This window comes from Haemorhous mexicanus, chromosome 2, assembly GCF_027477595.1.
Source record: "Haemorhous mexicanus isolate bHaeMex1 chromosome 2, bHaeMex1.pri, whole genome shotgun sequence".
Classification (NCBI taxonomy): domain Eukaryota; kingdom Metazoa; phylum Chordata; class Aves; order Passeriformes; family Fringillidae; genus Haemorhous; species Haemorhous mexicanus.
The window spans coordinates 25,937,203-26,064,635 of record NC_082342.1 but is presented as its reverse complement, the minus strand read 5'-3'; the positions used below and the strand labels follow the sequence as shown (position 1 = coordinate 26,064,635).

Genomic DNA, 127,433 nt, shown 5'->3' with positions numbered 1-127,433 from the left:
GGGGGTGACAATACAGGAAAGCAGGTGTAGGGTTCCTAGCAGGAGGACCTTTCTGCTTACATGGACCTAATTGTAAAATTGAGGCCTTAAAGGAGAAATGCTGTAAGCTCCCCATCCTGGCACACCTTGCCTTGGAAGACTCTCCTGTGCTGTGTTTCTAGGCGACGTGGCTTGTACCTCACAGTGCAGGCTGGGCTGGAGGGCGCAGTGGTTTGTGTGGGTAGTAGCCCAACAAGCCCTGTGTACAACACCAAAAACAAAAGAAAAGGGGTGTTCTGGGGAGAAGAGGGGGAGGGGAGGCTTTCTTACATATGCTTCCTTCAGAGCTTTATTGCTGAAGAATAGGACTGTTGGCATGTCAGGTCTGTTCTGAATTTCATTCATCTGCCTTCCCTGAGTGAATACAGGAGTCAGCTGTGAGGGGATGAGTTTCTTCACAGAGTCAGGGATTAAAATATCTGCTTGCATATGTCAAGAATATAAGTAGTAGGTCATACAGGTATAGCATTATGCTTAATGTGGGTTTAAGTGTTTCTCATCTGGTGCTGGTGAAAGGCTGTTCTCTCCTGCAAGTGAAGTAAGTCCACGTGAACTGTGGCAATCCTTGCTCCTCCCATTGCATCCTGCCACATCGTGGACAGCTGAGAGAGCTGAAAGGGGCACACAACTGCTGTGAAGGAGCAGAATTTCTACGCTGGGGATAGAGCGTGCAGTTTGGCAGAGATGAGATAAACACTACATGCGGCTGTCTGCCTGGGATGCTGGAGCTGTTTCTTTGTTCCAGTTGATGCTGGAGGCTGCTGGAGGTGAGTGTTTCAACTGAATCTCTGTCCTGCACTGGGCTTCCTGTGATGCCGGTAGGATGAGGTATAGTTCCTGGGATAACTGCTACAGTGAGGGACTGAGTGCTGGGCTTGTTCTGTCTAAAAAGCAAGGAATAATAAGAGCTGCCAGTGTCTGCTGTTTCAGGATCAGCACCCACTGCTGTCCCCCTGGGCTAGCAGTGGCTGTGAGAGCCTGCCAGGGCAAGGCAGGGTTGCACTCAACACCTGATGTGGCTGTGTGCACGTGTGACACAATCTGCTGCTCTGGTAGTGCTCTCAGGGAAAGGGAAGGGATCTGTGTGGAAGCAGTTGTGTTTTCTTCTCTATAGGTGCGATCGTAGCCAAGTACTGGGAAGGAAAGAGGGACTTTGGCTATGGAAGGGGCAGGAGACTGGATGCTCTGAACGCAGTTCCCAGTGGCTTGAACTGACGGTGTGAACTGTTTCCTACGCTACATAAAAAAGGTATTAAAGTGCTTGCTTAACGTTGCTCTGGAGGTGTTACACAGCTTTTCTCTGTGAAACGCACACACTGTCCATGAATCTGTTGCGTGAACATAGTGTCTGATGCATTAATGACAAGGAAAACAGCAGCCAATATGCCGCGGTCTGTCCTTGGAGCCCTGCACTGCTTTACTGGTGTTTTCATTGCATTTCTCATAATCATGCTCTGCAGCTTCCTCACACATGGGAACATCTGAAAACCAACATTTAATGACATGTGGGTTAATGACTGCATAGATCAATTTTGATTGACCTTAAATCATTATTATTATTAAACTTCACAGCTTGACATCCCAACAATAGGGTCTAATCCTTGTCTTAATCATGCTGATTTGTAATTAGTCACATAAAGCATCTGTTGTGAATTAAAAGGATAGCACTGGCTTTTAAGATGAAGGATAAGTCTTACAATAAAAGCAGAGCAGAAAGCCTTACTATTGTACCCAGTTCTCTGTATTTTAGACTGCTATGAACTTGTCAAAATGAAATGTGGAAAGTCAGAAATTCGGCATATTGCCTTCAAGGGTGGGATAACTGCATGCCCTGGGTGAAGTCACTGGTTGAAGTTTCACCAGGTACAGCAGGAACCGTTCCCAAGCAGCTACCTGAGCATTATCTCTGGTAAGGGAGCCCTTCCAGCTCACTAGAACCAGTGTCAAAACCTGGTTTTGTTTTTCACTGTATGGTGTAAAATGAGCAGAAACCCTGAGGTCATGGAGTCCTGCCTCCTCCTAAGACATGTGGCCTATGATGACAGGTGTCTTCAGAGAACTCGTGAACCCCACCTTTAAGGGGTTCAGCTTTTCTATCCTGTGTGAAAGGGTGACCCTTCTTGAGTTACTCAGAGTTATCAAAGCTCTGGCTTCGTGGCTGTTTTTCTGCCTGTATTTTCTTTCATTAGCATTAACCCTTTAGTACAGGGGAGGTGCTGCCCTCTGAGGTGTGTGGCCATGACAGTGTGATCGGCACGATGTCAGTGCTGCCAGTGAGGCGAGCTCTCTCCCTCTTTCCCCTCAGAGGGGTCTATGCTACTTCCTGGCTGGTAGGAAGGCTGAGGAGGGTCATTCCCCAAAATTCGGTGCTGGGAAGCATCTGGTGATACGGAATGAACTTTATCACCCTGAACAGCTGCTGACAGCTGCTTGCCCTTGCAGTGAGCTCTGTGTGTGCTCTGTGGGGAGTCTGGTGGCCACAAAGCTCTTTGGGGTCCTGCTGGCCTTGGGGACACAGCATCCACTACCTGTGGGTTGTTTGGTTCTCCCTAGAGGATACTGCAACCTGCCACCTCCCCACCTCCCTCCAGCTCCACTGAGGAGCCCTGAGGAGCCTGATCCTTCTTTCTCTGCCAGCCCCCGTGGCTCTGCAGGTAAATCAGGGTGGGGTTATTTGGCCTTTTTTTTTTTTTTTTTTTTTTCATTTCCAAGTTCAAGGATTGGTGTGTGGTTAATACAGAGGTGTGTCTCTGGAGATTCAGTGCTGTCTTCATTAGCGGTGATACGCTGGAACATGTTGTCCAGAGTTATGGAAGGTGTCCTTGTCCATGGCACTGGGATTGGAGCTTCAAGATTCCATTCCCAACCAATTCCAGCCCAAGCAATTCTATGATTCTGTGATTAACAAAAGCCCAAATCCTGACACTGCTGCCTCTTGGGCTGATCCGATTGCTCATTGCCAGCCGGAGCATGATGAATAATACAACAGGAAAAGTGAGGCTGCTCTCTGACGAATGCATAATTTAACAGCATCAAAGAAGGGCTTTCGGCTGGACAGGGCGAGCCGCCTGCCGCACTCCTCCCCCTCTCCTGGTGGGGTGTGTGTGCCCCCGCTCCCCTCAGCGCTGTGCTTCCTCACAATTTCCAGGCCTTAGGTGGAATTGTACCACACGGAAAAGGGGGCAGGGCGGGGGCCCGGCGCGGAGGCCCGTCTCCATGGCAACAGAGCGGTGCGGCCCGGCCTACTCGTGGGTGTCAGGGCCCTGCGGGAGGCGGCGTTTGTCCCTCGGGAGCCGCCGTGGCGCTGAGTGGTCCCGCCGCTGCCACGGCAACCGCAACGCCCGGCGGCGGCAGCTCCTCGTCCCCGGCCAGGAGCAGCGGCGCCGGTGTGTCCCAGGGGAGCAGGGAATGCTGGTGAGGACGTTCCCCACCGCCCCGCGTGGAGTTCGGGTTCGTGGGTCTGTATATGTATGTATGTTTTAGTGCAGAAGGACAAAGAGACAGAAATCCGTCGCTCTGTTCCGCTTTTTGTTATGACTGTGCCTGAGTGTAGCCGCGTAGAGATGTTACTAAGCCTGCAGAACAAATAGTCACAGCGCACACCCTCCACAGACACACCTCAAGTAGAACTGAAGCAGGTGTAAATGAAGATCTGAGATTTTTCTGAATACTTTCGGTCCCTCTTAATGCCGAGTCACTTTACTTCATAATATCCAGAATAGAATAGGAGCTGATTCAGGATTTTCTGGTGCCCCAAGGCACCAGAAGGACATGGAACTGTTGGAACAAGTCCAGAGGAGGCCACGAGGTTGGTAAGAGGACGGGAGCACCTCCGCTGTGGAGACAGGCTGGGAAGGTTGGGGCTGTTCAGCCCAGAGAAGATGAGGTTATAACCTCATTACAACCTTCCAGTACCTGAAGGGACCCATTGGAAAGCCAGAGAGGGACTCCTTGTCAGGAACTGCAGTGGCAGGACAGGGGAAAATAAGTGGAGACTGAAAGAGGGGAAGTTTAGGTTAGATAAAAGAAAGAAATTCTTTACTGTGAGGGTGTTGAGACACTGGAACAGATTGCCAGGGAGATGGTGGATGCCCCGTCACGGAAAGTGTTCAAGGCCAGGCTGAATGGGGCTTTGAGCAACCTGGTCTAGTGGGAGATGTTCCTGCCTATGGCAGGGGGAGATGGGACTAGATGATGTTAAGGTCCATTCCAACCCCTTAACATTCTATGATTCTATGAAACAAGTCATTGAATTGGAAATTCTCTCTTCAGCCATGGCTACTTTATCTTACAACAGGAGAATTTGATTTTTATGCTGCTTCACCTTAATGAATTAAACAGCATGTTCAATGTGTTTGTATTGAGTGCCACAGACTGATGTGAACATGTTTTTTAAAAGGCACAATTCATCTGGGCAGCTTTTGTATCTGCTTATCATAATAATGAAATCACGGAGAAATAGTTCTTTTGTGCTGAATATGCACTAGAGCAAAGTAATCTCCATTAAGATCCCAGGAATGTCATCACCCAAACCAAGGATATTTTTTAAGGAAGGGGCATTTCCCAGCAAAAATCATTACGTGTCATATGAGGTGGTGCACAAAAAGCATGATGGAAATAGATGTAGTTTGGAAAGCCAAGGCAACAGTTTGAACAAGCTCTTTAAATTCTGAGAAATCTAGTGTGAATGAGTGATTCCAGTGGCAAGTGGTAGCTAAAAAGAAGTAAAAAAACTGACAGATTTTCTTGAACAACATATGGATCAGAGAAAACAAAGAGCTTTTAAAAGTTTCCATACAAACAATTTTGCAGCAAAGAATGCCCAGCTTTATTACCACTCTAAACCAAATCTTGACTAAGCTTTGAGGCTTGAAAGAACATCACAAGCATGAAATACTGAGTTCTAAAGAGCAGAGGTATGTTCCTGAGAATAAATAACCGAGAACTCAGAGATGCTCATCAGAACTCAAAACAAAAGCTTGGAAGAATTTAAGCAACATCTTCTGGATGAAGGGGTTTTTACAAAATGCATAGATGGATTTGACAGTTCAGGTGAAACCCTTGTTGAGTCTCTGATTCTGTGATTCATGTCTGGAAGGGCAAGAAGGATGGTCACACAGCAAGAGCTGTCTTGGCGTTCTAGGGCAAACCAGAGTCAGAGCTCTCTCTTACACCCCATATTGTCTTGCCACATCATATCACAGAATGTTAAGGGGTTGAAATGGACCTCATCAAATTGTGACCTTCCTGCCATGGACAGGGACCCCTTTCACTAGACCAGGTTGCTCAAAGCACCATCCAACCTGGTCTTGAAGACTTTCAGGAATGGGGCAGCCACAGTCTCCCCGGGAAACCTGTTCCAGTGCCTTACCATCGAAACAGCAAAGAATTTCATCCTAATATCTAACCTAAAATTACCCTCTTTCAATTTGTACCCATTATTCCCTGTTCTGTTACAACAGTCATGATCTTTGGTATATTGAATATGACACAGATTAATCGTCCTAGAGATACATAGAAGTGCCACCTTCCAGCCTACAGCAGATGGTACAAAAAGAACAGGAATGTTGAATAATGGATGTTTTCTTCTTCCTTGCTGCTTTTGTAAAAGTAATGAATTATTGAAGGAATGATGAGGGGCTAAAGCTATAAACAGAGCAGAATCAGCTCTCTAGGCTTGTGAGTGTGTCTGCATCTTTAAACTTTTGCATCTTTCATGCCTTGTACTGAGAGAGCTGAGCTGAAGGGCAGCAGGCAGTCAGCCTGGAGCACCAAGCACTGGCATTTAAGCAGTCCTTCGGGAGCTGGTGGCGCCTGTGTCCTATGCAGTACAAAGATTTCTTTAAAAGATTCAGTCCTTATAGTGACTCATCTTCAATTTTGTCATAAGCATGATTATATCCAGCCTGGTTAACAGGTTAATGAGTGTTTAAAGTTATACTGCATTTAAACAAGTTGAGATATAAACAAGGTAAGAGACAGGCAAGAAGTTTGTGGCACTTCTGGCTAACATAAAATAGTGGTCTCTTTGTCCAAGCCCAAGGATAACTGTTAATAGATCATGAGTTCTAGTTTAAGCTCTGTCAGAGACATTAAATCCCCTTGAATTGATTTAACTCAAACCTTCTCCCAGTAGCCAGAGCTGGAAAGGCCAAAACCAGTCATGTTTATGAGCCATTGGTGATCCTTAGTCCTGAGGTGCTGTGGCACTGTCTAACATGCTTGTATTAATACCACTCATAAATTTGAAGTGGGTGTCACTAGAGTTTAAAAATGTATTATTCCCTCTCCTTTTTGTAGTATTACTCTAACACATCGTCAAAATGAGTGAAAAAGAAGCTCAAGGAGATGTGGGTGATTCAACAGAAAATGCAGAATATGAGGATGATTTTGAAAAAGACACAGAATGCCTAACTGATGAAGAAGAAAAACAAAACCTTGGTGAAAAAGAGGTATTTGTTACATTAAATGCTAGTTGTGTTATTTAGAAGACAAAATTTAGCAGTATTTGGAAACATAGGCACAAATTCAGTATTGCTTGAAATGTGTAGGTGCATTCACTGAATTTTGACAAGGAGAGTTATTTGGATTTATAGTGCAAAACATTTCAGGAAACTGGTTAGTTTGGTTCTAATATCTGTCAAGCAGAAAATTCAGTGTTCATTGAAAATGTTACTTTTTCTCAAAAGTACTTCTATGTTCCTTTAAGTTTTTGTATAACACTCATTGTGGTTTTATGCTGTCACTAATCACTTTACTGGTTAGTTAAACTTTGTGTGAATGTGAACATGAAGAAAAGAAAGAGACTTGTTAGTGTCAAAAAAGCTGTTAGTTATGACGTACACTATTTAACAACCTGGTTTAGAATGCAGATAGTTTGTACTGCTCTTCTCTCTCACTGTTTCTTTCCTCTTTGATAACTGTTCTTTTGTTGAGAGAAAAGACTAGTTTATTTTAATTTTTTTAGAATCCTGAAGAAAAGGAAGAGGATGCTGAAGCAAAAATTCTTAAAACATCAGACGACTTTCAGGAAGACAATGAAGAAATGAAAGAAAATCTAGATCAGCTTTCAGAGGCAGATGTAAATGTGAAAGTATTATACTCTAATGAAAAATATTTGCAATCCGAGGCAGATAGTGAACAGGACGACCATGAATCTGATGCTGAGAGAGAAAGCTCTATCCAGGAACCCAAGCTGGAAAATGAGCAGAACCTGGATGAGGGAGAGGATGAAGAAATAAAGCGTTATGTCTTGGAAAAGATTGAAGAAGCCAACAAAGAGCTGGAAAACCAGTCTCCTGTGGATGAAAACAGAGAACGGAAATTAAAATTTGTGGATGAGGTGGATCTTCGTCCAGAACATGCTGACCTTGCAAGAGGAGACCTTTCAGATGGGCTGTCTCAGCTGAATATTTCTGACAACAAGGGACAGAAAAGCACATCACTTTCAGAACGTGCTGGCACAGGTGAGGAGAAGACAAATGGTAAAGTTCTAGTCGAAAAAGATGGAAAGTTTGATGTAGCAGTGTGACATGATAGTTGACCCCTGTCAACTTTCCCAGGTGTCAGTCACCTTTTCCTCTCCCCACCCTGATGCATGCTGGGTGCTGTCTATCAACCTTGGCATTCCAGAGAGGCTTCAAGTGATTGCCAGAGTTCAAAAGATGCCCTGCATCCCTGGGGTCATTGGCCCACCCAGGTGTCCCTTGCACCTGAGACCTCCCCACCCTGCACCTGATTGGTGGGATCCCTACTCCTTCCCTCCCCCTCTCCTTGGGCTTAAAAGAGCCAGCAACCGTGTGGTTCGGTATTCTGTTAGAAGCTGTTATGAGATTCAGAAGCCCCCCATCTGAATAAACTCTGGATCAAAACTCTGGCAGAATCCACTCCTTCCTTCACCTCGCCTTAAAGCATCTGCAACAGAGGTAAAACCAGAGCTTTGCATGTCTGAACTTGTCTCTAGTGCCAGCTGCAGCTACCAGCCAGCCAGAGGTGTGTCTGAGGTGAAACCACCGCAGTGCCGCCTTTGGGTCAAGCAGCAGAGGCTAGACAAGACCGGACAAATCCCCATCTGGACATATATTGGGAATTATTCCTATAGTTTGAATTCTTAAGTTTATGTGATGTTGAAAGCCAGTGCATTTTGGCCCCAATAAATGCTTCTTTTACAGATACTGAAACTCAACAGACTTCAGAACACTCCAGTTCTTTGCCCACTGCCTCTCAAGCAAAAGAAATGCCTCCATCTGAATCTAAGCAGCAGCCAGATTCTGCTTTGAATGGTGCGAAAGATCTGGGAAAACAGAAGACTGAGTCTGCAAACATACCCGTGAAAAGCTCCATTTACAGTCTTACTCCCAGACAAAAAGAATTAAGGAGGCAGATAGAACTAAGGAAAGAAAGACTGAAGAGAGAGGTAAATATATAGAGAAAAGTAAATCACAGTGACCATCCTATTCCTCTGCTCCACAAAGACCACATGGTTCATGTATTTACACCATTCTTCCTTGATAAAAGAGGCAGCAATAATAGTTGTAGTAGTAATAACAACAACAACAATAGTAATTCTCTCAGGTTTGTGTAGAATCTTTCAAAGCTCCTTTCCCAGAGTGGCATAGGACCATGCCTTGCTCAGAGGAGAAATGAAGTATTTATTTAATATATCATTCATAAATGGGCCTTCTTCTGTTATATTTTTCTTACTGCTTTTGCTTCTTGGCTCTCTCTCTACCTAGGTTCTCTTACAGTCCCACAGTTTATGGAATGTAGCACACAATGTCATATCTGCACATATTATACTGCAGTGCAGGAATTTTACATTAACCACAGTAAGGCTGGGGCACATCTGGGTACTCAAGAAGTATGCATTGGGTAATTATCATATGGGAGAGTGTTCAGTCATAATATAACATTTATATAGCAGAGTGACTGTAAGAACCCTTTTAATTCTTTCTCAGCTCCTTACACAGAAAAAAAATATAATAGTCAGCCTCTGACAGCTGTAATGAGGACTTCAGAAATCTTTATCAGAGAATTAAAAAATGTTGATTTTTTTCTTCTTTTTGCATTATAATGATACAAAAAGGTAACTTGCTATGTATGTTACTCTATAAATGGAGCATGAAGCATCTGCCATTTTTGTCAGCCATGATGCACTAATTAAGCTGGCTAAGTAGCTTTCAAGGTTACTTTCTATCTGTGGAAAGAGCTCTAGTGTGCTTTATTTGAAAAGGTTGCTGAGGCTCAGCTTAGTAATGATGGGTATGAAATCTGATGAGCAATTGAAGTGTTTTCTTTGTGCATGCAAGACTAGATCTCTTGAAACCATGCTCTGTGTATTTAATGTAAAATGTAGGATAGTGAGGGGAAGGAAGGTTATTTTCCTAACAGCATGTGCTAAATTTCTCCCTTTGTTGGCTGACTTATGGAAAAGTAAGGATGTGTTATTTCTTCATTCTGGAATGGAATTCTTCCATTCTGTGATGGATTTCACAGGCATTAAACATTTCTTGACATTACTAGAATCTATCTACTTCATTTTGGTGGAGTTTCTTTCATTCCAGTAAATTAAAAGTGGTAAGTTTGGAGGATAAAAGGAAGTTGTGTGTAAGTGGGAGGAATATCATCTATTTGCAAGATTAGATTTCTCAAAGTATTGAAATGAGAAGGGATTATAGCTTTTGTGTCAAAGAGAGTAAATCCTGGTAAAAAGTGTCTTTATCAGCTTTCTGGAGCATTAATAGAAACTTTTTCTCTTCCTTGTAGATACTTATCCTTAGCTAAAATGTAATTAATCAGTAAAAGAAACTTTTCTCAATTTTGTAAATATCAGTTCATTTTGTACACTTGAAAAAAGCCTGAAGATATTAATACTCCTTATGTAAATACATTGCAACTTCATGTCCAAAAAAGGTCCTTATAAATAAGGTAGTGCCTACAATCCCTATGTTGTTAAATATCCTTTAGGGTTCAGTGGTCCATCAAACCAGAGAGCTGCATTTATTTTTAAGATATATGCATTTAAAGTGATTCTAAGCTAACTAGAGATATTGGGCAGACTTAATTTTAAGAGTTTTCGCCTGATGCTATTTGTCTGTGAGTCGAGAGGTGTCATGGAAATGGAGGTAATCACAAAAAGGACTAGACTGAAAGTGTCTGAATATATCACAAGCGGAAGTGCTCCAAGCAATTTCTTCCTAAGTGTTGTATCAGCTGTGATGCAGTCTTTGAGTATTCTTGTTTCATCTGTATTTTAGTGTGTCTCATGAAATTCAAATGGCTTATTTATTGCCTGCAACAGTCTTTACAGATTAAGATCATTCTCTTAAAAACTAAGTTTATTCAGTTTTTCCTTCCATTTAAGGAAGAAGAAAAGAACAGGGAACTAGAAGAAATGAGGAAAAGACAGAACGAAATAGTTTTTAAAGCTTGGTTACAAAAGAAGAAAGAACAGGTACAACAAGAAAAGCGAATTCGTCGTGCAAAGAAGCTGGAAGAGCTGAGCATCAAAGTAAGGTCTCCCTAATCTGGAACTGGGATCTGTAGTGCTCTTGTTAAAGAGGAAAGCCAAATTCTAAACCTGCCTTCTTAGCTAAGTGTATGAAAATTTACAGGAACAGGAAATGTTCTTGTTACATTGTTTTCAGTGAAGAGGTAGACTTGCAGGTCTGTGATTGATCTGCTTAGCAGAGTGGCTTGCAGTGTAGAAGCAGCACACATGAACTTAATGATAAAATCACAGGGGATACAGTGATGCTCCCATGTACCAGGAGAAAGCCTTGATTGAGCCCTGAGTGAGCAAGCAGCCAGAAAACTCCTTGGAGTGTGTTTCTTACCTCAGAACTTGTTAGTAAGCAGTTAATGCACATGACCTGATCAAAACCTTGAGATTCAGATGCTGTTTTAAAGTTCTTTTGCCTTAAAGTGATGGGCTTGAAAAGCTAAATTCAGTGGTTTTTAAACATGGTGCTTTGCATGCTTGCTCATGTATATATTCTATGCCAGATTAGCATATGCTCTAGTGTGTTTATAAAGTGTGTTTCATGGAGAGGAGATGACAGCAGAATACAAAAAAACCCTATTATAATGTGATTATTATAATGGTTATTTACTGATAACCCTTGTATATACATGTCTTTTTTATTAATTAGGAGGTGCACAGGGATCCAGAAGAAGCCTACAGGTTATGGCTTAAAAAAAAACACCAACAATATGTGAGAGAAAGACGGATAGAAGTCTTGAGACGCCAAACTGAGGAAGTGGCCTTTTTTTCAAGCCCAGACGATTGCGACAGAGCTTTTAGAGAGTGAGTAGGGTCATTCCTAAGAGACCACATTTGGAAATTTTGTCGTCTGTCATCTCAAACTGTAGTTATCTTATGGTACATCTTTGCTACTGAAGTCCTCATTGTTTTGGAGGGTTTTTTTTTCACATGAATATGCCCTTTTAAAACTTACACCCTAACAAAAATACATCAGTTCCTTGATGTTGGTTGTCGCTGCTGTGAAATTATTTGCCAGAACCTGAGCTGAAACAAGGGAATTACTTTTGCTAAAAAAGGAATCTTCTCCTCAAACCCTTATTGCCTGTTCTGGAGCAACCTTGGGTTGATTCAGTCCATGAAATGAGCATAAAGCTAATACAGTTTAACAAAATGTGGGAGGTAAAGGTGGGTTCAGAAGGAGGGGAATTGGGGTGGGAAAGTAGTGCTTCCTGTGTTTGAGTATGACAGGCTTTTAGACTGTCTCTGTCATGACACCCAACTTCACCCTACAAGACATGGTGGGCTACTGTTAAGTGGGGGACAGATTTCCTTTGAATGGATAATGTAAAACTTGAAATTACAACTGCCAGTACTTCTGGTCCTCTTTCTCTCTCCACAGCTGGCTGAGAAGGAAGAGAGAAGAGAAACAAGCAGCAGAACTAGCTGCTAAAGAGAGAGCCAGGCAGATTAGATTAGAAGCCAGAAGAGCAAGACAAATGCGGAACATCCACTATATTTAATTCAGAGCCCAAATCCTTTTGTTTCTCAGATCATTACAGCTGAAAATTTGATGTAGCCACAGAGTTCTTGGTGACAATCTTCTTAATTTTAATGGCTTGAGTTTTTGTCCTTTACAGCTACTGACTTTTTGTGGTGTTTTTAAAGTTTTCAAGCAAGTTTAACAATTACCTTTACTATTTGTCACTATAGTGACAATTATTTTACTATCTATTTATTTGTAATTCAGCTGAAAAGCTTGCTTTAATGCCTAACTCAGGGATCTTCTTGGTTTAACCAAATCAAAACGAGTGCAAGATGTATATATGAGGGTGGCAAATATACATTCCCTTCTTTAAAAGGTACTTTATACTCATCAGGGATTCCTGGATGCAGGCTGCTGTGTAAAATGTTGAATTTTTGGTGGATTAATATTGCTGTTTGATGCTGCTAGTGATTAAGACCGTGTAAGGTGTTATATTGTTGGAAAATGATGCTTCTTGTACCACTTCCTATTGATCTGTTGATCAGCTCTAGACCAGAGGACTGTGTTCTTTTAGATTTTTGGAAAGTGGTGATTGAAGACTAGTGTGTAGGTAACCATGCAACAGATTCTGAAACTTACTTCTCTGATTCATATTCAGTAGTTTTAGATTTCATGGAATTAAAAGCTTGTGGAAATTATGACCTTTTTCCAGTAGTAAGGAAGCTAGGTTCCTTATATAAATGTTGATGTTTATTATAATAAATCTACCAAACTACACCACCTTACCCAGCTAAATTGTGAACTCTTGATAGAGAACATGCCAAAGTCACTCAAGAAGAAAAGCCTTCTGTCCAGCTGTATGCCCCAACAGATTTCACGATCCTGGCGTTGCTTTTAAATTTTTCAACATTCACAGTGTTTTCTGGGAGTACTGCAGCAGACAGAAGTGCAGTAAATGCAAAGCTGATTTGCTGGTAGTATTTTTCTTGGTTATTTTTGGGGCTAGTTACAGGCATATTGAGCATTGGTGTTGGACTGGAGGCTGCTCTGTTGCAGTTTTTGCTGGCATAGAGAGCAAGCATGGACCCAAAATGAAAATTTCACACGCTAATGGGACACGTAATAGCTGCCTTCCTCTTCCCAGTACCTTTCCCTGGACACAAAAAGCACAAAGAGCTTCCTGTGTCTAGCAAGCAAATCTAGGAGGTATATTTGCAAAGGTTCACGCACACCATCTCCCTAATTGTAAAAAACTACAAAAGAGGTGCTTCTCTAAGTTCATTGCCTCACACCAGCAAAATGAAGGGTTTTACAGTTCAGTGTCATATAGTTCCGTTTATGCTACAGAGAAAACAGGGTCAGAAATGTGACTTAATTAAATCCAGAATTATAGCTTGAAAGCAAGCAAAGGAAGTTTATTGTCGCTTTCTTCATCTAAACCAAATCAGAAGCAGCAACAGCAAGAACGTACAGCTTACATATTCTGACCATGGGTATGAGATTCAAAGGAAAACTCAAAGGTAAAAGCAACCATTTCAGAAACCTTTTCCCTAAACTAGACAGCTTTATATGGTAAATTTGGGGATCAAACTAAGAAACTTAAATAGGCTTCTTTGGATTTTAGCAGATTGTCTCCTAAAAGTTCTCTTCAAACCTATGTCAAGAACTTCAAATCTACGTCAAGATTATAAAGTCATACAAGTAAAAAAATACTTTTTTTTAATAGTACCTATGCAAACTTAGTGCTTGTCTTCACCTTCCCATAATACTCAGGAAGACCTTGGGCAAGGACTGAGTCCTTATGCTAGGCCAGGATTCGATGCTGTGTACTAGAGGAAATACGTCAGTGTGCCTTTGCTTAGGATCAGCTATGCAGCAGCTTCACTCTAGAAGCTGAAACAATGAAAAAGGCATTATTTCACCTCTATGGCAACATAAGAAAAACCTCACCCCACAGAGTTTTCTAGAACGCACCTGAAAGCAGTTACTACTTATATATTATAGCTAGAGTTCATTCAAGCTTTATCTCCTTGACAGGAGGGCTGACATTGCATATACTCTTGCTTTCTGAACTTACAGTTATGAAGAATCACTGCACATACTCCGTTTTATAACTAAATTTAAAAGGCAGAACATAGACTTGAGGGCAGTTCATCACCTTGGCTAAAATGAAAAACCATTTACCATTACTTTATTTTTAAATTTACACATAACTGATCAGCACTTCATTTGCTTTGGTACGGTTACTTTTGTCTCCCTCTAAAGGGAAATTCATTAAGATTTGCTAATAAGACTATAAATGTTAAATAGTCAAGAGCATCTCTATGCTCTATAAACGGGACCAGCAAAATGTTTTTTGTCTTGCCTTTGTATAAGAAAATAAGTAGCTTTCCCCATTGAGAAGTGGTAGAAGTATCCCAGAGACTATGGAAATCCTGTCAATCCCTAACTTCAAGAGGTAGAGAAGAAGAAACTGTGTAATTTCCAATGCCAAACCCACCCATTATGGAAAAATGAGAAAGGGAAGCCTGCTGAACATCAACTAGTGTAATTCTTCAGAAAGAATGCACGTGCAGCTGCCTTGGCTGGGCTTTTAAAGGGCTATCAGCTCTCCTTGACAGTGATTGCAACAATTGAAGGTGACGTCTTCATATCTTGTATATGGGTGAAATCTTCCAACACTTTTCTTTGTGGAAAGGAAAGAAGATGGAGAAGTCTCAGAAAAAGAAACTTCTGTTGATGTTTCTGGATGTGCAGCTGGATCCAGCACATGTAGCATCTAAATGGAAAAATTGACACTGAAAATTCTTTTATACAATTTAATGTGCTTTTTCCTTCTCTAAGAGCTAGGAAGTATTTCTGTTCAAAAGCCATTTGTCATCTTTTTTCCAACTTGAAAATGAAACATCTGTTTACCCAGAACCTTAATACAAAGACTTGTAAAAAAGCCACAGGGGCTTGCTTCTTAGCCGGATAGGTGATTCCCCGTAGGGTCAGAGCGCCCCAGGCAAGCAGTATTAAGGCCGGATATCTCAGCCCTTCGGGGGCTGGGAGCCCGAGCCCGAACTGCCGCACAGCCGTAGCTAACCCTTAGCAAGCTTAGTGATTGTCAGCTCTTAGTGATTTTCAGCTCTTTTATAGTTTCAGCTCTTAGCTTGCCAAGGGGCTCTGGCTGATCATGGCTTTCAGAAGAGCAGACTGGAGAGAGATAAGAAGAGGCCTGGGCTGTTCCACGATGGTTTATTTGAGGGATTCACGAAGGGTCCGACGGCAGCTCTTTCTCACAGAATGGGCCAAAGCAGCCCCTTTTATAGGGTTAGGGGGGCTTGGGAACTGACCAACTGTAAGGGTTAGGGAAACTAGCCTATGGGGTCACAGAGAGATAAATAGGCCTGGAGGACCGGAGTGAAGACTTCTGGTTCAATTCCTATGACTTGGCATTTCCTTATCTCTAAACCTTTGTTCTCCATGGGGCTGTAGCTGGCCCCGTGTCTGCTACAAAGATTAACATGCATCAAGAATTCTTACCATTTCAGCCATTTTTTCAGCAGGGGTATTGCAGAACTCCACAGCTGTTGAAGTCTTTTTTGGACTGTTAGTGCCAACATTTCCTAGAAGATGTGAGCTTACAGCTTTGGCTAGCTTACAATTCACAGCTGCTAGCTCTGTTGTAGTGTAAGGCTGGGCACTGGGATAGTATGTCTGTTGTCTCCCCCACTGAAGAGAGACTATGAGCTCCTTCAGCAGCCTGTGCAGAAAGAAAAGAAGCACTGTTAGTGGGGTTTGTATTCTATATTGTATAATCAGCACCCAGCATACTTCAGACGAATCATCTCTTCCCAATGCTTACTGCACAAGCTAAATCTTAAACCAAAGAAATGGACTAAAAGAAGTGTTTAAGAACAAGGAGACAAATGGGCTATTCTCCAAGGCAAGGCCTCACCAACACAGGACTTTAATCCTGGGAACACTCTGACATCTGGCAGAACAAGTACTGTAAAGTCCATGTAGGTAGAAGAATCACTTATTTGATATTTTGCAAGGAAACAGAGAAGACTTGAAGTCAAGTCAGTAAGTAATTAAAGAAAGAAAGCCTGAGGATATGAGTGATGTCAGTTCCATAGTTTACTACCCTTAAGACCTCAGACCTCTAGGGAATGAAGCAAGTATTCTATTACATTTGCTCTTTCAGCTGTAAGACTGAAAAGTGACCATACTATACATCAGCATCATTGATTTTTGTTCAATATCACTGGAAGAGGGAAAAGTTATTTGATTTTCCTCTCGCCTAAAATAAACTGACAAAAATGAAGTTTGCACAGAGGCAGTCTGGATTAGAAAAATCATACTTGTGTGTATCAATCATCTCTTGACGGAACTGATCCCGTTCATTCAGCAAGTCCTGGATTGCACTTTGTGCATCCCTGGTTTGGCGCTGAAGAATTGCTCTGGTATTGGTCAGCTCATCAGCCATCACCCTGCAAAGGAAATCTCCAGTCAGAAGTGCAAGTGAACTGCTTGAAACACTTTTGAACACTTTTTTCTACTACAGACCATAATTTGTCTGCTCAAACTGTCTGCTGTTATCTGTCCCCTCCCCCATGCAGAGCCTATATCAACCTAATTAAGAATAATTTCTGTTCAACTACAGCCAACACCAGTGCAAGATTATATTTTGACGGAGTCTAAACAATCTTAGGTCACTTAATACAAATCTAACAACACACATTTCCAAACACCTTGGGAAAGTGCACATTGACAAGGATCCTTTGAAAGAAAAAGCTAAATACATTTTTCTTCTACTAACAATCCTCACAAGTATGTTGTAATCACGTCTGTTCACTCTTTAAAAATGGAAGCTATGGCTATGCACTGCATTCATTTACCTCTTTGCCTTACTCAGGGGCAATCACCAGATGCCAGATACGAGTGTTTAAGAGCTACAAATGAGACAGCTATTGTCACATTTTGCTACGCCATGAGGCTTGGCACTACCCCTCCAGCAGGCATTTCAAATGTCTGTGGCATTCCAAATGCAAAAACCAGAATGACATTTAAACAACCACCAGTTGGAAATTTGAGATAAAAATGAACCAGAATGTTACAATATTGAAGAGAGTTACTTTAACCATACTGCTGAGACTCACAACTCTGATCTCAGAGCGCCTCATAATGTTAAAAACCACTCAAGTTTGCCTAGTAACTCCTGTTAGGACTTACAAGTACCATTACACCCCAAATGTTACACAAGTTACCATTCACCCCATATGCTGAAACTTCTCCAGCAAATTTAAGGGAGGAGACTATATTCTATTGCCATTTCCTTCAAGCAGTAAGGTCTTTTATGATATGCATTAAGCATCATAATTCAGTCAGTAATATCAGAGTATAGTAGAAAATTAAAAATCCCAGAACACTATTTACAGATCTGGTAAGACAAATAAGCAAGTTTAAAGTCATTGTCAAATGAGATTTTGACTTTCAGACCTGCTTTTATGGTTAAAGAAGTAACAGTCAGGTCCTGAGCAGTAACAGAACCAGTGTTTAATAAAGAAGTCCCCCTACTCTTTCCTCTCTAGTAGATCCCTGACTCACTTTAAGCAGAGCTCCTAAACACACCACCTTCTTCTCAAATTGATGACTGTATCATACTGGGGGGGGTGGGGGTGAAAATCAGGTAACTACCTGTAAGAAAAGTCAGCTGCCTTAGAAGACACTTATACCCTAAACTGCATGCAGTTTTATCAAAATTAAGAGCTTCTCTTGCTTTCTTGACAAGAGTTGTAGTTGAGATTTTAGGGAGGGTTAGGACTCACTGTATTACCTCTGAAAAGCAGGACTATTCAGATTTACAAGTAGTTTACTTTCTTTATACCTTTCCTGTATTCTCAGATTTCACAGTAGGTATCACTATGGCTCTTGTGGCTGTTCTCTGCATATGAAAGCACACTGCAATGAGTGTATGTGATGAAAGACTGAAGGAGAATGCTGTTAGGACAGCTCCATGAGAGGGAATACCTGCTTGCTAGGAACTTGCTTCTCCACACATCACATTGTATAGACATGCGCTCCAACTGCTCAGACAACTGAGCCATATTCCGGCCCAGGACTTCGTTTTCTAGGATGAGCTGATTCTTCTCACGAGCCATCCGTTCAAAGTGATACTGCAGATCATCCCCAACAGAAGCAACAAGTAATTTCTTCAACTCCCGATTGACCTAGAATTAGACCAGACTCTTGTAACCATCAATAGAGAATAAACACTCTTAAGAATGCAGTGCAACTTATTGTAAATTGCTAATAGTAAATTGTCTTTCTCTTTCCAGAATGGGATGTATCCAGGCAAGCATAAACATTGAGTCTAATGTACGTCCAACACATTCTTGTTTAAATTCTAACAGTCAAAGAAGAAGTATGAAAGCCTACTGCAGGAAACGAAGTTTCAGAAGTATTCAACTCCTGAATCAGTAAGATAACAAAGGGTTAGACAAGACATCCACAGGTGTATGAAGTAAGAAATTATAGTCAACCCTTCTACAGTTGGCATAACATTTTTCACTTAGTGATTAAGGAGCAAAGTCTATCCTCATGAAAGATTAATTTCCCTGCAGCTACCTAGTGTGTTTCTCCTAGCTAAGTCTTTGATTCTTTCATCTGTTGTCAGAGAAGCAGCACTGGAATACTTCAATGTACTTCTACTCTATATCTTAGCTGGCAAGTTCAAAAGGGAACTTATTTGTTTCAAGGCTAGAGTGTCATAGCAGTTCTCTTTCCTCACATTCACAAACTGCTTCTACAAATCAAAACAGTTCAGCTGTGGGAGAGAAAACACCTTTAACTTCTTACCTCAGTCTGTATACGTAGCTGATTAGAGAGACCTTCTTTATCTTGTAACAACCGCTTTTCTGAATTCTTTAGCTTTTCAATTGCATTTTTCAGCTCTATCTGTTCTTTCTTGGGATCTGTGGCTCCATCTGACTGATGGAACGTGTCTCCTTTATGTCCCACAGATTTAGCTACCTTAGCATTTTTAGTTGGAACAATATGGGTGATGGCTGCTTTGGGGACTAATATTCTAATAGCTTCAATCTCCACTGATTTATCTGCATGTATTTTCCCCAGCTGCAGAACTCCAGGACTCAGGGAAGAAGCTGTCTTTTTATGGGGGCTGTGGTGGATGTGATGGCTTGCAGTGCTGGCTCCAGTGATTACTTCCACTGCTCCAGCTGTTTGCTCTGTTTCCATGCCATCTCCAGGTCCTCGAATGGGTGCTGAGGCATCATCAACTGAAATTTAGAAATTGTGGGGGAAAAGTTTACCACCTTTCACTTGGTTATAGTGTCATTGTAAGTCTTCCCTTAATTTCTGCACTTCAAAGTTAGAGATTTTAATTGTACACTGCATGTGTCAGATAGTCCATTGCAACAGTGATTATCAAGCACAAGTCAGAAAATCACAGAATGGTTTGGACTGGAAGGGACCTTCACGATCACCTTGTTACAACACCCCTGCTGTGAGCAGGGACACCTTCCACTAGACCAGGTTGCTCAGGGCCCCATCCAACCTGTTCTTGAACACTTCCAGGGATGGGGCGTCCACAACTTCCCTGGGAGCTTGTTCCAGTGTCTCACCACCCTCACAGTAAGCCCTTACTCAAATATGCACTGCTCATTAACAACAGCAGTATAAGACACAAACATTGATCTGAATTGCATTAATTTTAATTCCCTGCTGCCATACAAGATTAAATGCAGACACAAAAAAGAACTTTCCTGGAAAAAAAAAATCTTGACAACATTACTTATGGACTGAAACCAAAATCACGTTTCGGGAGCTGGCAGAATCAGAGCAGTTTCATTTAAAAGTAAGAAGAAAATAAAAATCAGCTATTACCCAGACAGCTACTAACATCTTAAGAAGTTTTGCAGACTTTTAAGTACTAACAGATTTTAGTTGCCCAAGTGAAGGTTTAAGAAAACCCAACAACCCAGTTCTGCTCCACTTCTGAACTACAGACTCTAGCATTTCCAGAATGCTGCATTCTGCTCTATAGTCCCCAATATACACGACATTTACTGAAATTAATTTTATTTAAGTCCAGTAAGTTTTCAGCTGAATGAATTATTATTGTAGTACAGTTTCCTCACAATGGGTGAGAGATACAAAATTTCTGAGGGCATGGCTACACATACTGCAGGCAGTAATGTGAGCTTGTGTCTTCTATCCAAATATTAATGGATTTCAAAAATGCTGTAATAACACCATTAATTGCCTTACTTTCAAGTTTGCTGAATCAGTACCAACAGGTTCTAAATACCAGAGGAGGCTGTCAGACAAGTGTACAGACAGATCACAGTACCAATGACAATCTTATTTTTCAATCAAGCTGGATTAGAAAAACTACATTCAATTGCTGTTGCATCCAGGCAGCTCTGGTTTTCACTGCAATAATGAAGTCACAGAACTACTTCCTCATTGCTACATAAAAGGAGTAAGTTTAAATGATGGAGCCTGGTATACAGTGTAACTCTGATGTTTAGAATTCAGTTAAAAGTACTTTTTAATCCAGTCTGTTTAGATGTCATATGAACAACCTACCTTTTTCTAGAGCTGTCATTTTCTCTTTAGCAGTCAGCTCTTCCTAACTAGGTAAGTCTGAGGAAGAAATAAGGAGGGGGGCAAAAAAAAAAAAAATCTTTAGCAAGGTAACCGCAGCATTAGATTTTCCTGTTTTCTAGTAAAACCTCAAAACTCCAGTTCAGTAACACAGTGAAAAAAACCCACACCAAAACAAACGGGGAAAACACAAAATTATAAAAACTACACCAAAGCCCACAGAGTTAAGAGAAGGTTGTGAGTCTTTCAGCACTTATGTCTTTTTTCCACCAAGAGCTGCACTTCAACTCCTTTGCATTGCTCCACATCTTGTTCCAGTTTCCATTCCTTTTTTTTTTTCTGGTCTCCCTCCCTCCTTTTTTCAGTGAGCCCCCATCTTACCCTTTCAAAGCCTGTAACATTCCCACAGTACAACTGCATGACCGTGCCAAGATAACCTAAAATAATCACAGAACCACAAGAAAAGGAAATCCCACACTGTGCTTCAAGCAGATGAAGAGGTGAAGAGGAAGCAACGGCAGCTGCACAATTCCTTCAGTCCTGCTTGCTGAAACAACCTTTTTGATAGGGCCAATTCTCAGTCAAAGGAGTCAGTGCCCTGAGTGGGTGCACATGGCTAGTTTAACTAACAACAAAAGCTGACCCCCAGTTTCGCCCAAACCACCATCCTCTCCATTTTCTCCCTTATCCACCAAAGGTATTGACCATTGCCACATTCATCCACAGAGCCATCCACTCTCAAGTCACTCATTCCTCTTTTCTAGGGTCTAACTAAGTTCCTTTGAGATCAGTATACTCCTATCTTGTTTGACTGGCTTTTTTTCCCCTGAGTTCTCCCCATTATTCAAGGGAGATCCCCAGGGCCCCTGCTTCCTTTCCCTGTAACACTAACTGAAATGGTTTAACTACAGCTTTTTGGCTTCCATTGCAGTAGCTCTCTGCCCTAAAAAGAAAAAGGCAGCAGTGAGCACACTGCTACTTTCCAGTTTCTAGACTAAAGATTTGTTTTGTGTCAGGCAGGTTTATCTTTTGTGATTAACAGAAGACAAGAGAAACACCTTTTCATCCTTGAGCTTTCTTAAACTATAGATACAGAGATGTCTCACCATCTGTTGCTTCTACAACTGGAGTTATGTGTTTCCTTATTAGCATTAGCTGCTAATCACCACTGCTGTTCCTTCCTTTTGACTGAGTATCTCTATTTACTTGATGAGAACGAGGAGGATGAAAGCATAGCTGCTCAGGAAGAGGGAAGAATACTCAACGAAAGACTGACTAGGAGCATTTGGACTTATCTGCTCTATCAGACACGACCTGACGGTAATCCTGCTCCTTCGGAGCTCACGCTACAATCTCGGCCAGTTACGTGCGGGAGCACCGTACGCCTCCCAACGCGTCCCCTTCCTCCTCACTCTCCCTCACTGCTTGCATCATTACCCACCGCACCTCTCAGGACGCCGAGCCCTGCAGGATCCAGGGCCTCGCACAGCCACCACCCACCCAGTCCCGACCCCCCGGGCCCCCTGCCCCGGCCCCGACAGACCGGCCCGCAACAGCGATATCGCGACAGCCCCCACAGTTGTCACCTCGGCGGCTTCCGCGTCCGGCGGCGGGCGGGGCGCTCCGCGTGTCGTGTCCGCTCCCGCCCAATCGTGGGCCCGGGCGCGGGGTGGCGCTTCGGTTGCCGGGGCAGGGGCGGGGCGGGCTGGGCATCGCCATCGCGGCCGTCATCATCCTCATCACCGTCATCGCCATGGTGAGCGGGGACACGGGGCCGGGGACAGCGGCGGCTCCGCGGGCAGAGCCCCTGCGGGCCACGGGAGGGACGCGCCCGGCTCCGCCTGGCCCTTGGCTGTGGGGCCCGCGGGACGTAGCCGAGGGGTGTTTGATGGGGCCGTTCGGGCTCGTTGGTGCTCAGCTGTTGGGAAGCTGCGGCTGCTCCTGCCACCCCGGAGCCGCCCTGAGTTGGGAATAGGCTGGGCCAGGAGCTCGGGAGACCGGGCGGGAAGGCAGTGGTGCATTTGGAGGAGACAATACGTTTCAGGTGCTACAGTCTTTATTCTTGACTGGATCTGCTGTGTAGTAATGCAGGACAGACGACAGGATGTCATTGCAGGGGCAGTAATAAGAAAAAACCCAGTTTGCATTTTAATCTCAGGGAGGGTGGTTGGGCCCTGGAACAGGCTCCCCGGGGAATTGGTAAGATACAGGGTATGACTCTTGAGGCTGCCATGTGCAGGGCCTGGAGTTTGACTCGACAGTCCTTGTGGTTCCCTTCCATCACAGCATATTCTGTGATTATAATGAAACTCAGCTGGGTCCCCTTTGCCCAAGATGGTGTGCAAACCCCAATGTTACAGAGCCGATTAAAAAAAGCAGTTTTGAGTTGTGTTTTGTACTCAAACTCATATGCAAGACACATGCAGTAGCCAGGCAGATACACCTGTGGGTGAGTCGACCCTTACACACCTGTCCTCAACACCATGATTTTTCCCCAGCCCCTCCAGCAGCTTATTTGGCACCTTGCTTTTGGAGCATAAACTCAAGATCACTATTTGCCACTTAAATAGAAATGTCACTATTTGTTTTCAGGTACAGGGGTTACAAATGTTCTGTTAAATCCAGGTAAAACTGTAAATTTCAATTCCCACGTTGAATTTATTCACGTTGGCAGAAGTCCTGCTTTGTGAGTTGTACCTTAGGGAAAGCATTTCCTTTGTTTACATTGATTGTCACTGAGTTTGACATGTTTCTAACCTTTTATTTCTGAGGTGACACCAACTTAACTTCATTAAAACAGTTTGAAATCTTACAGCAGCCTCTAACAAAATGTTTCATGGCATATTTGTTTAATTTCTTTTGAAAAGCCTTCAGTGATAGGAACTATGTGATCTGTTGACATAATTTCATTGCATGAGGATTTTTATAGATCACTGGTTTTTTTCCTATTATATTCTGTGCTGGAAATGGTACCAGCGATTATTTGTTCTGTTCTTTGTGGGTTAAAGATATTCCATTTTGTCCTTTATTTGTAGAAGTACTTGAAGATTTTAATTTTGCCCTTTCCTCATTTCACAGTTTTCTTCAGTAAACAAATTTTGTTCTCTTAATATTTTTCTTCTGGTAACTGTGGTTTTAAAATTCAATCATCTTCTACTCTGCCTGCAATTTTCTCTAAATGTGGTGTTCAACCTGCAGGTTTCTTCCCAGCTGCATTGTGTTACACTGCTGCTAAACAGAGCAAAATATTTGTTTCTTGTGTCTTAGATCTTCATATTGTCAAAGTTACCATATTTTTTTTCCCTGAACTGTTTTGCACTCTCACTGCAACCTCAAATATATCAGATTTCCTCTCTTCTCATCTTTGATTTTTTTATTGTAATACTTTGCATTTGTTTCTATAGAATTTTCATATTATCATGCTGATTTCTACTTCTAAGATGCTTGCAATCTTTCCCACACCTTTGTTGTCAGCCCAGATTCTGGAAGTGTGCTTTCTCAGTTTCATTTTCAGAGTAGTAAGAAAAATCCAGAATAAAGCAGGCACATGGCAGATCATTGTGGAACACCCTCTGACTCCCAGTTGGCAAGGGAAGTATTCCTAATTACATCTTCATATGATAGATGTAACTGTAAGGCCACAATGCCTTACTCAGCTTGTCAAATTCTTAGGTGTCGGATTAAAAGCCTTATCAGTTATCTGTTTGTCACAACTGTGGCTTCTCCTTTGCTCACTGTGTCAGAAAAAGATTTGTTTGTGGCAAATTTTTATTATGTTGTTGTTGTCTTAGAGGCTCAATAACCAGCTAATAACTCGTTCCATTATCTTCCCAAACACTGCCTCTCTTGCCCTTCTCCTGTGCCCTGGGACCTTTCTTCTCTGGCCTTTGAAGTGTTACAGAGTCCTGCTTGTTTCTTTCATACTTAAAAACCCACTGTTTTTTCCACTCATATACCCTTCATTGTGGCAGTTTCCTAAAATGCATTAAGAATTATTTGGCAGCTGGAAGGTGATGGGAGAACGGATGTTTGGGAATGAGTGTTGCTCAGTTACATATGGCTCAGGATCCTGGGAAAGGGCTGAGTTACGTGACTGTTGGATGCCATGACTTTATACACCTGACCCAAATTAAACCTGTTCAGAACATCTTTTCTCGGGAACAAAATCAGAATATAAAAGATGTCTTCTGGTGGATTCTAATACTGATCTACAAGCTGGACTCTAGCCTCAGCATTTTAATTAGATTCTGGAAGTAATGGATTTGGGGTTAGAAACCTTGACCAACCTTTAGTACTATGTTGCTTCCACTTAATCGTGTAACTTCAGTAAGTTTTAACATATATACCTACTCAGAAAAAAACTGTTACAAATCATTTCATGGCCGCAGAAAGAAAAAGGTAATAGCTTTTAGTGGAATCAGTTTGGAATGTATTTGTGTCACACCCTCTACTCCACTCATGTGCAAGCAATGCTCTGGAAGTGGTTGTGTGCATTGTAAACACAGTGCAGGGCAGGCATATTGCTGTTGTGGCAGAGGCTGAGGTAAAGTGACAAATGGCTCTGAAATATCCTGCAGTTATTTGTCAAACAGCACTTTGGCTTTGCAGCCTGCTAATCAGTGGAGAGCCGCTTTCCTTGTCATCAAATGGCAGCATTTCAGATCAGTTCTGGTGCCTGGTTTCTAATTGTGTGAGACCTGGCTGCTGTGGACAGGGAGCAGTAAATTCCCAGAGGGAAACCTGCTTTTCTCCACCCGAGATGTGCTCTACCTCTTGGCTGCTGGAGTGCTCCACTATTCTGTAACGGTACCTTTCATGTAATCACATGCAGAGATGTATTTGTCCATGATCTTAACAACGTTCGTTTCTTTTGATTCATGAGTTTGGTGCACTCTGACACTTTAAAGTGTTTCAGATGTGGAAGTGCAGCATTTTCCAGAGAACAACAGGCTCTGTTCACAGATATGGAGCCTGATTGCAGTGGAAACTGTGCCTAGGTGCAGTTTAGAGGATTTCCTTTTCTTCCACCCTTTGAAACAGTTATTGTTACCGCTGCATTCTGACAGCTGCATTCTACATTACAGAGACTCTTTGAACAACAGGACAGACAAATTATTTCCTTCTTGTGCATAAAGACATCAAGGCACATAAAAGCCAGGTGACTTGTCTAATTTCTGATTTTGACCTTACGGATGTAGAAGGACACAGTTAGTGGAATTTAAGTGTCCAACTACCTTAGTTCTTTTTGCAGAGTTAAGGGAAAATATATATGAAATTTGCTCTCTTGGTTTCCAGAGCCTGCAGTCTTGTAATTCTGACAAAAGTCTTATATGTATCAAGGGTTTAGCAGTTCAGTTCACTTCAACAGAAAATTTGACACCTTGTGTGTTACATGTCTACTGTAATTATTATTATCATCAGTTCATTAGTAAAACCCACAGCTTGGAGAACATCAACATGGAAATCATCACTCTTTAGACAAAACAGGGAAGAAAAATGAGAAATTTTTTTAAAGTGCTTTGATTCATCACTGGAAAATACTTCTTTTTTTAGAAATGGGTCTTAGAAAATGAATCAGGAATTTCTAGAACTTGACAATAGTGAGGCCTGGGTTTTCATGGCGTGTTCAGATTTTCAGCTGAAGACTTTATAAAGGCAGAACAGCTCATGGGGCTGTGTTGGTTTACAGGAGTTGCTCTTGGGACCCAGTGATCTCAACTGGATGATCTGGTAAAATTGAATAATTTTGATCAAGATCTGTCATTCAGAACTACTCATGTAAACAGACTAAACTCTTTCCTGCTAATAGACTTTCCTGAACAAGTGCAAGTTTATAAAATTACTTTTTGTAATTTTCAGATTGCTTACTTCCTGTTGCAAAACAGCTGCCATTAAAAAAGAAAAAAAAAAAGCATTTTAAACTCTTCCAGGAAAATGTGCAATATCAATATCTCTGCAAAAGACACTCTCCTAATGCTTAAGAAATTTTGCTTCTTTGGTCTTCAAACAAGACTCAGTTTCACTCGAGTGACAGCTGGTGATTACATTGAATTTTCCTCAGCTGCACAGTGACCTGATCCTGTCAGTTGAAAATTTGCAAGACAGAGCCAACCACAATGACAATTCTCTTTACTTAATGGCCAACTCTAATTTGCAGTATTTCATCACAGGGAAAAGAATTTTGTATGCAGCACGAGGAGAAAATAAGCAGAATGTTATCAGCTAGCCTCTAACTTCTTATTGCATAGTGAGTCTTTCTGTGAGCGTCAGTAGTGTGTCATGGTTTTGTCTTGAATGGTGATTACGAACAGTGGAAATTTGCTTCTTCAGCAGGTAGGCTGTGTGCATTGCATAAGATGTAGCTGATAAAATAACAGATTCTTTGGCACTCTGTCAGGCAAGTGAAAACTGTTTGAAAACCCCCATAATGTTCCTTTGTTCCAAGAGCTCATTTTGGGTTTGATGTTGACATCTTTATGACATTATGTGTGTTATAAAATACCACTCTGCAAATTCAAAGTTGACAGGTTTACAATCCATGAGATAAATTGCCTCCTACTGTAGCCAAGTCTTGACTTTGGCTTGCAGAAATTATCATCTTTCCAAATGTAATTTTAGATTAATTGATGGCTCTTCTGATGGGGTGGCTCAAGCAGGTGACATTGTGATAGTCAAAGTTACCTGACATTGTCTGATGATAACTTTGATACTGATCGTCCTTTGTCCCCTAGAGTTGTCTGTCCAGATCCTTTGGGTTGTGGGTACAACCCAGATCTTAATAACTGACATGTCAGTCCTAATGGTATGTTGGGTATTTTTTAAAAATATATATATTCCTAGAAACTCAAGAAGTTCAGGAATTACTCAGTGAACCAGTGCCAGGAATAAAGAAAAGTTACAAACTTTCAGTTAGCAGTAAAAAATAATAGAATTTGACGACAGAGGCAGTCGTTATTTAGAGAGATGTTCCAGGCAGATTTGATGTGGGTAAAATTTACCATTAACCATCAGAGCTCAGCACTTTTTGAAAGTACATCTAAATTGTTCTTAGTACAGGACCCAGCTGGTCTGTGTCAAATCTGGAGCAGCTTGGAAGGATGAGCATTACCTTTGGGCAAAGAGACACCAATCTATAATTACAACCATAGAATCATCATTTAGGTTGGAAGGGACCTCGAACCTGTTCAAAACAGGTCTAACCAGACCAGGCTGTCCCAGGCTGTGTCCTGGCAAGTCCTGAACATCTCCCAAGATGGACACTACTTCTGTGCGTCCTATGCCAATGCTTGACCACCCTTTTGGTAATTCTTTGTTTTTCTAGTGTATGACTGGAATGTTCTGTGTTTCCATGTGCGTCCTTTGCTTTTTTTTTGCTCTCACTGGTCACCTTCAGAAAAAGTCTAGATCTATCTTTTGGTGTATTTCACTTAGGCCATTGCAGACAGCAGTAAAGTCACCCTCAGCCTTCTCTAATCTGAGTAGGGTCAGCTCTCCCAACCTCCTCACGTGTCCTGTTCTCCAGACCCTGAATGCCTTGGTGGCCAGTGGCTAAGCACTAAAAATGGAACCTTTTAGGTTTTTCTGTTTGATAATTAAGCCAAAGCAGTAGTGATCCTCCAAAAAGTAGTTTAAGCTATTCAGTTGACCATTTTAGTGTCAGTTTCTAGAATCCTGTGGTGATCTAGTATATCTGGGTGGGATATTCTGTTAGTCATGGAGTGGCTGGTGAGAAACAATGGTTGTAGGGAACACCTATTGCTCTAAGTCTGAAGAGGGCTTGACTTTTAACTATGATCGTAGCTGTGAGAAATAATCACTAAAAGTACTATTTCCTGACAGTGAGCACTGTGCTTTGCCTAATGCATCCAAACTATTTTGTGTTCCCTTGCGTGCTTATACAGATGGAAAACAGAGCCCCTGGTGCCTGAGCAACCCACCGAGGTCACTCAGTAGTGTTATATGGCTGGAACCCCGTAGTTCTCTCCCAGTCAGGAAAATGGAAAGAAAAAACAGCATAAGAGGCGTAAATTATGTGTGGCAGGGCTTTGGAACTTGCTGTCACAGTTTAATACTAAGAATGACAGCTTAGCAAGTATTTTCATCTATAATGAGTGTATCAGATCAGATGAGTACGTACAAGAGGTAGAAGTTTTTTTGGTTTTGTTTTTTTTTTCTTCTCACATTCTGTGCCTATTAGTTATGAGATAAATTCTGTGAGGTGCCTTTATGAGTTGTCCTGGAGTGGGCAGCTCTGATACTCACTTAAAAACTGTGGTATTGAGATTTTTGGGAGGCTGTGGATTGGTATTGGGAGGCTGGGCCTTGAGGAACGCCAGGCATTGAGGAAGGCCGCCTGCACATGTCTCAGTTTTCCTGTGTGAAAGGACTTCATCACCCTGGCTGTTGTGATATGTGCTTTTTCATTTGGTCATTTCTACCTCCTCTTACGAGGTTACTAGTTTTGAAGCTCTAGGTGTACTAGGAAGAGATAGCAATGGCTTCTCCCTGATCCTTTCAGAAGTGAATGCTTGAGGTTTAAATAAGGTGCTCAACCTGTTCTTGGGCACCAGAGGGCGCTCATGTCTTTGGAAAGAAGTGGTTCTCGCCCGAGATGTGTTCCTGAGAGCCTGCTGCATGATCTTTGTTTGCATGGGATCCTTCAGTGATTGTAACTACCTTAATTATCTTTTTCAAAAAATCTCAATTTTCCTGCAGAATACTCTAACACACTTGAAAGGAGAGCTACATATAAGAGAGGGCTACACATGGGAAGTGGAGAGAGGTGGGTAGGCATGCTTGAGCCTGTGTACCTGTTCTTGCACATTTAAGTGTGATCCCTCACTAAATTTAGTACTCCTCTTATTTTTAGCCTTTCCTTGTTTTCTTTCTCCTACTGTAGGGACAGTATCATGCCGTGTGTTTTCTAGTTACATAGGAGCAATGCTGTCCTCGCCCTGTCCCTTTTACAAAACACTCTTAGAACTGTGATCTTTTAAGTCTGAAGACTCCCAAATCACTAGGATGGAGTAGAAGAATGGTGGTCTGGATCCAATCCTTGCAGCTCCTGACATTCTGGACTAGCAGTATTTCCTGGAGGCAGCTGCAGAGGCAGTGGGCTGGGCAGCATTTTCCCTTTCTGACTTCTTCCACAAGTGCCTGGTTCCTGTGCTCCAGTGAAGCGTCTGTGGAAGCAGGAAATCAGGATGAACTGACTAACCTGCCTCTGCTCTGATTTGTCAAAATGAATGGGGATTTATGATGCCTAAATAGTACAAATATTTTAGCTATTAAATCTTGGTATCTTTCCATGAAAGGAGTGAGGGTGATGATTATTCCCATTTTACAAAAGTGGGAAAAATAGCCTCCTTTTTCAAAAGGTCCTGAACATCAATTGCTCAAATGCAGGGGACAGTTGAGTAGGTGGAACTAAGCAATCTTATTCAACAATGTATGGGATTGGAATATCAGTCACTGTCTTCATTCAGGAGAGATATTTGCATCTCAGAGGAATAACATAATTCAGTAGTGCAAATCTGATAACAAAAGTCCTATGCTTTGGGAGAGAAATAATCTGTAAATTGTAGAACAAATCTTCATAAAGTGAACCTGTAAAAGTCTGTCAGGATTGGCAGAGTTTGGGAATATGATTACGGTCACCCATAGAAGATTTTGATTTCTTACTTCACTAGTGGGAAATTGCTGAACAGATTTTATAATGAGAACTTCTGTTTGCATGTAACTTGTCATTAGTCTGACTTCAGAATAAATTACGACCATGACATCTGTGGGCAGAAATCTGGACTTAGTCCAACTACCTTAGAATTTGACACAATCCTAGATAAAGTAAATCCAGCGTTGGTTAAGCAGTGGTGCAGACAAAATACTAGCTGTTACTGCCCACAGTAGTGAATGAGAAACGTGTCAGCAGAGTTGTCAGCTTCAGACCATAAATTGTTACTAGATCATGACAAGCTCTGACTGTTCTAGGTGGATGCAGCATGTGTTGTCTTCAGAGCACTCGCACAGACTCCTGGGTGCTAATTGTTCATGGTATTGGCTGGCTGAAGGACCCGCTCTCCCTTAGCTGTGATTCCAAGGCAACCAACTAGTTCTTCTTACAAAAGCTTTTCAGAAGATTATTATGAGCTGAGATAATCTGAAGATGCTGTAGGCATTATAGTGCTTTGAAGTGCTGTTAACAGCTTTAGTTTAGGATTTGTAGGTGTTTCCTTTCAAAGCTCTACTTCCCAGCTGCTTGTAACTTTCTCCAACTTTAACCATTCTGTGTGAAGATTTCCAGATTGATTCTACAAGAGGTTGAAAATTTAATGGAATACCTGATTAAGAATGTGTGGGAAGAAAATCTGAAAAGTGCTTCAGAATCCTAATAAGAACACTAAAAACAAACAAACAAAAAATCAGTTCCTTTGGAAAGCTTTAGTTCTCAGAATACTGGAAATTGAAAGCTAGAGGTTTGCCAGAGGAATGGTTTTCTGTAAAAGGAAACTATCTTTGAGTATTGACATCAGCTTTAATGTTAGGCCAAATTTTGAGCCTTTCAGAAATGTTTTTCCTCTAAATACAATATTGGATGGATCTTGTAATGGGGCGTGCACAGGTGGCTCAGTTTTTCTCTTCCTGGCATCACGTGGAGGCATTAATCTCGTGGTGGGAAGGTGGAGACACAGAGTTCAGCAGCTGACCACTTAGTTCTGTCACTACTGTCTGATTAAGTGCAAAGCACCTAAACTTTGTGCTCAGATATATAATCATCTGTGGGATGACCTGTGTTGCAGATCGTGCTCTGAGTCAGGGAACAGCTCTGCTTTTGCTTAAATCACTGTCAGGTTCTGCTGGAGTTAGTGGAGGCAGACAGGCACGTGCTGAGCACTACTGACTGCTCTGAGAGGAATTACCTGTGGTCATGTAATTAGGAGCACAGTAACATATGATCCTATCATCTGCAACTTTATAAACATGTAATAAATGGCCACATGTTCTGCTAAAGATAAGATGTTGCTGGTCTTCTAAAGCTAAACCTGTCTGGACAGAGCAGTGAGGAGCAGTATGGCATCCTTCATGTGTTTTAGAGAAATTGTTTTCCATAATTAGAAAAATAACATGAATCCTGTAACTAAGTACTTAAGTATGACATGCAATTGCAGAGGATTGAAGTTATTGATTGAGAATTTAAATTCTTGATTATTTTATATGAGAGCCTGGGGGGGGCAAGGGGGAAGGTTAGATTATACTAATGATGCCTACGTGCTTCATAGGAAGCTTACATAATTTACATAATTTAGTAGTAAAAGCAGATTTCTTGCTTAGTAAATCAACAGAACAGCCAGATAGTTTTGCTGATGTGGCATTGAATTGCAGATTCCTAAATCTGAGAAGAAAATTTGAGGGCCTTCAACCTTCTAGAGCTGTGTTTATTACAGCCCCTGAGCATAAGGGTATGATTTACTGAACTGAGATCCCAGCTGAAGAGGAAGATTCCCTTGATTAGTGCTATGGGGACAGAAGTATTTCCATGCTGCTTGGCAACAGATGGCAAGCAGCAACAGCCATATGAACAGATCCAGTCCAAAAGGTACCTGAGAAGCCTGGGGACCAGTAATATTGGATGTCTGTGGATCCAAAGGATATAGCACCAGTTGGAGGGGCATAAACATAAATGCAGTAGAGTGTTTGACTCAATAGATTTCAATTATGATTAAGAATGTTTACAGGTTATCTAATATTTGCTTAAATTGAAGTAGTCTAGAGTTTGTGTGAAATTTTCACTAGGTAGGCTTTGCTTTCTACAAGGAGAGGATAAAAAGAGATACGTTTACAAAATTCATCAGTGTGCTTTTGAGTAAAAGGCTTAGGTTGAGAATTGTCTGTAGTCAAGACATTGTCATGGAAATTGCACTTGCCAGATGTTTTTCGTTTTGAAAAGTGATCTTTTGATTTCACTTTTTCACTAAAGAAGAGCCTGTTGAGAAAGTAGTGGGAGGTGCAACAGGAGTGAGGGGGCTGCAAAATTGGAGTTCTAAAAATTATTCCGACTTGTGTGTCAGAAACAGGAATAGAAGAGGAGGAGGCAAATAAGTTTTAAGAGACAGAGTTAATTGAGTGCTCTGTCTACACAGTGTTGTGGATTTAAGTTTTGCCTGGAAAATATCCTGTATTACATAAACTGTGAAGGCAGAAGATAGCTTGAATAACATAGCTTAATAAGCATGCACTGATGAGAATTAATTTTTGTATTTAATGTGCACTACAATGCTGAAAATTAAAGCACTTTCTGCCAGGCAGAATGTTAGACATCACTGTGAGCTCAACTATAGTTAGACATCAGAGAATCCAGGTGGGTATGGGCCTTTATTAAACACCTGAGTTGAAGAGAGGCTCTGGTCACAACAGTCAGGGATGAGAAACATGAATATAGAGAACAAGGTCTCATTATTTCTCATGTTTGCATAAGTACTTGACTTATAAAGAGATTTTTTTAGAAATTTCAATTGTTTTAAATGTTACTGAATTTTACTTTTCAGTTTTATGTCTGCAGAGGATTGTCCTTCCATCAAAGAGTAGCACTCCTAACACACTGGTAAAGACTGTCTTTTAACTGATTAAGACTGTCTTTTAATTAAAGTTACATTTTTTTGGTCTGGTAGTCTGAATCTGCAACCACTTGGTGCCATGTGGGAAGTTTGGAGTCATGTGGGGCCTGCACCTAAAAGCATTCAGCTGAAAATAAAGCAGGACTTGCCAGATGTTGAAATGGGAGAGCAGGAAAGCTATCAAGTCAACCATTTGAAGCAATCAGAGTATTTCTGGGGCTCTGCAGAAAGCATGTGCCCCTGTGATGGTGCTTCTGTCACTGGCCTGTTGGGGGAGTATAACACTCAATGGCTGCTTCTGGCTGAAATTCTTGGTTCTTGCTCCTCAGAGCAGGAGTTTGTCAGTCACTGCTTTTCATTTGTGCTGAAGTCCTCCTCAGGACTTGGAAGTAGCATTAAATCTGATGGGGATTGGTCTGGGAGAGCAGTGGTTGGAGATTTATGGGCTTTGAGAACAGTTTAAAATAATTCGTAACAGGACTTAGACACCTGCTAGAGGTTGATCATACATTTATGGCAATAGCTTCTGGACTTTGGAAGTTGATTATATGTTTATAACAACAGTTCCTGGGCCTAATTCTGATAATAATGTTCTTGGTGAAAGTAGCTGGTCTGGTCCTGCACTTTACCCCTGTGAAGGCCAACATCTGTTTAAGGAATGCACCAGCACAAATGATGATATTTGGTGGGGTTTTTGTAGAAACCATAAAGAGGAAAGATAAAGATACCCCTTCACTGGCCATTTCAGCTTTTTTTTTTTTTTTTGGTTGCCAAGCTCTAATGCTTTTGTGATTTAAAAAAAAAAATCTTGTTTCTTCCTAAAAACATAAGGTATGTACATGTTCATGCATAAGCAGACAACCGGATGTTGGAGTCAACGAGCTTAATGATATCTTCACACGAAATGTTTTATAATAACTAGTATTCTTATGCTTTGAAACCAATTTTTTTTTATTAAAATACTCTTGCTTTTTTTAAGAGTTCCACCTACCTGGTTTGAAGGGGGAGCAGGTTGTGAAAAAATGTTCCCTTAAAATTGTTTATTTTAAGAATTTTAGGCAGCTTCAGAGCAACCTTTCCAGAAAGCGTTTTTGGTGTATTAGGAGAAATACCCATTTGGTGTGAGAATAGTTCCTGTCTGCTGGTCCATCCTGTGATGTTCCCAGTGATTTTCATAGAAACACCTTGGTCTGTGCTTTACTGGAGGTTTTCCCTGTGACAGCAGAGTTTTACAAAATATAGAACACAATATCAATATAGAATAATATCAGGATGGATCAGATTAAGCTTTTATTGAGGTTTGTGCAGTCTTTTTATTGCTTCATTAGGAGATGATTCAAATCCTTTGATTCTTTTTCCCTTTGGTGTGATTTCAAAGTCACTGAGTCACTGAGAAAAATCGAAGGAGCAGCAGACAACATAGCTGCACACTTAAAATGTAGCAATACTCTTCATGACTCCTAAAGCTGTAATATGTGAGCAAAGGGCCCTGAGCCTGTGTCTGATAATGTAATGAATGCTGAAGTCCCTGACAGCCTGTATAACCTCATAGAAACCAGATTGCTAATAGCATGTAAAGGTGCGATTTCTAGATACCTCAGGGCTTTCTAATTTTGAGAAATATTTTGGTACTGTTTCATGTGAGGTTCTCTTGAGCTGGAAAAAAAAAATCAGCTCCCGATTCCCTGTGTTCTCCATTGTAAGATAAACTCTAGTATAAAATTTCTAGTCAAAATCAGTGGAGGAGGAGGAGAGAACTAGTCACCCCACAATAGTACAGTAGTGTGGCTGTTAGGTGAAGCATTTGGAAAACCAAATCCAGGTCTATGTTCTTCATAGATCAAACCAGAGGGGTAAAGTTTCTCCACCTTTCCATGGGAGTTCCTTAGTCCTTGAACTGCTCTTTTACCACTGTTGCTTCTCATGAAAAGCTTTGGAAGACCGCCTTTTGTTTTCCTGTGGACAGAAGCCTTTTGGAAGTCTAGAAGTTTTACAGGACAAGATATTGTGTCCTGTCCATCTTGTTAAGAATTTTGCTTTTTGGTTTTGAATGTCCTTGGCATTTGGTTCCAAACACATCCTTCCCCTTTGTAAAGTTTTATGGGGGCACAGTTCTTTCATGGATTGGTCCTAGAACTTAGTCCCATGCTGGCTAAGAATGACTGCTTCCCCCAACACTTTCAGAAGTAAGTACAAAATTTAAGATTTTTATTTCAGCTGTACTTCGATAAATGTTTCTCATGTCCATAGAGCCATCCTATTGCATATTCACACATGCCAATATAAACAAAAAGCAAAAGGTAGCAAAACTGACATGCATTTAAATGTTGTTCTGGGCAACTTACATAAGGAAGAGGAAAAAACTTTTTCTTTCCATCATCACAGTAGTTGAACTCTTGACATTGCTGATCTCAGTTCTAGAGTTTACCATGGAAAGGAGATGTAAATCCCGAGCTCAAGACCGCTGTTCTGGAAGTATCAGTATGTAAATGTAAAGTGTATAATCACTGCTGGACTTTTTAGTGGTAGCAATTTTTCCATTAATGCGAGCATTGGTGAAAATATATTTCTCCCCTATTAGGTATTACTTGTTTAATTGCATAGTCATGAGAGCAGAGGCTATGTGTGATTTTAATGAGGCAATGGTACAGAAATGAATGGAAATTAATTCTTCGAAGCAAGAATTTTCTGAGTTATAATGTACTTATAGATTCACTTGATTTATTATTACTTGAGCTGTTCAAAGGAATGTGATTTCAGTGGTGATTAAGATGCCTGTCCCATTTCCTGGGTGAATGAGGTGCTCTCTGGTAAAGAGCTGTAAAATATTCCCCTTTTAGGACTCATTCTCAGTCTGAAGCAGTGTGGTGCTTTGAACGTGTTACCCCCGACAGGTCTCACCACTGTTCTCTAATCACTCTTCTTTGGAGAGTTATTTTCTCTGAGTTTCCTTTGTTAGGAGGATGGACAGAAGCTAACAATGAAACTTAGCTTGCCTCTCACAGTACTTCCTAATCCTTGAGACTCCTTCCCAGTTTGCAGTCAGGACACACTAGTGAAGGGGTATGTAGGAAAGTTGTTTGCCATACCAGTTCTGTTGACTGAGTGGTGTACTGATTGAAAATAAGTATTCAGAAATTAGAATTTCAGGCCTGTGAAGGCTTAAACATTTATTGAAATCCTCACAGTACGTGATGGGAAGCAGACAGTTTTTTATGTTTGGTTTTTGCCTTCAAAATCCTACTTCTTTAAATAAATAGAAGTTTCTGTTCTCATGTAAAAACTTAATATGGACTCACTTCTAAGAACTTACATTTTGAAATTGATTGGCATTTTTGATGTCTTTGAGTGGCAGTTTCACAGCAATGTCTGGCAGGGGCTTGCCAGAATAAGCTCACCATATCATGACTGTATTCCATATTGTCTTTTATCTGTTTTAAGACTACTTGCATGAATCTGCAATAGTAAGATCAGAGCCCTGCTGTCTTTTAGGTACTTGCTTGCCAGGGTCTTCAATTTGCATTCAGTGTTGAATTTCTTCACTTTGCAGTGTCTGCCTCTGAAACAATTGACATGTTCACAAATATAGTGTTTCTAGTTAGAACGTTTCCCATAAGCTTTGAACTTTTTTCTGATACTGTTCTCTACATGTGTAAGTATTTATTGTAGTAATTCTATGCCCATACAGCAGAGAAAATTATAGTTATGGCTCAGGAGAAGCTATAGATGCTTTGTTTTGGTCATTTTAGAAAAATACTAGGTCTTCATTTTTTCTGGATGTGTAACAGTAATGGATTCAAGCTGTCCTGCTTACTGATAGCATTTTCTGTGTATTTTTGGGATTAGCTCTGCAGTTTTTCTCGAGTCTAAGTAGCATTTATTACTTTGCTTTTACTTACAATGCCAAAAGAAGATAATTTAGAATAGTGATTTCTGCTATTCAGTGGCCAGCAGGGCTTGCTGAATAAGAAATATGAACAGCTCAGACATTGAATAAAATCTTATAAAATGAATTTCAGTTTCTTAATGAAAATCAGGTTCTTAAATCCAAAGTTGTGTTAAAAGAAAAAAAAAGAGGTAATTCCTCACCACACAAGGCACACAATGCAATTTCTCACTGTAAACATGAAGGTGCTGATGATTGATACTGGTGATTAAATAAAAACATCTAATGGTGTTTTTTTTGGTTGTTCACATAAATACATTACTTCCCTGAGACAAGTAATTTACAAATTTTGGAAGTTTTACTTAAATGAAAATTGGTAGCTTCTGTGGCAACTGCTACCTGGAAAATACAGTTGAAAGCAATTATATAACATGAAAAAGTAGCATGTAGTAATGCAATTATATGTCTTCATGTTATGAAGAGGCACTGATTAAAGATGGTTCATCTATTCTAATTCATCCATCAGTAGTCATTTTCTGGAGGTAGTACTTGAGAAATGCCCCATCTCTGGAAGTGTTCAAGGTTGGATGGGGCTTTGAGAAATCTGGTGTAATGAAAGGTGCCCCTGCCATGGCAGGGGGGTTTGAACTGGGTGATTTTTTAGGTCCCTTCCAAGCCAGACCATGTGGAAGAGGTTTTGTGACTTCTGTGAGCCAGAGACAAGTTTAATAAGAGGATCCATGTTTACTCCTGAAAGAATTTTCTACCACGGTCATTGACATAGAAACTGAGAAAGAAAAAAGGATAAATAAGAGAAACCTGCAACTGCCAATTCAAATAAGCACTTTGATTGTCTTTTGTGACAATGAGTAAAGTGTAAACTTATGAGTTTTGTAAGAATGTATAAAAAGCATACATGCTATGATAAAAACAGGTTTGAAGCCTTCTAAAAATGTAGTGTGTTGCTTTGTATTGTCTCAATCTCAAATACGACTAGACCATTCTATGGTTCTGTGAAACCGGACTGTTTTTCTTTTTAGACAAGCTCTTTGGCAGAGAACTGCTTCTCTGTGAAATCCATTCTTGATAAGATGATGGTCAGCCAAATCAATTGAACAAATGTCTTGTTGTCCAGTAGTATGAGTGTGAGATCAAAGTTGAAATCAGTCTGCCAACCCTTATTACTCCTTATTGCCTATACAGAAAAATCAGAAGTGAGTTTTGCCATAAGACAGAGTTTGTTCTGATCTGCATTTCTCCAGAATGATGGCAGTGGCAGTAATGACGCAAACACATCCAGCTCAAGCAAGGGCCGGAAATCAGGCTAAGTCCCTAGGGAGTTTTCATGCTGGATGCCGCACGTAAAAGATGAGCTTAATTCTTGTCAAGGGCTGCAGTGTGTGCTGTACAAATAATACAGAAGTTGGAGTAGCTGATGCTAATATGGTTTCCAGTGCTGCACCGCCTTCTACAGAGAGAAATGGAAACTACATCCTTTACGGGGCACTGTGCTGCCTCCATGGCAAAAGTATGACTGCAGTACAGTCATACTTCGTTTGCAGTGTAGGGAGTACCATAAGAGCTGACAGGAGAGAGGGGCATTTGCCAAGAGGTACTAGTATTTATCACGTTGTAAAATTTTGAATTTGTTCTTCATTATCTCATTCTTTCCTGCTGCTGCTTCTGTTAGGACTTCAACCTGCAGAAGCGCTTAGTCCCAAGTCAGTGATAAACTGAAGATGCTGGAAAATTATCATTCTTTTCCTGCTGGTGTTTAAGAATAGTCACGGAAGCTTACAGGAACTCTCTGTCTTCTTGCTTATTAAGTGGTCTTTGTAAAAACTGAAATGCTGCCCTTTTCTAAAATCTGAAGTACTGAAGAGACCCACGTGGCTTTAAGTTAAACTCCCAGTGGTTCCTCAATGTTTAAAGTGTATAAGAAGAGTACAGATATGTGTAAAGTGTGGAAGTCTGTGATAAGACTGTGCTTGCCCTTAGGAGTAGCAGTCAGAGGAGATGTGGGAGTTAAATATTTAGAGCGCCATCTAACTATTCTAGATATCAAAGAACTGATATTGCATCAATAACTAACAAATATGTGCCTCTAAGAGGAATGAGAATTGCACATCCACGTGCTGTTCCTCGCCTTTGTTCTTGCTTTGCTGGGGGCTGTTATCCTCTGAGGATGAGGCATGGAGAGAAGCTACTCATGTAGTTACACTTCTGGAATTACTGCAATCCATTTTCCTCATCTGCACTCCCTAGGGGCAGAAAATGAGTTGCAAATGAGGTCGGGCTATTTATGCTTTATGTAAATTTCAGGAAGTTAAGTAGTGAATCAAACTAATATTGTCCTTAACTTGAATATTTTTATCTCATCATTAAGAGAAATTTAGATATGACTGTTAAGGAAGAGGAAAGTGTTTCCTTGTAGGATGTATAGAAGATATGTTAAGAGTCTGTAATTTAATTGTAGGCAAACACTTTTTTTTTTAAGGAAATAAAGTAAACACAATACTTTGACTAAGTTGGGAAGTCTGACAACAACTTCAGCAGTAGTCTGTGCTTCTTGACTGATGAAATCTGGGTAAGTTATGAGATTGTCTGGAAAACTGCCATGATCCAAGTTTCATCCTATTTAAAAGATGATAGCCAACAAATGAAAAGATGTCACCAGCTGTGGTAGGCAGGAGATAATATGCAGAGTGTGCAAGTCCTTTTACAAGTGATTTTTTTTTTTTTTAACTTTTCTGATAAGAAATGGAGGAAGTTTTTTATTTGTGTATTTTTTTACATGTAGACTATGTGTGCTTTCTGTAACAGCCAAATTTTGACCCTTTTCTTTTTCCAGAGTCAAGATGAGAGATATGCTTTCATTGCTGAATGGTATGACCCAAATGCTTCACTCTTTCGGCGTTATGAACTTCTGTATTATCCAAACGATTCATCAATTGAAATGGTAAGAATGTAAGAAAAAAAATCTGTTGTCATAAATGTAATATCCAATTAAATAGTTCATAAAATGGCAAGTCACTGTCTATACCTAATAATTTTCCAGGTAAGAAAATTTAATTTAAAATGTATCTTGCTCTGTTTCTAAAATGAAAAGAAAAGCAAGTGAAGCATATGGAATAGCTGCCTCATTTATGATTTTTTTTTTCTTTCTTAAAGCTTGCTTTGGTGTGGAGAGATTATTTTCACAAATCTTTTTTCATTCAATCTCTGCTTGGGTTTCAGAATTGAAACTCAGCAGCTCTGGCCTACTGCTTGAGAAGAGTAAGCTGATGCTAATTCCAAACAGGAGACTAAGCTTTGGCAGGAATTCCAGAAGTTTCTGAAGAGTAAAGTGCAAAAGATTCTTACCAAAGTAGAGGAAATGGTAAATTTGGTTTAATGAGAGGTAGGACATTTCAGACAGTGAGATCCAAATTTTTTCATCAGTGGTGCTTGCACAGACCTTTCTGACTTGTCATTCATACAACTAATCCCATTGCTTATTGACAGTAGGGAAAGCCAGCATTATGCAGTAGCAGGCATGTATATAAAAATATAATATGTACTGTAAAGATAATCCTCGTGCCAACCAATGCTTTGTGCATCCTTTTAGGAATGATTAAGTGTCATGGATTAGTCCATTCCAGTTCTTAGTGAAGAGTCTAAGAATAGCCTAGATTTGGATATTCACACTTAGTAATTTCATTATCAAATTTTATCTTCCTGCTATAAAAATGAACTGCAGAAATAAGAAATCTACCGGAATTGGCTTTTTCTTACCCAAACTGCTCCTCACTGAAGCAATAATACCCAGTTGTGTGAGAAGATGCACTTTGCACAGATTACTAAGTTAGTTCTTTGTATGATGTCTGAATGTGCACAGTTTTCAAAATGTGAGGTTTCTAATTTTTATTTCCCAGAGACAGTTTAGCTGATCAGTCAGGAACTGTAATAATCTTCCTACACAACCATGTGTAGGCTGGCAAAATTATTGTTCATTTCACCTACATGTCTCAAAACCGAGAGCTTCCAAGGTGTTCTTGAGCTTCTTTATGCAGTACCTATATCTTGGCAGACTGTTGCATTTTGTTGGTGTGTCTTAGGTTAAAGTAGTGTGGTGTGTGCGCAGCCATAGACTGCATGTGGGCAGCATGGGAATTAGAAGAACAAAAATGTATGTGAACACCCTTAGACAAAGAATATCTCAAAATCACTTTTGGGGATGAGTTTGTGGACAGATATTATATTTAGAATTATTTTCTGGGTTATTTTTTATTTCTGCAGAACTTGGTGATTTTTTTTTCATTATTCCTGCCTTATTCTTCTTCATCTTCTAGTACTTTCCTGTGGAGATGACAACCTGCTCTTACCTCTAACATATCTGAGAGAAGGGAGGTAATGGTTACGAGCCAGCTTTCCCCCACGTACAAGGAAGATGTTTCATCCCCTTCCCCCCCATCCCTGACAACAGCTGTCCCTTACCACACATCTCACCTGCAGGTGGAGCAGAGCTCTTAATTAAGGGCTTGTGTTATATGAAGTCCTGAGCTTAACTTTTCTTTCTGTCCTTCATGTCTTGCTTGTGAAGTAGAATGCCAGTGGGAATAATGAGAGAAGTTTCCAGCTTGCGTTGCAGCTGTAAGAAGACAGCATAGGTTTTTGTCAAAGGTCAGCAAGCAGTTCCCCATTCTCCAAGTCTTTGATAGATAACAACTCTCATGGGGAATTCTTAAAGCCTTTATAACATTTCTTTCTACAAAAGATTTCCTAAAAAGAGAGAAGAAATCTTTTAAAAGGACAGATTCTTATCAGAGAACTATTTTGATTTGGGTAGTTTACTTCTGCATGTACATGGGCAGGAGTGGAACAGTCCAAACAGTTTTATATTTCTTCTGCTGTGGCTTATCATTCAGTTTATAAGAAGATCTTTTAAACATATTCAAAAGTCAACCCTAAAGAGGAATCCTTTAACACAGATAGATCCCCTCTTCTTTTTGAGAAGAGAGAAGCACCTCGGGGTGCCTTTCTGGCAACCATTAGTGAAATTACCAAGGAAATACTCAGATTTTTGGTCAAGATATTGAAGAATTTGCTTATGGTTGAGACAGGCTAATGGGCTTCCTGGCAAAGTCCTGGTGAAACAAGTAGCCAAATTCAAGTTGGTTTCTTTGATTTTTTTTTTTTTTTTACCATGTTGTCATTTCATTCCCTACTGCACTTGAATAGTGAACACTTAGTAGGAGCATGTATGAGGGGCTAAGCACATATCAGGAGGGAAGGATTCTTCCTTACAATCATGCTTCAGCAGAAGGCAGTATCAAAAAAATTTGCAATTTTTTAATCTGCAAAGTTTTGTCTATCCTGAAAACAATTACAATTCTTCTAGCCTTCTAACAGGACTGTATTCACACTTTTCAGAACATGGAATTCTGCTCTTAATTTTTTTTTCCCCTCTCCCAAATTTGTGGAAATGATGTTCTTTCTTTTAATGCTATTCTAGTGGATACACCATTGCAGTGGAGGACAGCGCCTGTAGGTTGAGACAGAAGGGGAAGTTTGGCCTGAGGAGGACAAAGCTCTTCCTTTCATAGGCTTCCACTTCCCCAGGAATTGGAAGGCATCTGTAATATCTGCTTGCAGTGAAGAAACTGTTCAGCAGGTTGACTTCTGTGCTTTGCCAGCCCACCCAGAAAAGTACACATTAATGTCTGGCTTCTTGCTTGGAGTGATAATACATAAAGCTGAATTGTCCTGACAGACTTTTGAGCTTGCAGCACTAGGCAGTGAGAACATCTCAGCTAAGTGTTGCGATCATCTCTCCATCCCTAATGCCGAGTCTTACACAGTCAAATAGAGCATAATATCACTGGAATGATGCCCTGAAGAGGAGACCTGCCAGTGTGTATCCTGCTCGTTCTGGTGTGAGCCACTGGGCTGTGAAACAGCACAGATGTGCTGGGGGAACTCTCAGTGAGGCTAGGCAGAGGCATTCACCAGGCACCTGAACCTTTTATCACAGCTTGAATTAGAACAAGCAAATTACAAACCAAAACAATTTCAAATATAGCTCTTAGCCTGAGACTATTTAAATGGAATAAATTTGTAATTGTGGTTTAGTCTTCTAAGCTTTCTTGGTACACCTGTAAGTTCAAAAGGCTTGGAATTAAATTGATTGCATGATCAGATTCAATCACACAGTACTATGGAAATTTCTGACAGAAAAGAGAGTAAAGATTAAGTTGAGTTTGCCCACAACTAAATCTCTTGCTTAGGTAGATTTTAATCTTGTTTTTGCTGCAGTACGATGTGAAGAACCGTCGCACATTCCTGAGGCGCACCAAGTACGAGAGCTTGCACCTCGAGGATCTCTATGTGGGCAGCAAAGTCACTGTGTTCTCCCGGCACCTCACCATAGTGGACTATGGGAATCTGTATACGTCTCGCAAGCTTGGGAGCCGCGAAGAGAGGTGAGAAGGGAGATTTTAGAATCTTGTGTTTGGGGTTTCAAAGTAGATGTTTGCTAGAAATGAGATTTCTGTACTAATGTGGGCAGAAGAGGAGATGGCTGCATGTTTGTATGCAGTTTGAAGGGATCTGATTTTCTGATGGTGGCAGAGAAGCAAAGTGGTGCCTTGCAAGGCCAGCTTCTCTATGGTATCAGCTGCTGGCTCCTCTAGGTATTTTGGGAGAGAAAAGGGGGAGGAGGAAAATAGGTCCTATTCAGTTTTGGTACTCAGCAAAGGCCGGCAGCAATAGGGTTCTTGTGATTTGTAGATTCTCCTGGGGCAGAACTGATGTGGTAACTGATGTGTGCTGGGCTTGAAAGGCCGGGACCTTATGAAAGTTGCAGCTGTCTCTGTGGGTTCTGTGCAGAAGCCTAGTGCCTCACCAGTCTGATCTACTCTCTGTTAGTAGTGATAAAGGAAAGTACTAGAGGACTGCTCCCATTCTCTGTTGTTTTTCCTTACTGTGGAGATTTTTTCTGAGAATTTTTTTCAGCTTCTCTGAAGCTCTGTGTGCATGAGGACAGAAAGAGAATGTCAGTAAAAATTACAGGCTTTTTTGTTAAGATGAAGTTTGTTTATCATGGATGAAGATAAGACTCGTAATATATTTTGATTTAAAGGCTTGCTTTGGAAAAGACTTAAAGAAGCCATCTGAGAAAACATATGAGGACTAAGAATATGAGAACACTAAGATTAATTTAAAGAAATTTAGATTTGGTTTAATGGCAATGCAGGTAATTTCTGAATTTGCAAATTAATACACTTTTATAATATCCTCCAGCCTTTTTGAAAAGAACACAGAACATTTTCTTAGGTATGATATTTCAGTGAGCCTTAATCACTTGCTCTCTTGCCTCCTCCCAGTAAATGGGCTTGTTTTGAACTCTTTTTGGAGAGTTGTACATAATCAGACAGAAGAAGAGCTGCACGTTTTAACACACATCTTTGTCTTAACTGCACAAAAAAATCACTCTAAAAATACATGCCATAATATCTTTTCAGAGGAGTTCTGGTACTTCTCTAAGCTGGGGTTGGGCATGGTGAAAGAGCAGCAAAGGAGGTAGAGAGCACAAGGGGATGGATACTGTGGCTACTCTTTCTGTTCCTCAGTGCAGCTTTGGGTAGATTATAAAGATTTGGTAGATCTTTATATCAGTGTAAAGTTGTGTATTTCCTGCTCTGCCTAAACTAACATAATGCCTGGTGCTCTTGCAGTGCTCCTGCCGTTATACCAGGAAAAGGCAGCTAATGTTAAAATGACATTTTCTTCTAGTTGGAGGCGTTGCAGTCTACATGGCAACATTGTAATTGTGTTGGTCTTAGGAGGAGGCAAATTTTTGTACGGCTCTACAAAAGGAGGAGAAGGCATTTATGATATGTCTGCTGTTTGGAAAACATTTTAAGAATGTTGGCTGAAAGATAACATAGATATTCAAGTGGTGTTACATATTCAGAATAGCCCGAAGGAACATAGTGAAAGGTGCCTTACTCAGGCAAAGGATCCTCAAAATTCAGTTTCTTCATAGAAGCTTTCACTGAGTAAACAGGGTCATATTAAAAGAGTTTCCTTGGGCAAAACAGTTGCATGTGAGTTATTTGTCTTTTTGGCCTGTTCCTAGCAGGTTTTACAGCAGCTATTAGATGTAACAAGATTTATGCTGTGTGTGATAATTTCCAAAATAATTTGCCATTGGAATGATGTTAATAATTTTAAGGTTGCTGTGGGAAGCAGAATATTTCTCTCTCTCTTTTTTTTTTCCTTTTTTTTTTTTTTCTGCTGTGCTGTACAGTACTACTGGCAGATCAGTTTGACTTTGGAAATACATTCTTTGGTCACTCAATGAGTGCTCAGACAGGCTCAGCAGAGGCTTTTGAGGGAGACTCTGGAGTGAATATTAAAAAAATCTTGAATGTTTTGAGTTAGGGACCTTTACTTTTGTCAGCAAAACAAGTGAATGTGACCCAAGGTACGTGAGATACAAAACAGATGTGTAGAAAAAGGCTAGATTTCCACAGGCGCTTTCTAGAATTAAGCTAGAATTATTGAGACAGTTTTAGTTCAGTTTCTATCTCTACTTTTCTTAAGTCTTGGGTCAGTATTTCAATATTGTTGTATTTAAGTGTTCTGCATTTCGGTTCCCCTCCCAATGTATCATAAGAAAACCATCACAAACAGTGACTAAAATGGTTAGGTCAGCATGTCCTTACTTGCAGTGTGCCACATAAGGGATCACTGGCATAGGACCGAGCTTTCTCTTTCTGTAGCCTTGTGATCCTGGGTGGTTGTAACCTGAGGTAAATATTTGTCTGACCAGTGTGTCCTGCCTAAGTAGGAGTTACTTAGAGTCAATATCACTGGTACTGAAAATAATGTTAGAAGACTTGTGTGTCGCGCAGAAATACTTGTGTTCTGGTTTGAATGAGATATGATATTCTTATGCTTCTAGAAATTGACATAATCAGCATTTCTTTCCCTTCAAGACATAAGCTTCTGTATGTGCAGCAGTCCTATCATTAGAAGTAAGTAGGTCTCAAAAGCAGTCACAGCATGCTTTGTGCATTGTTCCTTTGATCAGTTCTCATTTTCTGTTGTTTCAGTACTTGTTGCAGCACTGTAACACAGTCCCTCTGAAAATGTAAGCAAGCGAGCTGAATTTTCCTTCTCTCTCCTTGGCTCCTAGACACTAAGTGGTTTTAAAGTCTACACTGCAGACTGCATCATGCCAAACCCTATGAAACATATTCCTAATTAAAACTAAAAATAGGGCACATGAATCAAAATCCAATCTCAGAAGCAGTCCTCAGCATCCTGAAGTTGGCTTCTTGTATCCTGCTTGCTTCTGAAGAGCTCACTGAAATGCTAAAGTTTAATTATCAGTGTGAGACAAAAGATATTATAAGGGTTGCTCACTGCAGTTTGTATTAATGTCTTCTAGGTAAATTGCTTCATAATGCAATATTTCTTTGCAAATTTTTAGGAATTACACTATTACTAAAACCCTTGAAATTAGAAAAGTAAGAAACAATTTATTTCTAGCATTACCATTCTGTCTCAGACAACCTGTGTAATAACATAAATTCAAAAAAGTGTTCCTTGAGAAAATGCAAATGGTGTTGGAGATCCCATTCCAGAGGTTTGATCCTTATTGTTTGTGGGAAATGAAGGTGTTGAGAACTTCTTGTGCCAGCATGCAGATCATGCATTGTGTGATTCTCATTGGTCAAATATGCATCTGCTCCTCCTCATGGGCCTCGATTCATGTGGTACACCCTGTGATATGATAAATAATATCACAAAATGAGGTGGAGCTCTGAAATCCTTGGGGAAGAGGGGACCAGGCTCTAAGGCTGCATGGAGTAAGCTGGCAAACTGTGATCAGTGTTGGTGAGAGGTCAGCCTTTCCTGCTCTGAAAATGGGATTAAACCAATTTTTGCCTGCACAGCTGTAGTCTGAAGCATAGTGTTGGCTGACTGCTTCCATGTAGTTTCTGGCTGCAGCCTTTGTCCATCAGTCTTTTTGTATCATACTTCCCCATGGGTCTGAGCCTGAGGTGCTCTGTGTATGGGAGCTTTGTGGTGCTTGAGGAAATCTGTTTGTTTCTGAGCTCTGAAGGTCATCTACACCTCTCCCTTAGCTGCAGATAAAATGTCGCATATGTTCAAGTCTTCCTGGTTACATTTCCTGGTCCTAACACCTCCCTTGCTCTACATTTGCTGTGAAATAGTCTGTCTCTTGCCAATGCATCTGTCAGTTTGGGGTCACTTAAGGTTCAGAGCAAATGTAGTGGAAGTTCATCCATCTCCTATAATCTCAGCATATTTGCCCTGGCTGGAATATATTGCTGCTAACCTAAGGGCTGCTTTCCATGCTATGCTGGTATATAAAATAGGAAATTTGCAATTATTTGTGTTTCATTCAAGGAAGTACTGCAATAAAAAATTCCATCTTGGAGAGCCTTCTTTATTGGAAACAGTGTAAAAGATGGAAAGTGCTCTTTAGGATTGTCAGAGATGTGGCATTTCTGAGATGCAGGGTTAAATAAATCTGTTGGTTTGTAAGCCAAGCACATTTGAGGCTGACTCACCACAAGATGAATGCAAATAGAAAATGCAATTTTACAGACCTTCTCTTTGTGCTTGTTATTTTTGATTAATAATACGTTTAGTGCTGATGGTGTTCTTGGTGCTGTGCAGAGCTCACTAAAACAGTCCTGGCCCTGGGGATGTGAAGTGTAAAAAAGGATAATTACCTAGAAGAAAGGATGTGCTCAGAAACAAAGATGTGGGGGAGAGTGTAGAGATTTTTGGATTGATGTCCCTTAGAGTACAGAATATAGCTGTCAGTCAGTATAGGAGATTAAATACCTCCTCTTCCATCTTTTTATTGTGTCTATTAACAGTGTCAGCTATTTGGCATGCACATTCTATACTATGAAGTTTTTATACTGTACCAAGCACAAGAGGATCTTCTTCTCTCAGAGGTCTTCAAGTATTTTAAAAGTATTATTAAAACAATCAAACTCTGAGTTTTATGGAAGAGGCACATGTTTAAGTAACATTTTTTAACAGGAACTTTAACAGCTTCAATTTTATGTGCATGATTAATATCAGGGGAAAAGGGAGCTGAGCAAGCAGAGGGAGAGATTAACAATTCAGTTGTGTTCTTAACGAGACTGAGGAACTGTTGAGATACCAGTTATCTAAGGAAGATGTGGTCAAACTGTGTGCTCTGAGAGCAAAGGGAGAAGTTGGTAAATAATAACTGCTGGTGGAACATTGTGAGCTGACTTGGGTTAGAAAGCCAAGGAAATGAAAATGTGCAAACCTTGTTCTTATCAGAATAATGTGTTGCACAGGCATTCAAGAACAGCATGGAAATTGATGAGACACTGGGACAGTGAATATGTGATGGTGACAGAATTTCTCTTTGATGTGCTGTTTTTTTGTCTGAATATGAATCAAATATGCACACCAAATGCTCTAAGGAAAGTTGTGTTGGCTCTATCTCTATAATTATTTTTTTTTTCTCCCCAGAACGCTGGCTTTGATTAAACCTGATGGAATGCGTAAGATGGGACAATTATTTGATATCATTATTAATGCTGGGTTGACAATAACTAAGGCCAAAATGATGCTGCTTTCAAGGTAAGGAATGCTTAAGGTTAGCTCTGTTGTATCTAAATATTTTTGCAATTAAGAATATTCTCTAAAGCTATTCTGTGTTGTTCCATGTGTCAGATCCATTCCACTGAGTAAAAGAGGTAACTCATGAAACTCATCAGTTTCATAGTTCTGCAGGTTTCTGAAAGTATTTAGAGATTTAAGCTAAGTAGTAAAAAATGCTGTGCAAATGAGTATGGGTGATGAAATATGTCATGTCTGTATGAACCCAAGGTGGCTACCATAGCTTTAGCAGTCCAGTAGTGTTTACTACTGACATGTCTGTATGTCCTCACCTCAAGGCTTCCTCATACAGGTGGTATTGCTCATTATAATAATCTTGTCTTTAAAGTATTTGGTTTGCTTGCTCTCAGTAAATCTGTTGTCTTAATTTTTGCTCTCAGATTTTTGCTGCAAGTCCTAGGCAAAGCAAGTGATCTTCTCATGGCACAGTGTTGGTTAGGTTTTACTCATGCATCCTCCTAATCCCCCAACCGTCAGTGTTCTCCACTTCTTAATGAGTCCCAAGATTTAAAAGAAGGATTGCTTCAGAGGAAAGAGAACATCATTAATTTAGGGTAGAATACTTTCTCAAAGTTACTGCATTATTTTTCCATTGCTGCTTTGCCAAACCTATTCTTATGCAACATGTTTTTGGAAAGAAAAGCTTTCTATCTTACATAATACCATTTTCATGTATTCTTAGTATTTATATATGAGGTCAGCAACAATTTTTCCTTCACTTCAGAACCTTTTTGGCTTTCTGAAATACTGATAAAATAACTATAAGACTTCCTCCTCTAGCATACACCTGCTGCAATATCTGATGGTACTGATTCCAGATCCTCCACCCAACAACTCTAAATCACGAGTTCAAACATGTTTCTAATGTTTCTTTGCAATTCAGAATGTTCTTTCAATCTAGCTTTTTTTTGCTTCCTCTCTCCTATAATATAAGAGATTTGATCCTGAACTGTTTTGGGTGATGCTTTGTTTGAATGTCTGTCTGAGAAATCAAACTATTGAGCCAAGTCACGTGCTTTAGAGTTGACTCACACTGAAGGGAAGAAATTGAGACTTGAACTTTTACTGCCTACTACAATATAAAAGTTTCTGGTTGTCTTGTCTTATATATATAATTATTAATAAGCACAAGAATGGGCTGTGATACTGAATAAATTTAAATAGTGTCCTGAGTATTTTGTGGTTTCTCTGCATATCATCTACTCAATTTCTTGGGACTTTTCCATTTTAAAATTATAGAGCCATGGCTTTGCCAAAGTCTTCTACCTTTACATTTCAGCAGGCTTGCTTGTTCAAATCATCATCATCAACATCATCATCTACTGCTTTCTTTAAAGGGATTATTAACAACATTTGTCTGTCAATCTCTGTTAAGTAGATTCATGCCTTCTGTAAAAGTTGTATCCAAGATATCGAAGTGTGGGCAGGCACTTACTTCTTCAGTCTCTTCCTTTAATCCTGTGTCAGTTCAGTCTGTTATACATAGGTGAACACTTTTTTCCATTATTTGAAAACAGAGAACTAATAATGAAATTAAAAAGGAACTAAGTTATACAACTCAACTGCACTTTGATATTTATTTCAGTCGGAATTGTTAACTGAGTAGTAGAGCTCAATTTGATTCAGAAACAGACCTCTCAAATACTTCTTTGCAATCAGAAATGGTAATACTTAATCTCTTCACATTCCTTTTTCATAGTTGCTCTCCAAAATTCTTTGGTGAATTAATTTCAGAGAGGATTTTCTTGTGAAATAATGAATTGTGGGCAACCTTTTGCACAGTGTAGGCTTGAAGCGTGAGATTGCAAGAGTTCCTGTGTCTAGCATAATTTTTACATCATGCTTCTCCCTTAGTTTGAAAAGGAAGGGAAGTAAATCTACTCTATGGTTGATAAAAATATTTTGGATCTTGAATGGCTCATACTTATACTGAACTAAAAGCAACAAACCAGGAATTACTCAGGTCATTTTGATTAAAAAGTTGGAGAAAAATGTGGCTGTTCAAACATTGATAAATGTTAAGAAAATTAAATTCTGCTTATGTTCTTCTTGATGTTATTTCTTTCCTCTGGCAATATTTGGTTTAAGTCTGGACTGTAAATGGGAGAGAGGCATCAAAAGTGCAATTTCAGATGACAGAACTATGCCTTTGTTCATACTTGGAATCTGTTATTTGAAAAATATGCAGGCAATTTCTGTCAGTAAAGAGAGCTGCTGAAAATGAACAAACCCATGAAGACCAGAAAAAAATCAGAAGACTGTGCTGCAGGTAAAAACAACTTTCCAATTTGGAATCTCACCCTACAGCACTGCTTTATTATGAACTCTGTACCCAGAGTAGAGGTCAGCAATATTGCTTTCTTTCACTTGTCAGTCCTCTTGAAGAGGGTTGTCTTTCTCTACAAATTCCAGCTTCAAAAAGTGGTACACACCAGAATTTGGAGCAAGCCAATACTGAGCCTGTGTTCTGAACGGGATTTCTGAAGCTGCTAAATAGCAGTTTTAGAGCTGAAAAACTCTATAGATTTTTCTAGCTGTTGCCATGTAGAAAACGTTCAGTAAGCAAGGGTAAAACGTGAGAAGCAGCTGGAGAAAAAGATGGGGAAAAGAGTAGGTTAGCTGGTGACTGGGGCTGGTGGGGTGAAAAACCACAAAATGGTGTGTCCATTGGTGGATGGATGGTAGCTCTGCACTTTAGTGGTCCCCAAAACCATGTAGTTGGGTTTGTGAGCCCAGTGCTGGTAGGAGCATGGCTGTGGCAATGGAGAGCTTGGGAAGGGCTACCACCCTGTCTGAAAAGGACATCTTTTTGCTTCCAGCTCCTGAGGAAAGGCTGAGTAACAGCTGTGCTGCAGACACACTGGGTATGCCTGGTAGCCTTTATTTGCCTGGCAGTGTAAGGAGACCCCTCACTGCAGAAACCCTATTGCTTTGGAAGAAAGCATGCGTAATCACTGCTGTGTTCCCTGAGGAGACTGCAAGACCAAATTGAGTTTTGAAGTGTGAAAGTGTGGGAGAAATCCAGCACAGTGGAGGCCATTGTGCTGCCTATGCAACTTGTAAGATTTGAGGACACTGAATGGAAATCAGGTTATGCAGTATTTTGTTATCCACCAGTTTAATCAAACACTAGCCCTGAAAAAGAAATGTTCCAGTGGAGTAGATAAATTGTTTATGCTTTAAAACCAAATTTCATTTACCAGTATTCCCACTCAAACTGATGAATGATGAAAGCAACATAACAGCAAATGGCTTTCAAGAAGGTGACTCTGCTGCATTTGTTTCTCAGCCTGAGAATGTGGGGACCATCAATGACCGTGAAATGGGCTTTAGTAAATCCTTCTCAGAGCAGGAGCATGAGGAGTAGTTAGCTGTACTGGTAGCCACACAAAATATGAAATTTAAATGTAGTTTCTGTTATTGGACAGGAACACCCAACACCTTGTCCAGCTTAAGAAGGCATTGCCTGTAGAAATGTGTTTATGGATGATATTTAAATGAATGATAATTGTGGTTTTCAGGGGGGTTTTATGTATGTATATATGTATCTGTGTATATGTGTGTGTATATATATATATATAAATATATCTATGTCTTTTTACTTTTTCAGAAAAGAAGCAGCTGATTTCTATGCTGATTATCGAGCAAAACCTTTTTATCAGTAGGTATATCAATTTCAGCTTGATGTGTATTAAGCTTATTTATTGAACACACAAAATTCATTTACCATTTTTGATGCCACAGGGTTATGGGAGAATCAGAGCTTGTCTTGGTCGAGTGGAGCCCTTTGCAAAGCATGCACCTTTCCTTCTTCCTCCAGGGAGAGATCCTTATTTCAGCTCTTTATGGTTTTAACCCACATTTTTTACAACCCAGTGGTATCAGGGGAATGTCTTTTGTCCCTCAGAAGTGAAAATGCTCCTAGCAGGTCTAAACTTCAAAGCCAACAGAAGGGCTATCTTCAGGATCAGGGTAGAACACTTAGTTGTAAGAATTGACTTGGTAACAAGTATTCCAAATAATAAATAACTGAAAGGATAGTTCATAGGGTAGTTTTTACTGTACTGCTACCCTTGGACAAATGTCAAACTTGCATGATGGTAGACTGCTCCACCTGATGTGAGAAACCCTAGTCTTTCCATAACTGACCAGATGGATGCTCATGACCCAGAGATTGAATCGTTTCTGCTTTCCCTGAAAGTGCCAGCAACTTTCTTTTCCTCTCTCCCCACTGTGCATTCTGGCTCTTCTAGGGAGATGGTGCCTTGTGTTTTTCAGCCATGTTGGTGCATGGGTTTGCACTGATGTGGTTAAAAGACTTGGTTTCAGTACTGGCACAAAGTGCTTGAGAACTAGCATTGCCAGATGCTCTCCAGCAACAGCAGCTGATTTGTTGTGGGTCCAATCTAAAGCCCTTCAGAGAGACATGGCCCTAGGCTAAGTCTGACCATGTTGGAGGTCAGAGAATGCATGATTTGGAATTGCATTTTCTTTACTGAGTAAGCCTGCTTGAATATGTTGATAAACAATCAAGAATTTTGCCTGAAGTGTTATTTCACAGATGTCTGTCTATACTAATGGTAATTGTCTGAGGAACTGTAGCCTTTTTCTACTGTGATGTGCCTGTCTCCCATCCTACAGTCCTATTGGCTACATCTTCTGTATAGGATTTTTCTCTAAATTAGAAATAAATAGCTCTGGAGCATTCCAAATCAAATAGAAACAAGAAACTTCAAGGCAGTAAAATGTGAAATCTACAACTCATATTTAATGTTGTATCTTGTCTTTAAATTCAGATTTCGTCTGCAAGTTCACTAGTCGATGTAAGTCTAGTGAATAGTAAGGAAAAATAACAATTCTATTTTTTGGAAAATAATGGTTTTCATATTAAAGAAATTTTTTAAAAAGAATATTCAAGGATTAGTCTGCACAGTAAATAATATTGCAGAAATTGCATTTTTCTTGGATGTATGTGTGAGTACTATTTAACTGTCCTAAACAAGCAGACTCTGACCAACAGAACCTAACATCCAATCGCTTTTTATTGTGTTGTTTCTTTATGTAACTTTTCATAGTTTTAATATTGTTTCTTTTTCAAAAAACTACTAGGATTTCTCTTCTCTTCTTGACTGGTAATCATTAGGAAGAAGGTAGTTGGAGAAGCATGCACATCCACAATTATAATTGTGTAAAGCTCTTCTTTTAAACAAAATAGTACAAAATTCAGGGGCAGTGTTCTCCTTTGTTGGTTCTGTCCAGACCAAACAGCGAAAAGACAGGCTTATTGGTATGCATGTTTTGTGAAAATACTGAATTATAGTTATTGGTGTTTTGTTTAGTTTTTAAATGGAATGTTTGGGTTACCAATTTTTGATGGTTGTTTTCTATTGTGAGATGGTCAGGACAGGAGGTAGGCTGCTTCTGACAGCTTCTTCTTCTTGCTTGGATTTATCCTGTTAAAATCATTTGTGTAATGCCAAGATGTAATAGCTCCCTTTGTAAGTCCCTTCTCCCATGCAAATTTTCAACCCCTCCCCTTCGCTCCCACTTTTTACGTTGGCTGGGCAAAATCCATGGGAGAGATCTGTGGGGCAGTGGGGAGTTCAGCTTGAAAGCAGTGCTGATGTTCTGTCAGTGGGGTACACATCCAAGTCATGTATGAGAGCCTTGAAATGCTGCTGTGCAGAAGAGAAAAGCTGTTAGACAAGTGGTTACCAGGGTCTCTCTCTCACTGTTACCAGGACTCCAGTACTGATCCTTTAAAAATTCTTTTGAACTCTAAGACTCTACAGAGTAGCTTGAGTGAGTTTGGATTAGCTACATGTTGGTTTTTTTCTACAACCATAATAAGGGAGTGTCTGCACATGACCTAATCTAACCTCTTCCTCAAAGCAGAGTCAACTTCAAAGTTAGATCAGGTTGCTCCAGGTCTTTCCAGTTTGAGTTCTGAGCATCTCCACTGGGTCAAGTTTTTTGTTGTTTTTAATTTGTAGCATGGATCACCATGTGCTCTTTCCATTTTGCAGTGAGCTTCTCCAGTTAATAATGAGTGGCCCCATCCTTGCTATGGAGCTCTTAGGAGATGATGCAGTGAGTAAGTGGAGAGCAATAGTGGGGCCAGCAAACCCTACAACGACTGAGAGTGATACACTGGACAGCATCTCAGAGAGCTTTGGACATTGTGGCCTCAGAGATGCAACTCATGGCCCAGATTCAGTTGCTTTAGCTGCTAAAGTAAGTTTTAGACTCTTTCTTGACTGAGGTTTATTTTTACTTTTATCTGCTAACAAATGGATTAGGAATTTCTCATTTTGTCTCTACACGGGTTCAGAACTAGTTTACGTATTCTTCATGTGCTCCTGTTTAGCATGGAAATATAAACTGTCTGAAAAGAAAAATCTTGTTTATCAAAAAGGTAAATCTTGAGTGCTTTGATCAGGAGAGCATGCCGGGCCATTTTTAATGTCTCCTGTACATCACAAACAGTAAGTTAATTGAATAGCCTGTGTAATCTACCTATAGTCTACTGATGTTGGTCATAAAAAGAAAGGGATTAAACAATTAAATCTTTTTGTGCCCTCTTGTGTTTCACACATCTGTTCTCCTTCACAGTTGTCACTACTGCTCTGCTCGCAGCCTACTTTGCTGTTATTGTTCAGAATGAAAAATTAAAAACCAGGCTACTTTTTAGTGCTTTGTGCTTTGAGAGGTAACACAGTGGACATAGCTTTGAGGAGTTTGGTTCTGTTTTGCTTTGTTTGCCATGTTTCTTTTCTCAGTGCTAAGAAAAAGCCCTGGGACTGGGTAATAGATATTAACATTTCTATAGAATTAAGGGGTCATTTGTGTGCATTGTTGTGGGATAGATATGCTAATAAGTGATGGCAAGAAAAATGTTTATCTCATGGTTTATTGATGTGTCACTGTGGTGTCTCAGCTGTAAACCACTTCAACTGAGGAAAGATACCAGTTGTTGCTTCCTTGATTCTAGTCTTCCCTCTTTAAATTGGAACAGCTGCAGTAGCACAGCTGCAGAGAGACCTCTGGTTAAATAGTTAGATGTCTTCAAATATAAAGGTGAAAGTTTCTCTTTTTTCCTGCGTACTACCATGACAACTGTGCCAGCTTCTGAGCTGAGAGTGTAGGAAAGAGTATCTATTAGCATAAATTCTTGGTTAGAAGCATAAGTGTGTGCTTAGGTTTTAGTTTGTTATTCTTGTTGCATTTCTTTTTTTTTGAAATGATGTCCAAAGGCCCCGTTCATCTGCAGCATTTTTATGACACTGGGATTATTTTGCTAAACATCTGCAGGTGTGTGCATCTTTGTGGTGTTACTGATACCTATCTTTAATAAATCAAACAAAATTTTAAATTTAGTGCGCCTGTGCCTTTATTAATTTAGTAGGCCTAGTATTATATGGCTGTATAGCAGTTGCTATGGAAACTAGTTGGCTGTGCCTGCAGAAGATTTGCTGAAAAGAAGGAAATACACGATAAAGGGACCTAAATTAACTCTCCTGACAGAAAACTGAAGTCTCAACCGCATTTAATGAATGTATTGTAAGATGAACACTTAGAGTGGAAAGCTGCATTGTTCTTTTGATGGCCAAATGACAATTGAAAGAATGTCTCTGATACACTCTAAGCTGCTGTCTCCCTGCAGGCCAAATTTTGTAATTTCTTTAGATCAGGAATAAAGGGTATGGAAATTTTTTTTTTTTTCTTAAGGCTCCACAAGATTATAGTTTGGCCTTTCATTATGCAAGTCCTTCAGCATTATTGAGTTAATTTCCATTTATGAATTTAATGGATAAAACTAAGTGTTAACTATTACACATATTTTACTGCCTTTTTCTGTCTGCTTATTTTAGAGTAAATAGCAGTTAATAGAGTGGGACAAGTTCCTTGAATCATGCAGCATTTTATCAGTAGAAGGATGTAAGGAATGAACCCTATTGTCTCAGGTGCGCCCACTTAAAATGTAGATTATTTGCCAGCAGAAAAAAAGAGGCGATTTTTCCTTCTGTTGAAAGATCCATTGTCCAGGATCCATTGTCCAAGATGCAAAGCACGACAAGTTTGAATTGTGTAATTCTGAAAGCAGAAATGGTTGAAGTGCTATGAGCTAAATGTGAGCTTATTCCATTTAAGTTGAGCTAGTAAATTAAGGGAGACAATTCCAGGAAATGGCCTTTAGCATCGCTACTGTTATATGGGAAAAAATCAAGTACATTTGATAGTCGTATTTCTTGGAGGAAACATTTTCTCTTAAATAGAAATTATCATTTCTCTTACTGAATTTGACCCATAGGTATGAAATGGAACCTGTGTTTTGCACATTTGTTGATTGGCAGATTGTGTAACATATGTGAGTAAATGGTAATAGAAAAAGTGTGAAGCTGGCAGTGAACAACGAAAAAATATCACTGAGGAAAGAAACCTGACTGCCAAGTTCACCCCGATATGGTCTAAGACACAAGGTATCTGATGCCTAAATAGTGATGGTGGGAAGAAAGAAATCGAAGGCAAAAAGGTTCCTTTGATTTATCTGAGAAATCAAAGCAATTGAGTTCATCAGCTTCAATTCAGTAAGACTTTTAAAAAAATTATAGGGCCAATAAGGCATGAGAAGTGACTCAGCAATTTTAGAGAAAGTTTAATTGTTTAAGATGAAAGGAAGAAAATGTAAACAATTTGGAAGGAGGTCAGTTTTGTATATGGAAAGAAAACATACTGAGAATGGATAATAGTTGTATTTTTGCTTATGCAGTGGAAAAGATGATTTGAAAAAAAGGAAAAATAAAATATGTGTGTAAGGGAGTGGATTTGGAAAGATACTTAGGAAAGTGAGAGAGCATTAGTAAAGCTGGTAGCACCTCTACCAAATTATTGTTGCATCAGCATTTTGAGTGCTCCGAGTGTGAACAGATTGCATTGCAGAACTGTAAAGGAAGGCATTGCAAGAAATTCTCCAATCCTGTTTTTGTGATTGTAGCAATGGTGCCAGAGAGGAAAAGATACATTTGAGATAATGCTTCAGGGAAGAAGTATTTGTAGGAAAAAAATCTGCACTAAAGGTTTATCTTCTGTGATTATGGATACTTCAGATGTTGTTGTTACTCATGATAAAAGCTGATGTGTGCACCTAGATCGATCTAAAATGTGTTTAATTACAATTGTTTTCAGGAGCTGGAGTTGTTCTTTCCCTCCAGTGGAGGTCGTGGACCAGTCAGCAGTGCCAAATTCACAAACTGTACTTGTTGCATTATTAAGCCTCATGCTGTTAATGAAGGTAAGCAATGCAGATAGCAGAGGATAAAGCAGTATGTGTCCCTTGTATCCATGACCATTCCTGTGCCCTCTTTTTGGGAGAAGGAGACTATGTGAGCACAGGAGCACAGGGTGTATTTCACATGGAAAAGCTTGCAGATACCTTGTCTTTCATAAACATTTAGTATTTCTGCAGTTCATTTCCACGAAGAGTGAGTGGGTCATGTGCTTTCCATGCAGATACCTGTTCACTTCAGAATAAGAAGGGAGAGGCAAAAAATAGAAAGACTAAAACCTATGTGAGGTGTGACATATCTTATTGTGACAGCTTCCCATGTCCTTGCTCCTATCTGCCCAGCACAGTTACCTGCTGGAGGTTAACATCCTCCCAGGAGAGTGAAAGCAGGACACCTGGCCATGATCCAGGGCCCTCCACTCAGGCAGTACCAGATCAGATTAAAATGACTCACAAAGGGGGATTTGTGCTGTTATGAATCTCGTTCTGCTGAATGCGGTGGGGATGGAAAGTAGGAAAGGCTCGTTTATAAAAGTGAGCTAAAGACTTAAAGCATTTGGTGGATTCTGTGATACTTTCTGTGCTGGAGAATGTCCTGGGAGTTTGCCATATGAGTACTGGAAATGTTTAATGCTCTGCTGTTACCATGCAAAAATAACCTCGCTTATGTGTCCTGTACTTAGATTCAGGAGCATGTGTAGGAGCAGTGAGTGCAGTAAAATATTTTGACTCAGGCACTGAAACAGTATTTTTGAATGCAGAATAAATATCACCATGTGAGAGCATAGAGTTTTTTCTTAGTAAGATGTAGAGCACACTGCAACATTCTAATCACTTATTTGTGGATAGCTTAAATTGAAACAGCGTAAGTGGCTGGAGCAGTTTCCAGGCCTTTCACACCTCAGGTGGGATGTCCAGAGAGCTTGCTGAAATAAAAAAAAGGTTTTCACGAGAAGGAGTTTCAAGGTTGCTACTGATTATTGCTTGTTATCTCTTCCAGACCTTGCATGATATCTGCTGCTGATAAGTCTGCCATGCAGCAAAGACACAGCGATGTTCCTTTTACAGAAATATGGGCAGCAGCTGGGACTATGATTTTACCCAGCTACATGTTTGCAGAGGACAAACCTTTCTGTGGCAGGATTGTTAGGGTCCTTCATTTGACTGTAAAAATGGCAAAGTGGATGGCTTGGACTGGTTTTTTTTTAGACTTAACATAAAATTTCTATTACATATAGTGGTTCAGACTCAGGTTTTCTCTTCCTATTTTTAGTCTTACTCATCTCTGTAGATTTCAGTGTGCTGTCTGTTCCTTTTATTTCTGGAACTTCTCTGAATTTTTCTGAGTTGCCAGAAGACAAACTGTGACCCTATTTGCACATCCCTCTGGGTGTGTGAGTGCCTGTAGGAGGGTGAGGGTGGTGAGGAGAGGAGGTATGAATGTAGGTAAACAAAAAATGTGCGTGCACATCCAGCTTTGCAGTGTGAGTGCTGGTCTTAACGTCCCCTATATAGTCCTTTTTCTCACATCACAGAGGGCTGGAAAGTCAGAGTACAGCTGCCAAAAAGCAACTAAAATTTGAAAGACAAAAAGTGTACCTTGTGTGAGCGTTCTCCCTCCATACAGCTGTGATTACTACCTTTAAAAATAAAGAAATCAGAACTGACTTTTCTAAGTCAGCAAACTGTTTTAACGCTCTGTTGTGGTTTATCCACAGCTGGCCACCAAACCCACCACTCGCTCATTTCTCTAGGACTGGGGAGAGAATTGGAGAAGTAAAAGTGAGGAAACTCATGGGTTAAGATAAGGATAGTTTAATAAGTAAAGCAAAAGCTGCACAGTGGAAAAAGGGTTTGGCAAAGCCAGAGACATGGAGAGAAAATCATGTGGGTCAAAGCATCAGAGCCTCTTTTGCGTTGGAGTTTTGATTTGTGCTCTACAAATTTTCAGTATTGAGTATCTAAAAATAAACCTTTTTGCAATTTCCTATGCACTGCTGAGGCTTTGAACTTGGCTATCTAATTACCATGTATATAAGCTACTCATTACATATTTACAATTACATGAAGTTCCACTTACGTACTTCAATTTATATGGAGATCTAGTCTTTATTTCTGTAGAGACATTTGGCTGAATTAATTATTTGAATTTTGCTTTCTGGCCCTTTTCCCCGGTGTTTGTTTTTCCTACAGAGTCTGTTACATAACTGATTCTTAGAAAGAAAAATCTTCCTGATTTTCTGTCCTGGAAGATGATTTGCTTTAATGGCAGCTGTAAACTAGGGTACTTTTCAGGATGTGTTGTTCAGAATCTCCAGTTTATGCTAGTTAATTCTTGGGCACAGTACTCTTAGGAAATTACTTCCATTGCCACAGGTGGTTTCTATCCAGTGATAAAGTAGAGGAAAGTTAGTGTTGGTTTAATCTCTGGCCTTGCTGCCTCTCTCCTGATGGACATACAGAAGTGTCTGGTCCTAGGCAGCCACAGCAGCACAGCCCAGCCAACCACAGCAGGACCTGGTGCAGTGCCCAGGCACCTGAGAATTCCTGTAAGCAGGAATGTCAGCATGTCTGCCAGGCTGCAGGGGAACCCTGGCCTGGTAAAGGGTCTTGGGGGACTACGGTGAAGTTTAACCTCAGCTGTCAAGAGCGCTTGTAATGTTGGCATTGCTGGCCCTCTAGGAATGTGTGCCGCGCATGTCTCTTAAAGAAGTAAGGCCATAGCTATTGTGTCAGTTTGGTGTCAGCATAACATCTGTGGAGGATCAGAAATGGGTAGGCCATGGAAGGCAGTGCAGCCCAGAGCTCTGGACTAGACAGCTTTAGGGAGCTCCCTGGTGCATGCTCCCAGAGGAGATGGAGAACTTCCCTAGCTGGCAGCAGTGAGGTAGTTGTATTTTAACTATGAAGAGGCTTTGCAAAGCAGTGCAATTCCTCTTCACTGAGAGCTAGAAGAATGCAAAAGCAACCCGATGCTGCTCCAGGCAAATTTGTTCTGACCAGGGCTACATCAGGGAGACATGATGCGTTTATCCCCTCTAGAATCTGTTAACTTCTCAGTGTCTTTCAGTTTCCTCCTCTTCTCCTGAGACCAGTTTTTAGTCAAGGAGGATGGTAACTAGTAAGCACAGCTCTAGGATTGTATGGTTAAGTTGTTTAACAATTTGAAATTTTTAATGTTGGTCTGTGTTCTGTAATCCTCCTGCTTCTTGTGCTTCTGATACTTGAGAGACAAGATCATAGTTGCAATCACTTAAGCATTCTCTTTTTGTAATTCCCTTCATATTAGTAGATCTGGAGGTATTGGCACTAGTGCTCAGAAGCCAAACTTGTAAATTCACCATAATGGGTAAACATCAGTTTACTGCCCTTAGGACAGTTATGATTTGACTGTTTTGTGAGCAGAAATAGCACCCTATAGATCACTGGGTGGGATTAACTTTTAATATTTTTATGTGTAACAGTTTAGTCATGTTTGCTGTAGGAAGTAGACTTTGGTATTTTGTGACAGGTTTAAAGTTTCTTTGATGTGGCCTTTAGCTTCTTCCCTGGAAAATTAAAATTCTATTTTAAAATAGAGTTGATCAGGCTATAAAGACTGAGGTCAGAAGCGTGTAATATGCAAACTGAAAAGGCTGCCTAAAGAAAAGGAAGCCTCTGTGGTTTTGAGAGGTCCTGGGCATGAGACTGTCTACCCAGACAGGTTTGCTCTCCTTGTATGTGTTAAGCTTGAGATTTTGTTCTAACATTTCTGCTAAGTTAAATCCTTTTCCCTCTTAATTAAAAAAGATACAATGCTGTCTTCCACAGTATTCTTCAACTAAAGAAAATTGAAATAGTAGAAAATAAAAGGAGCAGGAATACCTTCTTGCCAAGTGGAAAAGATACTGTGTGGAAATGTGGTTTTAGACCTGTTCTGAGTGGATGATAAAACTTAGACCTCTTCTGTATTAACTTAGTAGCTAGTGGACGGCTTTAGAAAGTTGCAGAACTTTACATTCATTAACTAAATGTTGCATGACAGGAAATCATAAGAATCATATTTCCTTCTTTATGCAAAGGCAGAAAAATTCCAATTGAGAGAGTAGTTTGTAGTTCCAAAGACAAATCTAAATGTGACAAAAAGAATACCAAGGATGGTAGTTCAGTCTCAGGCAAGTACAGAAACAAGGTTTACTTATGTAGAATCTCAAGTGAATTTGCTGTACAAGAGAGAGTGAGGAAAGGACTGTAGAGCATGGGAATCCAGCATTGTAGTGGATTATCTGACTGCAGACAACTGAAGAACTGTCCTGACACACAATACACTTGTTGCTCTTTGAAAGAGAGAAGGCATGACTATGAAAATGTTCAGTTCACCTCTGTATAGTGCTAAGTGTACTTACATGTGTGTAGTTAGGAAATTGAATAAGCTGGAAAAGGAAAAGAGGATTGTATAGTCGAGATGCAAATCTGTTATCACTCTCAGCACTACTTATCTATTTCATAGTTTTTTCTCAAGGCAATTTGTATTCATTAGGTATAAAAACTCTGGAAATTGTTTGCTTTTTTTTACTCTTTTAGGCATAAGTTTGAGTAATTAAGTATTTTTATTTTCAGGAGACCTAGAATTAGAAGAGGGTTTTCAGAAAACTGACTTGAGAAAAAATGAGAAGTGCAATTTTCTCATAAGTTACCTGAAAGTACATCTTCTGTCTGCAGATAATAGGAAAGGTGAAGTGCAGATGCTGTGGAGTTTACCCCATTGTAGGCAGAACCTTTCTTTGGATTTTGTCTGCAAGACTGAGTGCCAAGGGACATCAGTGCTAGCCTTAATGCACTTAGCGATTTGAAGTGTGGAAGGAATTATTCTTTGCAGATAGAATATGGAAGCGAAAAAAAATAATTGTGGAATGAACACAAATCTTTGCAGATACTTCAGAGTGGATGGTTTGAGATGTGACCTCAGGGTATTCTCACATGCAACATGGCAATCTTAGTGCTGGAGTCATGTGAGGACTAACTAGTAAAACACTGCTTTCTGCTGCAGGCATTCTTTTGTAGACAGACTTGCCCAGGGAGGAGAGGTATTTTATGCCGAATGAAGTGCAGTTTGTTTCTTGTGTTTTCCTCGAATATATATACGATGTAGGATGTTGAAGCATTTGGTGGTGTCTGGTGGTGCTGGGATTTTTTTGGTTGGTTGGATTTTTTTCTCTTTAGAGAAGCTAGAAAAAAGTAGTTAAAGTGAAAACAACCTACTTTGCCACTTCATCACTGTTTTTAGAATAAAAAAAAAAAATTAGCTTTCATGAGATCAGTCATCCATACGCTTCCATTTGTGTTGTTAATTCTTTGCTGTAGTTGCAATGATGGATATTCTTGGATATTCCTTGAATCAGGAGTGTATAATTTCATTGAAATCACTCAGTGGTTGATGGACATTTATCAGCATGTCTTTGGTGAAGGAAAATATGCTATATCGATCTCTGAATTCTCCAAGTATGCTTTCTCTAAAGGAAGGTAAAACAGTGTAAGATAGCAGTGTAATTCACTTGGTTACCAGTGCCTTTGTGAAAGTTCTTTGCTGTCAGGAAACCAGAATTTTCCTTTAGTGGAGTAATTTGTATGTTTAGATCTTTCCAACATAGGCCTCCGCATAGTTTTAAATGTTTCCCTGAATGCTGGGCTGGACATGAGCATGTCAAATTAAAAGGGCTTTACAAATGAAGTCTTATCAGGCATCCTGGGACCAGTTCTTGTCAATATTGTCATTAATGGCTTGAATAGGTGAGGACAGAGCATGCTTGCAGTGTTCACACATGGTACCGAGTGCCTACTGAAATTTTGAAGGATGTGAACAGAACATCAGAACATTCATGATGAATTACAGAAATTATGTGATGCAAAGATGATGAAACTGAATATAAACCGCATAATACTGCTGTGGAGAAGAGAAAATAAATGCAAAGATATAAAAAAGAGAAGAATTGGCAGAGATTCAGGGAAAAATTTGAGAAGTTGTTGGTATAGTGATGAAACAGGCACAATCTGTGTTCACTATGTATCCACTGGTTCTGCTTAATGAAAATCCAACTAATTTATCATATCCAGTTTCTGGGCACTCTGTTTCAAAAAGAACAGAAAAAGAGAGCAAAAGAATAAGAGATTTAGCCAGTTAAAGCTTTATGGGTTTAATTTATTTAACCCGAGATAGGAAGGACAGGGATATACAGCTTTCTATAAGTACATTTACAAAATAGGAGCATATTTACTAATTTAGAAAAAAGAAGATTTAATGTAATCATTAGAAATACTTTGTAGTGTATCACTGGCCTGATGTTTGGTGATGTAATGGAACCTGAAGTTACCAGAAATTTTTGAGAACATTTTAGAAAAATGAAAAAAATGTGGCCATGCCTAATCTAACTCATTGTACCTTGGAGCAAAAGGTAAATATATTGAAGTCTCTTCTTTTACTGCCCTTTTCAAATCAGAGTGTCAGGAGAAAGGCAAGATACTGGATCTGAAGACAGCCAAGGTACAGAATATAGGAATATGTAATAGTCTTTTGCCAAGTGGAAAATAATTATAGAGCTTACAGTGTATTTACTATTGTTCTAGAACGGTGAGTTGATGAACTTTTCAGATTGTAGGGGATCACATGAAGATGTTAACCTCCAGAATTTAATCAACAGTGAAATAGTAAAGTTATTGTTTGTAATTATGGGCTAATGCACATTCCAAGGAGTAATTTTAACCACTTCCTCTCTGTAGTTGTAACCATTAATGAGAAGTCCTATGCACAGTGTTCAACAGGGATAACCAGAGAAAAGGAAAGAAATGTTACTAAGATTGTGAATGGTTTGAATTGCAATACTGGATGCTTTCATATAATCCAGTGGTACAGCCTCAGCTAAAATATCATGTTAGTTTTCTCCACACTTTAAAAATATGCAAAAATAAATGAAACTTGTTGTAGCCATAGAAATATTCTACTAGCCAGAATGATTGATTGCCAATAATCTTCTTAAGTTTAAAGAAAAATAAAATCTGATTGGATATGCTAAAGGAGTACAAAGTAATGAACATCATGAAAGAAAGAGCAAATCAAACTGGGTATTTCTTTTGAAACTTTCTCTTAACACAAGAACAAAGAAAGACAGAAAACTGAGCTTTTCTGGGTTTTGGGTTATTTTGCAGATTTGAGTTCAGCATAACTGAACTCAAAATATTGCACAATTGCAATTTATTGTTGCACAAATATTGACTTTTCTTCATAATATTGCTTTCTTCTCCAAATTCTCTTCTCCGATGGTTCACACTGCCCAGCCAAATTGTTGGATACTTCATGTAGTCTGGCTCTGATCTTTGCCTTGAATTTCTCTATGGCCCTTTGTATCTGAGTGCTGAGTGTGACTTTTCCCATCTGTTCCCAGGCAAGAATTTCCAGAATACCTTTTTTTCCCTATGGATTGTCATCATTCTGCATCTTATAATGCTCTGTCTGGCATTCACATGTGTGGTCTTGCCTTGTTCATAGCAGTTCAAAAAGTTACAGCTGAAATTAAGCCTTTGAACCTTTCACCCCCTTTGAATCTGTCAGTTCCCATTCTCAGATTTGTTACATACTTGGTCATTTTGGTTTCAAGACCCCCTGAAATTTAATATCTGCATGCATAATTTTTCTTGTGCTAGCAGTATCCTGACTTCTACTTTCCAGTAAGGCCGTGGTGATATCTTTGTTTTCACTCCTTTAACTTTCAGTATTTTCAAATGAACATTTTCTGTAAAGGTTTTCACCAGTGCTGCAGTGTTGACAAAGTTCTCCATAAATGTCTAAAACTGCCCTTCAAAGTTCTGAAGGTTCTCCTTTAATACAGTACCTAGACAGAAATGAGGGATAATGGAAAATCCTGGACACTATCACTATGAACAATATTCTCTCAGCATTTCCTCACATGCTCGTCTCTCTCCCATCTGTATCCACGGGTTTTTTCTTTCCCTCCTCATCACTAGCCTGGGAAGCTTTTGAGATCCCCCTCTCCTTTGCTGGCCCAGAGTGGGTCACTTAGGAGACCCTCTGTCATTCCCTGGTGTGCCAGAGCACAGGTGCAAAAATGACTGCATATCCCTTTTCACACAGTGCACAGTGGGGCTGTGAGACCAATAATTATAGATTATCACCATGACCAAACTTTTGGAAAGTCTAAAAATGGTGTTTTTATGCTGCATAGTAAAAATGCCTAAAGTTGTGTTATTCCTAAGTAGAAAAAGAAGAAAAGAGAGAGAAACGTTGTTCTTCAGGGTATAGGTTGACCAAATGATAAGAAGTGCACTTTTTGAGAAGGACATTTGTCATTTACTTACTGCCCAGTGTTTTTTAACGTTGTCTGAAACAAAGATTAGCAAGAACTTCTACTGAAATACATTGCAGGAGGGCCCAACTCTAAATCCCTCTTTTCCATCTTCTAGAGTTCAAAAAGGACTTTGCTTGGAGTCAAGTCTGCGATTCTCTGGAGTTTTGAAATAGGACCTTACCACTTGGCAGTAAAGAATCAGATTATTTCATTATCCTATGAAGCAAAATTGCATTTCAAAATGTCACAAAAAGGCATGAAAGTAAATTGCTACTTTTAGTTAGTGATATGTTAAGCACCCAGTACAGGTTACTTCTAGAAATGTATTACTGGATGAGGTGGATCATCTGTCTGATCAGTCATGGCAGGTTTTATATTCATGTCAAAAACCCCCTGATGTTTAAGAGGAATTATTTTTAATTATTGGAAGGATTTTAAAAAATGACATATGGAAGCTGAGATGAGGAATCTAGTTCTTCCCTTGCTTTGAAAGCAGTCTGCTATCTTGCCTAATGAGCTTTATTTAGAGGAATGGTTAAATTAGGAAACAGGTCAAGAACAAATGGAAGAGATTGTAGCATTCTTAGTCCTAGGTCTGGTGATTCATAGTGCACTGGGACTGAAAGATCCCAGTAGCACAGCTGCTGTGGCTCATTGATTAAAGTTAAAAGTGACTTGCATTAAACTGTATTATTTTATCCCAATGCATAATTCTGCAAACAGCAGTAACATTTTTCAGTCTGATGTCTTCCCTGCTACTTTCTGTTTCTTAATGAAGGACAATTTTCAAATACTGTATGTTGTAAAGCAACAACATGTAATGTAATGTAATGTAATGTTATAATATAATATAATATAATATTAATGTAACTGAGGAAGTCTTGGTACTTTTACATTTTACCTGATTAAAATATATTTGAAAATTATTTCTGTCTATATTGGAAGATTATTATGTCCTGTACAAGGTATGTAGTAATATAATACTGCCCAGCAGACAAAAAATGTGTGCCTGTGCTCCCTTTCTTTCACTGTTTTTGCTTGGATTAGTGTTGAATTCCCTCAGTTGCATTTAGTAATGCTTGGGATTCTTTTGTGCTTTGAGACTGAAAATTCATCATAACTGGTGCCTAATCTGTGGCTTTGATTTGTGTTCTTACTGTAATCACATTTTAAACATCCACTGACCCTGTATGAAGAGTCCTTAGAAAGTTGTTTTTTCACTACAGATTTGGATTTTAAAGTTGAAAAGAACTGTTGAAAGCTGCTGAAATGGCATTCTAATTAGCTCATATTTTCCTGAGCCTTATCTGCCCCCAAAGAAAAGAATACGTCCCAGTTCAATCATGTAACTGGCTGAAAGCCTCAGATTCCAAGCTGAGCCTTGAGCTTGCATTCTTCTGTTGCTTGGGGATTGCCTTTGTGCTTTTTGTTTCTATTTTGGTTCAGGTAAAATTTGGAAGGAAAGTGTCCCTAGGAGAAGTGATACGTGGATTGCCTAAACTGGGAGAAGGGAGAGCAAGTCACTGGATCTGTGGATCTGTGCTGTTACTGGCAACTTGCTTATGCTCCTCTGCCTCAATTTCCACATCTTGGAAGTGGTGCTAACATCCTGCTTTGCAAACATAAATGAAATCTCATGGCCCTTCTTCCTCACGGCACTTTGCGTTTTTTGGTTGAGATGTCTATCTGTCTGAATGGTGGTGACAGTAAGTCCTTTGGTTAAGCCTTTTGGATGTTGCAGACATGGGCAGTCTGTCCGGAGCAACAAAGTGCTCTGCTGCTCTGATGAGTGAGAGTGAGCTCAGAAATACAATATAGAGGAAAATCTTGATAGATTTATCACAATTATTAAAGAAACCTTGTATTAAAGACCTTTATGCAAGTAGTCTTCCTACTTTCATTTCTATTGTTAAAGGAGACTATCCCCTCTCTACAGAAGAGATAGGTCTTAGTGACTTCAGTAGAGAAACAGCTCATAAAGCTGAATAGAGTCCCCCTTTGCTTCTCTTAAACATGGATTTTATTTGTAGGTTGTAAAACTGCTGAAGACAAAAGTTCTGTAAAAAGCAGATCTCCATAATGAGGCAGAGTGGAAATTTTCCAGAGTAGAAATTCATTTTGATTTAGGTGAAATGTACATCTTTGAGTTAAGTCTGCAGCTTGCAAACATAGCTGTTTAGTCTGACTGCCTGTTCTCGCAAAAAGCCTGGGCTCGGAGAAACTGCTTCAGTTGAAGGACAGAGTGAGCAGGGCAACATGACCCAGGAGTTCTTTCTGATAAAGAAGAATTAGCAGCAAATGTCACTTGAAATCAGTAGAATGAATATGTATGAACCTATTGTGAAATTGCATGCATATGTATTTGAGAGGGATCCTTTTGGATCTGGAGTTCCCAGAGGTAGGCGTGTCATTTTAGGGGAACGATTGCCGCATGCGTCCAGCACTGTAATAAACATACCGGCTTTACAACTTTCTCAAAAGTTGTGGAGTTTGTTTGCACCACAAATCAATAATACCCCATAAGTTGATGTATTTTAATTAGATGCTTGCTGGCTTAGAGTGCCTATGCAAGTTGCCCATTCTTGACTGATAAAGTGTAAAATAGATATCTGTCAGGCAAAGCAGCTGTCTCTTATCTTTTTCATAGCTTTTTCCCTGCAAGTGACAGTGACCATTTATCTGCCAGTGCCCTTTCTTCATCTTTGCTGGTTTCTGGTGAAGCAGTTGACCAGAATGTTTTCTTTGAAGATTGAGAATGAGGAAATGTTTATGCTGTTTCAAATATTTAATTAGTTAATTAATTAAATTTATTTATTTATTCAATTTATTTATTCATTTCCTGTATGTTTCCCAGCCAGTCACTTGATCTCTTTACAAAATGCCCATTCATCTCTGAAAACAAGACTGAAGGCAGCGAGGTGGACAAAAAGAAATCAGAGCTTTGAGTTCTCTCTCTGATGTGATCTTGCATTTCCTGGGCAAACCTATCCAAGACCCTTCATTTTGCTATTGCAACTTTTTTTTTATCTTAAAAAAAGGTGGATTTTTTTTTTTTTCCTCTGGGTTCACAGGAGTGTTAAAAGGAAACTTTCACCAAAACATGGTGGAACAGTATAGTTGGACAGGAATTGTATTTGCCTCTGCTTGTTTCTGTGTTTTCTAAACACAAAGAGCTGCATGGACTGAGTATGCACTGAAATCTCAGATATTCCCTTCAGTAGTTGTAAGACTTTTGGAAGAAATATGCAGTGTTTTGTAGAGGGAAGGCTTTTCTACACAAACCTTAGAATGAAAATATGATAGCAAATACTTCAGCGACATGGGGGTTTTTATTAATTTTCATTTGAAAACCTTTCAACCCTCAGTCTTATTTACTCAGAGCTACCACTGACCTTTAAATATGGTAGGAAGCTCTCCAGTCCCATGGCACAGGTATTAGTAGGCTGTATCTCGAGCATGCTATAACTTCCATACTAGCTTTGTTTTATTCTCATCTCCTAAATTTATGCAGTGCTAAATATCCTGCGATTGAAAGACTACTTAATAAAAGGATCTAATGACCAGGAGTCACATCCTGCTGTTGTCATTCATTACAGGGTATTCTTCTATGATTAATTCTTTTCTAGATAAATGTCCAGAAATTTGTATTTTCTCACAAATTGTGCTAGAGGACGGGCATTTGTGTTCTATAAAAAGACAATGATTCTGTGAAATTCACTCATACAGAGAGTACTGTGCTTGGCTGACATAATCTCCAAAATTGCCTGATCTTATAAGCACGGGGCAAATCTAAAATATACATTCAGTGGAAAATCAGTGGTTCTTGTTTTCTGAAGTTCCATGTTTTGTTTAACAATATCATTCAGTCTTTGAGGATGTGTTCTGGAGAGAATAAACAAGCAGTATCATCAGCAATAGCATATATGTGAGCTGTAAACTTTGAAGGAATAGGTTATTTTGCACTAATGTGATTTTCCCATAGAAGACATGAACTCCTGTGCTAGTTTATTTGTTATCATCCTGCATTGTTTCTAGCTTAAAGTAGGACCTGCAAAAAGAACAAGGCAGCTGGTGCTCTGAATTGATGACTGATTCAGCATCAGTATTGCCAGTGGGTCTTCATTAAAAATATAAATCTTGGTCTTGCAGCAACTGGGTGTTTTGCAGTTGATCTGAGAAAAGCAAAGGCTTCACTAATTACCTGTTTTGGTAGAAATGCTTTTCAACATCTGCATGGAGTTTAATTATTTGAAACCATCAACATGTAAGCTTATATAGAACATAGAGTGTGTGAACTCAGACCTCTTCTCTGCTTCCTCTCAAGCAATACACAAATACTGCTTTTTCAGTTTGAGAATAAGCAGTATAGTGGCATAATACCTTTCAGTTGTAAAATCTGCTTTTTGAGATTGAATACTATATTTTCCATGTTTCTTCAGGGCTTTCTGGAAAGATTATAAAAGCCATCCTCAAGGAAGGATTTGAGATCTCAGCTTTGCAGATGGTAGGTTTCCTTTTGTGTGTTTTTATGATAAACAGAAGTTGGAGTAGTGCTGTATGCACATCATAGCAGTGCACAGGTGTCTTCCTGCAGTATAAAACTTTTGTGCAGGCTCTGGCAATGTTTTGGGATCAGCATTGTCTTGGTGATATTTGTGTTTTAGTATCTGACTGATCAGCTAATCTGTTTCTGTTTGCTTGGTGACCTTGAGCCAAGACACTTTACTTCCCTGTATCTGAGTTTCCCTACAGTTAGCAGGGGAGGTAATTATATCTGTCTCTTCTGGAGCAGTTTGAGATATCTTTACAAAATGTACTAACTAAGATTAATTAAGCTATTTTTAATATCCTTCCTTAATTTTTTAAAAATATATATTTAGTATGAATTATGGGAAATGCTTTTAAAGGTACTTGAGGGATTTTGACACCCTGAATACCCTCAGCAGTTAAAAGGATTTGGCACAGAGATTGTTCCTAAGAGTCCTGCCCTTCAGTTGTGGTGAAAGTCTCAAGATTTGACATTCTCCCGTCACTCAAATCCCTATCACAAATGAAGAACAGTCCCTTTCTTAGTGGGATCAGCCACTAAGATCACCATTGTCTACTTGTATTTGATGTGGAAAAGGTACTGTGTGCTATATTGCCTGTGCCATCACTAAGTTGCTGACAAGCTTCATATTGCCGTAGTAAAGCCATTCCTTTTACCTAGTAAAAGTTAGAGGATTCTGAATGCTTGCTGATTAAGAATGGGTGTCTATGTATTCCTGTTGTTATTTAATATAGACTGGCTAACATTTTGGGTTTTTTAGTTCAACATGGAGCGTCCAAATGTGGAAGAATTTTATGAGATTTACAAAGGCGTTGTCCCTGAATACCTGGTAAGCATAAGTTTAACAAGAATCTGTTTAAAAATAAAATATGCTCAAGTGAGGAAATCACCACATTTCTTATTAGTTGGGATTGTGATGTGGTTTCTTTTATGAACCTGGTATTGAACAGTTCTAGTGTGTTCTCAAATAAATTAATTCATAGTGAGAATTGTGTTATGTGTATCATACTCAAGGAGAGTCTTTTATGAAAATTGTTCAGCCGAGGAATTTGTAAAATACAACAGAGTCATGTCCCCGGCTTCTCCCAGAAAAGTTATTGTATTGATGTTGAGCTATGAGACACCTGTATCTTTGTTTGGTTGGATATTGTAAGAGCGGCTTGGACCAAAATACGTTTATCACTTTGTTTACAATGAGGCTGCTGTGTTGGAGGCTTTCCTAATGACATCTTGAACTATTCTTTGGTTTATTTATCTGACTTTCATAAATATTCAGAAAATTTAAGAAGTTAGAGATATGCTGTAATCCCAGTGCACATCTGAGATTCTCTACAATATTATGCTTTCTTATACAGTCATGTAAAACTTCCTGGCTGCAGATAGAACAATGCGAATACAAGAAGATGAGCTTGTATTTCTGGATCACCTTCTCTCAGAGGATTTTGGTTCATTTTACTCATAGTAATTTTTACTTTACTGTCTAATTTACTCATAGTAATGAGTTTAGCTTTACTGCCATGCTATTTTGTGTCAAATTATCCTTAATTTTTAAAAGGCTACATTATTGTAAGTTTTCTACATATTTACGAATATTACTCTGAAAATGAAATTTTTATTATTGTCTTCCTCCTTTATGATTGTTCAGTCTAAATTATTTCTACAGGGTTTGTAGATTTGTCCTTAAATGGGTTAGGAGTGCTGTTAATTCACTCTCAGATTGGGGAATACTCATAAGGTCTCCTCTGAACATCATTTTTGACAAGTACCAAAGGGAGATTTGACAGGCATACTTGTGAGTATGCGGCAGAATTAGAAATGGAAGTATCTGATCAGTATTTCAGGATCTGAGGAGTCCTGTAGTGCTGCAAAAGCCTCAGCTTTGAACAAAATGGGAAATTCTCTGCCATTTTCTGCTCTTGGGCTGCACAATCTCTAAGTCTTTAACAAGTGGCAGATTTTACTTGTATAATTTAATTGGAGAGTTACTCAGAAGGGAAGGTGACATATAAACAAGGAAAGTCAATAAATAAAATGTGTTGTAGGTGATGTCTAGAAAAGTGAGAATCTGGGACTCCATCCTGCAGGTTATGTGTGCTGGATTAACTGAGTTGAAAAGAAATCAAATTAATATTTTTTTGCACTCAATATCTGAAATGCAGGAAAACATAGAAAAGCTAATCATTATGGTAAAGGGTTCTGGAGAAGGCACACATGGGAACAGCAATGGATATTGTCAGTGAAGTCCAAATAGGAAAGTGTGTTACAAAATAGGATATTGGAGAAAGAATATGACCACTTCTATATGTGACTCAGAACCATCTGTTTTGATCTAAATTTTATTTATCATTCCAAAATAACTCAGCAGAAAAGATACTAGCATCCAGAAATCCCTTTAAAAAACTGCAGTTCCATTTCTTCTGGTTATTTCTTGTGAGTCAGATAAAGGTTTGACATTGTATATAAAGTACTCTGTGAAAAGAGAAAGCTGTACAATTGCCCAAAATTTTAGCTTTGTTAGTATCTCCTACATGGGATTTTACGTACTGTTGCTTAGTTTTTGTGCTGGTTTGCTTTTATTTCCTATTCTAGCCAGAATAGAAAATGGGGGAAAAGAAGTGAGATTATTTCAGCTTAGAATCTGCTTTATTAATCAAAAATCATTGAGCTTGATTCACCTCCTGGAATGGTTCTGACTGACCACAAACCATGCTATTTGATTAATAAACTATTTGCCAGAGAAAATTTGATGTAGCTGTAACTGGGAGCCTCACCAGACAAATGTTGCCTGCTATTTAGACTCAGCTCTGGACCTGATGAGGCTGCGTAAGTAGATCAGGCTTGTCTGACACAGAACCACCTGCCTCTGTGCTGTACCTGGTGGCAGCTGGTCTTCAAGTCTCAGCTCTGTGCAGTAACGAAGGAGTCAGGAGCCACTTCCATCATGTTGTTCACTGTTGCTGGTGGGATGTTTGTGCTGAGACAGAAACAATAAAAGAGAGAGGAACTGTTTACTGTTTCTTAGCAGAATGAAATATGTGGCTCTTTGACCTGTTTTGAACAGAGGATCTGTTGGTGATAAAACAGTTTTTGGAATTATAATATTTATTTATGTTGTAGAGCATGAAGCTAGTCTGTGCTTTTTTTCTTGTCCTTAAGGAATACTTCTACTTAAATTTCCTAGGATCTGGTTGATGATAGAGGCACTGGATAAAATTCAGAGAGGGGAGCTTAGGCACACATTCTCAGTATGGAATCCAGTATGAGGATAGCAGCTTTTGGAACAGTGCTGCTTGACTCGGAGTCATTGTGTATTTATTTTCTGTCACAATTCATAGAAGGAAGAGAAGGACTTAGTTGTTGTTTTCCTTCTGCTCTTGCCTCCACTCTGTATATTTTGCCATGGTTCATCTTTGATGTGCCTGTGGCAGGTGGGCATGATTGCAGAACCTTGTTAGTCCTTGCCTATCCTCCCTTACTTTCTGTGCATGTTTGTCCTTTTGTCTTTCTTCATTGGTTTTGATTCCTTTAATTGTCTTCATTTGTTTAAAACTTGTCTGTCCAGATTTCTAGACAATTATGAAATTATAAGGCCATGTTTTAAAAAAAAATAAGTCAGACTAGAGCATAAAAATAGAGTCTTTCTGCTTGTGAAACCTATACCTCTAATTAACAAGCTTCAATTTGGCACTAATGCCCAAAGTTAATTTAAGCTTATGAAAACTAAGACCCATCTGCATCACCCACACAGAACTCACAATGTCTCTTTACTCTCCTGGAGACTCCAGGGAAACAGATGATTTCACTGTAACTGAGATCCTCATATTAGTATGTCACAAGAATGTTGCCAGACCCTTTCCTTAACAGGTTATGCCACAGGCACAGATTCTGTTGGCTTGTGTGTTTCAGCTTCTGTGGTAATCTTTGAGGAAAAGACAGAGAGAGCCAAAAGCCCAGGAGACATTTTAATGACTTAAAGCCATTGAATGAGTGTATATTTAAAAACAGATATAGGCTCTGTACTGTGCTTCTGGTAGGGAACACTGCAAGGGTACATTGCTGCCTGTGGAACTGGCAGAACATAGCTGTTTTTTCAGGTTTAAAACCCAGCAAAATGCATTCCAGTGATTCAGTCTAGTTTGACAAGTTATGAGATGCTGTCATGGAATCTAGGTCCAGATCAATAAGGATGTACCTACAAAAGAATTTAAAGTATTGTGGATGCTGTTATATGCTATTCAGAATCCTGTTGAAGCTGAATATCCAATTTTTCTCAATTTCCACCTTCTAAACCAAGTAGCAAAATGGAAAACATTATACTAATGGTATCTGTTTAGTGTCCTCACTTTCCTAAATGCATATTTCTTAATTGTTCCTGTCCTGTAAGTTTGGGCTTTGTTTTGTGGAGAAATACAACCCTTGCTAAAGCCCAAAGAGTTCAACTTTTTTTCTGTCTTCGTTCTCTTCCAGGAGATGGTTTCAGAGTTGTGTTCAGGCCCTTGCATAGCAATGGAGATTAGACAATTTGATCCTTCAAAAGTGTTCAGAGACTTCTGTGGTCCTTCTGACCCTGTAAGTACTTTCTTGAGTGATAAATAAAGCATAAAAATTTGATGTGCTAACTGAATTAAAATGTCAAAGTGTGGTATGGCTGCCACATGCCTGCTGCATTCATTAGAAATATGTCAGTATTACCTTATTATAAGAGGTCAAACAGTGACCTTGGTGAATCAATTTGCAAATTCTTTAGCAACCCTTCTGATTTTACCTAAACCAGATTATAAAATACTGTGATTACATTTATGTGAAAGGAGAGCTATCTAGGCAAAAATCTCTGTTAAAGGATTCACAAATATAAGAATGCAAGGCTTCAGGGCCCTGGAATGAACAGTTATTTCTTGTGGATGCTAGTGTAATCACATGTTAATTCACTGCAGCCTGTGGCATTCTCCTAGGATGAAACTGAAAGGAGAATGGGTTCCTTTGATTTTTAGAAGGAAGCAAACAAAAAAGTTTGTCAAAGTTCTCATACCTGTTTGCATCTAGCTTCTGTTTTTCGTTTCTTGAGGTATAATTACTTATGTGTAGTACTGTGTGCAATTTGAAGACAGGTGTAAGTACTGTTCAAAAGTTTTGCAGATTTCTGTTAAACAGTGAAGGCTCCTCTGCACACAAGAACAGTGAGGTGAAAGGCGAGATGGAGGCAGTTAAGTCAGGATTTGTATGTTTTTCTTGTTATGATTTAATGTTTTAGGGACAAATTTGAGGAAAGTCACGAGTCTTCTTGGAAAATAATCACACAGATGAATGTTTGAAGGGGAGAACAAGTTATTCAGGATATGTTTTTCTTCAGATCCAGTGCTTTCACTATAGAAAGCACAGGTTAAAGGCATTATCCAAACCTTTATTGCCTTTTCTGTTTGGTAACATTCAAATATTTCTCTACTGAGTTAGCATCTTGTAAACAGAGCATAAGCCATTTATCTGACTTAGTTTTAACTGTAGGATGGTATATCAGCAGTAATGTACACAAGATAGTTGTTTGAGTTTTGTTTCAAATTCCATGTTTAAGTTTACTGGTCTTTAAAACATTCACAGATGCAGTCATTTTATTTGTGCCTATTACATCCTTTTCATGTGTCTGCTTGTTTAATACCTGATACATTAAGATCAGCCTATGCTTGCAAACATCACAGAGGCTTTTATTTATGAAAGACAATAGTTCCTCTATAAGAGGAATTTCATTGTTTTTTCTTACTCACATGAAAAACTGTAATAACTATGCAATGTGTGTAAGCAGCTATCAATGAGCTGAGGGATGTATAAACTGATTGATTTTCTGGGTAACAGAAGAAAACCACAGAGGAGGGAGCTAATTTCCTGTCTCCCAGATCTCTTGCTACTCAGTGACCATGTGATGATGTTTGTGTTTCCCTGGTAATGGTTTAATGTCTGACTCATAAAGTGAAAATGAGTACCTGCCTGCTTCTAGTGGAAGCACAGACTGTAAGCTTTGGACACTGACTTCAGAGCAGTTCCACTAATGGTATGTTTGGAAGACAGGCAGCTATGTTATATTTCTGTGCACTGTTTTCTGTAAAAATTGCAAATTAATTGATTCTCCAAGCACATAACTGCAGATGCTCTCAAGACTAATCGTTGCCTGAAATTAATCTGTCCCTTCAGATAGTATTTTTAGCTTGTCCCCAAGGATAAAGGGGCTAAGGTATCTTGGCTTTTGTCATTCCCAACTGGAATTGCCAGAGAAGCTCACAACTGCGCTTTGTGGTTACAATATTTGTCTAAAATAGGAGTAGCAGAAACCATAACAGCAGTTTCATTACCGAATGAGGTTATATGCAGACTATGAAGATAATTTGGACTTGATTGATATTCTAGTGGTTAAGGAACATCTAAGTGTCATGCAAATAGTACATTATCATCAAGAGATCTGGATCTCTATAACTTGTCTGTTTACATATGCTAGATTCTGATGTGTATGCAGTCTGTTCAAAAACACAGAAGACCAAGTTCACTACAAAAATGGACCCATTTGGGTCACTTTTGCTCCTGTTAAAGAGTATCTTCTCTGCCATTGAAATCACTGTCATTGCTTTCAAGACAAACTGCTATTTCAAGTGAGTGAAGGTGTTGGAATTTGACTTATATAATGAATCTTTGCCAATCACCTGTTCTGTTAATTATATCTTAAATACATAACAAATGTAATAATTACTTTATGGCACATCAGATATCTAAACTTGGTGTGAATGTTAACAGCCCTTTCAGTCTGTTCTTGGTTTTGCAGGATGTTTAGGGCTGAAGAAAGAATTAAAATTCTTTATTTTTGAGGATTAGACTTTATTAAGATAATAATTTATAACAAGTGTATAACACTAAAAATGAACTGGAACTCTGGGCTATTTTCTAAAAGCGGGTAATAGTTTCTTAGCACTGCAGGTCAGTAAAGCTCTCTGCCAAAAATACCCTTCATTATAAACCAGCTTATAAATAATTTATTAAAACCTCTTCTGTGGTAGTAGGGAAGACAACTAAACAAAAACCTGGTTTGAGCCTCTTTGTAGTCATGTGTGAAGAGCCCTATCGGACCTGGAAAGCAGGTGATGGGATAAAGATACTTCTCTGGAAAGAACTGTGCTGAACGTGCTCACTCCCAGAATTACTGTGGTCTGATTGAAGGGCTCAGTGTTGCAGATTTCCAGCTTGTGGAACACTTGTCCCCAGTAGATAGTAAATGCAGTATGATATATGGCTTTCTGCAGATCTTGCTGTTCCTTGCATCCTTCTTGCATGCTGGCACTTTTCTACTGAGTGTCTGCCTGGCTCACTGTGCTCTTGGTGAGCTGTCAGCCTCTTTAATCACCAGCTGCTGGAATGCAGCTCATTCTTTTGTGTTATTGGTGGTCACACCTCAGGCCTTTCTGTAGTCCAGTCATGATGCTTGTTCTTGTCTTTCAGTTGCATTCTCCAGTCAGGTCTTAGGCTCCTTCTATGCCTTGCTCTTGGTGTCCCTCTTCCTCTCTGTCCTGGTTTGCCTCTGTGGCTAATATGTGGGCCTTAGAAGTGGAAGGTTCTCTCCACATCTGCTGTAATAAACAGCTGTTTACTCTTTGCTTATTTTTGCAGTACCCCGTAAAAGGCCAGCAGTCATACTAATGCCCATCTTGAAAATGTTTATTTGCAATGTTTGTATGAGCTGTTTAAAAAGGTCTCTGAATGTCACACAAGACTGCAGCTTTTCAGGGAGGGAAGGCATCCTCAGACTGCTGTATACACGGAACTGTAAGGTTTGAAATGCTGACATCCTATGAGCAGCTGAGAACTTTTGTTCAGATATTTGAGTTACAAATAAAAATGGGGTTTATGATCAGATATTTAAATTACAAATAAGAATGGGGTTTATGAAATTACTTCAGGTCCCACTGATTTTCATGGTGTGTCTGGATCATTTAAGCCCTTTTTTAAAATACACTATCAAATCTTGCTACGCAGGTTCTTAAATTACACATTTTTTGCTGGGTGCTAGTTCACTCTGTTTCTACTGGTGCAGTTGAAAAGAAAGGAAAAAAAATTGAAAGTAAAAAAATTTCTAAATTTCACCTATGGCAAAGAGGTAGCTGTTCTAGAAAGCTAGGAAGAGGACTTAAAAAGTTAATTAAATCTGATTCTTACCGAACACATGTCTTTTCAACTTTCAGGACACACTATTACTTGGAGGTAAAAGTTACTAACTGGACCAAAGTCTGACAGAAATGAAGTTGTGTTTCTCTTTCATTGTAAAGAAATGAAAATGCTTGGAGGAGTAGGGGTAAATGCAGTGCAGTGTGCATTATGAAGAAAGCTATTTTAAGTTCAGTAAGAAAGAAAAAGAAAGCAACCTATTCTGCATTGATTTGGCTTGCTTTAACATGGACCGGGATGTCAAATCTGTAATGGAAAACCTTGGAATAGGAGGAAGGTGGCCAGGGAATCCTGTCACCACTTGAGTTTGCTGGCATTGCTATTTCATTTCACTAATGTTTCTATATTTTTGGCCTCTGGAGCAGTTAGAGACTTTTTGCTATTACTTAGGTCTGAAGCTACAGCTTTAGTTTTCACATCTTTGTGCAGCTTCTATATTGAAATAACTGCTTGGTACCATTTTGTCATGGAGTTGTCAGGATGATTACTTAGTATTCATAAAACACTTGAAAAATGCTGTAGAAATTAAGGTGTGGGTTTTTTGTTTTGTTTTGTTTTTCAACTTTGTTCATATTCAGATTAAAAAATTGGTTATAGTACATTATTCCAAGAGTCTGCATCAGCTACATGTTCCTGGCTGACTGCATAAATTTTAGTATTCCTAAGAGCTTTTACTTGGAATTGGCAGTATACTAAATGTGACTCAAGTCCCTTCTGTTGTGAGATATTATTAAAGCGATGAGATGTGCTGCAATATTCCTGCATCCTGTGGACTTAAAGGGGATTTTCATACACTTGCATTAAATCCTAACCTGCATTCTTTTTACACTGGGGATTTGCACCTCTAAGTGTAACAGTGTATCAAGTCATTTCTACTTTTGCATGAAAGAGCTGAAAGGGAGATTAGATGTTTTAAAACAAAGCAGTGAACTGAAAGAGCTAGTCTGCTTTAGCTTCATTCCTGACCTCACTGTGTGACCTTGGACAAAAAGTTCAATATCTTTCTGCCTCAGTTAATCACGTCAGTTAAATAGGGATAGCTATGAGCCAAAGAGCACTGTTGCTGTAAGATTTTTGTTTTTATAGACCTCCTGTGAATCTATAGCAGTGAAAACCAGATATATGTGAGGCCTAGAATGTTCATGTACATTCCTAGAGCTACATTATCAGAACAACATTTTCATATTGCATCATATAAAGAATAGTTCAGTGGAAGCTGTAAAGGAATATAAAGGCTATTTTGGGCTTCCAAGTGCTTGTTTTCTGGTAATACCTCTATAGCTATTTCAGTGTGGATTCTCCCTATAGCCTAGTGAGCCCTGATGAGAGTGTTGACAATGAAGTACATAAAGTCTTTCAAGAGAAATAAGAACTGTTTTAATCTAACTCTTTAACAAAGAAGATTTTAATATAATTAATTATCTGCTCAGATAGTCTGAGTCATGTAATAAAAATAAAAACTTTAATTCAGATACAGACTTTTACCAACTAGAGTAGCAAACTGACCAATCAATACCAGTTACAATATCCTGCTGTTTAAGCCAGCAATGGGAAAGACATGATTGAATTGCTTAGATGTTATTTAGGATCAATCATCTGACTCTGTCCTTTCAGTTTTTAATTTCTACATTAACTTCTGCAGGTGTGATGAAAAAGTGTTCTAGAGAGAGCTAAGGCTCTTAGTTGGGAGACGGGGTAGTTTTTGTCTGCAGAGGTACATTCTTCCCTCTAGTGCAGCCCCCTTTTTCTGAGCTGGCACTGCTGATTCCCAAAGCCCAAGGTATCTGTAGGTTCAGGATTTCTCCTGCCTTTTTCATGTCACCTGTTTGTGCACATGCAGGGGATCTAGAAGAAAAGAAATGCTGAGATAGCTGTGCTCTAATGACCCATAGCTGCAATGTGACTGCAACTAGGAGTTGTCACCACTGTTTTAGACTGTCAGTATATTGGTGTATGATTTGAAATTTACCTCCAACAGTATTACAGTTTCTTGCCAGAGACAAGCCTCTGTCTGTGGATGCCAAACACCACTCCTGTGGCAGTGAGTTGCTTTCCCTGGTTTAAAATGCATGGAGTCTGCACTGGCTGCACCCAGAACAAAACTGATAATTATCTGTTCTTCCTCTCAAAGCTCTTTGTAGCCCTGGGAGCAGCTGAGAGTCAAGAATCCAATAAGTAATTTTTACAGGCATGAATTCAGTGATCATAGTAAGTTCTATTGATGTCTTTTTTGCTTCTGAATATGTACTGCAGAGGTCTGGCAGGCCTTGACACCCACCCTACCCCTGCTGCCCTATTTGCTTTGATCACATGTGTGTGTGCTTTGTAGTGGCATGGATGATCTGCTTACAGTTTTGAAGTGACCAGCTTAGAGCTGTGTTTCTTGCAGACTGTTTCCTCCAAGCCACTCTTTGCAGGTGATGGGCAGGCGTTTGATCGCAAGTGGGATTTCAGCCCAAGGGCAATATGTCTTTGTGCAGAGATTAGAACAAAAATCAGAGCAGTAGTAGTGGAGGAGCCCTTTACTTGCAAGTGGTTTGCTTTAGATGTGGCTTGTTGCTGCAAGGTTGCTGTCATATGATGGCTGTTCAGTGTCATGTGGAGCTGGAGCTTGTAGGCTCACTTTAATTCTTGATGGCTAGATTGAAATTTGCTGTTATTAGCGGTGACTGACAGTCTCCATCAGGAGACTAATATTGACAGAGCCCTCAAGACCTAACTCTACTTTAAATCCAGCCTGATTGAGGCATGTTGGCAAAGTTGCAGTTGGAAAAAAAACACTTTTATCTGCCACTCCTTGTCTGCAGCTCCAGAGCTACTGAACTTGAATGTGTTACCAATGCAACTGTTGCTGCCTAAAGATATCCTGGATGTGAGCTCACTGGACTTGAGTTCAGTGGTCCCAAATTCAAGTAATTTGGTAAAATAGTTAATAAAAAATACTGCACTGTCTATTACCAGGCCCAGTGCCACCACAGAGGCATGATACTGGAGAGTCTGCTGCTTTTGTCCTCTGGACAGAAGGTGTTTGTGCCCTCTGGGAGAGGACTGAGAGTATATTTGCATCTGATTTCCAGTTGCTGCAATGCCTTTTTTTATAATTAGCTGACTACCAAAACCCCTCTAGCCTATGTAGTAGGGGTTTTTTTTGGAGTTTCCTTTGCTATCTGACACTATGATATTTTAGTATCCCCTGATGACAAGACATGTTTTAAACTGCTTTCTGGACATTTGCAGGAAGTTACAATATTTGGTCAAAGATTCTGTATGTCCTTCTAGAAAGTAGCATGAGCTTCAGAAGCTTCAGGGTTCCCGTCTGCATTTCTGTCTTTCCATTGTGTCAATCTGTCTCTGGCTTGGAAATGTTTCTTTTGGGGTACCTCTCACCTCGTTCCAGGCTGGAATAACTTGCCCTATTTTAGCAGTAGGAGTGAAACTTAACATGAGCCCAGAGACTGAAGGAAAGCAGGGCTGTGCCACAAAGCAATTACAGCACTGGTTACTGATCTTCCTTGACTTGCTGAACTAGCATGGAGACCTCCTAGTTACTCTCCAGAATGGCTAATGTGCCAGAATATCCTGGAGCTGGATGTTTGGGCCTTTTCCTGAAAAGTGTCACAAGACTAGTCATTTTGGTAAGGGTTTAAGTTGAACCTAGAGTATTTATGTTTTAAGAAAACTCAATTTTTTTGTTCAAGACCTTGGTACTGATTAGCTCTGCAGACACACAAAGACATTTAATATGATCTGAAATCATAAAGATTACATCTGTATGTAGGTGGGAATGAAGACTGAAAGACTGGCTTAGAAATCATAAAGGCTCCCTTTGCACTCAGACTGAGCGCAAATCAAAGTAGTAGGGGTGTGTGTGTTAAAGAATTGGTTATTTTAAGCAACTGTGATGAACACAAGATTCTTATAAATGCTGTAAGTTACATAAATTTGTCTATTCAGCCTTCAGGAGGTGGGGTTCTTCTGATTGCGCAGAGTTTTGGTAATAACTATCCATCTGCAGGTCTTTTTCTGCAAAATGAATTCCTCCATACCCTGTTTGCATTGGATCTTCCTGGTAATGTTCTCTCCAAGCTTTGAATAAATGGCCTGCTTCAGGGTGGTGTTACAGATTTAGTATCTCATACTGATGGCTCATATGTTATTTTAAAAGTGACCACACAAAGTTTTAGAAGTGCTTGCCTAGTTTCTTTCGGCATTTGCTTGGTTTGTGTCTAAATAATGCAAAATCAATACATTTCAATACATCATATCTGCTGTTTGGTTACAGCAGACAGCAAATCACTCTTTTACCTTGGACAGCAATGTTTTTGAATATATAAAATACCAGAAAATAAATATTCAGGAAAATAAACCAGCTTATATCTTCAGTTTTTCCTTGCAAGAAGGGAGCAGTGTTTCCAAAAGATACGGCAAGTTCTGAGGTCACTCTGTCTGGGAAAGAAAATTATCCTATTACTGCACTAAACAACTATTTTCCCCTTTAGTTTCTTAGCACTCTGGTCATGGTGACCTTGTGTGTTTGTAGAATCTTTGATTTGAATAGATTAAGAGCGTTTGCTTACATGTGTGCCTCAGGTTTTTGTTGACTGTAGATAGCCTTGTCCTTTACTAGAATTCGTCCCAGCCTCTGGTTGGAACATATTGGTTATGTTGTGCTGTTGTGTGCTGTTGCAAATACTTCACATTATGAGTGATATTTCATTTTTTAAAAATTAAGAAAATAATAAAGGTAGAATTTTTATGAAAATCAAGGTAGAACGTGGTAGAACAGCAAGTGCTTTTTCTAGAGCTCTGTAAATGGCAGCTAGCAAGAGACAACACAGAAAGCTGCTTGATGAAATTGTGCAATAGAGAAAGTTATAACCATGTAGAAAAAGGGCAGTAGAACAGTTAACATCCACACAACTGATGCCTTAAGTTTTAGCTTTCATATTTTCCAGATTCTGTACTGCATTAGTATATAACTCTGAACTTCATATAAAGTGTTAGCAAGTTCTCCTCGGTTTAGTTAGACAAAACAATCCTTTTCCAGCCTGAGAACCAAGGACACCATTACAGCTTCAGGCTCAAAAAGTATAAACAACGGCAAATTGAGGAGAGCAATCTGGAAGGATGGGACTTCATAACCTGCAGCTGTAATGGGACAATTAACCCCAATATGTAAATGGGCCAAAACTTACAAAAGTGTGAAAAAGTGTGACCTGTCATCCATCTTGGGTATAACCTTAGCCTTGTACTGCCCAAGGTGTATTCTTTGAAGTCCTTTTTAATAAATACCTACTTTATTCCTTTAACACTGTCTAGCCTCTGTTCTAGGTAGCCTCTCAAGGCATCACAACCATGATGATGTTGTGACTGTGAGTATCCTGAAGTTGGCTGTAACTGTCCTGGAAAGTTTCAGGTTTTTGTCAGCAGATTATGAATGGTGAATTCCTAGAAGTGCCTTACTTACTTTTCTCTTTTCCTTGTCCCAGAGGACTTCTTGTTCAGGCTCTGCTTGGTCAATACTATCAGTAGTAGAGCTAGTAACAGCCAAAAAAGAAAGGAGCTGCAGATCACAGTGTATCTTAGGTACTCATGATGATAAATTGTCATATGAGAGAAATTGGAGTTATGGAGAAGATTATTCTGGAAGGTATTGAAAAACACCTGAAAGACAATGCAATCGTTGGTCACAGCCAGCATGACTTTTTTCAGAGGAAAGTCCTGCTTATCAAACCCCATTTCCTTTTATGACAAGGTGACCCACCCCGTTGATCAAGGGAATCCAGCTGGTGTAATCTTTTTGGATTTTGGCAAAGTTTCCGACACTGTCTCTCACAGGATCCTTCTGGACAAGGTGTCCAGCATACAGCCAGATAAACGCATCATAGGATGGGTGAGCAGCTGGCTCACAGGTTGGGCACAAAGGTTAGTGACATTAGACTGGTGACCTGTCACTTGTGGGGTTCTGCGGGGCTTCATCCTTGGCCCTCTGCTCTTCAACATCTTCATAAATTACTTGTATGTAGGGCTGGAAGGGATACTGAGCAAGTTTGCAGATTATATTGAACTGGGAGGACTCAAAGGTAGAGACCCCACAAAGAGACCTTGATAAATGAGAAGGCTGGGCAATCACCAACTGTATGAAGTTCAGCAAGGGAAAGTGCTGGATTTTGTACCTGAAATGGGGCAACCCGGAATGTACAGAAAGACTGGGAATGAGAAAGCAATGGGGAAAACAGTGCCCTGCAAAGGGACCTGGGGGTCCTGGTCGATGGAAAGTTGAACCTGAGTCAGCAGTGCCCTGGAGCCAGAAGGGCCAACCCTGTCCTGAGGGCATCAGGCCGAGCATCACAGCGGGCAGGGGAGGGGATTGTCCCACTCTGCTCTGAGCTGGGGCAGCCTCACCTGGAATATTGTGTATAGCTCTGGTCACAACATAAGGAGGGTATAAAGCTGTTAGAGAGTGTCCAAAGTAGGGTAATGAGGATGGAGAAGGGCCTTGAGGGGAAGCCATATGAGGAGTGGCTGAGGTCACTTGGGCTGTTCAGCCTGGAGGAGACTGAGGACAGACCTCACTGCAGTTACAGCTTCCTTGTGAGGAGGAGAGGAGGAGCAGGCACTGATCTCTTCTCTGTGCTGACCAGTGACAGGACTTGAGGGAATGGCCTGAAGTTGTGTCAGGGGACATTTAGGGTGGATATTAGAAAATGGTTCTTAATGTGTGGTTGGGCCCTGGAACAGGCTCCCCGAGGAAGTGCTCACAGCACCACGCTTGACAGAGTTCAAGAAGCATTTGGGCAATGGTCTGAGGCACATGGTGTGACTCCTGGGGTGTCCTGTGCCAGGTCAGGAGTTGTATTAATGATCCTTGTGGTTCCTTTCCAAGGCAGCTTATTCTGTGATTCTGTATCTGAAGTTGTTTTCTGTTTGAACTACATTAATGAAGGCTTCAAAGTGGGTGAAAATAAATACTGTGGCCTAAGCCTTCCCTTCTGTAACAAAAACTAGTAGTCTGGTTTCACATTTACAATGATGATGGGTATTGTTCTTGTTATTATTGTTATTATTCTTCCTCTTCTCATCAACTGCTGGCAGCCAGCCTTAGCATTGTTGTGAGAAAAACTGCAGCAGTAGTTTTCAGTATATATCACTGGTGTCATTGCCTGGGGATACTGTTAACTAAACAAAAGCATTTTAGAAGCTGGATATAAAATGCTTAATTCAATTTCTGAGAACTTGCTGAATAATTTGGGGTGCTGCTTGCTGGTCTGTTTGCTTCAGGCTGACATTCTCTGTTCTGCTGCAGGGCCACCTGAGCTGAATTTTTATCAGCTTCTTTCACTTACAATATGATAGACTGCATCTGATGTGCTAATGGGACTTCCCTTCAGTACTCCTAATAGGAAGTTTTTCCTTTCTCTGCTTCCATTGACTTCACACATCAAGGAACTAGAATGTGGTCAGGGTGGAAGATGGGTAAGCAGCAGTTCTTTATATTCCCATGGCAGCTCTCAAGTTCCCATAGGTGACCTGGTATGGTCTGAGTTCTGCAGACTGTGGCTTATCATCAGAGTGTTACCCAGGAATTACAAAGCATTACATCAAGGAGAGAGAATAGTTAAGGAACTCATCTGAGATTTTAAAGATACGAGCTGAAAATTAGACATTGAACTTGTGATTCTTGTGAATTACGTATTTCTTTTGTGCCCCTGGAAAATTACTGTCTTGCTGTCTTGGTTTCCCCACTCCAGAAAATGGGGTCCATGCTGCTGTTTTCTGTTCTTTGTGTCTCTTCCTATAAGTTTTCCAGGCCAAGAACTATCTGTTATTATGTATAGGCACATTGTCTAATACAGCTAGTCCTGAACAGAGCAGGGACTTTTAAAAAGCAGTTGTAACACAAATAATGAGTAATTCCTTCCATCAGAACAGGGCTGCTCACAACTGTGTAGGAAGATGACAGCACTGCTGCCTCCAAGGTTGCACTGGAGAGGCTTTAGGGCACAAAGTGGAAGCATCTCTCATTTGATGCTAAGAATCAAACGAAAATGATCTCTGGGGTTTGCAGCAGACATGTGAATTTTATCTTTCAATCCATCTCCATCTTCTGTTGAAGTGAATGGTCCAAAATTGGTTCAGCTTGGGAAGTCTCAGTAGAATTTCAGAGCATTTTTTTCTGCTTTGCAAAGTGTAAAGCTCCAATACCTGGACTGCTTCGTAAATGTAGAATTTAATCTCAAAAAAAAAAAATCAAAGGAAAAGATGATTTGTAATTATTCTTCTGGGGAAAAAAATCCCTTCTTACTGAGGAAAAATCAGCCAAAATACCTGCAGATGAAAAATAATGTCTTGTAATCTTGTAGTGACTTTTACTGGAGGTCCTTCACATATTTTGCTAATCTGAATTAATGAAATCTAAAAATATCTTTTGCAGCCTAGTGTGTGTTTGTCCTTATTTTAAAGGTGAATTAATAAATAGATGATATTCTGGGTGCCTTGGAAGGCATTGGAAAAGCATCAGTAGGACTATCTCACCTTTACAACTTAAAGCATCTCATAATGAAATTTACAGTTAAACTGCATGTTCTGATATCTTGTGGGGTTAGTTGCTTTTTGGTTGTTAAATGTTTTCTTTTTCTAACTTGTCAAGTAACATAAATATCCCTTATGGCACCCAGATTATGGGACAAGGTAGATATTTTATCTTTGTTCCTGTTTTGTGACCAGCTTGTATTTGGTGTCTCAATTACCTTAAAGGTTTCACCATCCGCTCTAATTTACAATTAACTCAGGCGTGTGGCTACCCAAGTTCAGCATATTGGCAATGGTAGACAGACACACAAACTTTCTGAGCAGGACACTTATCATTAGAATCACTTAAACACCAACCAGAAGCACCAAGACCAGTGAAAATACTGTCTTAGGCTGGCAAATGTGCCATGCTTGCTGCCCACAGCAGAGAACCTGCAGAGAGCTAGTGCAGAACCTTTGGGGGGTGCCAGGGAGGAGGAGTGGTAGGAAGGTGTGGGAGTGAAACAGAGAGAATCAAAGTGCCTGAAGGGATGGAGGGTGAGGAGGAGACAGTATAACAACTTACACAGACTTGTGGGCTTCGTGAAAACTTCCAACACTGGAGCATGGAATATAATTTTAGGTCTGTTAACAAAACTTTGAAAGACATGGGGCTTCAGACTGGTAGTACGGAGGTTGGCTGACTTTAAAATAAACAGAAAAGTAGACGGATTTTTTTAATCTTTTTTTTTTTAGTCAGACAAGAGTAAGCTTACAAAATAAATTGTGGTTTGAGAAGTTGCTGCTACTGTTGCAAAACTGATTTTGGAAGGAGTTTCACCTCACATGCACTTTTTATAGGCCTTGCAATTGAAAATTTGACTACTGTTGCCTGGATCAGATCAATTCATTTGCTGAACAAACCTTTACAGCCACCTCTTTCATGTACAGAACTATGTACACACAGACTTGGCTCAGTTAAAAATATGAGAACCTTGTCAGAATGGACAATAAGTTATTTATTCTCCTATCAGCCAGGAGAAGACAGCTTGGAAGTGTAGATGAAGTGTGCAGTGCTAAGGGGAGAGATGGTTAGGCTAAATATTATAAAGACTTTGCAGCTTTTCCAGGTTCTTGAGTTTGGCTTGTTAAAAATTAAAAGGTATGGGGAGTTTAGTGTGTGTGTTAAAGGAGGTTACTTTGGCTTGATTATTTTTTTTTTGTGATATCTGGCAAGTACAAAAGCACTTTCAGGTTACACCGACTCCCTTGAAGTCTCTGTAGGGCCTTTGATACTGACTCTGTATTTGTACATTACATTGCTGCAGCTCATGTGGAACACAAAGAGAAAACGTGTTACTCAACAACAACCCCACCATCTTAGGCAATTTTTCTCTGTAATAGAGACAGAAGGGTTAGTTTAGGTGATGAACTGAACCTTGAATTGCTGCAAGAGTAGAAAATGGTGTTCTGCAGCAGCTGATGTTGATTTCCAAGTGGCCTATTGCATGAAACTGAGCAACACAAACCAGGGCAGAGCTGAGATAAATCAGGAAGCACACATGTCTCAAGTGGTTGGCTTGAGTTTGGAGGGAGTATGAGTTGCAAAGAAAACATGTGAGGCAAGCCAAGGCAAGCTAGCCCTTTTGGTATCATTCACAAGGTCACCTACGACCGCAGATTTCACTTTGACACCTAAGCATTTGTCTTTGGATGAGAACTTTTGTGAAGAATCTCTTGGAGTGATCTGAGGTTGTTCTCACAGTAACAGTAGTGTTAAAGTGTTTGTAGCTTCGATCACCATTGCAGGAGATGCTTGTCTCGTATCCTGTTTTGTATGACAAAGATTGTACTGCTTTTGTCGTGTTACTTCTTGCTGATGGCTTGTATTTTGGCAACAAGTATTTTGTCCAGTTTCCTTCTGCGACCATCAGTATTTGATATGACTGGTGCTAAAATGCCTTGAAAATAAAAGTCACCTGAAGAACTATGATGATGTGAGAGAGAGAGGGGCACTTATCCTTCCTTAGCTTCCATAATTGCTGTGCTGCAAATGTTGTTTTAGATGGTTTTTGTGCACTACAGAGGAAGCTCAGGTGTCTTGCTTGGATGAGGCAGTAGACTTTCCAATGCCTGAAGGTCAGCCAGACGAATTCCAAGGTGACAGGTGGAATTTACATTATTTTATTTGTTCACAGTTAATGTGTGTTCTGTTCTTTTGACAAGAGCATAGCTGGTCCATATGAGGAGAAAGGCGCTTGATGTTTGCCTGAGGCTGGCTCTGCCTTCTGGATTAGGTGGCACCCTCAAAGGGAGAGAGGGACCATCTCATTGCTGACAGCAGCAGAGCATAGAGAATTGCAGAAGTAAGAAGCTTCATGAGTGCAGGGTGGGGAAGGCAGAGGTGGTGAGACCAAGTCAACACAAAGCCTTCAGAAGGGGATAAATGAGGAATGCCAAGAAGATCAAGGAGCAGGGGCACAGCCAGGGCTCAGCTAGAAGAGGAAAATGGTTTATGAGAGTGTGGAGGTATCTGTGCAGTCTGTTGCAGCCCGTGAGATCCTCTGAATGCTCTTGATCTGAAAGCAAAAAAGAAGGAACCTGCTGAGCACACTGTGGCTAAATTTTCTTGAAATCTGCAGTATTGGCTGGAATACATGTTACTATTCTACTTAACTTCCATCCAGCCCATGAAAAAAACACAGCCTTTTGGAGAACAGCAAGTAATGAGCTTTGCTTATGAATATGTTTATGATGTTTTCAGTTTGATTTTGACATATTACTGGCATCAGTGACATTTTTGTTTCCTTTCACTTGTGTAGAAATAGAAAAAATTTAGAAATGTGCTAAGTACTTCATGCAGGCAGTGCTGCATTGGACACAGTTACATGATAAACATGAAATATATGCATCTGTATGTCACACAGGATAAGGATCTTCAAAGGGCTATCTGTAGATCAAAGCCCAGCTGTAAGGGGTGATCAAATAACCTGCTGAATAAGACCAGAGGCTGAAGCCTTTTGGTACAGCTGCCCTGGTTTGTTTTGCCATAGACAGTGTCTTCTAGTGCAAGGTCCCAGTTTTGTGTCATCCCTGTTTGCACATGCACGTGAGGCTCCAGCACACACACATCAGTCTCCTCTCGTGCATATGCCAGAGCTGTAGCTGCTCTTAACTCCTCCATCATCCTACTCTCAACTCATTTAAAAAAAATTCTGAAAACCATTGTACAAAATGCATACTCCAGAAACTAGACTCAGCCAAAAGCTTAGGAAAAAGGTTTAAAAGGGGATGGTGGGGCATGGGGAAACCAACCCAAAGCCCACTGTTTGTATTTCCCCTGTTGAGACAGATGAGGCTCTGTAAATAAAATGATTGGTAAGCTTCCTGTCATGGACCAGAAGAGTGTGTATTAATACTTGCTATGAGCAGTAAGTTCCATAATGAACTCTCTTCCCTGAAATATTCCCAAGATTTCTAGCCATACATACACAAGGACAAAATGTATGAGCTGTACAGCTCTTTGTATCTCCGTCATTTACAGAGACCTTGTTTCTTCATGATTCCTCAGTGGTGTAATAAGAAAGCAGTGGAATAGTAAAACTTTGGAATTTTCAATTATTGTACTTTTTTTGGCTGTGTAAATGTAAGCTGAGACAGTTACATGTTGTTTGTTAACTAATGGCAAGGAAGATTTTTAGATTCTTTAGATTATAGAAAGATTATTTAGATTCTTATTAATCAGGTCTTAACAGTTTAAAGTGCTGAAGGACCTACCTTTGAGCAGTTCTGACCCAGTGTAATTCCAGGCAGAACAGAACGCATCCCTCTTTGTGCAAGAGTTTCAGGAGGGCACTAGAATGTGTAGCAACCTGCATTGAAAAATGGAAGGAAGAACAGAAGATTGCACAGTGCAACAGCAGGAGCTTTTGCCCACATTAGTAAGAAAGAGTGAGTCCACAGGAAGAAACACAATGTCTTTTGTCATTAAGTTGTGAAGTAGAAATGACAGCTTAGGACAAATGGTAAGTTAAGAGACCATAGCTGCTCTTAAAAACAGAGAGAAGAGAATTTAAAAAAGAAAAGGTGGTTTGATGAGGAAGATGAGTCAAGGAAAAACTTGTGGAATTTTCATAAGAAGCAGCATTTCTGGATCTGTTGGAGGACAGGACAGTTTTAGCAAAAGAGTTTTTGATGGATAGGAAGTAAACAGAATATAAAATACCAAGCTGTAGCTTTTTGGACTTGTGCTGTTCCTAAATTGTTTCCAAAGGTTTCATAGCCATGACCACTTTTTCTAGTATTCCCCAACTTTCATTAAAATGATTGAAAGCTCCAGTGCTGTTGCCGGCTTCCTGACAGCTAGTGGTTACTGCAATCAACAGTTGCTTGAAGGAAGGCTTGATTAAAGTGTCACATAGTTATAGTTAACTGGTATGTGACTTTTGTTTCTCCAGCAGACTTCCTTATCTCAAGCCTTTAATGAGGACCATGAAGAAGAGGGAGTTTTTCTCCTTGGGGCTTTTTTTTTTTTTTAAGTGAAACTCTTGAACTTTCCTCTTAAGCAAACTTCATTTGATATTGAGTGTGTCTTATTCAAATGTCCTTGACATTCATATAAAAAGATCTTGTATAACCTGTGATGTACACACAGTAACAATGAGGAACTGAAACTTCTTCTCATATCATGTTTTGGGTTATACACACCCCAAGCTTTAAAGCAGTTTAATTGTCTTCCGGAGGGTAACAGACCATAATAATCATTAATTGTTATGACAGGAAACTATCTAGGACTTGCTGAGCTAAAGTCCAATTGTCTTAGTTTGGTAATGAGACATAAACAATGGGTGAAGCTAGAAAGTGAACAGAGGGTGTTGTTTGTCAGATAATGCTCTTGTGAGGTCTTTTGGAACTAGCTTAAAACATTCACTGCCATCCCAGAAGAGACTGTGCATCATGGACTGGTTTTCATTTGTACCTGTGCAAGGTTTTCCAGGTCAGCTAAGAGCTACTGATTAAGTCAATTCAAACCCATTTGACACTGAAAATTAAAACATGCTTCGACAATCCAGTTTGATGACTCAGTTGTGGGAACAGTAACCTCCAGCTGTGATACTGAAACAAACACCTGGGAGTGGCACAGTGAAACTGCACTGACCACTTCCAGAGTGATTACACCCTAATGTACCCAGTGCCTATTCAGAAAGGGGCTGATGAAAGCTTTGTTGGCAAGGAAGGAGTTCTTTTCTTTGTTCAGTAGCTGTAGTGTGAGCTGGTCGCCTCCCAGGCACTTGTGGGAGAACATCCAAAGGGTTTTAAGGAGGGAAAACTGGGTTAATTTCACAGTGCATGAGACAGATCTTGGAGAAGAGCCTCCAGGGTTTTGGGAAGAGAGGCCAAGTGTGTGGGTGGGGTAGGAAAGAGGTTAAAAGACCACAATGCAAGGTGATAGTGCAGAGAAGTACAGCAGGACTTCATGGTGGCTTGAAAGAAAGAGTATGGTGGAGGGCAGAGCCAATGAAGGCAGTCCTCCGGGGTATGAGGGAAATACCACAGTAAAAATGTAGGGAGGAATATTATCTCAGGACCTATCTGCTGTAGTAAATAGGCCTCTGAGAAGCTTAAGAGGTATTTGGCATTGTAGATGAAGAAGAGTATTGAAATGTTAATTTCAAAGAACAAAGAAAGATGTAGAGTCTGGACTGATCCTTAGAGGTGATCTGATGTTGGCACTAGTCACAGTGTCTAAGGAGAAGACTGAGAGGAGGTTCAGCAGCTGGACTTCACAAATGTCATGTTCTGAAGCAAATAGCTCCGTGCTAAGGGAAGCAATCTGCAAGGCAGCACATTTGTGTCTGCTCACAGACAGCACATCCGGTGCTTGAGAGCTGCAAAGGTCTTAACAGGAGCTAACTGTGTTGATGAAAGTACCAGTAAGGTGTTTCTGCAATATGAAGGGTCCTGTATGCCACCCAACATGGCTTGATTGGCCCAATTTCAAGCATGTATTCGGAGCTGTGGTCATGTTTTTTTCAGCAACTGTCTATGTGTGTGGTACAGGTTGGAATTTCTCTTTTTATAGAATCATAGAATGGTTTGGGTTGGAAAGGATCTTCAGGATCAAGTAGTTCCAAACCCTCCTGCCATAGCCAGAGATACCTTCTCCTAGACCAGGTTACTCAGAGCCCCATCTAAACTGTCCTTGAACAGCTCCAAGGATGGGGCATCCACAGCTTCTCTGTACAACTCATCTCAGTGTCTTGCCACTCTCAAAGTGAAGAATTTCTTCATAGTATTTTTCTAAACCTGCTCTCTTTGAGTTTAAAGCCATTCACCCTTGCTCTGTCATTGCCTGTCCTAGTAAGGTCACTCTCCAGCTCTGCTATAGCCTCCTTTAGGTACCAGAAGGCTGCTCTAAGGTTCTCTTGGAGAGTTCTCAGGTTGAACAACCTCAGCTCTCTCAGCCTGTCATCACAGGAGAGGTGCTTCATTCATGGCCCTCCTCTGGACTCACTCCAACAGGTCCATGATCTTCTTATGTTGGGGGTCCCAGAGCTGGATGCAGAATGCCAAGAGGGATTCTCACTCTGCTCCAGAGTGGAGCAGGGGTGAGAATCGCCTCCCTCGCCCTGCCAGCCATGCTGCTTTTGATGCAGCCCAGGATACAATTGGCATGTTGCTGGGTCATGTCAACCTTCTTGTCCACCAACATCCCCAGGTTCTTCTCCTGAGGGCTGCTTTCAATCTATGTTTTATTTTACAGTGTACTACACATACTTTAATATACTACACATATTTTAATAGCATAATAATATTTTATATTATCTTATAAAGATTCTCTTGCATCCATGATACAAATGAACAGTGTGGTTCACAAAGGTCTTCTGATTTGTTTGTGTTCAATAGGTATTAGCCCGTCACCTCCGACCTGGAACGCTGCGTGCTGTCTTTGGGAAGGACAAGATTCAGAATGCCGTTCACTGCACAGACCTGCCTGAAGATGGACTTTTAGAGGTAAGGCTTGCTAGGCAAACGTGTTCTCACAGGAACTTGAAAAGTGAAATGCTTCCCCTGACACTCTTTTAAGCCAGTAAGTGTTTTCTATGTAGAGTAGCTGTGTTGTAGACCAGACTAGACACCAAAAGAGAGAGTTTATTAAGGGTGTTTGACTCAGTACTGTAAAAAAAAAAAATCCATGCAGTTTTCTTGAATGAATATAGTACAATGGAGTTTTCGATGGATTGAAACTCAAGAGTCTTCTCTTTGTCTGAATGTGTCCTTGGGTTTGAACATCAGTACCTGACAGTGCTTCTGCAGCGACACTTTCTTAGCCCTTTCTTGGGTGACCACCCTGACTCCTGAACTAGATTGTGTCTACAGTAAACTTGTGTGGAGCTTGGAATATTACAGGCACTAGGGATTCAAATCCTCCAGATAGGGCCTAGGTTTATTTGTAGACAGTCATACTTATGCACATCAGTTAATATCTCCTGTGTTCTGTATTAACTTACTAATAATTACCTGATTCTGGCTTTGTATGCCAAAATTTAAAGTCCAATAAAATGAGAAAATGTTAAATTGCAGGAATTTTTAAAGACAGAAGTACTCACTATGAAAACCAGAACAAGCTCATTCACGTAATTCTGTGCCTCAAAACTAAGGTCCATAGCAGGAAGTTGAAGTGGTGTGTAATCTTGGATGTATCTCTGTGTCAATGGAGATGCTTTCCCAGTGCATGCACAGCTTATTTTTTGCTGTCTGTATGTATTTGTGAGTGCTTTGCTGTCAGGTATAGCAGAATTATTGAGCAGCAAGTGCTGTCTTACTTAGATAATTTTACATTGCCAAAATGGTGGGTTTATGGGGGAGTGAGGAAGAGCTAACTTCCAACTTCCTCTGTGAAATAACCTGTGGGTTAAAGCGCTTTTGCTAGGAAATCCCATCTAGTTTAAGGCACAGACTAGTGAAATTCAACACTGAGGATGACAACCCCTATACAAAGTTGCAGCTTTTTTGACCATTTTCAAAATGTCATTAAAAGTTGACAATTTTTAGTTTTTCCCTTAGGGTTTGTACAAGCAAACAGGTATTTTTTCACCACATGCCTGAAGTTCCTCAGCCATGGCTTTCCAGTGGCAATGGAACAAAAGGCACAGCCTGTAAGGGAAAAATCAAAGAGGCCAACACTCAAAGAGCATTTTAGTACTCCATCTGAATTTCCACTGTCTGTTGCCTTTACATTGGTGTTAAGCATGTTTTGCTGGTTGTCTAAATTGAGTTTAGAGCTACTATAAGTGAGGCAAGAGTTGCTTCTCCAAAACAAAAACTGAGGCTGGCATTCTTTCTCAAGGATTTCCATTACATGTGTTTGTCTTTCAAATCCTGCAGCTCAGTCATAACCAAAGCTGTTGATCTGATATTACTCTGACTACACACCTTGCAGTTCCTGGTGCAGTCTGATCATTTTAACAGTAGCTTATTGATTGTATTTTTTTGGGAAAGGGATCTAAGGTATTTTTTTACCACAGGCATAATTGTGTGCAGAATATTGCTGTTCATCAATCTGTAGTTTCTTCTGTAACAGCCCAGTTTAAGCCTGCATTTGTAAAGGACATCACTCAATGTTGTTAAGTGAGTAAATAAAGCAGTGAATGTACAAAGGAAGCCTTGATTGTACCTGTTGGTTGGTGTGTGGAGTATTTACACTGTTAGTGCTGAAGCAGCTTATGAGGTGTCCCTGCCACAGTCCTGACTCCTGCTGTGGGTGCATGTCCTGTGTGCACACAGGGTGTGTGCAGGGCCTGCAATGCCCAAGGGCTCCTGGAAGAAATGAGAAGGAACTGCTGCTGTTGACACTGTGTATGGAAAGCTGAATAGGTTGGTTTGTGTCTTAATTGGTTTTGTGCCTTTTGAACTTCCAGAACCAAATGGAGATGGAAAGGGGAGATGCCTGGTTGACCAAGTATTTTGTGATGGGTCTTAAAATGCATAGTGTTTATGGAAGCACAACAGAAGCACGTTCCCTTGTAGAAGGGAACACACTACACTGGTGCCTTCCTGAGAACTTTGGTACCTTTAGTGCAAGACACTGTTTATCTTAAGATTTCTCCACCTTTCTCTTCAGTTTTCATCACCCAGTTTCAGATCTAGTTGAAATTTGAAGAATTTGCAATAGCAACTGCTGTCTCATTGTCCATAATGGAGACTTCTTAGAGGAGATGAGCTAGGTAATTGAGAATTAGATAATAGATAAAATGCTTCCTGAAGTTAATAGCCAAACTCTAGGTGGCTTTGGTGTTTTGCATTTAACTGACTGTCACTAGGAAGGGCAAGGCTATAACCTTTCTCTCAAAATCATGACTAAGGAGTACTTGGTGAAAGGAGACAGAACACTGTCTTGGGAACAGCAAGGACTAACTAACCAAGTAAGGGTCAGTTTATGCACCTAGTTTAGAACACTATACTTAAATAATGTAGTACAGCAATTTTTCAGTGTTTTTCTCTTAGACCTCCTTTCCATGGATCTGAAAAAAGGAAAGTTTACTTTTAATCTTAAAACCCCCTCAAACAAACAAACCAACCCCAAAAGTAAATACAAGCACTTGCTCCCACCAGTATGACCCTTAACTCCTGTCTTTGTTCTACAAATGACTTCACATTTTAGGCAGTGACTAAAGAATATCCGAGTTAATGAATAACTCACTTTGGCTCAAGAAAGGAGGGGAGATGCAGTTGAACCTTAAATGCAGCTAGTCACAGTAGTAAAATCAGTGTATTTTCATTTGCAGAACTTCAAGTGCTCTTTTTTATTCCTAGTTTAGTGATACAGGAATGTGAATATTGCCCTCATCTCTTAGATGAGTTGTTTGACTTACTAGGTCAGGCACTTACTTATTCACTTCATAGACTTGTGTGTCCTCTTATCAGTACAAAATATATTTTTACAAGTGACAATGAGAAGACACAAATAGCTCAGAACAGTCTGTTTTCTCAGCCTTGTCATCAGTTTCCCATTTTAATGAGAAGAGGAAAGAAAGGAGGAAGAGTAGAGAAGGGAGACTGATAGCAATGGAGTATTTGTGAGATAATGCAGTTTCATGACTGAAGGTTCAACCAGTAGCTGATGTTGTGTTGGTTATTCATTCAGAGCAGGCAGTTGCATTTGTTTCCCACATCCAAAGCAGGTACAGCTCTACCTCTAATCAAGTTTTTTTTTCTGTTTTGTATAAAGCAGGTACTATTTGGAGAAAGCAATTACAGTACTCACCTGCTTTCATGTTCCTTCTGAGTCAGGTAGAGACAGGACTGGAATGTGCATATATGCCAAGGAGCTGCTCTGTTTCACTGACTAGAGATGTGTCATCTACATGTGGTGAAGGATGATTATGTTTCTCAACTCACCATCTTTGACCTGAGGAATATTTCTGATAAATATCTTGATGAAATAGAAGCTTGCAAACCATTGGCTCTGATGAATCATCATTCTCTAGGCAAAAGAAGCTTCCTTAAAATTGATCATTCCTGGAATAGTTCTTAATCAAAGTAGTGATACAAGTATTGTGGCTACTAGACTTCACAGTCAGCGTCCCTCTTTAAAGAAGTGAAGGCAAATTAAAAATCAATCATAAAGGCCTTATTCACATCACTGAAATTACAGTGAGTAAAATTTCCCACAGGAGGTGGTGCTGTACACACCTCAGTTCCCTGGGTCTCAAGTGGCTCAGTATATTTCAGATTATGCAGGAAACGACATAATTAAAAAACTGGTAGCCCAGAACTGCAGTTATAACAAAACCAGAATTTCTGGGGTTTGGTACACTCTGCCTGTAACTTGTTGCTGTGCATTTCAAGGTTTTGGGGTTTGGTTTTTTGTGTGTGTGAGCAGTTCCATTAGGGCATTTGCAGTGCAGAAAATCACTCTGGGGATCATAGAATGCACACACATTGGGTGACCTAAAAGGTCTCTCCATTGCAGTGCAGCCTGTTGAGCCACCCAGGCTGGCTTTGTGTTCCTGTGCCATGGTGTTGGGGCAATCAGTCAGTCTCATGGGGTTTCTTTGCATAATTACCAAGTCCTTAATAATCATACATGTGTGTGTGTGTGTGTGTGTGTGTGCGCGCGCGTGTGTGTGTGTGTGTGTGTGTGTGTGTGTGTACTTAGACACAGAAGGTGCTGCCCTGAGCCAGACATGCATGAGAAAGGATTTGCTGTGGGATGGATAAAACTTGAGTTCTGGATGAAACAGCCTTCTCCCTGTTGCCGAGGGCGACGCTGTTATTAGGTGACTAATCCTTGGACAATATCGTGACAATTGCTGCGGGTGTGTGCTTACCCGTGCCTTTGTGTGCCTGCTAGGCTACGAGTGGAACTGCAGAGGGGGGGTGATTTCTCAAGCATATTTTCGTGGGAGTGGGGGATGTGCCAACTGCCTTCCCAGTCTTGTGTCCCCACGGGCACTCTCAGCTGGCATTGTGTGTTGCCACCGCAAGGCCGCCGGGTGCGTCAGGCTCCTCTTTGGGCATCGGCACCGTGTCAGTTTTCAGCGTCACGGGCAGCTCTCCAGACAGGCAGGAGCGAGGACCTCCTCGAGTATCGTTTGCTGGCCTTTTCCCTTGCCTCAGAGCTATTTGTGGCACTCACAGACATGAAAATCCCCTATCAAAGGGGGATGAGTTTGCTGCTATCAAAGATTGAGTTTCATTTGTCTCCTGAGAAAGCTGTCATGACAGTTGGTTTTTTCCCTATCACTTCTTTGAATTTCAGCTCTACACTGGTGTTCAAGTGTAGGGCTGGGGATTGGCTGACTGTACAACAAACTGCTGGAGGCTCTTTGTTCCTTTGCTCCACCTTGCACCAGAGAGACTGGCTTACTGCTCCCAGGGCATTAAAGCAAACAAGTAATGTCACTTAGGGACAGATCAGCTAGGGTGATCTGCTGGACAGAGACTCCCACAGCTCTGGCACTGGATGTTCAGCCTCATGGATCTGGCCTTGGGGAGATGTGAGGTGATGTTGTACAGTGAGCGGTGACTGGATGGTCCAGTTCAGCAGAAGTGTTTTGTCCAGGCTGGTGCTGTGGACAGTGAAAACCGTGATAGTTTTCCTCAGACTTGGTATAAACTGAATGCTCTGCTGAGTGTTAAGAGCTGTACTGCTCTTAAACTTTTGGTGCAGTGTGACTTCTACCTGCTAGAGGCTAGCTGTCCTCGGTCTGACATTCCAGATCATGCCAGGAGAAGCATGTCTTAATTTTTCCTTTCCCTTTCTATTTTTTCAGGGAGGCTGAGGGCAGGGTGGTATTTTAGCAATCTGTTCAGGGTGAACAGGGGAGCAGTTGCTTTGGAGGGGGGAACACAACACAACACATGTTTCCATAACCACTTCCTGTTACTGAAGCACTCTGCTGGCTGCCACCTGCCCTTTCCTGTCTGCTGCCTCCTTGGCTGCCCACTGCCATTGTCTGAACATGTGAGTGTGCTGCAAGGTGCTTGCTATCATCCACCCTGGAAGTGCTTCTGTACCGGTAATGAGCTGATCCGTGGGCTGAGGTTAAAATGCAACAGTTTAGGATGGAAGACATCAGAAGGATGTAGCTCTGTTAAACTAGTCCTTTTTGGTACATTGAGGTATAGTCCAAGCAATTTAATAACGCATGTCAATGAGTAACTCTCAGAAGCATCGATGTGCTTAGTGTGGAATTTGTGTGTGTCGCACTTGGAACAAAGGTCTCCTGCATTGCTTGTTACCGATTAACTTGTCTGGTATTATGCAAGCTGCCTCTGCCAGCCGAGAACTAACTCTCCCCATTCACAGAGCAGCCCAGCTTGTAAAACATTACACAGCAGAAGTGCGTAGCATGGCAATGAACCTTTCACTGAGGGCATTTCAGCCCTCTGCATTTCCTTCAGGAGTCTTTAAAATATTTTAATAAAGAAGCCATTGTTTCACTCAGTCAAAAAGCAATTTTGCAATAAAGCCTTTTATTAGAGGCCCACATTGAGCTGCATAATCCAGGGTAACATGCTTTTCACTGTTTCCACTGAAAAGTAATAAAAATTGAGTAGTTTGAGTGAGGTTGGCTTTAGCACTTTTTTTCTCCCAAGTTTTCATCCTAGCAATAGCTATTTTTGTCTGTCAGTTGGAAATTTCAGTTTCTCCTGGTACAAGATGATTTCTAGAGAGGTCTGTCAGATAATGGTTGTTATGATTCAAGTTCTTCTCCATTTAAACTTTCTTTTCTTTTTATCTAACAGCTGTGGGAACAGGTTGGAAAGAATCTGGAGTGTAAGAAAACTTAATCTTACTTGGTGGTGGTTTTGCATATCAGAACATGTTAGCCAGCACTGGAATGCTGTCTCACAGTGTTTCCTGGCGCTGTACATACACTTGTACAGAGAATTAAGCAAAGCTTTTGCCTAGGCCTATCTGAAGGAAATTAAGAATTAAAAATAACATTAATAGATGGATGGATATTGGAGATGTTGGTGATTTTTCTTTTAAAGATTATTGTATTATTAGGTCACGCGCGGCCTCATTTTGAGCACAGGTTGTATAATTATTATACTTGTGGGCTAGACAGGCAAACCTAACCAGGAACTTGTTTAAACAGAGTTGTGAAATAGTTCACCTCTTGTGCTTCCACTTCTGGGTAAAATCTGAGGTCCAGTTACCCCTTGTTCTGCCAAGTCTGTAAGTGCCAGAGAGAAGTTAATGAGTGTGAACCAAGCATCTGCCAAAGCTCTTTAAGTTTCACCTGATCCTGAAGGTAACCTATGTGATAAACAAGGCTTGGCTTTTCGCACATGTTTGTGTTGTGCTGAACAAAGTAATTTTGTGGAGGGGAGGTCAAGGTGGAGGGAAGGTGTGACACTTCTTGATAACTCATCTGAGGCCCAGTTTGTGTCTTTGAGGGGCTGCTGCCTTCTTTTCTTTCCCTCAGCATGTTCTCATTTTTTAACCAAAAAGCCCAGGTCCTTTTTCCATTTCTCCTTTTCCTAGAGGTGAAGTAGAGCAGCAGTTGGGCTGCAACTCAGCTGTACCATGGGCAAACTACAGCTATGAAGACAAAAAAGCCCAGGGGAACAGCTTATACAGCAAGAGCAGTAAGGGTATGCTGTAGTTGTATAGCCATGTAGAAGCTCAGAATATCCTTCATTTCTGGAGCAAAGGGCCCTGCACCTTTTTTGGGGGGTAAGAGAAACTGTTGTTCTATAACAAACATGCGCTGAGATGCCCATAAATTTTTATTTGGTTTCCTGTTATTGACCTCATCCAGTTGCACCTCCCACCTCTCTCTCAGAGGTCAAATAGACAAATTATTATCTCTGCTGGTGCTTCCTGTGTAGGGTTTACCCCTTCCCATCTCACTGCAGCTTCCTTCACTGACTACCATCAACCAACAGTAATTAAGAGAATTTGTCAGCTATTTTTATACATGTGTTGAAATATATGGGGAACATGGGAGGAAAAACTCAAAGCCAAACATGTTAATATGGGTAGAAGACTGTGAATAAGGTTTCCTGTCTGTCATAGATGCTAATACTATGGCATATATTGACACTAGACTTTGCAAAGCTCTAGAAACTACTTCTTCTTTGATAATTAATAATAGCTAATGATTCAAAGCATAGTCTCATGCCACTACTGGTTTTGTGCTGTCATAGCGCTGGCTTAGACACTGCATTGATCCTGTGCTAGCAGCTGTGCAAACACAAAACAGGATGGCAGTGGTCACCTGAAAGGATGTTGGCTGTAGTCTAGGGCTCCTTGAAGTCACCCAGCATCTGCTGGTTTCAGTAAGAGCTTCATTCTTCCTCTTTGTCTTTAACCCCTAAGTGCACTGGCACATAGGCAGGAATGATGCATCCACAACTAGTCCTGAGATACACTAACATATGTCAGCAAGTCTCTGAGCAAGAGGTATAATACCAGACAAGTTAATTCTCTCTGAAGTATTCAGAATTGCTAAGTGGGCAAGTTTCCTTCTAAATTGGTGCCAGTTACTGCTGTTCTGATGGGGAGACACAGTGTGCCAAGACTATCCAGCCACAAACTGGAACTGTGGGCTTCCTCAGGTAGCTGCCTTAGTCCAGTCATTGAATAGTAACTAGATCTCTGAGGTGTCCTGCCATGGCAGTACATGGTTCAGCACTCAGTGGCAGTGTAGAAGTCACTGAAAGCTGATGAGACTCGAAACAAACTCTTGGCCTTTTAATACTGACCCATTCCACAGGGAAATGGAGCTTTCTAGATTCAGTGACATCTCTCAGAAGGTACTTTGAGCACTATGCTTTGCGGAATTTATGCCATTAGTTTGGTGGGAGGGCGTGTTTCCTGTCAGCACACTGAGCCACAATCAGAGTAGAGGGTAGGAGCTTGTGGTGATGCATGCAAGGCCCCTGTCGGTGGTGCCTTCCATTGGAACTTTCTTTCAGGATATTTTGTTACTGTCTCATCTTCATAATTAGCACTCTTGCCATGTGTACCCTATTGGGTCTCCTGCACAAGTAATAATCTGCTGGACATCACGGTTGCTCAGGATGGACTTTAAATGATGGGTGCTGTCACCGACATGTTTTATGAAAAATCCTTTCCTTAGGATTTTTCCCTCCTGAGAAGCTGAGAGGCCTCAGGAACAAACTGTAAACAATTCTTATCTGCTGCTGTGGAATGCATCAGGGGGAATCTGTGATTGGTCTCATCTGGTTGTTTTTAATTAAGGGCCAATCACAGATGACCTGTGCAGACTGTCTCGGTCAGAGACAAGCCTTTGTTATTCATTCCTTTTCTATTCTTAGCTTAGCCTTCTGATGAAATCCCTTCTTCTGTTCTTTTAGTATAGTTTTAATATATTATCTATCATAAAATAATAAATCAAGCTTTCTGATACATGGAGCCAACTTTCTCGTCTCTTCCCTCATCCTGGGACCCTTGTGGACAATACTACAGGGTGCCTTCTACTTTTTTTGCTTCTTTGCTGCTTCCATCCTCACTTGAATCTATGATGTGGTTGGAAAACATGTTCTTGTCTCTGTGTGATCACTTCCTCCTGTCTTGGCCATAACCTGGTAGCTCGTGAGGACCATGACTGTCAGTGCTTTGTGAGCAGGCTAGAGAGACTGCTCAGCATTGGCAATGCCTGTGGCTTGTACAAGCACATACAAACCTAGCTTTACTTAGATACTGCAGATATCTACGAGCAGCAGGGCCCTTTTCCAGTGTTTTTATCCAGTGCCTGCGATGTGTTTGCAACTTGCACTGACACCTGTGGTACACTTATGGTGTCTTGTCTCACCTTAGCTTGCTGCTCCAAGGGCACCCTACAAGAAAGACCTCCACAGCAACTCCTGACTGTGAGGCAGGCAGCAAGATAAGTGTGAAGTGCAGAGGCAGTGATCTTGATCACTCAGTGAGCTGCCTGGGATCCTCAGAAAAGCAGTACTTGCTGCCATGTTGGAGTTTGTCATGTCTGATGGGAGATGGGATCTTACACTTTATTTCATTGGTTCTACCAAGCCATTGATGTGTTCTGATGGTGGCCAAAGATGTTACTAGATAAGTAGTAGAACTCCAGGTGGGAGAGTTCTGAACTAATATGTTCAACTCCAGCTACAGAGCAGTTGGCTTATGGTGGGGACTGAGGAGATTCAGTGAACTTTTACCTTCTTGTTAAATCTGCAAGTAACTATGCTTCAGAAGTCAGTGATCAGAGTCAGCACAGTAGTTACACATGACATAGAAACAACATCTTGTTGTTTTAAAGTAGTTTCGGAGTTAACTTATTTTTCTTTGAGTAAACAGCATAAAACTCACTTTCTTGGTATTTGTGATTGTGGTATAATGAACTACTGTCTTGTCCTCTCATTTCCATCCTGTTTGGAATTCACATTTTTCTAATCTTTTATTTTATTGGTACAATTTCCAAATAGCTTCCCTTGCCCTTCCTTTCCACTGTATTTTCAGAGTTGAACATAACCATACACAATTTTTGAGGTGACAGTGTTAACAGCACACGACATAGTGTAGTGTTTATGTAATAAACACTGTAGTGTTTATGTAATAAAACCTTCCATTGCAAGGTTGGTTTTTTGGTGCATAGGGGTTTTTATCCCAGCTCTACTTAAAAAATTGTTGAGGATAGTTGAAGTGCGTGTGTACAAATTCTTCTGTCTTGGGCAGCCCAACTGGCCTTATTTCTTACATTGTGTGATGCTTGAGAGAGAGGCAGGACTGATAAACCTGCCCTTTTTTTTTTTTTTTTTAAACAAACTAAATCCTCTTCAGATCTGTGTGGGAAAATAAGTATTTTCAGAACACATACAATAGTAAGTAAGTAGACTGTCTTCTTTGACAACCAGTCTTCTTTCTGGAGTACTTGTGGCTGAAAGGATGGTATGAATCCATGGGGGTGTCCATGTGTTAATCTAATGATTTAGTCATGAATCAGCTGATAGAACTGTAGCTAAAGTGTGGAATAGGTGCCAGGTGTAACCAAATGTGCTTGCTAACAGCATTGGTGAAATAAACTGGGCAGGAGAATTTCCTCCTTTTAATGCCTTTAATAAAGTGATCAGCTCAAAGTGGGGTTTTGGCAGATCTGGGGGGTTCTGAGCCGCTCCCAGCAGTGACTCAGAAGAGGAGGATTTGCAGCTGTCCCCTAAGGGCCGGACCCGGGAGTTCTGTTTTTGCAAGAGCAGTGGGGGTTTACCCAGGTTTCTCAGTTTGGGTTATCAGTCCAGGGGGTCCTGGGTCCGACTGGCATCATTTTTAGTTGGGGCGAGGAGTGACCGAGGTTTTCAAGCATCTCTGCCGGCTTCGGACCTCGGCCTTGATGTCCAGACACCACCCTGACTTCTCAATTCTGCTTTGGCTCGTCTTTTTTTTTTTGGGGTATTTTCCAGGATTTGGTGAAGGTCCCGTCCCAGTGCAGTTTGGGTTTGAGATAAATTTGCATGTCTCCTGAGATGCAAATTTCTCCCTCTCCCCACCGTCGGAGGGGAGGTTGTCATCCTCCTGGCAACAGGCTAGGGTGGTTCTGAAAAACAAGAATTCTCCACAATAGAGAGTTAAACGGCGGTACTTAAGGATACTCAAGGGGTGATTCCAACATTTCACTAACAAAGAACTCTTGGCCAGCGATCAATTCCTAGCTCAACTGAAAACTCCTCTGCAGCCCCTTCTCTTAAAAAAAAAGGTAACTTTTTTGTTCATAACAATTGGTGAGTTCATGCAGATGTACAAACCAATGTTAATGGGCAAAAAAAGCTTTTTGTTTCCTACTTATGATCTCAAACTAAGCTAACATGTAAAAATTTATCAGACCTTAATGTCTGGGGAAAGTGTACTGATGCTGAAACTTTGGGTCAGCAAAGATTCTGGATCATGTGCCTACACTGACCAAGGAGATAGAGTGTTTTGGTGGTTTTGGGGAGAGGGTGCTGGTGAGTGTCTGTCTAGCTGTGTGGAAGGCACCAAGATTCCTGACAGGCTCTAAATACAGGGATGGAAACGGCTTCCATCTCCCAGCTGCCAGTTTTGGTTCTGCAGAGATGAAGAAGGACTGAAAATTACTGTCACCTTTCTGGTGATGGATGAGAAGTGAATCTTTGAACTCAGCGCTTTTCTTGATAGTGTGTCACCCTGTCAGCCCCCTGGCTTCTGCTATGAAGGAGACTAACAGGGTCTCTTACCAAAAACTGCCAGCCCAGAGGAACAAGGGGAATGAGAGTTGAAGTATTTCTCAATAGTGAGGGGGTTTCTTTGAGGCTGCAATTCTACCTGTGTGGAGTGCTGCTACAGCTCAAGGTGTGCCTGGGTCTGGCCTGTAGACAAAAGCTCTGACTCCAAAGCTGCTCAGCAGGCACCTCTTGTCAACACTGCTGTTTGCATTGTTTTCTGGACAGAAAGAGAGTTAAATTGTAAGTGCCTGTAATTCTTACACTTGGAATCTTCAGCACACTTTGTGCCTGTGCAGGTCCCTGTGTTGATACCAAGATCTTTTGCTCTCCCTTGGAAAACTGGCTGTCTCACTTGATTTGCTTCCCCCTTTATAATTTTGCTTGGCCTTTCTGTGCTCTTAGGGCACACATTGTTCAGATGATACTTGCTTGTGCTCAGCCAGGGCATTCGACTGGATTTTGTTATTGCATGCTGTATTAGCTCCTGAAACTTTGTGGTAACGCGTGGAAGTGCTTAGAGAGAGCAGCCAACTTCATTAACATGAGTTTTGCTGGGAGTGAGTGTGACTGAAGCAAAACTTCATGGAACTGAAGCAGCTCTCAGCTCCTCCTCAGTGAAGCAGTTTATGGGGTCAGAGCCAGAAGGTCATGGTTATTCACCCGTTGTTACTTCCTGAGCATTATTGCTATTTGTCCCTGAACAGGAGCTAGAGAGGGCATAGCTGCATGCTGCAAAGCAGATAGATGCTTCCTGGAGTCTGCAAGGGGAGTGTTGATGTTAAATTAGATCTTGTCTCACCCCTGGGAAACGGTGAGCACACCTGAATGTTAGCATCATTGGAGAGGTGTTTGGGTGGCATCTATGAAATGTGTTGGTTGGTTTCAGATCACCTCCTGGTGTAGATTTGTGCTCTGTCACCCTTGGATCCTGTAGAGATCAGAGGTGTGCTTGGCTCAGAGAGGCTGACCTTGCCCTTGCTCAAATGTGAGACTTGTTCAGATGTTTTGTACTGGCACAGCTCCCCTTTCTGTGGTTTGGACTATGCTCAGACCTTGGGAAAGAGAGGAACTGTATTTCCTAAAAAACAGGATATTTTGGAGTATCTAACCCCCATCTGGATGCTTAATGCAAGTTATCACCAAGTCCCCTTGGATCCCCTTGGAAAAAGACCTGGTGCTTCAAGGTGTCTTCAGCTGGGGCCTCATAAGATGGGGGCACCCCAAATCTCTTGGCAGGCTGAAATCTTGGTTCTTCTGAAGTCTTGATTCTTCTCATAACAGCATACCTGTGGTCATGGGATGGGTGACTAAGTTCTGGTGGTTGTTATCCAGCACTGCCATGCTCCCAAGGGTGAAGTTCTTAGAAGGATCCTATTTGCATACCGCAGATCTGCCAGCTCTTAACTGGTTTTACTGGGAGCTGGGTGGCAGCTGACCCACATAAAGATAATTATACTTAAAGAGAACATACAGGTGCCAGGTTTTGCACAGTATATGAAATGTAGTGTTGCTTGTTCTGATGTCTGAGCCTTGCCAATACAGTCTGGGTCTTGAACAATCCACTAAAAGCTAATTGAGGAGGAAGAGGTTTTGCACAGGTTTTAAGTAAACTGAGGATGTGCAGTCCAGCCTGGAAAAATCGGTTGCACAAAATCAAGGGGTCTTAGGAGACTAAAGTAGCACAAATCCTTTTGTTACTAGTGTCAAGTGAGCAGGCATTGGGCAAGGCCAGCATTCACCTGTGTCAGTGTGTGCTGCAGAGGTGGATCAGTACTTAAATCCTAGGGGTGGCCATGCAGCTCCAGCTAAGGCAGCCCAGGTTGCGGGGGGGGGGGGGGGGGGGGGGGGCATTGACTCAGCTCTATTAAACCTGTTCCATGGCAGAGAAACAGGCCTGTGGTGGCAGCAGTTGTATCAGCACCCCAGGCTGAGGATGGACACGATGTTAGTACTTAGGAAGAAGCAGATTCCACTGCACTTCACCTTTTTCTTTGCTCTTGGCACAGCTCCCCACCCATGCTGAGGGCTGTGCCTGGCCTGTGCTGGACACCTGTCCTTGGCCAAGCTGGGAACAGAAGTCCAGAAGTGCCAGTGTGCAGAGCTGTAAAATCGATAGCTGGTGTGTGCTAGTGCAAGTGTTTGTGCAGACACAGCCTTAAAGGCTTGTGTTATTAAATATAGGTACATGTCTCTCTCTCTGCTTTTTATTTTACTAGTGCTTTTGTATGTCTCTCTTATTAAATGCAGATGCCCCATTTAACAAGAAAGGAGATAAAATTCACTTTAATGGCTACAATTATACTTAACTACGCTGAGTAAATCTGGCAGAAAGACCAGCATGTTCAGATTGGCAATTTATAATGTAATGTCCTATTAGTAAGGAAAGCGATGCCTTCCTGAGGAGAGTGGATAGAGCACCTTGAAGGCATGGTTTAATTTGGATTGGTGAGATGTCACACCTTGAGGCCCTTGCCCTGCTTGCAGTCCCTCTGCCCCCAGGGCTGTTGACCAACCCCAGCCCAGATAAGGCTATGTCAGTGCCATTTGTGAAAGGTCATTTTGATGTCAAGGCTGTTGTGTATCCAAAGCACTGGTGCTACTGGGCAAGCAGGGTGCCCAGCTAGGAGTCTACACCTGCTTGTGGTGGGGTAGGGTGAGGTTTCCTTGGACTTTGATTGTTGGGGAATTTTTTTGACCATCCTACAGTCTTCTAGTGCTGTATCACTAGTAGGTCTGACAAATTGCAGTAGCATTTCTAATGGGGGAAGGGGATGTGTCTGACCAGGTGCACTTACTGCCTTTTTGGGGTGTGTGGGGGGGTGTGGTCCTTTAGTAGCAGAGTTGTCCTGAAGCCTGGGAGCAGGTGGGACTTTTCAGTGGGCAGCTGCAGGGCATGTAGCTAGTATCGCTACTGCCCTTCCTGCCTGGTTAATCAGTGATCTGAGCAGCCATTCTGTTTTCACTGACGCTAAAGTGATTGGGGTGGGGATGTTGGGTAAAGGTTTGTTTTTGCCTAATTTCATATGCAGTTCCTAAGAGTACGTTGCACGAGCCCTTTTGGACATTTGCTCACTGAAGCAAACACAAGCACCTTTAAATTTTCCACAATGGTTGTCCCAACCCTGGGAATAAGCCAGACTCTTTATCCATGCTTATACTTTGCACTCTATATATATATATATATATATATATATATATATATATATATATATATATATATGAGAATTAAAAGGCAGTAAAATACCTAACCATGAGTTGGGTCTCATACAAATAAAATTGGGAATTTTGTTTGTTTGTTGGTTGGCTTGGGGCTTTTTTTTTGTTGATTTTCTTAATTGTCACAGAGTGTTCACCTAGGAACTGAATTGTAGGGGCAGTTGATCCTACCAACCCTTGAGCCATGCAACACCATCCCCACCCAAAATGATAGCAGTAGGAACTCATAAATTGCTGGGAGCCAAAATGGCTCAGCTTTCCTGCAGTTCTTTTTGCAGATGGAGTTTCCATTAGGGAGTATGTTAGGGCTCTCATCGCAGCTTTTTAAATCCATGCTCTAAACATACAGCAGCAAAAGAAAGAGTTGAAGGTGCGATTTCTGCTGGCACCTGCTTCTTGAGAACAACACAGAACAGCTAAATGGCTGCACTAACCACCACAGCGTACCATAACCACACTTTTCCTTCTAGCAGATGACAGAATTCAGCATCTTGCTTCTCCAGGATTGTGTGTTCCACTTACAAAGTCTTTATCAAGCCACTTGTTCTAGGATAGTCCTGTTTTGTCACTTTACATGGAGACATTCTCCCTGGTAATCTGCATCATGCAGCACAAAGTGAGCCTGATTCCTGCACAAAGCCAGCTGCCACATTTTGTCATCTCCGAGCAGCCCCGGCAGGCAGAGCTTGTCCTCAGCCATAGCCACTGGCCCAGCAGTAACACAAAGCATGTGGCGGCCCTGAAACTCTTGTGGCTTCAGTATCCAGCAGCCAGAAGGGAGGCTGCAAGCTTTAACCTGCACTGAGGATGGACAGTTTTGTCTGGAGCAGAGAGCCTGTGCCTCCAGAGATGGAGCTATGCAGTAATTGGGAAGAGACTTTTTGGGATCCTGGCAGGCACAGGCAGGTGTGCCACAGGAGCCTCTCATCTGGGGTAGGGACAGGGAAGTAACACTAATGACCAGACCCCAACACTGATGTGTAACAGCTCAATGTTTCAAATGTTTCAACCGTTTCAACTCCCTTGTGCTGAGCCTGTCTGGGAATGATAAAGATGCATTTTCTCTTTGAAATAGGTGCAGTACTTCTTCAAGATTCTGGACAAGTAACAGGCTCCATCCTCACCCACTGCAACAGACATGCACACAGAACTGTGTGTTCATTCATTTATTTGTCCAATGTTTCAACCTGACTGAAATACAAGATCAACAAGAGCACTGTACTCCTGGCTATTATTACATGTTAGAACATAGAGTTTTGCACTTTAGACAACATTTAACACCATTCTATGGGGTACTGCATTGCTTTTATAAAGTTTAAAATAAAGATTTATTTTCAAACATGTGACTTTGGTTTATTTCATACATTACACTTTCTTGCAGAAAAAATAAAATTGTACAACTGCATAAATATAAAATTCTTCCACCATGAAAATGGCTAAAACATTCAATAAAGACATTAGCACCACAGTGTGCGATGCCTTCAGCAGGAAAAAAAGAAAAGAAAATATACAAAGCAAAGAGTTATGCCTATCACTGAGGAGAGTGATAGCCTGACCCAGTCTCTCACACAACGTACTGGAGGATAAGGGAAGAGGTGGAGAGAGAGACAGCATTCGCTACAAAGCACAGTACACAATCACCTATTCTCTTTGACTTCACTTAAGTTAGTTTCCCTGCCACCCCTCCAAATAAAATACCCTAATACCACAGAAAAGCCAGAAGCCTTATGGAGTGCTGTTAAATATCTTCTCACAGGTGGGCCTTTCTTTGAAAAGGAACAAAATAATGAGAAGTTTCATGCCAGTTCTAGTCCCATTGAGTATTTACACCTTGGATAGCAGAAGTCTTTGCTCACAAGAAGTAGAAAACAGATACAATACATGGCTTGAAAAATGACCAGAGTATGCACCTATAGTACTGTACACTAAATAAAATACACAAGGCAGCAATACTTAGGGGCCAGAAACACTGCTTACTACAAGTCAGTTATGGAATCATAATTTACAGTAAAAATGGGCATGTCCCAAGGCTCAATTTTGTTTTCTTTTGTCATTTACAGTAGAATAAATATTTGTCGCTATTGCTACACTTTGTTTACATTCTAACCTAGTAAATGCAGAAAGCTAGTGTAAAGCATATAGATTACGTGTAGGTCCCATACGTATGACAGTTTGTTCAAGACTAGTAGATTTTCTATTTTGTTCTTTTTTTTTTTTAACCTTTTTAAATGGCTAGGAGGAGGGGGGAGGAAGAGAGGTGTGCTTACGATCAGCTGCTTTTAATGTCAAATTTAATATCAAAGCGTCCCTGGAAGCGGTCCTTGTCACTGTAGACGATATTCTGCCCATAGGCCCTGCACTCCACGCGCACCTCCATGTCGTAGGTCAGGTTGGTGAACTGCACAGCCACCAGCGGCTGCAGGTACCGTGGCTGCAGCAGCTTCCCATAGTAGGGGTAGTACTGCAGCCCGAAGCCAGGGTAGCCGCCCATCCCATAGTACTCCACCGTGCCAATTTTGTCTGCATCTTCCTCTCGCTGCAGGGGGGGAGGAGGCACAAGCAATGACAACCACCCCAACTTTGGCAGCCCTTGGCTGTATCAGCAGCTGATTTTCAGCAAGACCGTGACCTCCCATTTGGTCAGCGCTGGTCCCCACCGTGACAGCACAAGAGCTGCCAGTGGTTTACAGGACATGTCAGTACACATCAGCCAGTAAAAGGGCTTAGCCTAATTTAAAGCCTCAGCCACTTACACAGTTAGAAACCACCAGAGCATCCTGTGGTACAATTGCACAGGCTTTGGCTACAGAAACTTTACTGTTTCTCAGCTGCTTTGCACATGTCAAGTACCATACCTTCCATGGAAGCCTTTTTTTTTGGCTCCAGCACAGCACATGAAAGCCAAATGGCTACTTTTGAAGATACCTTTAATTACCTGGGCCTGCTTTTACCCCACTCCGTGAAGGTAGCACTAACTCATCCATCAGCAGGGCTTTGAGAAACTTCTGTTATCCCAAGTAAGAACCACCCCATTTGTCTATGGAAAGGCAGGCAAGGGGATAACTACTACACTTGGACAAAGGCTTAGTCATCCCCTGCAGCTTCCCAACTCTGCTCTGTCGCATTTCCAACTTACCTTGGCAACACAGTGGACAGGGATGAGATTTGGGTTGTATTTTGCCATAATCTCAGGAGGCAGGCTTTCATTGATTGGAGCCTAGAAGAAATCCAGAACAAGGGGATGTTACACACTGGACACTCCTCTGCAGACTGGAGCACCTTTGCAGCAACAAAGATCAACAGTACCGAACACACACCATTAACTGGAATCCCTTCTAAGCACAGTTCAGAGGCAACAGCTGTCAGTGGTTCTTGGGACTGACACAACTGGAAGCAGGGGAACTTGACCCAAGCAGAACTACTGGCTGTTCTTACAGCTTCACCTGCTGTGGATACAAGTAGGTGAGGCTGGGTTTAGTTCCGTGGTGTCCCTGGGGAAAGTGTTTCATGGTAGAGTGTCTGTGGCTAGTGGGGCTCATTTTTGCAAGCTCAGGCAGTGGCAGGATCGCACTGGTGCAGGATTTGCCACCTGCCTGCCAGGTGTGTGCGATCAGGACTGGAAATGCACAGGAAAGAACAAAGTGTGGCAGTCTCACTCTGACACTGCTGAACTTAAACACCACCAACAAGGAAGGACGACAGCTCTGGGTATATCAGAGAAAAGCGTGAGTTCCAACTTTCATAGTCCAACCACTAACCCAGCTGGTCTTTGGTCTTTTAAAGTGCAGCAGTATTGTTTGACAACACTGCAGTTTCAGATCTGCTTTACAAACACTTTTCCCAGTGCAAGAACTACGGGGTCTCTTCTGGAGGTGGAACCACAAAATAAATACTGCCTTGGATACCTTGTTTCTAAATGAAATCTGCAAAGTTGTTCCACAACCAGACCCTGCTGTCTAATGCAGTCTGGAGGTCTACAGAGCTCCATAGCAAAAAAGAGAGGAACACACCAAACCATTCTCTTTCCCAGTCATCAAACATGCACATCTCATGTCACCCTACAGCCACCACAGTACATTCTGCTAAAATGTTTCCACCATGCATCAGATAAACCAAAAGTTTGTTCATTTTTGTAGCACAGGACAAACTCTCTTTGAAGGAAAACATTTTTCAGGACTTGTTAGACAGCACCAATTCCCATCCTCAAGTGCCTTGACAGATGGACGTGAAGGTGGCTTAGAATGCCATTTGCACTGTTCTCCGTCCAAAAGATGGAGTGGCAGGTTTTGTGCACCACCTTATTCAACAGCATGCATTTTGCCACTGAATTCTTAAAAGAAATTTTTAGCATTTTAATGCACTAGAGAAACAAACAGAAGGAAAAGCCATGAATACCCAGATTAACACCCTTTGGCATTACTGCAGACTTCCTTTTGGGTGAAGGGCAGAGCAACCAATTAGCAGAGATATCCTAAAGCCTCTGAAAAACTACATTAAATTAACTAAAGACCTCCTCACCTTTCTTGCAGCTGTGCCTGACTTTCAAATGTAGTTTACTCTTTCAAGCCTGTGTTTCACTCTGGTATTTAATATTAGCATTTCATAAATTAATTAAGCAGTTATGGCAAGGCAGACAAGACTGCACTGCCTGAGGAAAAGAATGGAGTAGATCAGGGCATGACAAAATGTACTGATGTTACTACAGACAGGGTTGGTCTAGGATAGTGCCATGGAAGCATACAGGAATTTAAAAATGGAATTTATAATTTGAAGAAAATGCTCCTTTATAGCAACTCCAATAGCAGGCTCAGAAATTACCAGATAAATAACCAGGAGGTTGCACTGTGAGGTTCAGTGCTACTTGTTACCAACTTGCAGTGCACAACTTCCACTGCTTTTCAATTAAAAGCATTTTTAAAGCAAATTACTCAAATTGTCTCACAGTTTATCCTCTGCAGAAGGGGTTTAATACTGATCTCTTTCCAGAAACCAGAAAGCAGGCACAGCCAATCTGCAGCCAACTCTTCCTCCGGATCACTATCTTTCACTAGAAAGGGAAGAAAGATACTTGCCTGAGGTTTGAAGCCAATAATTCTGTTGAGCTTGACAAGGATGCATGGTTTGCCATCCTTGTAGCCATAGGTGGGATCATTTAACCCAGAACAGTTTTCCAGCCATTCACGTTTGAATTTGCAGACCTTCTTCTGGCCCTGGGCATCATTATATGGTCCTCTCTCTTTGTATTCAGTAGGTGTGTCTGTCACAGCAGGGGAAGGAAAACACAACCAGATGCATTGAGATCTTGTGCATGTCACTTAAACTTCCCTGGGCAGGTGGGATTTGCCTTACCAGGGCAGTTAAGGCACTCCGCAGACTTACACCCAGCCATCCCCCAACACAGGGCTGCTCTCAGACCAGCAAGTTTTATGGACCTTTGTTTTATAACACATTTCTTCCAGAGTCATCTGGCTCAGAGACTAATTTTCTTCTGGGCAGCTTTTACAAGTGGGTTCCCCTCAGATTTGATACAGATATATTATGAGATGAGAGTCTCATTCACATGATTACAAATAACCTATTAAGAGTAATAGGTTATTTGTACACCTCCCAGATGTTTGACTGCATGGCACAAAGAGGACCGACACTAGCTTTAGCAAAGTCATCAGTAAAACCCCTGTGGCTTTCAGAGAGAATCAGGTCAGTGCCATCTTCAGAGTCAGCTGAAGAGTGAGTTCTCCCAGTGAAATGCGAGGTTCCCAACCCTCCAATAAGCTGCTAGGTATGGCCCAGTGTGGTCTGCCCAAATAAAATTAATGAGCAGCCAGTTAACACATATGCTGCTGGAACAGCTGAAGACCAAGACCCACCACTGCTCAACCTCAGCTTTTGGTAGACTTGACAGAGGCATCATTCAGTCCTCAGCTGAAGGAAACAATCAAGACTTACCTCCACAGTCCTGAAACACGATGTTTTCAGTTTGTTGCTCATCACTGTAGTCCCTTAAGAAATTAGCCAAGTTCCTCACATAGGGTTCATAACTTCTGGGATCAGAGGCAGTGAAGGCAATTTCTGTCTTTTGAACCTGGGGGACTTGAGTCAGTCCTAAGAAAAGCAAAAAATCAGGGAGAAAACATGAAGTACATCTCAGAGCTGCACAGCTTCCAGGTGATGCCAAGAACATAACTCCTAATAATAATCTCTATTTTTCAGATGTAAGAACTTTGACAAAACAGCTTAAGCTCACTTGGAGGAGAGGTTCTCCTCTTTCCAGAAACAGTCTTAAAATATTTATCACAGTGTTTGTGTCAGGTAAAAAGACAAAAATCACAAAATGGAGAAGTGAGGCTACAAAGTCTAGCCTTCGTTCAAGAAAAAGAGCCAACCACAGGTCCACTATGCACTTTTGCCTCCTCCTTGAGGACAGAAGGGAAGCGGCGTGTGAGGCCAAGCACATAAGAACATTAAGTATCCCTAACAGGCTGCCTTCAGTGTCTGCAAACTCTGTGTTTAGGATACAGCACAGCTCTCCACTCGTGAGCTCCTGCAACAAAAGACAAGCGGTTTCCCAAATCCCTTCATGCTCTGCCAGCTGGAAGCCATGTGGCCTTTGTGTGTCTCCCCTGTGGGATGCAGGGCAGGAGACATTTTCTCCCTTAGTAAATTCAGCTGCCTGAGCACTGCCTCCTCTCTTTTCACTGCCTAATTGGGTATTTCTGATTGTAAGAGAACTCAGAAGGTAAGTTCCATCAGCAGCTCATCACCAAGGAGGTGAGTAGGAAATGCCACCACACAAAAGAATTGTTTAAAAGACTCTCCACATTCTGGGCTGTTCTAACCAGCTCAGATTTAGACTATAATAATGATGCATGGAGAAGATACTATAAACAAGAAATGCTACAGATAATGAAAAGCACCATCTCCTTTGCTCTTCATTGTGGAACTTGGAAATAATTGTTCCTATGCAGTGTTTAGGTCACATTTTAATTGAAAGTATTGATGCACGGCTAACACTTTAATTCAAGTAATGGGAACCAAGCTCATGCTGCTTTTGTGGCAGTGACTGTAATTATTAAGGTCCTGACTTCAGTTCAGTTTGTCCTCTTCATTTTAGCAAGATGAAGAAAAGGAGCAAGGGAGCAGCATTTGCTTTGACAGCTTTCAGAACAGGCCTGTTGCCAAGAAGTTCCTCTGGTGCAAAACTCAGGCAGCTTAGCCGGCTGGCCCCAACCCACAAGAGCTTGTGACTCCCAGCAATTTTTCCAAAGCTACTTGAGTGCTTCTGCTCAGTCCCTCTGCAAACCAACTCACCACTCCCCCCCACCCCCCCCCGCCACTACCCACTAACTTGGAATTTGTAACCTAAGACAAAGATTACCTTTGTTCCTCTGAACACAGCTCCTGGTCATCAAAGATTGCAAGAAGCCCAGCAAGGAGCTCTGGTGTTTCAAGTTTAATTCCTGAAGCAGCTTTTCACTGCTCAAAAATCCCTCTGCTACAAATGGACCAGGTTGAGTTTCCAAGTTTAGAAGCACTTCTCTATTCCTCTAGCAGAATGACATCCTACCCTCCCAAAGTCAGTGGCTTTCAACCCTTTTCTAAGCAATTACTCATTTTCTTGCTTCACAAACAGTTATATATAGAAAAAAACATGCCAGTTTCCATTTTAGTAAGGGACTTCAAACCCATCCTGCCAGCCCTTCTCATGTTACCACTCAGCTGGGAAGAACAGGCTCTGTCACCTGAAGTGGCTGTCTGGAATTGCAGCAGAGAGCAGAGGCAGGCCAGGCCTTAGGTCCTCTCCTGGGTCTGCCTTTTCCAGAGTTCAAGTTACAGGTGACATACATATTCACATACATATTCAAGTGTATAAATACAAAAAAAAAGAAAAAAAAAATCAAGAAAACATGGCCAGGCTTGTTAAGTTCCAGTCAGGCAAGTGAAGTTGTCAGTTTTGCTCAGGACCTCCCCATCTCTGTTTCTTGTCTTGTCCAAGGTAACACATAGGGCACCCACACAGGCCTGGGAAAGGTGATGTGAAGGTCAGCAATAAACCCTGTGGTTTGTAAAAGCCATCCAGTAGAAGATCTCTGTTCTCTCTTTAAGAGCGCCTGGCCACTGACAGATGAAGTCCAAAGCCAACCCTCTGCTCATCAGAAAGTGACTTGGCTGGAGAACAGACTGCCATCCCAAAGCATCCCTGCCTTGCACATCTCCACAGAACTGCCACGAAGCCCAGGCAGTACATCCAAGCAGCTGTTCCAGCAGCCAGCACAAAGGAACCACTGTTCCTGCCAGGTAGCCCTTGGCCCAAGCTGGGCTGTTTTCTGCCCAGTTGGGAGCATTTCCAGGTGGATGGATGAACCAGACTAGACCAGGCTTTGGCACATGAGTGATTGCTTTGTTTAGGATAGGAGCAGAGTGGAGATCAATCTTCCCACTTACAGAGCAAGAAAGACAATCTTTATGAATATTAAAGGCTTGTAATGAAAAATACTTCTATCCTAATTAAAAAGCTGTTACTGGCTTCTACCACAACCTCCATTCTCACATGCCTGCAACTGACTGGATGCAAAGCCCTAAGCCCTGATGTATCGTTTCCTTCTGTACATCCCATAGCCATACTAAAACAGACATACTAAGCTGCAGTGGTGTTAGTAGAGCAGCACTATCACTGAAACCTTAAGCAATCTTGTGTGGAAAACCAAGCATGTTGTACAATGGCAGAAGGTAACCTCTGCGGAACACAAACCTTTCTGGAACATTCTCTCACCCCCAGTTGGCAACTTAAGCAAGCAAAACACTTAAAAGTTGAGTCCTTGCAGTACTACCTGGCACGTATTGCTAGACACCCAAGGAAGTGTGTGGCTGGCATGAATGAAGTTTTTAAGGGCTGCATGCACATGAGGAAGCCATTCATGAGCAAGTCCTATAGGGGAAAAGAAACAAACCCGCAGGTGCTTTCAGAGCCAGGAGTCTAACAACCCTCTCCCTATCTTCAGACTATAATCTGTATGACACAGCTCTGCATCTCAAGCTATTACAACAGAGATGCACCATGGTGTCACATGGTTATGCTGTTCTTTCCACATGAAATAATGAAGTAACTCATTGCTAAAATACTGACAAATTAGAAAATTGCCACAACTGGCACCTCAGAGTGCCTTGTTAGGAAATAAGACCCATCTTCACTTGGCTGGCATTGTCCATATAAATGATGAGCAATGCCTTGAGTTGGTAATGGACACCAACTTTTGCTGGATGTGGCTATACAAGGACATCAAACACCAAAAAACCCCACATAAAGTCATTTGTGTTCTTTTTTTCAGCTACACTTCCACTTCCAAAATGCCACTGCAGATTAAAATCCTGTTTATTCAAGTTCACTTAAAACCAGTTTTCCACATAGATTTTATCATTCTGAGCTGCAATAGGAAGATTTCAGGAGAAGTATCCTGAGGGTAAAGAGGAAGAAACTACAAGTGGGAAGTCAGGCTTGTTATTAGGAACAGTTGTATAAGGCCGTAGTAACCACTCTTGCTCCATCACACCATGCTCATTTCCAAGTACCATGTAATCTTTGTTCCAAATGAGTATGAACACTCCTGAGATGACACAGACAACAAATTGAGTGATCACTACACCCTCCCCCAGCTCACTATGTGAGGAAGATTTTAAAAACCACCATATTAAACAATGCCCTTCCAAGCATCCAGTCAACCTCATACCCAAAGTGCAAAAAGCAGGTGTGAGTTTTCTGCAAACACAGCAAAACCTGCTTGGCTGCAACAGCCTGGAGACTGAGATTTTCCCAAGAACAGGTGCTGCTGAGATGAGAGAAGCAAAGAGGTGCAACTTCCCAGGAGGCAGTACACACTCCTTTGAAGTCTCCCTGCTACCTTGCTGCTGCTGTCCAAGCTAAATAAGCCAAGTGGGGAACACATACCAAAGCAGCCTTTCTATGATGCACTCACTGCCCAGCAGTGCCTGAAGCAGGAACACCTGAGATCCCCTGGAGCAGGGGATTCTTCCTTCCAGCCATCACTTACAAAGCTTTGCCTCAGGCTGCAGTGAGGTCTGTCCCCTCAGCCAGCCCCTGATGGAATGCTGTTCCACGGGATGCACACCACAAGATGGCAGAATACACAGCCCAATTTGTATTGGGGTGGGGAGGGGGAGAATGAAGCATTATTTTTCAGGAAGGCTTCTTAAGAGGCAATATCCTCATCCTTCACTAGTAGCAGGGTTAAGTCCCCTGTGTTCAAAGCTGAGTCGAAGCCTGCAGCACACGTGGAACTGGGAGCTGGGGCTGTCGCAACGGCAGAGCTGGAGGCAGGTGAACTGCACTGTCCCTTCCCCCACAAGACAAAAGAAAGAAAAAATAGTGTAATGGAAAGGTACAATACTCAGCTTGCCCTGAAGCCCTGTATAACATTCCTGTTGTGTTCAATGCAGAAACCAATTACCATATTAATGACACTTGGCTACAAAAATAGCACTTTATGGCTTTCAATGTTATACCCATGTCAATAACTCAATACAACACCCTGTAGGTTTTGCTGCTGCTATGAAATCTGTTGTATTTCAGAACAAGAATGATATTATAGCAGCCCCTACAGCATTTTCTCTTGCAAATCCTGAAGGCAAGTTAGTTTTCCCTTTCTGAAAACATTCTGCACTGACACAACAGTGACTTGCTGAAGAAGGACAGAGCACTGTAACAAGAATAAAACCAGCTTTTCTGGCTCCCTAGAAAATCCAGGGCTTTATCAAGCTGCCAGTATACTTACTTGGCTCACAAATTTTCCCACAAGAACCAGGAATTAGAATTGCACAACATCCTACTTTATATAGTTCATCATGTGCAGGTGTTTCAGATGACAGAAAGTTCAACTTTGGTGCTCACCACACGTATGTTCCTTGACAGAACAGCAGCTGTGCTTACAGCACTGGGGAGAATCCCACACAGCCAGAGAATACAGGGATTGCTGACCTCCCAAACAGCAGGGCAGCCACTCACTACCTATCAGTGTCTCTGAAAGCCTGCATTAAAGGGCGATTTTGGACTTACAGTTTCATAGCTGCCGTGCTACAGGACAAGGAATGTACTGGATACTAAGTGCAAGCCTCCACCATGCCCTACACCAGCTGGTCCACATCCGTATGAAGTGCTGTCAAGTGATGCTCTGCAAAGGATCCTGTTCTATCTACTAATTATTTCTTTAAAGTTTTATGCATATGCCATGGCAGCTTGGTTCAAAACCCTTGTTTACTGGCTCCCCACTGTCACACATTCAAGGAGGTGGATTTTGTTCCCCTTGATTTCAGTACCCATCCTGAAAGCCTATTACAAAAGATTCCTGACATTGTTCCTCCATTTTGATTTCTGCAGTACAAACTACAAGAATGTCTTGAAATTCAATTCCTTTTCTTTGTTAAAAAAAAAGGAAGCCCCAGAAAAACTGGTGCAGTATGCAATTAAGATATTAATAAAAATCCTTTGCAGGCTGAAGTCTTTCACAAAAATTTTACCAGAGTTGCTTTAAATTGGAATCATAAACTGCTGTTTCACAGAAAGCAACTGGTGTTCTTAGAACAGGTAATTATGTGACATCTGGCTGAACAGCAAGGCTATCTGCATGAGACCTCAGATCCATGGGTGCCTTTGCTAATTACTTCACGAGGGGGACAAACACATTACTAAGTAACAATTACCCCAGCATTAGCCATGTTGGCTTTTCAGATGCAGCCAATGGCTCTGGGCAGTATCAGTGACAGTCTTTCCTGCAAATGTCAGGGTCCACTGCAGAGATTAAAAGAGCTGCTTTCAGTGCTTAAGACAGCATTTGCCCCAGCCATGGTGGTGGTACATGAAGAAGTATAACTCACTAACACAGCAGTTCCAGCCTCTGTTCTGTGTTTAAAGCATGCTGGTAGAAAAGCAGTTATTTGGAAAAGATGACTTAGCTGAGCTGTAACACCATTTGGTGACAGCATCATTCCCTGTGTTTAGGGCAGGGCTTCACAGCACAGCACAACAGGCAGTGGGGCTGCAAGGCAGCGCAGCTGCAAGACAGCGCATACATAACTTGTGTAGCTACAAGCCATCAGCGTCACAATTGTCACTTAAATACCACTGTTATTAAAAGCTTCTGAACTGTTTCACAGAGCAACTGGAGACAGATCGTTAGGATGCCCATCGCCAGGCAGCCTCAAGGTCATTTGCAATGTGGGAAAGCAGCAGTTGTGCAGCTCCCCCTGCGCTCCAGCCGCCGGCTGTGGCTGGAGTCAGATAGCGCAGTGCAGCCCAGGCAGGCGGAGCGCAAACCTGCGGCAAGGGCCATTCGCTCCTTCTGCCCTACCCAAGGCCAGCTGGCTACAGACACTGCTCAGGCATCATTTTGAGCAGAGATTTCTATGCCTGTGAGGACGGGTCACACATCAGCAGCTACCAGACCCACCCAACCCTCCCTTCACCTCCCACTCCAATCAGTTGCAATTCCCACTATTGAGTGCCACAGCATTTCTAGAGAAGGGGTACTTTGGTGTTGGATAAAATAATTCCATGAGCACTCCCAGAACTGGCACTGTCCCCTTGCTCCTTGTGCACACCACTTCCACTGATAGAGCCAACATTTTATCTTTATCCCTTCACTTACCCATGTGAAGAGAGTGGTTCTGAAGAAAGAAAAACTGAACCCACCTTCCTCATACGGTCTGTTCCCAAAAGTGAAGCCTTTTAGCCTCACCCCATCACTTTAGCTTAGGGGAAGAGAAAACCAAAGCAGGTTCAAGTTCCTCTCAGAGAGGAAACATTTTTCCTGTGATGCAACCTTTAATTCTAGCAGGATTTTCTTCAAGCCCCAGTACTGTTAACACAGAAGGCTGAGAACATACCCACCCCCTAAATATATGTTGCAGCAACACGCTTATTTCATCCTCCTTCTTGAGGTGGGTAACTGACCTCGCCTTCCCAGAACAGCTTGCATGAAGTCAAACACAGGCCTCCTATTTAGTTACCTGGAGGTGCCACTCGATCCTGGTATTTGGGCTCAAATTCACTGACAGTGAGCAACATCACTTGGATGGTCCCAATGAATATACCTGCCAGGCAACCGTAGAAGATGACATAGAAGAGGAGAATCTTAACTGCAAGAGAAAACAAACAAAGAGGAATCAAATCAAGTCTTCATGGCAGTCATGCTTCAGGACAGTACTTCCAACCTTTGCCACTTGCAAGGAGGTGCCCAGCACACAAAAATCAGACGTTGCAAGGACATCTATTTAACAGTGAGATTATGCCCTGATGCAGACAGGAAATGTAAGGCACTCCAGTTGTTTGGTGGTGGTGGGGAAACATGAGCCCCTGAAACTTAGAAATCTGTGAATCAGGATTTGGGCTTATAAAATATAGAGACTAAACTATGTTCCCCCACACCTTCAAGGATCGCTTGGCTGACCCAGCACCACCACCACAGGCCCTTCCACTGGACACAGTCAGTGATCCAAGTGCCCCCACAGCAAGCACAGGTGTGCTTGAAGGATACTCATTCCACACAGCTCTGGGGCTCAAAGCTATTTCCAGGAGTAGTACCAGTAAGTGTTTCATTCACGTTTACAAGCCACCGTAAAGCCTTATCTCTTCCAGTAATTCAGGCCATCATCTCAAAAAAAAAAAAAAAGACAACGGGTAAAGAGCTCAGGCCAAATTAATTTCAGGACTCCATCTCAAATGTAGGAAAGTACTTTCTTAAGGTGTCAAAATTCTGCACATTTACCAGCCTTGTGTGCCTACAAAGACACTATGGCACTGCTCATACCAGTAAGAGAGTGAATTATGTAAGAATGAAAGACTAAATGTAGTTTCAGTCTAGAAGGAACGTCTAGAATCATCTTGAGGGGGGACTGGGAAGAACGGAGAAGAATGGAGATGCAGCCCAGCTCTGGGTATCAGTTACCAGTTTACAAGGATTATCTGAACAGATTAACTGCAGGGTAACATGCTGTACTACACACCACCAGGCCACCTACAAGGGTAGGCCAGCCCATGCCAAGCAACTGTATTGCTCATCAGGCTGCAGGGACAAGCAGAGACCAAAGACAACTTGAGAGCGAGCCTGCTTGATCTCACACTGTCCTCACCTAATTGCAAACAAAACAGATATAGTTTATTTGAAGGACTTGAAGTGATGAGGTACCAGAGATGGGGAGTAAGTAGTGGGTGGTAAGATTCCTCCTCACTCCCCAGCTCCATCAAAAACCCTACATCATTAGAGAAGCATCACAATGAAAGCTGACATCTGGTTGTTCTAAGTCTGTGAAAGACAGGTAAACAGGATGGCCACCCAGAGAAACAGAGGCTGAGGAACACTGTCAGAAAGGTAGTCCATCCTCTTGTCTTCCTTGCATGCACCAGTGGTAGCCAGGGCTGAAGGGCAGAGCTGGGTGCAGTAGCATGGTTCTCCAGGAGTTAAAGCACTCTTTGGTATCCAGGCAGCGTAAAGCAAATGGCTGTGACGTCAGGGACGTGTGGAAATTTTTTCCAGAGCATGGTCATAGGAGGTGCTGTTGTAACAAACGAAACACTAATGCTGTTGTCTGCAGCATAATGCCTTTGAGTTTTGTAATATCGAAAGGCAAACGCTGGGAGGTTGCTTATTTAATCAGGTTGCCAGCCAGGATGCTCTAAACGCCAAAGACACCTTAAAGGTCAAAACTGCTCCAAGGTCTCAGAAAATACGCAGTGGGTCTAGAAACTGAGCACCAGAGGGCTGAAGGAAAAAGCTTCTTGCAACAGGTAGGCTTGTAACAGAAGAATCTGATCGTCAGTCTGCAGATCGACTCAGCAAATGGAAATCAGTCCTAGGCAGATAGGTACAGACACTCTGGGAGAAGGACCTGGTTCAGCCTCCACATTTAAAGCGCTGCGCAGTTGCCTAGTGCCTCAGAAGCAGAAAATACCTCTCCATGCGCACCCACAACCCCATTCTGCTCACGTAAAGATACGGCAGAAGCCTGCTCTAGTCCACCTGCCAGAGCTGCCGGCTCTGGACATGGCACCTCCGGGCCGATCCATTACAATAGGAGCTGAATTTAACATCGCAAGGGTGGCAACACCAGCTGTGGTTGGCAGCAACTGGACGGCTGTTATTTGTGTAAGGAAATGAAAAACCTCTTTAGGCTAAATGCAATGAATACAGCACAAGCATTTATGAGGAATGCACATAGAGACCTTTCCTTCTTGCGGAGATATTAAAAGTCAATGCTCTTTCTCATTGGAGTAAAACTCGCTTAGTTTCATTTATCCAGAGAAAACAGAAAAAAGAAAAAGCCTCTGAAAGGTCTAAGGCAGATGAGAACTGGGAGGTCAGTGTCCCCCGACGGCGATGCTCCCGGGCCGGGCCAGCCACCGAGAAAGCAAGGAGACCCAAGGACGAGGCGCCCTCGACAAGGTCGGCCCGACCCCGCCTCACCCCCGGACCCACCTGGAGCCGCACTCGAGGGGCAGCACTCGCCGACCCCGCGGGGCCCCAGCGAAGAGCGAAGGGAAAGAGCAGGGGGACCCCGTCCCTACCTCCCTCGCCCCGCGGGGACACCCTGCCGCCACCCCCCTCCGCCCCGGCCGCAGCCCCGCCGCAGCCGGCGGAGGCGGAGCGCCGGGGCCGTGCTGCAGCGCCCAACGCAACGCCGCCCCCCGGCCCCGCACTCACACCAGCTGCCCCCAGTGCGGCCCAGCAGCTCCTTCTTCTCCGAGTTCCAGATGAATTTCTTCCAGTTGCCATCACCGTCCTTGGCCTTCCCGCGGGCCATGGCGAACAGCGGGGTGGGCGAGCGGCGTGCAGAGATCTACAGCCCTCAGCAGGCGGAGCGGGCAGGACCCGGCCGGGCTGAGCGGCCCCAGAAGGTGCGGATGGGTGCGCCCGCCCCGGCGGCGCCGGCCCGACGGGGCAGAGCGGGGGAGGCGGCCGGGGGAACACGGAGCGACGGTGAAAACGCAGCGGAGCGCACAGGGCACGGAGCAGCCGCGCTCCCCACGCAGCGCCCCTTCATATACACCGCGGGCTCCGCCCTGCCCGCGCCGCCGCCAATGCGGGTCAGCCGAGCGCTCCGCGGGCGGGGCCTGGGGCGGGCGGGGCGCGGTGGGGGCGCGCCGGCGGCGGGAGCGTCAAGGAGGGAGGGGGCGGGGGGCTGCGGCACCGGCACTGGGGGGCAGGATGGGTGTTGGCCGCCTGCTGCTCACCGGAGCTCCGACCCTCCGAGCCGGGCAGGTGCGTGCGTGCTACCGCGGGGGCGCGTGTCCCTTGCCTGGCTGTAGCTGCGAGCGCGTGCGCGCGCGCACCCTCACACCTGTGCGCGCGCTGGTCCGCAAACGTGCCCGCCCGTTCCCGGTATTCCTGCCCTGCCTGCTCCCTGCGGTCCCTGCTTCCCGCAGCAGAGCTGGTCGGCCGGGCGCTGCTGAGCACCGTCGCTGTCCCTCTCCTGCTCCTGGCACCTTGCGCGGCCGCCCGCCCCCGCGCCCCGCTCCGCCGGGTCCGCCACACCCCGGCAGGTTCACGTGTATCGCGACTGCGGAATAATGAGCGCCGACAGCGCTCCCGTCCCGGCCCTATGCTCCGCCCCTCGCGCCCTGGGAGCACTAGCCGGGAGGGGTGGGCAGGGGCTCCCCGGCGGGAGCAGGCCTTGCGCGTCCCCTGCGGCGGGAGGGACACGACTCGCACGCACGACAGCCGCCGCCGCCGCCCTTGCGGGGTGACCTTCAGGGCGCTGCACAAACGCTACAGCCGCCTCGGGTCGGGGAATACCCAGCCGCCGGCTGCGCACTCCTGGCCCGGCCGGGTGGGGTTGGGGGGTTCTCTGCGGGGGACCTCTGTCATCACAGGTAACCAATATGCCTTGGTCCCCTGGTACTATTACAGGACAGTTAAATTAAATCTGTGCATCCAAGCACACTTGGGTTTACTTCTGAACTTCCGGTCAGGTTGTAATATTGTATTCTACATATTTTCTTGCCCTTAAGCTACTGATACATTCTCTGAACTTTAGCTCCATCTTTCTTTTTTCTTTTTTTTTTTCTTTAAGGTCTGAAGTTGCAATGAATGCACATAAGATGACCCTTTCCATGGTACTACCTAGCAGGTGCACATTCTGGCAGTTCCCTGCAAGAATGACCTAGCCTGGAATCAAGGACCACCCAAACTCAACATGCTGTTCTTAGGTGTCAAGAAGAAATGGTCTGGCAACCACCATCACATGCTCTTCCTAAGCCATTAAAGCTAGCATTTAGGGAACAAGCCATAATGAGGCATCCTTCTCCATGGCTACAACCCTGAGCCAGCCCCTGAAGCAACTGACAGACCTGCTTTTTCAGGCCTTCAGTCTTACTTTGCTGGAGCCACTCTAGGTCCAGACAGGCCAGATACCCTCAAGGTTACAACTACACTCCTGGCAGCGGCTGAGGATGGCTTCTTTAGCTTTAGACGTGCAACCAGACTTCTCAAAGCCATGAAGGCTTATGGGTTAGAGATATACAGAGGTTGTGTGCCTAGAAGGCCGCTTTTGTTTAATTGGAAGTGTCTGGTTTGATGAATGCACCTTGATACATTATACATGATCAAAGGGAGCCAAGTGTGCTGCACAGATTTTCATCCTGGGTTAGGAGAATCCAAGTGTGCCAGTCAGATTTTCATCCTGGGTTAGGAGAATGAGCTCTCAGTGGTGTTTATGTGATGGGAAAAGGACGGAGAGCCATGAGGAAGAGGATAATCGGAATCTCTCTTTTCTCCTTGGTGTCTGGTCAGAGTTGGTCTTTGAAAGAGTCCTGGTGATGGTGGTTGATAACAAAAGCAAACACAGAC

General features: G+C 41.4%; 4 protein-coding genes across 9 annotated transcripts; 2 read left to right on the top strand and 2 right to left on the bottom strand.

Annotated features, from left to right (window-relative positions):
- The first annotated feature begins 6,344 nt into the window (after positions 1-6,344).
- On the top strand, positions 6,345-12,782 carry CCDC181 (coiled-coil domain containing 181). The gene is made up of 6 exons (XM_059837956.1): positions 6,345-6,491; positions 7,007-7,505; positions 8,211-8,455; positions 10,403-10,549; positions 11,190-11,344; positions 11,922-12,782. Exons 1-6 carry the CDS (start codon positions 6,363-6,365, stop codon positions 12,040-12,042), a joined length of 1,296 nt encoding a protein of 431 aa, XP_059693939.1. The 5' UTR covers positions 6,345-6,362; the 3' UTR covers positions 12,043-12,782.
- Positions 12,783-13,392: 610 nt separating this feature from the next.
- BLZF1 (basic leucine zipper nuclear factor 1) lies at positions 13,393-22,284 on the bottom strand. Of its 5 annotated transcripts, XM_059837959.1 has the most exons (8): positions 22,165-22,232; positions 21,003-21,058; positions 20,604-20,660; positions 18,852-19,291; positions 18,024-18,223; positions 16,355-16,483; positions 15,534-15,753; positions 13,393-14,784 (listed from the first exon to the last, which is right to left on the bottom strand). In XM_059837959.1, the coding sequence occupies exons 3-8, from the start codon at positions 20,620-20,622 to the stop codon at positions 14,599-14,601; spliced, it is 1,194 nt and encodes a 397-aa protein (XP_059693942.1). In that variant the 5' UTR covers positions 20,623-20,660; positions 21,003-21,058; positions 22,165-22,232; the 3' UTR covers positions 13,393-14,598. The 5 variants fall into 5 exon arrangements, with proteins under 5 accessions (XP_059693942.1, XP_059693943.1, XP_059693940.1 ...); XM_059837960.1 differs by lacking the exon at positions 21,003-21,058 and having other exon boundaries at positions 22,208-22,284; XM_059837957.1 differs by lacking the exon at positions 21,003-21,058 and having other exon boundaries at positions 22,165-22,250.
- Positions 22,262-111,979, top strand: NME7 (NME/NM23 family member 7). 2 transcript variants are annotated; one of them, XM_059837963.1, is made up of 13 exons: positions 39,636-39,705; positions 39,970-40,077; positions 43,413-43,579; positions 48,654-48,764; positions 50,992-51,072; positions 52,414-52,464; positions 54,830-55,037; positions 57,990-58,095; positions 70,868-70,932; positions 71,738-71,806; positions 75,445-75,546; positions 94,594-94,701; positions 110,657-111,979. In XM_059837963.1, exons 2-13 carry the CDS (start codon positions 40,075-40,077, stop codon positions 110,687-110,689), a joined length of 1,104 nt encoding a protein of 367 aa, XP_059693946.1. In that variant the 5' UTR covers positions 39,636-39,705; positions 39,970-40,074; the 3' UTR covers positions 110,690-111,979. The 2 variants fall into 2 exon arrangements, with proteins under 2 accessions (XP_059693945.1, XP_059693946.1); XM_059837962.1 differs by lacking the exons at positions 39,636-39,705; positions 50,992-51,072 and adding an exon at positions 22,262-22,377.
- Positions 110,733-125,609, bottom strand: ATP1B1 (ATPase Na+/K+ transporting subunit beta 1). Its single transcript, XM_059837964.1, has 6 exons — positions 125,289-125,609; positions 122,599-122,727; positions 115,528-115,683; positions 114,654-114,838; positions 112,718-112,798; positions 110,733-112,117 (listed from the first exon to the last, which is right to left on the bottom strand). Exons 1-6 carry the CDS (start codon positions 125,386-125,388, stop codon positions 111,851-111,853), a joined length of 918 nt encoding a protein of 305 aa, XP_059693947.1. The 5' UTR covers positions 125,389-125,609; the 3' UTR covers positions 110,733-111,850.
- Positions 125,610-127,433: the final 1,824 nt, after the last annotated feature.

Excerpts from the sequence above, each read along its gene's own strand:
- CCDC181 (XM_059837956.1), top strand. The coding sequence starts at position 6,363 with ATGAGTGAAAAAGAAGCTCAAGGAGATGTGGGTGATTCAACAGAAAAT. Across the intron at positions 6,492-7,006 it reads AAAACCTTGGTGAAAAAGAG|AATCCTGAAGAAAAGGAAGA; the intron begins GTATTTGTTACA and ends TAATTTTTTTAG. Across the intron at positions 8,456-10,402 it reads AAGAAAGACTGAAGAGAGAG|GAAGAAGAAAAGAACAGGGA; the intron begins GTAAATATATAG and ends CTTCCATTTAAG.
- BLZF1 (XM_059837960.1), bottom strand. Across the intron at positions 15,754-16,354 it reads GAGATGATTGATACACACAA|GCTGCTGAAGGAGCTCATAG; the intron begins GTATGATTTTTC and ends CTTTCTGCACAG. Across the intron at positions 14,785-15,533 it reads CTGAAAAAATGGCTGAAATG|ATGCTACATGTGCTGGATCC; the intron begins GTAAGAATTCTT and ends TTTTCCATTTAG.
- NME7 (XM_059837962.1), top strand. Across the intron at positions 43,580-48,653 it reads CTTGGGAGCCGCGAAGAGAG|AACGCTGGCTTTGATTAAAC; the intron begins GTGAGAAGGGAG and ends TTTTCTCCCCAG. Across the intron at positions 55,038-57,989 it reads CAGTTGCTTTAGCTGCTAAA|GAGCTGGAGTTGTTCTTTCC; the intron begins GTAAGTTTTAGA and ends AATTGTTTTCAG.
- ATP1B1 (XM_059837964.1), bottom strand. The coding sequence starts at position 125,388 with ATGGCCCGCGGGAAGGCCAAGGACGGTGATGGCAACTGGAAGAAATTC. Across the intron at positions 115,684-122,598 it reads GGATCGAGTGGCACCTCCAG|GACTGACTCAAGTCCCCCAG; the intron begins GTAACTAAATAG and ends TGCTTTTCTTAG. Across the intron at positions 112,799-114,653 it reads TTATTGGCTTCAAACCTCAG|GCTCCAATCAATGAAAGCCT; the intron begins GCAAGTATCTTT and ends GATTTCTTCTAG.